The sequence below is a fragment of the Pyrus communis genome, chromosome 3, assembly GCF_963583255.1.
Source record: "Pyrus communis chromosome 3, drPyrComm1.1, whole genome shotgun sequence".
Classification (NCBI taxonomy): Eukaryota; Viridiplantae; Streptophyta; class Magnoliopsida; order Rosales; family Rosaceae; genus Pyrus; species Pyrus communis.
This window is the reverse complement of record NC_084805.1, coordinates 17,402,713-17,532,528: the sequence shown is the minus strand read 5'-3', so window position 1 is coordinate 17,532,528 and position 129,816 is coordinate 17,402,713. Positions and strand designations below refer to the sequence as shown.

At 37.2% G+C, this 129,816-nt stretch overlaps 17 protein-coding genes, 2 long non-coding RNA genes and 2 pseudogenes across 23 annotated transcripts; 10 read left to right on the top strand and 11 right to left on the bottom strand.

Moving 5' to 3' along the window:
* Positions 1-7,616: 7,616 nt before the first annotated feature.
* On the top strand, positions 7,617-9,583 carry LOC137730087 (putative pentatricopeptide repeat-containing protein At5g59200, chloroplastic). The gene has a single exon (XM_068469152.1). It carries the CDS (start codon positions 8,309-8,311, stop codon positions 9,515-9,517), a length of 1,209 nt encoding a protein of 402 aa, XP_068325253.1. The 5' UTR covers positions 7,617-8,308; the 3' UTR covers positions 9,518-9,583.
* On the top strand, positions 7,625-8,302 carry LOC137728328 (putative pentatricopeptide repeat-containing protein At5g59200, chloroplastic). Its single transcript, XM_068467144.1, has one exon. It carries the CDS (start codon positions 7,625-7,627, stop codon positions 8,300-8,302), a length of 678 nt encoding a protein of 225 aa, XP_068323245.1.
* A 6,912-nt stretch (positions 9,584-16,495) lies between the features above and the next one.
* Positions 16,496-18,909, bottom strand: LOC137730215 (protein FAR1-RELATED SEQUENCE 7-like). Its single transcript, XM_068469283.1, has 3 exons — positions 18,800-18,909; positions 17,463-18,001; positions 16,496-17,290 (listed from the first exon to the last, which is right to left on the bottom strand). Exons 2-3 carry the CDS (start codon positions 17,976-17,978, stop codon positions 17,096-17,098), a joined length of 711 nt encoding a protein of 236 aa, XP_068325384.1. The 5' UTR covers positions 17,979-18,001; positions 18,800-18,909; the 3' UTR covers positions 16,496-17,095.
* Positions 18,910-19,027: 118 nt separating this feature from the next.
* LOC137730216 (DNA-directed RNA polymerase I subunit rpa43-like) lies at positions 19,028-21,990 on the top strand. Its single transcript, XM_068469284.1, has 6 exons — positions 19,028-19,252; positions 19,965-20,116; positions 20,295-20,404; positions 20,501-20,586; positions 21,239-21,343; positions 21,459-21,990. Exons 1-6 carry the CDS (start codon positions 19,143-19,145, stop codon positions 21,586-21,588), a joined length of 693 nt encoding a protein of 230 aa, XP_068325385.1. The 5' UTR covers positions 19,028-19,142; the 3' UTR covers positions 21,589-21,990.
* Positions 21,991-29,549: 7,559 nt separating this feature from the next.
* Positions 29,550-31,466, bottom strand: LOC137730343 (putative pentatricopeptide repeat-containing protein At5g59200, chloroplastic). Its single transcript, XM_068469407.1, has one exon. The coding sequence runs from the start codon at positions 31,455-31,457 to the stop codon at positions 29,565-29,567; it is 1,893 nt and encodes a 630-aa protein (XP_068325508.1). The 5' UTR covers positions 31,458-31,466; the 3' UTR covers positions 29,550-29,564.
* Positions 31,467-32,635: 1,169 nt separating this feature from the next.
* On the bottom strand, positions 32,636-33,990 carry LOC137727471 (uncharacterized). The gene is made up of 5 exons (XM_068466326.1): positions 33,974-33,990; positions 33,666-33,834; positions 33,401-33,499; positions 33,140-33,291; positions 32,636-33,023 (listed from the first exon to the last, which is right to left on the bottom strand). Exons 1-5 carry the CDS (start codon positions 33,988-33,990, stop codon positions 32,636-32,638), a joined length of 825 nt encoding a protein of 274 aa, XP_068322427.1.
* A 1,176-nt stretch (positions 33,991-35,166) lies between these two features.
* On the top strand, positions 35,167-46,537 carry LOC137727779 (uncharacterized). 2 transcript variants are annotated; one of them, XM_068466595.1, is made up of 22 exons: positions 35,550-35,606; positions 35,684-35,768; positions 35,967-36,059; positions 36,454-36,493; positions 36,578-36,826; positions 37,014-37,113; positions 37,192-37,266; positions 37,654-37,752; positions 38,342-38,458; positions 38,566-38,681; positions 38,892-38,991; positions 39,069-39,427; positions 39,760-40,096; positions 40,611-40,828; positions 41,231-41,449; positions 41,997-42,183; positions 42,740-42,990; positions 43,141-43,233; positions 43,319-43,420; positions 44,786-45,143; positions 45,258-45,395; positions 45,472-46,537. In XM_068466595.1, exons 5-22 carry the CDS (start codon positions 36,774-36,776, stop codon positions 46,282-46,284), a joined length of 3,735 nt encoding a protein of 1,244 aa, XP_068322696.1. In that variant the 5' UTR covers positions 35,550-35,606; positions 35,684-35,768; positions 35,967-36,059; positions 36,454-36,493; positions 36,578-36,773; the 3' UTR covers positions 46,285-46,537. The 2 variants fall into 2 exon arrangements, with proteins under 2 accessions (XP_068322695.1, XP_068322696.1); XM_068466594.1 differs by lacking the exon at positions 35,967-36,059 and having other exon boundaries at positions 35,167-35,606.
* A 369-nt stretch (positions 46,538-46,906) lies between these two features.
* LOC137727780 (uncharacterized) lies at positions 46,907-54,760 on the bottom strand. 3 transcript variants are annotated; one of them, XR_011067853.1, is made up of 4 exons: positions 49,843-54,760; positions 49,603-49,735; positions 49,424-49,504; positions 46,907-48,052 (listed from the first exon to the last, which is right to left on the bottom strand). It is a non-coding gene; the product is annotated as an uncharacterized lncRNA (long non-coding RNA). The 3 variants fall into 3 exon arrangements; XR_011067854.1 differs by having other exon boundaries at positions 46,908-48,052; positions 49,603-50,075; positions 50,917-54,760; XR_011067852.1 differs by having other exon boundaries at positions 49,603-54,760.
* A 3,368-nt stretch (positions 54,761-58,128) lies between these two features.
* Positions 58,129-58,743, top strand: LOC137728327 (U-box domain-containing protein 4-like). The gene is made up of 2 exons (XM_068467143.1): positions 58,129-58,196; positions 58,242-58,743. The coding sequence occupies exons 1-2, from the start codon at positions 58,129-58,131 to the stop codon at positions 58,741-58,743; spliced, it is 570 nt and encodes a 189-aa protein (XP_068323244.1).
* Positions 58,744-63,490: 4,747 nt separating this feature from the next.
* On the top strand, positions 63,491-66,879 carry LOC137729563 (uncharacterized). Its single transcript, XM_068468537.1, has 14 exons — positions 63,491-63,617; positions 63,902-64,018; positions 64,305-64,364; positions 64,459-64,560; positions 64,695-64,775; positions 64,872-64,990; positions 65,088-65,189; positions 65,297-65,413; positions 65,604-65,672; positions 65,779-65,845; positions 66,030-66,083; positions 66,168-66,257; positions 66,368-66,451; positions 66,564-66,879. The coding sequence occupies exons 1-14, from the start codon at positions 63,591-63,593 to the stop codon at positions 66,675-66,677; spliced, it is 1,203 nt and encodes a 400-aa protein (XP_068324638.1). The 5' UTR covers positions 63,491-63,590; the 3' UTR covers positions 66,678-66,879.
* Positions 66,880-66,930: 51 nt separating this feature from the next.
* On the bottom strand, positions 66,931-70,184 carry LOC137729564 (uncharacterized hydrolase YNR064C-like). The gene is made up of 13 exons (XM_068468539.1): positions 69,972-70,184; positions 69,824-69,878; positions 69,591-69,646; positions 69,375-69,475; positions 69,164-69,233; positions 68,909-68,978; positions 68,712-68,768; positions 68,552-68,619; positions 68,386-68,466; positions 68,076-68,153; positions 67,822-67,977; positions 67,345-67,497; positions 66,931-67,187 (listed from the first exon to the last, which is right to left on the bottom strand). The coding sequence occupies exons 1-13, from the start codon at positions 70,128-70,130 to the stop codon at positions 67,101-67,103; spliced, it is 1,191 nt and encodes a 396-aa protein (XP_068324640.1). The 5' UTR covers positions 70,131-70,184; the 3' UTR covers positions 66,931-67,100.
* Positions 70,185-72,460: 2,276 nt separating this feature from the next.
* On the top strand, positions 72,461-75,982 carry LOC137729605 (uncharacterized). The gene is made up of 9 exons (XM_068468583.1): positions 72,461-72,588; positions 72,814-72,886; positions 73,031-73,110; positions 73,538-73,640; positions 73,755-73,911; positions 74,107-74,235; positions 74,485-74,571; positions 75,256-75,300; positions 75,592-75,982. The coding sequence occupies exons 1-9, from the start codon at positions 72,474-72,476 to the stop codon at positions 75,790-75,792; spliced, it is 990 nt and encodes a 329-aa protein (XP_068324684.1). The 5' UTR covers positions 72,461-72,473; the 3' UTR covers positions 75,793-75,982.
* LOC137729606 (ubiquitin-like-conjugating enzyme ATG10) lies at positions 75,937-76,871 on the bottom strand. Its single transcript, XM_068468584.1, has 4 exons — positions 76,622-76,871; positions 76,461-76,529; positions 76,220-76,319; positions 75,937-76,142 (listed from the first exon to the last, which is right to left on the bottom strand). The coding sequence occupies exons 1-4, from the start codon at positions 76,820-76,822 to the stop codon at positions 75,937-75,939; spliced, it is 576 nt and encodes a 191-aa protein (XP_068324685.1). The 5' UTR covers positions 76,823-76,871.
* Positions 76,872-77,669: 798 nt separating this feature from the next.
* LOC137729725 (rhodanese-like domain-containing protein 4A, chloroplastic) lies at positions 77,670-80,316 on the bottom strand. Its single transcript, XM_068468735.1, has 4 exons — positions 79,575-80,316; positions 79,038-79,140; positions 78,250-78,492; positions 77,670-78,003 (listed from the first exon to the last, which is right to left on the bottom strand). The coding sequence occupies exons 1-4, from the start codon at positions 80,273-80,275 to the stop codon at positions 77,956-77,958; spliced, it is 1,095 nt and encodes a 364-aa protein (XP_068324836.1). The 5' UTR covers positions 80,276-80,316; the 3' UTR covers positions 77,670-77,955.
* A 1,429-nt stretch (positions 80,317-81,745) lies between these two features.
* On the bottom strand, positions 81,746-85,993 carry LOC137727980 (FRIGIDA-like protein 3). Of its 2 annotated transcripts, none has more exons than XM_068466844.1 (5): positions 85,812-85,993; positions 85,467-85,545; positions 83,347-84,404; positions 82,609-82,778; positions 81,746-82,389 (listed from the first exon to the last, which is right to left on the bottom strand). In XM_068466844.1, the coding sequence occupies exons 3-5, from the start codon at positions 84,392-84,394 to the stop codon at positions 81,967-81,969; spliced, it is 1,641 nt and encodes a 546-aa protein (XP_068322945.1). In that variant the 5' UTR covers positions 84,395-84,404; positions 85,467-85,545; positions 85,812-85,993; the 3' UTR covers positions 81,746-81,966. The 2 variants fall into 2 exon arrangements, with proteins under 2 accessions (XP_068322945.1, XP_068322944.1); XM_068466843.1 differs by having other exon boundaries at positions 85,467-85,552; positions 85,812-85,992.
* A 17,141-nt stretch (positions 85,994-103,134) lies between these two features.
* LOC137727894 (probably inactive leucine-rich repeat receptor-like protein kinase At5g48380) lies at positions 103,135-106,157 on the top strand. The gene is made up of 3 exons (XM_068466754.1): positions 103,135-103,540; positions 103,895-104,847; positions 105,028-106,157. Exons 2-3 carry the CDS (start codon positions 103,987-103,989, stop codon positions 106,045-106,047), a joined length of 1,881 nt encoding a protein of 626 aa, XP_068322855.1. The 5' UTR covers positions 103,135-103,540; positions 103,895-103,986; the 3' UTR covers positions 106,048-106,157.
* A 6,538-nt stretch (positions 106,158-112,695) lies between these two features.
* Positions 112,696-113,925, top strand: LOC137727276 (probably inactive leucine-rich repeat receptor-like protein kinase At5g48380). Its single transcript, XM_068466142.1, has one exon. It carries the CDS (start codon positions 112,751-112,753, stop codon positions 113,585-113,587), a length of 837 nt encoding a protein of 278 aa, XP_068322243.1. The 5' UTR covers positions 112,696-112,750; the 3' UTR covers positions 113,588-113,925.
* Positions 113,926-116,566: 2,641 nt separating this feature from the next.
* Positions 116,567-119,400, bottom strand: LOC137727277 (uncharacterized). The gene is made up of 2 exons (XR_011067780.1): positions 119,053-119,400; positions 116,567-117,802 (listed from the first exon to the last, which is right to left on the bottom strand). It is a non-coding gene; the product is annotated as an uncharacterized lncRNA (long non-coding RNA).
* An 832-nt stretch (positions 119,401-120,232) lies between these two features.
* Positions 120,233-120,667, bottom strand: LOC137728326 (uncharacterized). Its single transcript, XM_068467142.1, has one exon. It carries the CDS (start codon positions 120,665-120,667, stop codon positions 120,233-120,235), a length of 435 nt encoding a protein of 144 aa, XP_068323243.1.
* A 1,034-nt stretch (positions 120,668-121,701) lies between these two features.
* LOC137728325 (probably inactive leucine-rich repeat receptor-like protein kinase At5g48380) lies at positions 121,702-122,295 on the top strand (annotated as a pseudogene).
* A 453-nt stretch (positions 122,296-122,748) lies between these two features.
* On the bottom strand, positions 122,749-126,159 carry LOC137728324 (UDP-glycosyltransferase 74E2-like; annotated as a pseudogene).
* Between the last annotated feature and the right edge of the window lie 3,657 nt (positions 126,160-129,816).

Here is a 129,816-nt window from a genome sequence, read left to right as displayed (position 1 = left end):
CTAATTTATTAATTCATGAAAACTGAGCTCTAATATGATCAAATCTAACTAAAAAAAGAAAATATAACGTCTCAAAATTAAATCAAATAGCTAAAACAATTAAAAAGGTTATCTAAATCAAAATTCATCCAAAAACTCTATAAATGCCTATGTATTTAGGGATGTGCTATCCACACACCTCATTTTATTTCTCACACACCCCTTGATAATTTATGTATGTTGATCTTGTTCAATTCATCCAATCCAATGGCCAAAAATTAAAAATGTGTGTGAAAAGTAAAATGGGATGTGTGGATATCACACCCCATGTATTTATTCAAACATCCATACAAAATTCACTGTTCTCTTACGATTCTTCCAATTTTTCTTTCTACCCACTTCCAAAACCATTTCTTTCCATTTCCAAATTTTTCAAGATGGCACAAGTTCATACTAGAGGGCGTACTTGGTCAAATGATGAAGATATTGTTTTGTGATTGACATGAGTTTTGTACTAGCAAAGATGGTGCCGTTGACACGAATCAAAATAAAAAAAACTTTGTACGCTAAAATTGTTGAGAAGTTCAATCTCAACTCCAACACCAACCGATGGGAAGTTGGTAGTGTTACAATCGGTGGAAGATTATCTATGACAACCCGTCCCTAATTTTACAATTTTATTAATTTTAAAAGAGTGAATTGACGAAAAAGCCCTTACAGAGGTGAGATTGTTGACTTTCATTGACCGTCTTTTCGTGACTTATATGAGCTAGTATTTTACCGTATTCTCAAAGTACTCGACGATACGAACGTGTAGACACAAGCGAAATCGAATTCGGAGCTACGATGAAGATTTTATGGAACTACGAATTCGAAAAATATTTTTGTAAAATTATTATTTTAGTTATTTTGGTTATTTATTATTTTTATTTTCTTTTATTTAAGATTTTTATGCCACAACCCTCCTCTCCTCTCTTTCCATGTGGCACTTTGTCTCCCACATTTTGGAGAAATTTTTCTAGGTACCTGCCATATATGCTGACTTGGAGTTTCACGAATAAACATTTGACACCTGTATAATTTATTCTTTTAAATTAAAAAAAAATGCCAATTGTTTCACAATAACTAAGATATCAGAAGTCCACGAGCCTGACGACGCCAAACCATCCACACCCACCTCACTCACCAGCAGGCGATTTTTCCGGCGACATCGTCCCTTCTCTCTATTCGACTCTCTTTCTTTCCTTTCCTCTCTTTCTCTCCCACTCTTACTTCCACATGGAACCCAGAGATTGTCAACGACAACTCCAATTCAGATCGGCTATCGTCAATCTCGATCTTTCAGCCGGAGATCGCCGGTATCACTTTTGTTCTTATTCTGCAGCAAGAAAGAGAAGAAATAAAAAGGGGAAGAGAGAAACAGAAAGAGAGAGAAAGGGAGGGAGAGGTGATGGGAAGGGCAAGTCAATATATGTGCCAACTACTTGGAAAATTTTCTCCACACTTTGGGACACTTTCAAACACTCTCCTCCCTTAGTCTCTCATCCCTCTCTCTATCTGATAACCCTCTCTCTATCTCATCTCTCTCTCCGTGCGACTTGCCGGACCACCATCACCCTAAATACACCTTAAATCACTTTTAATATAAACATCCCGAGAGATGGTTGGATCAAACGTTTTTTTTTCCTTTTTTTCTTTTTCAGTTGGACGTCCACCTCCTGCTTGTATCTTTTGATGAGTAAAGAATACCAAGTTTGCAGCGGCCATGTCAGTTGGACAACTATGTATTATTTGGTTAAAGAGCTGCATGCCGAATTCACTCATTCTTCAACTGCCACCAGTATTCAAATTTGAAATCTCTTGTTCTAGACTCAAGCAAAGAAAGCCTGGACACCTCTGCTCTGCTGGTTAGACCTGACAATTTCTTACATGATCCGTTAACACGACATATAAACGATACAAAAATAACAGGTTTCGGATCAACATAATAACTAATCGGGTCATTATCGGGTCGCATGATAATAACCCATTAATAATGGATCCTTAACAAGTTTACACGAGAGTGACACACTCGTAACCTATTTGGACATGAAAGAAAAAAGTTATTTTGATGATTTTAATTTTTTAAACTACTAAAAAAAACTTATTATAAAATACAATAGATATAATGAATGTGTATGTATTGTTTATTAACTATTATTCTACTATTATTCTATATAAATTTTAAATTTTAAGTTTTATTGATTGATTTATTTATTTATTTTTATAGTATATTATAGGCAAAGATTGAGATTAAAAATCATAAAACACATTAAAAATAAAAATATCAAACACATTAAAAAAATTATAATAATTAATTTACATGTGCGAAAAATATGCAAAAGCTCGTAGTCGCATCTTCTACGCTTTGAGGATGGGTACGTATATGATCGTTTGAATTTTTATAACCATACAAACTCTCATGAATATTATTTTTAAGGGAGTTCAAAATAAATAAAATTCATAATCATTAATGTATAAATCTGAAAGATGTGAAAGCATAATAAACGTTCATAATTACATCTTCAACGCTTAGATGATAGTTACATAGTTGTTTAGATTTTTAAAACCCTCCAAATCTCATGAACAGTGTTTTTTATTTGAGTGCAAAATTATTAATAATTATTGTAGAAGTGTGAAAAATGTAATCACTCGTAATGAAAAAGTTTTACAACTTTTGTGACATCCCACATCACCCAGGGAAGTGATCCTTATATGTATATTCTCATATCTACCTAGCACGAGGCCTTTTGGGAGCTCACTGGCTTCGGGTTCCGTAGGAACTCCGAAGTTAAGCGAGAAGGGGGCTAGAGCAATCCCATGATGGGTGACCCACTGGGAAGTTGTTCGTGAGTTCCCAAAAACAAAACCGTGAGGGAATGGTAAGCCCAAAGCGGACAATATCGTGCTACGGTGGTGGAGTGGGCCCGGGAAGTGGTGCGCCCCGGGCCGGGATGTGACAACTTTCATGAAAGGGTCAACTCCAAAATTTAGTATTATGTTTTACATTTTTTTGGGTCAAATTGTGTTTTTCATTTTCATTTTTATTGATTTAAAATATACTTTTATTAACGGATAACGGATCAGATCATATTACCTGATAATATTAATGGGTTGAATTTGGGTTGGGTCATATTACTTGTTTACTTTAATATGTATTACACGACATGACCCGTTAAGTCATCGGGTATAACGCGAAAACGACACGAACACAAGAAACACGACACGAATGTCAGATCTAAACTACTGTTAAAAATGGGCACCTCTATTGATAAGAATATAATAACCCATTGATTCATGAAGGCATCGATCCAATTTTCTACATACACTTCACATTCTTCTTTAACCCGATTTTATTGTTGTGATTACAGAATTAAGATATAAAAACAAAACTATAAAATATGTATATGCACCTAAGATGTGAAACGTGAGGTGTATGTAGAAAATGTGGAGTGTATATTAAGAGTGTAGGTTATGAGGGTATTATGGGAAACTATGTGAAGTGCATTAGGATAAACTTTGATTAGAAAAGAAAATGTGGGGTGTATTCAACAATACGTGGAATGTTAACAAAACAAGCCAAAATAAAGCTATTGTTGCACTCGATTTTACGGAAAATAAATTGCTATCGAAATTTGAATTTTTTTTTTGGTAATGTGGAAACGACTTTGCAAAACTCCCAGAGAGGAAAAAGTCCACTTTTTGTTGTTGTAAACTTTTACTGCTTTGTGTCAAAATGGTAATGTGGAAACGACTTTGCAAAACTCCCAGAGAGGAAAAAGTCCACTTTTTGTTGTTGTAAACTTTTACTGCTTTGTGTCAAAAAGGAATCAACACTTTCATAGGCGATGAGGAAGAAATATCCTCAGCCCTTTCCAAAGCTATGGAAGATTTTATTCTAAGATTTCTATCATCACAAGTCTACACGCTGAAAACGCGTCGAAGACTTTGAGTTTTCAAAGAATTACTTAACTCCACACACACACACACACACACACACATTATGTATGTATGTCTGTAGAGGTATAGCAAGAGAGATCGAAAGCTTTTGAAGGTGTAATAATATTTCCATGGTTGATATTGAAGGTGCTTCTCCTTCTCTCACCCCTTCATGGGAGTACCACGTGTTTTTGAGTTTCAGAGGTGAATATACACGCAATAATTTTACAGATTATTTATACACTGCTTTATGTCAAAAAGGAATCAAGACTTTGCGTTTGTTGCACCAGACTGTCTCGAACTAGACTAGCTTCAGGGACTAAGCTGGACTGGTTTGGACTATACTAAGCTGAACTGACTTAATAAAGCGTTTAGTATAGTGTCAGACTAAAAAGAAGAATTATAATATTATATTATTTAATAATATTTTATTTTTAATTTAATCTATCAATTAATATTTTATTATTACTTTATCTTTTTCCCTATTTTTCTAGAACCCTCTCCTATCTCTTCATTCATTTTTTTCTCCGCGTCTCCCTCCCCATTCCCCATTTCTCCCATTTTTGTTCCTTTTTTTTTATTATTGCAAATCCTTTGCCTCTTCACTTCATCTTCTTCGCCTCCTGCCTCTACACTTCACCTCTCCCTCCTACCTCTTCATTGCCTCTTCACTGCCTCTGCACTTCACCTCCTGCCTCATTTTTCCGATGAGTTGCAGGTTTCCCGACGGGTTTTCCAACTAAACCTCATCGGATTAGACGAGGTTTGCACCACTAACAAACTCTTCCTCATCTCTGGTCCCATATTCGAGCTTTGCATGCTCGATCTGTCATGGATTCGAAAAAAAACCCAAACTGGCCAAGACTTCCAAGCCATTTTCCGGCCACCTCCGACCACCTTTTGGCCTCGATTCAGGTAGAATCATAATCCCCTCACTCCTATTTCCAATTTGGTATTTTATATGAAAATTGGTTGTGAAAAGCATCGCATGGTTTTCGAGGGTGAGTGGTCGAGGAGCAAGGCGAGGAGGAGAGAGGGGGAGAGAGGGGACAGTCTTAGCTAGTCCCATGGTTTTCAAGGGGTTTCGTTAAGGCCAGCTAGTCCCAGATTTAGTCTAGGCGAGTGAGACTTAGTCTCATTAAACCTAGTCCCTATTAGGAGCAAACATGGGACTGGACTAATCCTTAGTCCAGTCCAGTCCAGTACACTTTAATTAGGGCAAACAAACGCCCCCTCATAGACGATGAGCTTATAAGAGGAGAAGAAATATCCGCTACCCTTTGCAAAGTGATAGAAGATTCTAAGATTTCTATCATAATATTCTCCGAAAACTACGCGTCCTCAAATTGGTGCTTGGACGAACTTGTCAAGATCCTTGAATGCAAAAAATCGAAGAAACAAATGGTTTGGCCAGTTTTTTACAAAGTGAATCCGTCGGACGTAAGAAAACATAGAGGTAGTTTTGGTGATGCACTTGCTAAACTTGAAGGCAAATATAAAGACGACATAAAGAAGGCACAAATGTTGGAAAGCTCTAACGGAAGCAGCAAACTTATCAGGGTGGCCTCTGGGAGTGTAAATTTCTATCCTTCCCTTAGTAGTCGTAGTAGTAGTAGTATTATTTTATTCTTATTAAGTTATCTCATGATTGTTTAAAAGAAAATTGAAAAATTAACAATTTATCTCTAGCTATGCGTTGAATATACAAGGAAAGTACACGAGCGTGGGCTGTAATTTTGCGTTTTTCTGTGGATTGAATTTGAGTGACTGATTTTGTCTTAGGTGGTATTAACAATTAGCACTAAAAAAATCCATCTATCCAAATTTTACACTGGGCTGACCCTTCATAATAATGATATCAAAGGTCACTCCAGTGATAATATTGATATCAAGAGTCGCTCCAGTGCAAAATTTGGATAAAAGAATGTGTATAGAACTCTTCTCTGGACATAGCATTCCGTTCTTCTTTCAAAGACAAATGTGTCTGAGAAAATTTCAATTGTATCGAACAGAATATAAGTGATATTATCTCGGCACATTTGTCCTTTAGAAAAAGAGAATCTATTAATGTGCACATCCACAAAACTCATGTTTTATATTCGTTGTCGTATAAAACATAAAACGTCATTCCAAGAAATCTTTCATTTGCTTTGGCAGGCATGATTCTGAATCTAGACGTATTCAGCACATTGTCGAAGAGATTTCAGTGCATGTTGAAACAGACCTCGTCGTAGAAAGCCTCCAGATCATAGGGGAACCTAATCCGGGACGGGAACTTCAAGCGTGCATATACCCCATCAATGGAACCACCGTCTGCAATTTTCAGTGGTTTCGACATCTAGACAATGGATCTTTTAATCCCATTGAAGGAGCAGATAAACCAAACTACCTTGTTACGGCCGATGATGTTGGTACGTACCTTACTGTTCACGTCGAGCCTCAGGACAACAACAAGCGCAGGGGGACGGCCGTAAAGCTCTTCGCCATTGAGCGGAAAATGATTACTTGTTTCCCTGAAATGCAAAACCAGATAGAGAAGATGGTTCGCGAGGCCATGCTTCATTCAAGATATTTCAATGCATCGGATACCTTGATACATGGCAGCCCGCTACGTTGGACATTACGAGGAAAGGTTACAAAATTAAGGGGAGTTCCGTGGTTGCAGAAAAGTTTTCGACAAACTCGGTAGTTACGATTCCTCGTCGTGGAAGTCTTGCAGAATTCACAGTAGTTACCGGTTCAGGTACTAGTGATGGTTGTGCTAGGTATCTCTTGAAAACTGACAAAAAATGTTTTAGAGATGCAGTTGTGCTCACATTGAGGGCATTTCTCAGAATTGCCAACGACGGAAGGGGCTCATGGCATTGGCAAAGGAAAGTCGATTTCTTAGCAGAAAGAGTACTGCGACTATCGCATGCATAGCAAATTCACATGTTATAATACAACTTATGTCTATTTGTGTTTTGGACGGATTTGGAAAGGTTACAACCATAAGCATTCATGTAAGCGTCTGGTTAAATAGTTAAAAATGTTTTGGGGGTTGTAGAAGCGTTTTCTAAAGAAATACAAAGCGCCCCTTGAGTTCTAATATGAATTTGAAACGTTCTTTTAATGAAAGTACTTTTAGAAAAAGCACAACATGACCTAACATAATAATTTAGTATTAAATTTATCATCCACCAAATTCGAATCTAATATCACTCGAAGCACACCATGACCTGACATAATAACTTACAAATGAGAAAAATACCGAATACCCACTACATTGTTAACATATTAACATGGAAAAAAATTTTAATGTGCCGAGAACACGGTTCGGTGCAATAAATGTCATAATACAAGTGATTGGATACATGAATTTTTTTTTTCAACCAGTTATATTATGACATTTGGTTTACCGTATCGTGTTTTTGAAATTGAAAAGTCCCTCAACAATGACAAATTTTTCAATGTGACCAGAACACAGGTGGTACATCACGTTGTTTTATGCAAGTAGTGCGAAATTGTATTTTTTAAGTTATTAACTTTTTAACACACATATCTCACCATTTATATAGAGACACACCGTGTTACGGTCACACTGAAATTTTTCTCCTCGATAACATGAAAGAGTGGTGCGTTGGACCTCGGCCGCCTTTGGCTACTTGGTGACTGAACCGCCAAAAATATGAGTTACTCAGCGACAACGGTTACATTGAACGCAGCATTCCCGCGAAATTCAAATCCAAAAGCCAAGGATTCCCAAAACCGGAGAGAAACAATCTCTCTAATACAAAAATGCAAACACATTCATCAGATTCCGCCAATCCACGCAAAAATCATAAGAAATTTCGAAGACCAAGACCCATTCGTCGTGTTCGAGCTTCTTCGCCTCTGCTCCAACCTCAACTCAATCGACTACGCCACCAAGATTTTCCAACAAATTCAAACCCCAAATGTCTACCTCTACACTGCTCTCATTGATGGGTTCGTGTCGTCTGGGTTTTACCTCGATGCGATTCGGGTTTACTGTCGAATGGTTAACGGGTTTGTTTCGCCGGATAACTACGCGGTAACTTCTGTGTTAAAAGCTTGTGGCTTTGGGTTGGCGTTGGAGGAGGGGAGAGGAGTCCATGCGCAGGTTTTGAAGCTTGGGTTGTCATCGAATCGATCGGTGAGGATGAAGCTTCTGGATCTTTATGGGAAGAGTGGTGAATTTGAGTGTGCACGGAGGGTGTTCGATGAAATGCCTGATAGGGATGTCGTTGCGTCAACGGTGATGATTTCTTCTTATGCTGATTATGGGTTGATTGAGGAGGCGATTGGTGTTTTTAACCGGGCTAGGAGTAAGGATACGGTTTGTTGAACTGCGATGATTGATGGGTTGGTTAGGAACGGGGAGATGAATAGGGCTTTGGAGGCGTTTAGGGAGATGCAGAGGAATAATGTGAGCCCTAATGAAGTTACTGCTGTTTGTGTTTTATCTGCTTGTTCTTATTTGGGAGCATTGGAGCTCGGAAGATGGGTTCACTCTTACATAGATAAGTATGACATCGAATTCAATTACATAGTAGGTGGTGCTCTGATTAATATGTACTCGAGGTGTGGAGATATTGATGAGGCACTGGCAGTGTTTGGTAAGATGAAAGAGAGAGATGTGAGTAGTTATAATTCCATGATTGAGGGGCTTGCTATGCATGGGAAGAGCATGGAGGCTATCCAAATGTTCCAGACAATGATAAAACAAGGACTAAGGCCAAATAGCATTACTTTTGTTAAAGTATTGAATGCATGTAGTCATGGAGGTTTGTTGGATTTGGGTTTTCAGATATTTCATTCCATGACTAATATTCACGGCATTCAACCACAGATAGAACACTATGGATGCATGGTTGATCTTCTAGGTCGCTCAGGTCAGCTTGAAGAAGCTTACAATTTCATTGCAAGAATGAAAATGGCACCGGATCATATCATGTTGGGGGCTTTGCTAAGTGCTTGTAAAATCCATGGGAACCTTGAATTAGGAGAAAGGGTATCCGAAATCTTGGTGAATTGTGGTAATGCAGATTCGGGAACTTACGTACTGCTATCAAATGTATATGCTTCATCAGGGAGGTGGAAAAAGGCTGCACAAGTGAGAGCAGAGATGAAGGAAGGTGGAACCCCAAAGGAGCCTGGTTGTAGCTTGATTGAAGTAAACAATGAGATCCATGAGTTCCTCTTGGGAGACCTCAGACACCCGAAGAGGGAGGAAATCTACAAAAAGTTAACGGAGCTAATCCATGAACTGAAATCGGAAGGATACTTGCCTGCAACAGAGGCGGTTTTGCATGATATTGAAGATACGCAAAAGGAATTGGCTCTGTCGATACATAGCGAGAGGCTTGCCATATGCTACGGGCTAATTGCTACAAAACAAGGTACGACTTTGAGGATTGTAAATAACTTAAGGGTTTGCAGTGACTGCCACTCAATGATCAAATTGATAGCTAAGATCACCAACAGAAAGATTGTCGTTAGGGATCGCAATAGGTTCCACCATTTTGAGAGTGGGGTTTGTTCTTGTGCTGATTATTGGTGAAAAAGAAAACTTAATACTAACTGCAAGTATATATATTGTTTCTTTACCCTGATTTTCAATTATTTATTTTATTATATGGACTCTCCGAATGTTCGATAGACCTAGCATTCGTGCCGTGTTTCTCGTGTTCGTATCGTTTTCGTTTCATAGCCAATAGCTTAACAGGTCGTGTCGTTTAATACCCGTTAAAGTAAATGAGTAATATGACCCGACCCAAAATCAACCCGTTACCCGTTAAGAAAAATATTTTTTAAATCAATAAAAATGAAGATGAAAAACATAGTTTGACCCAAAAAAATGTAAAACATAATACTAAATTTCGGAGTTGACCCCTTCATGAAAGTTGTAACGCTTTTTATTACAATTGATTACATTTTTCACACTTCTACAATAATTATTATTAATTTTGCACTCAAATAAAGAACATTGTTCATGAGATTTGGAGGGTTTTAAAAATCTAAACAACCATGTAACCATCATCTTAGCATTCAAGATGCAATTATAAACGTTTATTATGCTTTCACATCTTTCAGACTTATACATTAACGATTATGAATTTTGTTTATTTTGAACTCCCTTAAAAATACTATTCATGAGAGTTTGTATGGTTTTAAAAATTCAAACGATCATATACCCATCCTCAAAGTGTAAAGGATGGGACTACAAGCGTTTGCATATTTTTTTCATATTTTTTACATATGTAAATTAATTATTATAATTTTTTAATGTGTTTGGTATTTTTAAATTACTTGATATTTTTATTTTTAATGTGTTTTATGATTTTTAATCTCAATCCTTGCTTATAATACACTATAAAAATAAATAAATAAATAAATAAAACTTAAAATTTAAAATTTATATAGAATAATAATTAATAAACTATATATATATATATATATATATATTCATTATATCTATTGTATTTTATAGTAAGTTTTTTTAGTAGTTTAAAAAATTAAAATCATCAAAATAATTTTTTTCTTATCGTATCGAAACAGGTTACCCACGTGTCATTCTCCTGTAAACCTGTTAAGGACCCATTATTAACGGGTTATTATCGTGTGACCCGATTAGTTATCATGTTGACCAAAAACTTGTTATTTTTGTGTCATGTTAACGAGTTGTGTAAGAAATTGCTAGGTCTAATCTCCGATAACAAAAAAATACAACAATAACGTTTGAAAGGTCAATTATGAATCTCCCTCGTTTGCAGTTTGCACCCAGATCCGAATCTCAGTTGAATTGTGTAAATCACTAAATATGACAGTTTTGTTAATCTACTGATTTTTTTTTTTGCCAAATTACTTTGGTTTTTTTACACACCATGGCCTTCTCAGCACAAAACCTACTTTTCCTTCCATCGACATTCCCAGCAGCCCTAATCAAACCTTCAGAACCCACATCAGCCTTAATGAAAAGCCAGAAACAGAGCTGGACATGAGAGTTCTTCCTCAATTCACTTTGTAATCGATTCCCATAATTTTGCACTTATGATTGGAACCATTAATATTATAAATCACTCCACAAATATCATCTCTGCTAAAATCGCTGAAATATGAGATCATTTAGTCATCAAACCTATACAGAAGATGGATAGATTCGGTAAAAACATTATAAACCATCTATCAATTTGCTATAGTTAATTGATTTAACGATCTTAGTTTTAATTGATTCTCTATAAAGATGATTTTTACAAAATGATTTACAGCATATAACAGTTATGAAGATAAACACAAAATAAATAAAGAAGGAATTCCTCAACAATTTTAAAGACCCAAATTCCTCTTTTTAATTTGCACCCCTTACCTCCCACCAACCGCCCTTAAATGGCTCCATCGACTAATTTTTATTTTGATTAATCTCAGTTTACTATTCTGAAGTTTCGTGGTTTTCAACATTTGGTATATGAAGTATTTTTCATCCCAGAGTCACATCTCAAGTCTTAATTTTGGGACAGTTTCATACATCCGTTAAGTTTTCCGTTAGAACTTCTGTTAACTAATATGTGGCACCCACGTGGACAATAATTGAGTGTCACATGTCAATATGGGCCACTTCAATATTAAAAAAATAAAAGAAAAACCCCACCTGTCTTCTACCTCCCCCAACCCCCTCCCTCCCTTCTTCCCTCTACAGCCCTCACCTTCTCCCCCAACCTTCCTTCTTCCCTCAGATCCCTTCCTTCTTCTTCCCTCTGCAACCTGCAATCTGCAATCTGCCATCTCTTACTAACACACTCACATTATAATTTGTAAAACCCTAATTTCTACCCATTTTTCTCTCTTCGCTGCTCCCAAAAAAAAAAAAAAAAAAAAAAAAAAAAAAAAAAAAAACCTAATTTCCATTGGCGAAGGGATGAAATTGCGAGAAAATCCCCAAATCGAGTTATGAGTTGCGTCGATCACTGTATAAATTATCGATGAGAAGAATCGGGTGCGGAGGAATCGAAGATCGAAGCTGGGAAGGCATAGATGCACATCGCAGGAGTGAGCTTGGATCTGAGGGAAGATGGAAGGGAGGGTGCGGGTTGGGGGAGACTAGTTTTGGTGGTGAAGGAAGGTTAGGGGAAAAGGTGCGGGTTGCAGAGGGAAGAAGGAAGGCTGGGGGAGATTGGTTTTGGTGGTTGGAGTGAGCTTGGTGGTTGCATAGGGATGTCCTTTCTCATCTCGTCATGTTGCTTTCCCCTTCTCTCCCAGTAAGAGCCTTACGTCACATAACTTGAAACCAACTCTCGTAATTATCACTTCTCTGAGATTCACAAAAGCGGAAAGCTTTAGAGAAAGAAAGAAAGCTTAGAGAGAGAGAGAGGGAGAAAGAATCGATGGCTCTGAGTTTGAATTCGATGATGACCTTCTCGTCTCACAACCTCACTGCCAAATCCCACAATCTCATATCTCCCAAAATCTTCATGGCCTCCATTCTTCACTCCTCCAACAAGTGAGTTTCCTTCTCTTCAACTCATTTCTGCACTTTCACTGCATGTGTGCACGGCTGATCATCTTGGGTGCTCAGATTATGTGCCCCCTTAGGGAAAATGCAGATGGGTATCGCCAAGAATGAATATTTAACCATTTTGCTGATCTGAATTTTTATTTTGCTAAATTTTTATGCTAATTCAGCTGAGTAGGGGGTGTTTTTGGATTTTTGGGATTCTATTTTGCATTAATCTTTTTCATTTTGTATACTTTATGAAAAATCTTTTGTAATTATTGAGGTTGCTAAGCATAATTGAAATTTATTGGAGTGAAGAAGGAAGGTTTAGGGAGACTAGTTTTGGGGAATAGGGTGCGGGTTGCAGAGGGAAGAAGGAAATGAGGGGGTTGGGGGGAGGTAGAAGATGGTTGGCTTTTTTTTTTTTTTTTTTTTTTTTTTAATTTTTTAATATTGAAGTAGGCCCATTTTGACATGTGGCGCTTAATTATTGTCCATGTGAGCGCTACGTCATCAGTTAACAGAAGTTCTAACAGAAAACTTAACGGATGTATGAAACTGTCCTAAAATTAAAACTTGAGGTATGACTCTGGGATGAAAAAAAACTTCATGTACCAAATGTTGAAAACCACGAAACAAAACTTCATGTTATTAAACTGAGATTAACCCTTTTTATTTTTTTTTTGGTCAAACTAAATTACTTTCATTAAATAATAAAGAAAGTACAAGGAAAAAGGGGGCCCAAAGGGCATCTCATTGGCTAAATACAAGCCAACAACAAAAAAGAAAATACAGTAGATATGCCAAAAAGTGGCCAGCTGAACAACAACAAAAAAACCATAAGACTGGAATGGAACCAGCAGCCACCAGATGCGCCTCCATCGCAAGGCCACCACCACCACCAAGAGAACGAACCAACGAAACAAATGGATCAACGGAAAATGGGGGTGAGTAAGCCACCCGCGCAGTAAGCGCTCTTATAATCCTACCAGATAGTGCTAAAAGCACTTTGATAGCCACCCAACACCCGAGAAGAAGCACACGGGCTGAGTAGCAGAGGCCAGTGGTTAAGGACGCATGACAAAAAGTAGCATCGGAGTAGGAGAAGGTCATGAATGTCCAAATCTGAGACCAGCTCATGAGAATTGAGACAAAGTTCATAGAACAAAGCTCAAGGGAAGCCAAAACAAAGACCAAAAGAGAAAAAGTTCATAAATTAAAAAACTTTTGATTGGAAGGAAGGAAGGAAGAAAGGGGGAAGGATGAAGGAAAGTAAGGGAAAAAGAAGATGCAGAGAGTGGAGGTGGATGGGAAAGGGGGAAGAAGAGCTAGAAAAAGTTGGGAAGGATGGAGGAAAGAAGGGGAAGAGGGAAGATGCAGAGGGTGGAGAAGGAAGAAAAAAGAAGGGGAGTCGGGCTACTGCCGACCCCATGCGGGAGCAAGGAGCGGCAGCTAGGAGAGTTTCTTTTAGCTTGAAGGCAGAGGGGAGGAAAGAGGAGATAAACCGCGTTTTTGTTGTTAAGTTGTTAATGTTCACTTTTTGGCTCCATTGACTAATTGAATATCAAATATGTGTTGTACACTGTTATATAAATTTGCATACCCCATGCCTAGGGATGTCAATTTAACCCGTCAAACCCGATCCCCGTAGGTAATCGATCCAAATGGTCCAGTTTCGGGGACTAATTTTTGGGTTTTTTACGGTTATGAATAACCGTTGGGTAAATTTTTCGGTTTCGGGTTCGGTTACTGTTATTGGTGTATCCGCCCCAAACTCATACCCGAAACCGAACCGTTTTCATTTTTTAACAAAAAAATATAATATGGAGAAACGAATTATCATTAATTATGCGTTATTAAATGTGTTATCAATAATTATACATTATTAAATATGAAAATTTGTGCTAGTAATTATATGCATTATATAATTAAAAATATAAATAGTCCATAGTTAATAGTTAATAGCCAAAATTTAATACACATGCATGCATCATAAAGAGTGCATTAGCATTCAATATTCACAACTAAATGGAGCAGCATTTATTTGAAAACCAAAACCCTCAATCACTGGGTTCGTCTTTTTTATCCAACATTTCTCGTTACGTGTAATCCACAAGGATGAGAAAATTCAGTAGGTGATGAATCATACATATACCAGATAACGGTAAGACAGGTAAAAGAACCCAACCAACCTAACCCAAGTCATCATAACGCAACTTACAAACACTAAGGACATCAACCATTAAAAATATAAATATCATAATGGGGAAAATCGTTACCCGATAGTAAATCCGTTATCCGACAGGTTTGGTTATGGAGAAAACCCGTTCGAGGATTCTTCAGTTTCGGGTTTGGGTATAGAGATGGCACATCCAAAACTGATCCGTCCTGTTGCCATCCCTACCCATGCCTCCTCTATTCTAGATCAACTAATTACTACGTTATTTCTACTGGTAATCATAATCTCACTTTGGCGTTCAAAAAAAAAAATCTCACTTTACTTTATTCCCTTTTACTTAAGGAAAAATAACAAGAAGTATTGATAATTACCAGATATAGAATCTATCTATATTATGACGACAGGTCTTTAAATCATTAGATTGTACAGTACCACCACATGGCACTGATAGCTGGTAGTGTTGGAGTTTTTGAGTGAAATTTTCCTTGTAACTCATTTGTCCCACATTGGTCAAGTTAAAACATTTTTCACACTATGTCATTCTTACCAAGAAACTGGATAAATAGACTCGGAAAGGAAATTTGGGCTTAAACCTTGGATGTGGGCTTTGGGGTGTGATAATTATATATGCGCACACATAATGAACATTTTTTGTTTGTTTGTTTGTTTTTTTTTTTTTTTTTTTTGTTTGAACAAATGATATTATTTATACTAAGGAGATGAGGAAGTGAGCTAATCATCACAATGGGCTAGCAATAATGTGGTTAAATTTGCTTTTGGCGAGCATCGAACCTAAGACCTCTCACTTGCAGGTGAAAATGAATACCACAAGACCGTATTACTAAGTTGTGGAGCCAAAAATAATCCCAAAAACCATAGAGCTAACATGTGGATTATTTTCCAAGAAAGGCAAGGCTGCCCCTATTAAATGAGCAGGGAGCAGCCTCATTTACTACACGCAGCTGAAGTAGAGCAGACAGAAATCAATGAGTGTTTAATGCACCCCCGCCCGTAAGAAAAGTTAAAGGTATTTATGATAGAATAATCCCTTATATATGGCAGCCCGCTACATTGGACATTACGAGGAAAGGTTACAAAATTAAGGGGAGTTCCGTGGTTGCAGGAAAGCTTTCGACAAACACGCTAGTTATGATTCCTCCTCGTGGAAGTCCCGCAGAATTCACAGTAGTTACCGGTTCCGGTACTAGTGATGGTTGTGCTAGGTATCTCTTGAAAACAGACAATACATGTTAGAGATGCAGTTGTGCTCACTTTGAGATCATTTCTCAGAATTGCTAACGACAGGAAGGGGCTCATGGCATTGGCAAAGGAAAGTTGAGCTCTTAAAGTTGAGATCATTTCTCAGAATTGTTGCTGCGGGGTTGGTATGAAAGATTATGTTTCATAGAATAATAAAAAATTGTGTTGCAAAAGATTAATACTACTTACATTGAAAACTTGGGTAAATTGTTATATAAAAAGATTTGACATTCCACACAGGTACTTACACACAAAAGATTAAAACTTCGTGCGATTTACATGCAGAAATGATAAAGTCTGTCAAACTAGTTACCTCCTTGAATGTGATTCCTCAACATTATGAGCAAGCATAATTAATAATAGCTAATACAGGACATTGGTATATTAAGCAAGCTTGAGAGGTAAGTAAATGAACAACAATGTTGCATTGAAGAATACAATGTGGAGGAGGGGAGGAAAAGAGCGCGAAATAGAAAGAGAGAGAATCTTAATAGGACAAGCCAAGAAATTGACCCATTCGTGCCCCACAGGGGAATTCTAGTAACTTTACTGTGCAGGATGAAAAATAGAAGAGACAAAGAACAGCAAAACAAGGAAAAAAGGAATTCTAGTAACTTTACTGTGCAGGATGTATATTTTTTTTGTATAATTTCGATGTCCTGTTGGGAAAATCAATTACTAGCGAACTTTATAAAACACAAGAAAGAAAGATTTCTACGCACAATGTCAAACTGTGATTAACATGCAAGTAGAAATGGCTGCGTCCAAGGGAATGAACCAAGTATTTTCCTTCGAGTTATTCAACACTTTCAGGCTCCGACTATGCAAGGCCTAATACGCCCCAGCCATTCTACCAATTCCAATGCTGACAACGACTTCTGCGCCTGTGTAAAAGAGAATGGCATCTCCGTGTACCAGGAACCCCGTCCCTGCATAACTGTATTTCGCTTTCATACCTTCGAGTTACTGAAGAACAGCCACCACCACAACACACTAATGCAGGAGATCATCCCACATTACTGGAGAGAACTTTCTGTTTAACCAATGAAAAATGTACAGAAAATGACACAGAACCTAGCAATTAGCAATTAGCAATAAGGCTCGCTGTCTCTTCCTTCATCTACCAGACTGTCTAAAAGGCGTACCAAATTCCGGCTTTTTGATTGGCACAATAGGAGATATAAATTTTACTGTTATAACTAAGAATGTTATAAATTCTCTCGATCCTTGTCTTCAATCTGTTTTACATTCTTAACTATGTCTTGAACACTTATAGTAAGGCGGTCTGCGTGTTGGTCTACCTCTTTCAGGACCATTTCAAGTGTTTTTCTGCACTCTGCTAACTGTTGGTTCGCTCGATAAAGCTCTGCAGATAGCTCACGAATTTTCTTATCTTTCTCATCCTGCACATACATGATAATGTTATTTCATAAATGTATAATATTGCAGATCTCAGAAATTCGAAATCAATCAAAGGTCTATTTGTGAGACACTTCCATTTCACAAGCTTCCCAGGAAAATATGATTCCATTCATGTATTAAAGAACTCACACTGTGTTTATTAAAGCAACTGACCTGTGATGGAGCCGGAATGGTGACTCTCTTGCCTCTAGAAATCCACATAGGATGACAATGTTTTGTTTCAAGCTTTGTAACAACCCACTTCCCGGACTTCTCTTTCCTCACCATAATCATTGCCTTGCAGCCCTCCCTAGTTTCCTCCCTCGGCCTCCTTACTTCGCCCCTTTTTGATTGCTTATTGTCACGAAAACCTTCTTTGTTACAAAGAAACTTACGACTGTTAATGGATCCATCACGATTTGAACGATGGAAATTACCAACACGGATTCTAAAACCCACACGCGTGGCATATGCATCATAGTATTCCTTGACAGCCTCTTCAGAGTCAAACTCCATACCAACATAAGGTTCTAGAATACCATCTACTTCATTTTCTTTCAAATCTGTCCCATTGTTTGAGTCTAGCATTTCTCCACTTTCAGTGTTCAGAATATCCCTTTCAACTGGACTCTCCACGACCATCCTGTTCAAATCCGCTTCAGACTCCATTGGAGTAGGATCTGCAGCCATTCTGTAATTCTCACTTCCATAAGCTGTGAAGTTCACAACATTGTACAAATATAAACGACATTTACAGAATCAATGCAAGTAAATGGATGTGATGCACGTTCGTAATGCAAAATCAAAGCAAACGATAGGGAAATCGAATGGAAAATTCCAAAAATCAAATAGGAAAACGAGAATTGAACACAAAAACAAATTAATCATCTTCACAAGTATCCATTTATAGGGAATATGTGTTCCTCATGCATTGCTTTTCTCCCAAAAAATTCATGCACGCGAGTGTCTGTTTTTGCTAGTCATATGATAGGCAATAAGTCCAGTGATTTGGATGTATGAAACTGAAAACGAACGTGTTGGGGCCATTTGTATGCAGATAAGCTATCCACACCAAAAAAAGTAAATTTCGTTTCAAATACGCGATTTTCATGAATTTCAATTTGCACAAATCAGACTTCTGCCAAGAATAAAACTTTAACATCCAATGACTCGAAGCCAACAAATTTAGGAGGAAGAAAAAGGGTCCAAAATACTAACCCGCCAAAATTAACAGCATCATATATAAGCAATCAAAGCCCGGATAAATAAAAAAAAAAAAAAACTGCAGGAATTTGACTAATTTTCCCAATAAATATTCCAGTAGATGCTAACACTGCAACACAGGCTTAATTTAATCCAATTTTGCTGCATAACCCTAGCCCACACATAATCAAAAGGAAGGGCCTTTAATCCCAATTATCATTTGTAATTAAAAAATTACCATTTTTAATTGAAAAATTAGTATATTTAGTTCAATAAGCTCATTGCTCAAAACCCAGATAGAAACTTACTTGCTTCCTTCCGCCAGTGAATGCATTCACGCTCGTTTCTGACCTTTTGCCTCCAACTCTGGGAGAAGAAATTTGAGAACGCCCAGTTTCTCTTGATCTACATACAAATTTCAACGGCTCTGATGTAATGTGCGGTGGGACCCACTTGACACTTATTAGTTATAGACCCGGTTTGAAGACTAGGGCCCAACTTTGGCGCAGCCCAAATAAAGTTTGAAACCTTGGAGAATGGTGGATAAACCCATCGAACGTTCCAACGCGAGCTGGAGAGTCTGTGGCGATCTGCTAGGGTTTTAGGCTTTCCGCCATAGTTGCAAAAACCCCGGTTTGGTTTGGGGACGCAATGGAGGGGCTGAGCGTTTCGGATGCCAATTTGGTTGTGTATTTGCATCCGTCGACGGGCAACAATGTTCACAAAGCAATCCTGCGCGAGCTCAGCTCGATGCTTTTGAGGTACTTTCTCAGGAACCCTTTCTTTGATGTTTCTAATTTTTTTATGTTTTTGAGGATTTGTAAGCTTGACGCTGTTTTTATGATTGGTTTCAATGTTGCCCGCGTAAGGATTGCTCGTAAAGGTTTTTGTTTTTTCTGTTGGCTGAGTCAACTGAGTTGAATTTCGGGAAAAAGCATGAACATTTCGGAGACTATGTTTTGAAACACCGGGTTACTTGTTCGGTGTTTTGAAGAGAGATGTTTGCTACCCGTTTTGTTGTAACTTCTGAATGTTCCCACAATGTATGCCTCTGTTTGGACTCTGCCTTGCAACAAACGTGAGCTTTTTGGAGACCATGTTTGTAAAATACCGATTATGTAGTCAGAATTTCGAACAGAAACAGACGATTTTTCCCCATTTAATTGTAATTTCTGAATGTTCCTGCAATGCCTTGCAACAAATAAGTAATTTGCTTAAGAAAGACTGCAAATGAGAGCTGATTTGTCAGAGTTAAGGAATGATATCTTCATGCAGTGTGTTCGGATTTGTTTTTACTGTCTCCAAATTCATCAGTTGGCTACTCTGTGTTGTTCAAGTGCTGAGGGCGTTTGTAGCCCTCGTTGGAATAATATTCCGTTTTTTCACGCGTTTGTGTAATATGAGAATCAAAGTTAAGAGTATTTGTGATGTAGTATTCGGTATTTAATTTTCTGTCTCTGGTTTCTCATGCAGGTACAATGATACATTTGAGGGTATTGTATTGGCTTATGAATTCAACATTTTAGATAAGGACGCAAAGATTCTTCCCGGAGTTCATCCTTATTTTACTGTCAGACTAAAAGCAAAGTTATTACTGTATTCTCCAAAGCCCAATATGCTTGTAGGTAGTATTCTTGTTCTGTGTTAACTAATGAAGTAACATACATACAAATTTGATACCTCGCGAGAATACTATGCTCAAAGTTTGATTTATTTTGTTATAAAAAATGCATCCTGTTATCAAATGATACACTTCTTTAATGGTGATCCTGCTGCTTGTTATGTGATGTTCTGCCACTGCAGAAGGAAAGGTTGTGAAAGTCACACAAGAATCAATTCATGTCATTATCCTTGGCTTCTTGTCTGCTGTCATAATAGACAGAGATATTCGCGAGGAATTTCAATATAAATCTGTAAGTGCTTTCTTCATCACTGTGTTTCAGCGTTCATATCCTTAATATTTCCCATTATTAATTCATCCTTTTTCGGGTGCACCATTGTTCTTATAGAAACATGGCAAGCAATTATTTGTTAGCAGATCTCACAGGCGGCATGTAATAAAAGTTGGAACGATGATACGACTATTAGTCAAAAGGTGACCTTTGATTATAATTACCTTCTTGTGATTTGAAAGAAAACTGAAATTTGGTAGCAGCAATGCTGAAGAGACTGCATTTTTAGACCACATGAGTAATCAAAGTCATGTAGCACTGGCAGGTGATCAGTCAACTACCAACTGGTCATAATGGTTGATGTCCTAAGTTAACCCCACCTGCCACAGAATGTGGTCTGAAAAAATGGCCACTCTAGCATTGCTCTTAGTGGTATAGTCCTTGCGGTTTTTCTTTTCTTTATTTAACTGAGGAATGGTGTTCTCATTCACTTAGTGGAATAGTGTGGATTACGGTTTTAAAGCCAAGTTGTATCACATTCTAGTGTACTCCAAAAAGTCACAACTCACAATCATTTTCAAGATTTGTGAATTAGATGCTTGAGTCACGAAATAGTGATGAGAGAGAGAGGTAGGATGCTTGCTTAGGTGTTCATATTGTGTGGATTCTGCGTATCTTGTAAACTAAAAAGCGTCTGGTTGACTATTCTTTCGTGCACTATATATGTGGTTAGGTACTCATTTGCTCACATTGTAGATTCTCAACTAAGTGATAGATTTGATTGTTATTGTACTTCGTCTTTTCAAAAAAATGTGTTATTATACTTGTGTACTTTCATAACATTGATGTTTGCAGTGTGGATGAGGAAACACTGTACATTTATGGTTCCTTGCTTCCAGCTCACACAGGAAACATTATCTGGTTGGATAAACAAATGGAAGATACTTCGCTAACAGATGGGTACTTCTCTGACCTTGGAACTTAACTTGAAACAGTCTGCATTTAAAAGTATATAATCCATTTTGAGAAAGGAAAAAAGTAGATTCTGCATTGTAATTGTTGAAAGAATTTGCAGGAGTGCGAAGCGGAGGAAAGGAAACGATGGAGAATCAGTTATGCAAGAGCCTAGTAGAACCAGTGCCGAAACTGTTTCAGTCAATAATGACCATCATGTCAAGAAGTCAAAGAAACACAAAACACAATGAGAGTCATGAAGACTGCTGTCCAGTCTTTACATGATATTCGTTTTCAGGTGATTATTTTATTACCAATAGAATCATGTTATGTTTCTGAACTCGACAAGGGCATGAGAGCAGATTAGTTGATCTAGAATAGAGGAGGCAGGGGGGCATGCAAAATTACTCCAATTATTAATGAAGAAAGAGGTTCATCTCTCGTTCTCAACTTATTGGGAGCTTTTTATTAGGTTTATCTGAAAATCTTATGTCTGCTTGCCGGGATATTACCACAAACACTGGTACAAGATTCTTGGAGGACACAAAACATCTTGGTATTTTGGTTTCAGAACTTTGAAAGTCGTGCTGTATAATGTTTTTGTGGGTGATGGTAAATTATCAATCTCTGAGGTTATGTATTGTCTTCTTCTACTTGTGTTATGTTTGTCATTCTTCATGAAATCGCTTTCTAGTTAAAGTTTTCGATTAGACATGCAACAAGCTTAGTTCATCATTTGCCCGGTGAGTCCTATGAGACTATTTTCAAGCACGACGAATAGCTCGTCGAGTTGTTCAAGCTCTTGATTCATTTATTTTCTCACTTTATGAACTAAAGTGAGCTTCAACATTGAAGGGTAGGTTCTTGTTTCGTGCATGGGTGTCTGTCAGTAGATTTGTTGAAGTACAAAACGAGAAACATCAAAGTGAATCTCTTTCAAATCGGAAGCCTATAAACTAATATGAAAGCCATACAACGTTTACAGCCCAAATCAAACCATCAACCTCACCGTGTCCGCCATAACCGTGTAAAAACTCCTGTCTCCGAACAGATCTCCACCATTAAGCATCTCCTACTGATTTCCACCTCCTCGATCCGACTAGCCCTGGTCACCCTCCCCACAACCGGAGCTTGACCAACCCTCACGACATCTTCCTCTTCCTCCACTGTGAGAAGAACACCGTCAATCTATGCCTCCACATTGGTGGCAACACTCAACTTCGGCTTGTATTCCTTTGTCAAGACTGCTAGCGACACCGATGGTTACGATGACGGCGGCGGTTCATTGGACCATGATGGCCAGTAGGTTCTTAAAGTCATGTCCAATGACGAAAGGATAGATTTGAATGATTGTAAAATATGTTCGCTAACTGGGCTAGAGTCTCTAAACGTAGAGTAAAGTAAAGGTCCCAATTTTGAACGACCAGTTTATCAATTCTGTCGGAGCTTACAAACCTACGTGGCTCTTCAAATTTAGCAAAAACTAAGTTTTATGGACTCTATTGCGGACTACGTGGTACTATTGTACTATACTATAATTTCTTCTCTCTGAGTGCATTAATGTATGTCATCGCATTGCTGCGCAGAAACAACATGACACTTACATATCCCAACTTTTTTTTTAGATAAAATGAAATTTTATTAACAACGATCAATAACTTACATTGAATAGGCATGTCAAACGTGATCCTAAGACCATCTCCAATCCTTGGGTTAAATTTAGGTTTTAACTAGAAATCATTTTTCTCCTCCAACCTTTCTGAGTTAAAGTTTTAGTTTGAAATTATTAAAGAATAAATTTATGATAATTTTTTCTTAAAGTAATTTTTTTAGAAAAAAAAATGATTTAGACTATCCTAATTCAATTTTATGGACATTTTAACCTAAAAATATTTAGATTTCGATAAATATTAAAAAAATCACTAAACCGACACCATGAAACTCGTGGAATACTATGAAAGAATATGAATCACAAGAAAGTTTTTTTTTTTAATTATTTTAGCCGTTGTATTTAAATTTGGACCATTAGATCTTTTTTTTTTTTTTTAACCTTTTAATTTGATAATATTAGATCTTAACCGTTGAATTTAATAAATTTATAAAGATAAAACTAAGAAATATACACTTACATGGTCCCAGGGAGAATTATGGGCTCAATTTGCCCCATAAATGAGTTTTGGATTAAAACTCATATTTGGCCCAAGAGTTTGAGAAAATTGAGGTAAGTTTAGAACCTAAAATTTGAGTTTTACTCCAAAGATTGGAGTAGGTCTAGGAGCAAACCTTACTAAGGAAGAATTCAAATGGGACACGCAACACACCACAATTTTATAATTTTTAAAAGAAATCTTTTTATTAAAGGAAGGGGGGAGTGTTCGAAAATATTATAATAATTAAGAAAGAGTGAGTCTGAAACTCAGAACGTATAGGTAGAAACCTAACACCCTATTCATTAGAATATTAATCACATGCAAAGAATTACAGTACAATTCCTTAACCATGAATGACTTGCGTTCAACTTCACTGAAATTAAACCTTGCAAGCCGGATAACCACTGTAAAGGCCCCAAAAGGAAGGTCCGCACCACCCTCGAATGATCCTAAAAGTGTTAGCAAAAACACCCATGCATAAGTCACCTCCGATACATGATTTTTTTTTAGCTTCCTGCTAATAGTCTACTCTCAAGAGTAACCACAAAAAACACAAGAATCTCATGGACAGAGGGAACGACCGTGACCATGAAAGCTATCTTCATTAGAACGAAAAATCAACCACAACCGACACACGAAGATACTTGGAAGATAAGCAAAGAGGAGAAGAGAAGGAAAGATATTAAGAAAGATCCAGTACTAGAATTATGCTTATAGGACATCATTTTTTGCACACCATTTGCAATTGGTGGCCATAGATATAAAGCACTCACTTTTAGCATTTTTTAGTGTCTTTACAATAGGATGTCACTGATATGGGTGACTTTCAACATTGGGACACCAATGATTGGTGTCTGTTAAATAGTTTTATTTCTTAAAATTACTTTTCGTCTACTTGTTTATTGTATTATTGATTTTGTAGGCACCGATTGAAGTGGTGCTAGTTAATTTTTTTTGTTTTCAAAGTCGGCATATATATATATATATATATATATATATATATATATTACATTTTTTTTCTTTTTTTTTTGGTTTTGAACGCTGCAATATATATTGCAACGGGAGAAGGCTTGTCCTGAGAAGAGAACCTACGAATGCAAGTGAAATACAAAAGTGAGACAAAGGACAAAACCCATAGAAGGACAAAGCCTTGGACCCTAATCGCGTCTCTCGGCCATTATTGCATCAGTGATGAAGTCGGGCAGTTCCGCAAACCAATCGCACTCGCAGGATGCGGACATGGTGTAGCGGCCAAGGGAAGGTGAGCGGCCTCATTTAGTTGGCAACGGGCGTGGTCAGTGGAAGCTCCACTCCCAGTGGAAGGCTGGTTATCTGCTTCTTAAACCTTGCCCTTTCAATTTCTCAATAGATTAAGCTCCTCGGTTCGCCATTTATTTTCAGTTGGGTTTCGTACAATCAATTTGGGGCTACAAGACATTGAATTGATTTTGGGGAGTAAAAACAAGTAATTTTGTGTTTCTTATAATTAATATTCAAAATTTTTTAGATCAAACTTTTCACTTTGTTTATTAAGTATTCGATTCTTGGGAGTTTTTAGAAGTTGGGTTTGAAGTGCTTCTTTTTTCTGTTCAAGTTGGATCAAACTAGAAACCATACAAGGTTTAAGCTTATAATTGTTCTTGCAGATACAAGCTAGGTGTTCGTTTCTTGTTATATAAATATGTAAATTCCTTTACTGTCTCCACGAAAGCACGAGTTAGGCAAATCGCAGCTACGTTTTGGAATTTCATAATTTAGGTGTTTTTTTTTTTCTTTCTTGTTTTTTGAATGACTAAGAATGTCGCAAGAAGGTAGGTGGAATTTGAAATTTTAGGTGTTCTTGGACCTTTTTTTTTTCAAACTATTATCCTTTAAACTTGTAGAAACTGAAAGAAAAGGGATATAAGTAGAAATATCCCTGTAAAGTTCCACTCTTGGTTAAGCTTATGCTATAAGGATATCGCATTTTGTTCTTATGTTCTGTAAACACAATAAGGGACTTGGGTAGAGAAAGTCTGGCTTATATTAACAAGGCTATGAACGAATTTGCATATGATATTTTGTGTGTTTTTAAGTTTTGGTATGATTTTTAGCTGATACCTACTACCACTGCATGAAAACTAATAGTTAAGCTAGATTCCATGCTTCGTTATGTGGTCTAAAGCTTCAAAACAATATTATTATTAGTGGACGAGGAAGCGACATGACCTCTGTTGGACAACTCCCTGCTGTTTACCTACGTGCATTCATTTGGTCTCATCAATATATATAAATAGGAGATTTCCCCTCATTACAGCATTTGCACCGCTCTTTAAGAGTGATGGATTAACATTCAATAATCATAGGGGGTTTTCGACACGTCTTTGCTAAAGAGCTCTGTCTTTCTTCATTCAAGTAATATGCTAAACTCGCTCACCTTCTATACATTACATTAGTAGGGTAGGAGTTGATCATTTTGTCGTCAACCGTTTGGGAAGTTTGAGATTGAATTCAAATGGGTAGATATATCTTTCTTGAAGTCGTGCCTCTTAATCAAATGGCGCAAATCAAGATATTTGAGGTTTTGAACAGAACACTTAAACCTCTATAGATAGAGACGAATTTGGAAGGACACACGATTAACATTCCTACAAATACTATACAAATGATGTATACAAAACATACTTATTACCTCTACCTTTTTTATTGAGAAACCAAAGCAGTAAAGATCAATTTTCTGTAAATTCTCTTCTTGGTATGAACTTGAGTGTTTCTTGTTATTTTTTGTGTGTTCGGGATTTGCTTTAAGAGTGTGCAAAAATTGGGCCTCTGGTGAACTATATGAACTTGTTACTATCCCTTGCATCCTGTGTTCTATGAACAAGCCTCATACATACAATGTCACTCATAAAATTGATTAATTTTTTGTTTTGCTATTACAAATGATTTGATTTCCTATTACAAATGATTTGTTTGTACAATACCTACTCTCCCTTGTAGTTGGAAATTGTAAATTTTTGCCTCTTTATTCGTATACTATATTTACTTAATTTGTTTCAGTTACATATTTTACTTGACTTCTTAATCATTAGGCACCTTATTGTTCCAATTCAGGAAACTATTTATTATATTCAATCAGATGGACAAAAGTTGGGCCACTTTGAATCCGTTTACAGAGGATTACATAACAGGGCTAGCAAAATTTATCTCAAACTCATTGCAAGTTTCTTTTCATGATGGAAACATCAAATGTCCATGTGCTAAATGCTTGAATAGGTTATGGTTGAGTAACAATGAAGTCAAAGCGCATCTAATTGTTGAAGGTATGGACCGTTCATACTTGGAAGGCTCATATGTATTGCATGCAAAGACATTTGGTGACCCTCTTCGAGGTAGCCAAGCTGCACAACAAATTGTTGTTGTTAATACTCCTCATTGTGAACTAGGCCCCTTGCTTGAAGATATTTTCTCGGGTCCCAATGTAATGGGTGGCATGCCTATTAATAATCACAGCGGTCATGAAGCTCTAATACCTGCATATGCATGTAAGTTTGAAGCCATGGTGCAAGATGCCAACACAGAATTATATCCGGGTTGTGGTATGAAGAAAATGGATTTCCTAATACGAGTATTTCCAAACAAGTGCTTATATGGGTGTAGCGAAAGTGCAGTGCAAGCTAATCTTTAGCTTTTGAAACATATACTCCCAAATGGTTATTCTTTACAGAAAAAAGTGATTAGTACAAAGGGATTGCTGAAAAATTTCATGTTGCCTCACCAAAAGATCCATGCATGTGAAAATGATTGCATGCTGTATTGGAAACATAACAGTGGTTTAGATGTTTGTCATACATGTGGTGTGTCCAAATATACAACCGAGGTAGATGACACAACGCGAAGCAGTAAAAAAAGAATACCTCATAATGTGCTAACATATTTTCCTATTACACCTCGCTTGCAAAGGCTTTACATGTCTCGACACACCAATGAAGACATGTGTTGCCATGGTCTTTCTCACCCCGAGGATGGCTTTTTAAGACATGCAGCTAATTCCTTTGCATGGAAGCAATTAGATATGAAATTTCCAACATTTGGTGGCGAAATGCGCAATGTACGTCTTGGGTTGGCAAGTGACATATTCAATCCTTTTGGAAAATGCAGAACCGACTATAGCACATGGCCAGTATTGTTGACCATATACAATTTACCACCTTGGTTGTGTATGAAATCACCGTTCATATTGATGGTTTTGTTAATACCGGGAAAAGAATCTCCGGGAAATGATATTGATATGTAACTTGAACCATTAATAGACGAGCTGAAGGTATTGTGGACCTCAGGGGTTCCCACTTATGATACGTTTAGGCAAGAGACCTTCACCTCACAAGCAGTTGTTTTGTGGACTATTAGCGACTTCCCCGCCTATGGGAACTTGTCCCGTTGGAGCACACATGGGAAATTAGCATGTCCTCATTGCAACTACAAGACTGAGTTAACATATCTAAAAAAAGGTAGGAAATATTGTTATATGGGTCACCGTCATTTCTTGCCCATGTCACATGTTTTTCGTCGATAGAGGAAAGCCTTTAATCTTTCTAACGAAAGATAGCAAAACACCTTCCCCCATGACCAGATGGGAATGCCTTTGGCGGTTGTCCATTTTACAGTTCAAATATGGTACAACCCCACGAAAAGAGGTTGGAGATAAAAGACCACCACCTAGACCAATAGTTGGGCCATGGAAGAAACATAGTATTTGTTTTTCAAATTGCCATATTGGGAACATCTTGTCCTTCAACACTGCCTTGATGTCATGTGTATTGAAAAAATGTCACTGAAAGTTTGGTTGCAACTATGCTGGTTATTGTTGGGAAAAGCAAGGATAACTTGATTGCAAGGTTGGACCTAGAATTGATGGGCATGAAACCGGAGTTGCAGAGAAAATTTGTTAATGGAAAGCCAAAGATGCCTCCCAGTGCATAATATACTATGAAACCATTGGAGAAGGAATTGTTTTGCAAGGTTTTAGCCTCAACAAAAGTGTCTTGACAATTACTCGTCAAATATTTCACGACTTGTGCATGTAAAGGAAAAGATTGTAAGGGGACTTAAAAGTCATGATTGGCATGTTTTAATGCAGCAATTCCTTCCAATTGCCAAACGCAAAAGCCTCCCAACTGGGACTGTATGGATATTATTGGAACTAAGTGCATTCTTTAGACATTTGTGTACTAAAAAAGGGTCACTGGAAGGATTTCGCAAACTTACACCCAAAATAGTTATGATCCTATGCCAATTGGAAAGGATATTACCCCCTGCATTCTTTGTCGTCAGTCTTCACCTCACAATACATCTTGTCGAGGAAGCTGCACTTGCAGGTCCGGTACACCACAGATGGATTTGCCCAATTGAGAGGTATTCCTTAACTTTTACTATGTTTCCATGGGTATTACATTTGTGCATCATACAATTTATAATAGCAAAACTAAGTTTGTAGTATTTAAATTAGATACCTGCTAACCTTGAAGAAGTATGTTCAAAAAACAAATCGACCTGAGGGAAGCATAGCCCAAGGATTCCTGAGGAGTGCTTGTCTTTTTGTGCGATGTACTTGGAAGGTGTGGAGACACGTTTGAACCGTCCAAGCCGAAATGCAGATAGAATACGTCCTGACCATGAGGGTGACATTGACATATTTTGTGCCACCGGGCATTCACTTGGTATGCGGGAAGATTATCATCTTGACAACCACGATTGGGAGGTTGCACAATCGTATGTTTTAGCCAATTGTGATAAGTCAATGGCATATAGGAGGTAATTAAACTTAAATGTTATAGACTGCAGTTGAATGGCCCCAAATTCTGAAACTCGACTGTAATATTTAGTGATTTACACAATTCAACTAAACTTCAAGAAAGAGACATTCCGACCTGGGTGCAAACTGCAAACGTGGGAGATTCATAATTGAACTTTCAAACGTTATCGTTGTATTTTCTTGTTATCGGAGATTCAGAGAGTTCATATAATAAAATAAAATAATTGAAAATCAGAGTAAAGAAACAATATATATACTTGCTGTTAGTATGAAGTTTTCTTTTTCACCAATAATCAGCACAAGAACAAACCCCACTCTCAAAATGGTGGAACCTATTGCGATCCCTAACGACAATCTTTCTGTTGGTGATCTTAGCTATCAATTTGATCATTGAGTGGCAGTCACTGCAAACCCTTAAGTTATTTACAATCCTCAAAGTCGTACCTCGTTTTGTAGCAATTAGCCCATAGCATATCGCAAGCCTCTCACTATGTATCGACAGAGCCAATTCCTTTTGCGTATCTTCAATATCATGCAAAACCGCCTCTGTTGCAGGCAAGTATCCTTCTGATTTCAGTTCATGGATTAGCTCCGTTAACTTTTTGTAGATTTCCTCTTTCTTCGGGTGTCTGAGGTCTCCCAAGAGGAACTCATGGATCTCATTGTTTACTTCAATCAAGCTACAACCAGGCTCCTTTGGGGTTCCATTTTCCTTCATCGCTGCTCTCACTTGTGCAGCCTCTGTCCACCTCCCTGATGAAGCATATGCATTTGATAGCAGTACGTAAGTTCCTGAATCTGCGTTACCACAATTCACCAATATTTCGGCTACCCTTTCTCCTAATTCGAGGTTCCCATGGATTTTACAAGCACTTAGCAAAGCCCCCAACATGATATAATCTGGTGCCATTTTCATTCTTGCAATGAAATTGTAAGCTTCTTCAAGCTGACCCGAGCGACCTAGAAGATCAACCAAGCATCCATAGTGTTCTATCCGTGGTTGAATGCCGTGAATACTACTCATGGAATGAAATATCTCAAAACCCAAATCCGACAAACCTCCATGGCTACATGCATTCAATACTTTAACAAAAGTAATGCTATTTGGCCTTGGTCCTTGTTTTATCATTGTCTGGAACATTTGGATAGCCTCAATGCTCTTCCCATGCATAGCAAGCCCCTCAATCATGGAATTATAACTGCTCACATCTCTCTCTTTCATCTTACCAAACACTGCCAGTGCCTCATCAATATCACCACACCTCGAATACATATTAATCAGAGCACCACCTACAATGTAATTAAATTCGATGTCATACTTATCTATGTAAGAGTGAACCCATCTTCCGAGCTCCAATGCTCCCAAATACGAACAAGCAGATAAAACACAAACAACAGTAACTTCATTAGGCCTCACATTATTCCTCTGCATCTTCCTAAACACCTCCAAAGCCCTATTCATCTCCCCATTCCTAACCAACCCATCAATCATCGCAGTCCAACAAACTGTATCCTTACTCCTATCCCAGTTAAAAACCCCAATCGCCTCCTCAATCAACCCATAATCAGAAAAAGAAGTGATCATCACTGTTGACGCAACAACATCCCTATCAGGCATTTCATCGAACACCCTCCGTGCAAACTCAAATTCACCACACTTCCCGTAAAGATCCAGAAGCTTCATCCTCACTGAGCGATTCGATGACAACCCAAGCTTCAAAACCTGCGCATGGACTCCTCTCCCCTCCTCCAACGCCAATGCAAAGCCACAAGCTTTCAACACAGACGTTACAACGTAGTTATCCGGTGAAACAGACTCGTTAACCATTCGACAGTAAACCCAAATCGCATCGAGGTAAAACCCAGTCGACACGAACCCGTCAATGAGAGCAGTGTAGAGGTAGACATTTGGGGTTTGAATTTGCTGGAAAATCTTGGTGGCGTAGTCGATTGACTTGAGGTTGGAGCAGAGGCGAAGAAGCTCGAAGACGACGAATGGGTCTTGGCCTTGGAAATTTCTTATGATTTTTCCGTGGATTGGCGGAACCTGATGAATTTGTTTGCATTTTTGTATTAGAGAGATTGTTTCTCTCCGGTTTTGGGAATCCCTGGGTTTTGGATTTGAATTTCGCGGGAATGCCGAGTTCAATGTAACCGTTGCCGTTGAGCAACTCATATTTTTGGCGGTTCATTCACCAAGTAACCAAACGCGGAGGAGGTCCAACGCACTACTTTTTTCATGTTGTCGAGGCACTTTTCAGTTTCTTACAGATATGATCAGGCCATTGAGTATCATAATATAAATTATTAGAGAAAAAAAATTTCAAGTATACAACTACTTGTATTATAATATTTAGTGTAATGAACCATCTTTCCCGCACACTAAAAAAATTTCTCCATGTTGTTAATATGTTAAATACTATAGGGGAGTATCTGATATTTTTCTTATTTGTAAGTTATTATGTCAGATCAGGCGTGCTTCACATGACCTTAGATTCGAATTTGATGGATGACGAATTTAATGCTAAATTATTATGTCAGGTTATGGTGTGCTTTTTCTGAAAATGCCTTCATTAAAAACATGTTTTAAATTCATGTTAGAACTCAAAAGGTTTTTATTTCTTTAGAAAACGCTTCTATAGCCCCCAAAACATTCTTAACTATTTAACCAGACGCTTTCATGAATGCTTTTAGTTGTAACATTTCCAAATCCGTCCAAAACACAATTAGACCTAAGTTATATTATAACATATGAATTGGTTGTACATGCAATGCAATAGAATTTCGTAGTCCACAACAACTTCTCAGTAAGAGTTGACAATAAGCACACCCCTATCCCCAGCCTAATTTATTAACCAATAAATTCTCATCAACTCTGAAAGAATTAGAAGTACCCAGCCCATATCAAAACTAAGAACATGCCCAAATACATAAGAAGGTGAAACCTATTTGTCTATCTTTGCTTTGAGTAAAGCTACATGTTTAACATTTGGTAACCGCTTCTGAGTAATGTGATTAGTAAATATGATCAAGTAATTTTAGTTCTTAATATTTGGGATACGTGTAGATAATAATGAAATGTGTCGCGTATATTTTAGTAAGCAAATGCTAAGCAAAGAACACAAAAATGCAGTCCACTTCCATTAGAAGCTATCAATCCTGATAACTAAGTCACCAATCTAATTCTGCAACAATACTACAAATGAGATTAGTACGAGAAAGAATTCCTGGAATACATGAACTCCTGCAACCGCGGTGTAAAAGCGAATTAAAGTCCTAGCTATGCACACAAGATGTTCATATGCCACCGCAGAAAATCTGAGCAACGAGCATATATGCATTGAAATTGCAGGTTCAGGAAAACCAATTCCCGGTAGGGTTGCTCAGCCAGATGATCAACGGGAACTGAGAAAACGCGATACCTAGCAACATATAATGATGCATGTTTGCATCATAACTGTTGATCTCAGCATACAAAGTTATCTTAATTGTCTTTGCCAAGAAGATGCCTGAGCACATGGATGTCCATATGATTATCAAGTAGTACGCATAGCTTAGCGTGATTCGCCCTAGAACCGCCACACACAACCCTGTGAAAGTGTACCCAGTATATGCTATCATGTCTAGCAAAGGTGCCTCTCCACCCCCAAGTGAAGACAACGATGCCTTGAGCAACATCACTTGGAGTAGCCAACCCACCATTCCCTTCACAAACTGCCAATTTATAGCCTCTGGGCTGAATCTGGCATGGGATAAGAACAGGAAATGTCGAAGCATATATCATCATGACATTTATTGGGAAAATTAAAACTACTTACGCTGCTTAAATATCGGGTTTTGAGGATGCTATAGACTTACTTCCCAGAAAGACCTAGTGAGATCCCAGCGAGAACCAAGTACGTTGCAAATGTCATGAATGGAATGTACAAGTCTGGGGCATGTATGTCAGTAATTGGAGGGTTATACGAAAGCCTGCCTCCAACTGGCTCTGTCATCCTCGTCCAGTGCCCCTAAACACAATGAGATATAGAAAATTAAGAAAATTAGAAGTTTTAACAGATTTGTTTATGAGTAGCTAATAGGGGTCATTGGCACCCTTAAGTTCAAATTTCTACATACCCTGTGCAGAAATGGAAACAGAATTATCTTCAGTTTGTTTCGGACGTAGTGGGAGTTCACTTGGAAGTAGTATTGAGGATCTGAGAAGTACTTGCTTATCTGCACATTTTGGACAAAACAGTAAAGAAGCAAAATAACATTCACAGAAAAAAATCATCATGTCATTTGTCACAGAACATTCATTTTGTATGTGTATCGCACGCACGACTTCAACGCCATCAGCTGTCGTAATGCGCATTACCCAAAATTTAGCAGAGATTCTTACATTGCTTTGAACATACTGAGAACTTGAACCACAAATTTTCTTTCCATACGCACCCAATCCGCCTCGAATGAGTCCTGACCCTGCTCCACAAAATCCATTCCCAAATTGAATTGGCGGATTAAGCCCTGGCCTGGAAACTCCATACTGGAACCCCAGATTCTCATCCATGCTGCAGTTTCATGGGTAAAGTTTTACAGCTCAGAAACATGTTAGACAAGCAAATCTCAATGAACCAATAGAAAACTCCAATTGAGGTAACGAAAGATTTACAGTTTATGTGAGAGTTTATGAAAATGACAGATCAAAACCTTATGGAAGCCGGCATTTCGGTTTCTTGTAACTTGAGCAACAATCAAAACCCCTTCAACTAGCAGAAGAGAAAATTCTCATTAAATCTCTCAGTAATGCTCTTGAACCAAACTAGAAAGTTTATAGAGAAGACAATGTGATAGTTACATATGTTCTTTTTGACAAAAGCGATATTCTAAACTACTCTGATAGAACTTGATGCAAGAGCGTGAGCAAACTGCCATGGCCGACGGGCCTCTTCGAGCTACATATGTAATTCTTAGAAAACAATGACTTAGGTTTTCTTTCTGGTTACCTGCCGACTGGTCTCATGCAGTCATGGATGATGCAAGAGGGTGACAGTTGCTTCAGCGGAAAGAAATCTTTTAAAATTGAAAGTAATAAAATCTTATTTACGATCAACAATGTCATAAGAAATATTTAATCCTCAAGATTTATTCTAAGTTCCTGACAATGGTTTACGTATCCGACAAACATTGTTTTAATGGAGAAATCCCAGCAGAGCAAACAACAATTCATGGAACGGATTCAATTCATGGATCACAAATTGGAGAGAGAGAGAGAGAGAGAGAGAGAGAGAGAGAGAGAGAGTACCTGTCACCTGAGCCTAATGAAATAGACAGAGAAACATGGCGGAACAATTTTGTGGTGGCGTTGCATGGAAAACAGGAGAGATCAATGGCTCTACGAGACAGTTAGCGCAGTGTCAGACCACACTTGGCCAAAATTTTACTAATTCATTCCCACGTGTCATCTGTAGAAAATCGTTGTTTTTTTTTTTCGTGGTGGTTTTGTTTATATTGTTTTATTAACAATTCACAATTTATTGAATTTTAAGACTTGTAACATGAAGACCCTCAAAAAAAGAAAAAAAGACTTGTAATTTGAAGGGCGTATTTAATTAGAATTTTGAGAGATTTTAATTTTTTTAATAAACTTTAATAAACTTCATCAAATTCCACAACTTTATAAATCTATTAAAATTCCTCAAGGAAAATTCTCAAATATGAATTTTTATTTGACAAAAAAATATAAATATTTGTTTTTCTAATATAAAAATAGAACAATTAATATTTCAATATAATTTTGTACTAAAAAAAAATTTAAAATATAATTTTTCTTCATGGAAAATATATATTTTTTAAATTTAATTGTCAGAAGCTTTTAGCAGGAAAAATAAAAGAAGAATGCGAGAAATTTGTTCACAGCAAGAAAAGGTCCGTCTGTGATGTAGTCAAAACAAACAGATTAACGGCAGAAGTCGCTGCAATTAAGAGACAAAAGAAAGGAGGTCCGATCTCATCAGAAGCAGACAGAAACTCAGAGACGTTGAAGACTCGCATTTGGCATTTGGAGTTTGAATTCCACTGACCATCTCTCTTCGTCTTCTTCTGCTGCTTCTCTCAAATTCTAGGGCGTAAGAAGATTTGCTGTTGGATCTCAAACTTGAGCAAGTAAGCTGCTTTTCGATCTATTTCGCATTTCAATCGAATCAGATAAATGTTGCGGTTACGAGCATTCCGGCCGACGAATGAGAAGATCGTCAAAATTCAGTTACATCCCACGCATCCATGGCTGGTCACCGCCGACGCCTCCGATCACGTCTCCGTTTGGAATTGGGAACACCGTCAGGTACCCCTCTCTCTTTCTCTGTCTCTTCAATTTATACACTTCGTGTTCGTGATTCGACTGTGATGGATTCGAATTAGGTGATTTACGAGCTCAAAGCTGGCGGCGTCGATCAGAGGCGTTTGGTTGGCGCCAAGTTGGAGAAGCTCGCAGAGGGGGAATCAGGTACTTAATCCTGAAATTTGAATTTAGTTGCTGCGAGGCTCGTGAAATTCGATTGGAATTGTGTTCAATTTTGTGCTGCTTCTGAATTTCTGAGACCTAATTGGAAAAATCTAGCTTAGAGAAGCTAAATGCTTTTGCAGAAGTACATTGAATAACTGAAGACTGCGAATTTCGCTAACATTTCATTTGTAAAACTAGATATGCGATTTCGGACAGAGTTAACTCTATTAGTTCTTGCATTTACTCAGCAGAACCATGTCCATCATTGATTGCCTTATGGTGTAAGATAAGGTAATGTACTGTTCAACTTAAGCATCAGCGTCGAACTCAGTTTATCCAGTTGGGATTCTATAATTTCTGGTTGGGAAATCTCAGAGGCTTTATGATTAGCTGCTCTTAAATCAATGACTGGCACAATTAAACTTAAGATCAATGCACAGATTTTTATGTGAGTTTGAAAGTTGTCGTCTTCGAATTGTTTTGTTTCATATCTTTAGCTCGAACCCTGGCAAAATATGATATTTGGACAACAAGAGAGCTAGTTTGCCTCAGTAGTTGTTTAAGATTTCTAAACTTCCACTGTTAAACCATAGAATTACACACACACACACACACACACACACACACACACATATATATATATATATATATCTTTGTAATTCTTGTGTTTGCTTTTGGTTGATAGAGTCTAAAGGGAAGCCCACAGAAGCCATTCGTGGAGGGAGGTAATAGACACTGCAATTGTATTATTGTCCATTTCTCTTTATTGAAACCTAGACACACACTGAGGGCCTATGCTTCCTTTAAAGTGTTAAGCAGGTAAACTTCTTTGATGATGATGTGCGCTATTGGCAACTTTGGTGTAACCGCTCCACAGCTGCTGAGGCTCCAACAGCTGTCAGTAATATTGCATCAGCTTTTAGTTCTCCTGTCCCATCAACTAAAGGAAGACATTTTCTTGTCATTTGTTGTGAAAACAAAGCCATATTTTTGGACTTGGTAACAATGCGAGGTCGTGATGTACCGAAATCGGAGCTTGACAATAAATCACTGCTCTGGTAAGTTATTGCTATTTTTCAGTATGTTTATGTATATTTTTCATTCATTTGAAGAAGTGGCTTTCATAATACCTTCACACTGATTCTCTTATTTTTTTCATAATAAGATTAACAAACCTCTGAGTTTTATTTTTGTTTTTGACATATTTTGTGCTCTGTTTCTTGTTTCCCTCTATGGATCTTGCAGTATGGAATTCCTTTCTAGATCCGCTGTTGCGGATGTTCCTCTTGTTGCTTTTGGTGGATCAGATGGTGTTATTAGAGTACTTTCAATGATGACATGGAAGGTTTGCGTTTTTTCCAAATTTTCTAACATGCTGGCTATAACTATCCCTCGCTTTGAGTGATATACTTGCTTCCTGCAGCTTGTAAGAAGATACACTGGAGGTCATAAAGGATCCATAGCTTGTTTGATGACATTTGTGGCTTCTTCTGGCGAGGTAGATTTTTACTTCTAAAAGATGAAATCAAATTGCTTTATTGCATGTGTTTATGCTATCTTTCTTTGTGAACGTTTTTTATTATTATTTATTTACTATTTTAGTTTGTGTCTGAGTGTTCAAATACCATAGGTGGCCTGATGTATTACATTGATTGTGCCTCTGGAGCTTCATAAAATGTTATTATCTCCTTATTCTTCAAGTTCATTCATATAACACTTTGGTGAAAGTAATTTTTCCATTCACTCTGCAGCATGATGTAGGTTGTAAAAAAATCTAGGAATTACAATATTGAGATGCTGGGTTGTTGTGAGTGCTCATCAGTATCAACGTACTGGATGCATGTGTTTAAATGCTTCTTGTTTCTATATCTAAACTTTATTGCAGGCACTTCTGGTTTCTGGAGGTAGTGATGGTTTGCTCGTAGTTTGGAGTGCAGATCATGGTCAAGATTCACAAGAACTCGTACCGAAACTAAGTTTAAAGGCAATTATCTATTTTTTCTTGTCATTTTTCTCTTATTTTTCTTTGACAACTATTAGGTTAGATTACTGATGCATTATTTATTCCATATTATGGTTATGGTATGAAAATTATATGCAGATTTGAAACCTAGGCTGATTGATGCTATCATATTTATTTAAAATTTATATGGAAATGTGACACCCTGTTTGCTGAAACAGGTTTAAGATGTCCAATATTTTGGGGTAATGTAAACCTCACCAGTGCCTAATGTTGGCTTGGTCAAATTGGACTCTGAGATTTCTTTGTTTTATTGAATCAAACTGTAGATTTCAATTGGGCATCTTTGTTGAGGAATTTTAAAGATATTCCTTTTGGTGCAATTCTTCTTGGTGGTATATCATTGTATTTCGTCCATTTTTATGAATAGAATGTGTTTCCTATAAATAATTAAAAATCTCTGTTATATTGAACTCCATGAATTGACCTTCTTTCAGTTCATTCTTTCTGCATGCTTGAATGTAGGAGCTTTATGCATGTAATTTTTTTTCTTTTCTGGATGACATACTTGAACTAATGGAGATTTGATTATAGGCCATTTCTTTTATGACAGGCTCATGATGGTGGTGTTGTGGCTGTTGAGCTTTCTAGAGTGATTGGAGGTGCGCCCCAGCTTATCTCTATTGGTGCAGATAAGACGTTAGCTATATGGGACACGGTTTCCTTTAAGGTATCCCAATGTTTAAGAAAAGGCTTTGTGAAGTGCAACTGGTTTTCTGTTGAATGTTGGTGTTTATTTTAATTTGATTATATATTTCGTCTGCTTTTCTCTTTCAGGAATTGCGGCGTGTTAAGCCTGTTCCAAAACTTGCTTGCCATAGTGTGGCATCCTGGTGCCACCCTCGTGCGCCAAACCTTGATATATTGACTTGTGTTAAAGATTCCAATATATGGTATGCACAAAACTTTCTTTCTAGTGGGTTTCCATTACAACTTTCCATCAGTTAATATTTTTGACTATAAAACAGTCGATTTATGATCAGAATCTGTTTTTTTTACCAAAAAAGTTGGGCATAACGGACTTACGAGATCTGTGTTTGGCATCTTTTTTTTTTTTTTTTTCCTTGTGAAATTCACCAAAAATTGTTTAAACTTTTTCTCAGGGCTATTGAACATCCAACTTATCCTGCAATCACAAGGCCATTGTGTGAGCTTTCTTCACTAATCCCTCCACAAGTAATTGCACCGAACAAGAAAATTAGGGTAAGTCACTCTTATGCTTATTTAGGTTTTTCGTCATATAACTTCTTATCAGACACTTACACTTAACTGTATCACAGGTATACTGTATGGTCGCACATCCTTTACAGTCCCACCTCGTTGCTACTGGAACCAATGTCGGGGTCATTATCAGCGAGTTTGACCCAAGATCGCTTCCAGCTGTAGCTGCCTTACCAACACCGTCAGGGAGTCGAGAGCATAATGCTGTATATGTTATTGAAAGGGAACTTAAGCTACTGAACTTTCAGTTATCCCAGACAGCAAATCCATCTCTTGGAAATAATGCTTCTTTGTCGGAAGCAGGAAGGCTTAGGGGGGAGTTGCCAGAAATGTTAAATGTCAAACAGATAAAGAAGCACATTAGTACAACTGTTCCACATGATTCCTACTCAGTTCTCTCAGTAAGCGGTTCGGGAAAGTAAGTCGCATCAGGCACTAGAAATGCCGGTCTTTAATTACAATAGTTTTCAAGCTTTGTTTAGGTGACATGGTTAGATTGATAGCATTAGTATTAGGTTGATGTAGTGTAACGCATCAATATCTGCCTTTATATTAAACACACATAGAAGAGTGAAATTAATGCATCTTGTGTACGATGTTCTTTGATCATCTTTCTAAGTATGTTGTATTCTTTGTGATACATGTCATCAGAAATTACCTATGATGTTTATTCCAACATGTCATGTTTTTTAATCTTTTTATTTGGAGCTTCGGTACTGATGTGGTAATGATTATTTGTACAAATTTCAGGCATCTTGCAGTCGTGTGGCCTGATATCCCTTACTTCTCTATATACAAAGTTAGTGACTGGTCAATTGTTGATTCAGGCAGTGCAAGGCTTCTGGCTTGGGATACGTGTCGTGACAGATTTGCTATACTAGAGTCTACATTACCACCTCGAATTCCTGTAATTCATAAGGGAGGATCATCGAGAAAAGCAAAAGAAGCTGCTGCAGCTGCAGCTGCAGCACAAGCTGCTGCGGCGGCTGCCTCTGCTGCTTCTGCAGCTAACGTGCAAGTTCGCATCTTGCTGGATGATGGCACATCAAATATTTTAATGAGATCTATAGGTGGTAGCAGTGACCCGGTATTTATTCTGTTCTGCCTGGTCTATATGGTTATAGTGATTATAGTTGTGAGTTTTACAATGCGCAGGGTTTTTTACCGACCAAAAAATAAAATGTGTAGGGTTTTAAATTATAAGTTTGTTCCTCAAGGCATTGTTCTTGCACTGAAAACAATTAAACAAAATCCTTATGTGGTCTATGCGTTAGAGTTTGTATAGATCCTGAGTGTTAAGGGCTTCTTTGGTTCCTTTGTGAATAACAACTTTCTGTAAAAACTCACAAGCAAAAGCATGTAGCCACACCAGCTTTCAAAAGTTGTTAACAATTTTCAGAAAACAAACTAGAAGGGTTTTTCTAAAATTGTTCTACATTAAATTCTCTAAGAAAAGTTTCAAATGTTTTACAAATTGGACAGAAATTGATAGGAAGCACTTCAAATACAAATGCATTGGACTATTCCATTAATATTTTGGTGTAGAATGTGTAGCAAGTTTGACAGTTAAGGTTCCTTTCTAATTCAAAATTCTATTCTAGGTCATTGGTTTGCATGGAGGAGCACTTCTTGGTGTTGCATATCGAATCTCGCGGAGAATTAGCCCTATCGCCACAACAGCTATTTCAACAATTCAATCCATGCCCTTGTCTGGATTTGGAAGTGCTGGGCATTCTTCTTTTTCCACTTTCGATGATGGATTTTCTTCCCATAGATCATCTTCTGCTGAGGCTGCACCACAAAACTTTCAGCTATACAGGCAATGGGTTTCTTCATTCCTTCATAGCATATGAAAAAATGGATTTTTATTTGATATAGCTCATCACTTTTTGTGTTTTAGAAATGTGAATTAAGTGTTTTACAAACTGACCCTGTTATATCTCTCGGTTTCTTCAATGCTTCAAATTTTCTCACAACTCTTTCATTGAGGATGCTTGAACTTTTCTTTTTAACTAGTGCTTGCAGATATTGCCTATTTTAATTTAGATTACTTGAACACAAACTTGTCTCACTTTCTTCCTGGCCCATCCTGGAATTAATTTTAAACGTTGATTGCTAAGGGGGGTTTAGTGCTTTGTGTAAAGGCTTTTTAATGGGTGTATGTGGATATAAGATCAAGATAAGTTATCCTTTTAATCTGAAGTGATTCCTGACAATGCAGTTGGGAAACTTTTCAACCTGTTGGTGGTCTACTTCCTCAACCAGAATGGACAGCATGGGATCAAACGGTTGAGTATTGTGCTTTTGCATATCAGAAATACATTGTCATATCTTCTTTGCGCCCGCAATATAGATATCTGGGAGATGTCGCAATTCCTTATGCTACTGGTGCAGTTTGGCATAGGCGACAGTTATTTGTCATTACGCCAACCACAATTGAGTAAGATATAGTGATTGTCCCAAAAATTCTGTATTTACATTTATAACAGGTTCTTGGAATAGATTAGAATGGTTTTATCAGGAAAAAAACTTTTGTTAATTTATGACACAACACAATAGAATATCTCGACTTCTAGGAACTTGATCTTGGAAAGCCTCTAAAACTTGTCTGACTATGATATTACATGTGGGCCCACACAAAAACTCAAAGTTATCAGAGCTAAAGCTATGCACAAAAAAATAAAATAATTGATTCAGTTAATGCACCATAGCCTTAGGCTGAAGAAAACTCAAACTCAGGTTTTTGAGTGTTGAGGTTTAACCGTATATGAACTCAGGACATTAGGACCTGAGTTTTCGTTGCTTTTGTAATACTGGTGTAAAGAAAGTTATTGCTGTCTTTCAACTCCATTGTGCTTTGTTGTGATTCTTTGGACCAATTTACCTCAACAATAAGAATGCAGAGTAGAACTGTAGATTGAATTGATACTAAGCCAATAAAAAAGGGCACAACATATGAACTGTGCTTTTTTACGTGCATTTTGCAGATGTGTTTTTGTGGATGCTGGAGTTGCACCTGTTGATATTGAAACCAGAAGGAGGAAAGAGGAAATGAAGCAAAAGGAGGCACAATCAAGAGCCCTTGCTGAGCATGGTGAACTAGCACTAATCGCAGTTGAAGGTTCGCAATCTGTTACACAAGAAAGGATAGCACTGAGGCCCCCGATGCTACAGGTAAAAAGAGTTCCCAAAAGTAGAACTCTATGCTGATGGTTTGTTGCTTTAGATAGATAAAATACAAATTACGCTTTTCTCACATTTTATTTGGCAGCGGTGCCGTGTTTTCAGTGAGAAACCATATAAGATCTGTAAAGAGTTTTTCTGGAAACTTCTATGTCAATGTGCTTGGAATTTTTTTAATCAAAGTGGACGTATATTGATACATTCATAATTTCATATACACTAAAAGTTGGTTAATATGGGAAAATTCTGATTCTTGGTTCTAAGATATTACTTGAATTTTAAGTTTAATTAATAAGGAAATTTTTCAAACAATTTTCTTTATTGGTAACAAAATAATTCCTTTTTATTTGACTGTGTAAGATTTGTTGGTTTAGTTAATCCAAGTTGAATTCTTCATCTTTTATTTTGAGCGCTGGGCAGAATATTGTAATAGCTGGACAGTTTAGAGAAGTTGGGGCCAAATGCAATTGCTATGAATCAAATCATTTACTATTTTGATTAAATGTTGTCATTTCTCTTTTCTTATTTGTTTTTTCTTCTGTTTTAGGTGGTGCGATTAGCCTCATTTCAGCATGCTCCATCTGTGCCTCCTTTCTTAACATTATCGAAACAGTCTAGAAATGACGGGGACAGTTCAGGGATACTAAAAGAGTTTGAAGAAAGAAGGGTTAATGAGATAGCTGTTGGTGGTGGAGGGGTCTCAGTGGCAGTTACTCGTTTTCCAACGGAGCAGAAACGGCCTGCTGGGCCTCTAGTTGTGGTGGGTGTCAGAGATGGCGTTCTTTGGCTAATTGATAGGTAATGGGCCCCACTTTTCACAAATAAAGTTGTTAAGAATGTATGCTAAATTAGTTGTCTATAAAACATATGTGCATGAGTTCTAACTTCTATGTGATAAGCATATGATCGCAAACATAAACGATTTCTTTCTTTTGTATTTCCCTGCAGATACATGAGTGCTCATGCCTTATCCCTTAGCCACCCTGGGATCCGTTGTCGGTGTCTTGCTGCTTATGGAGATGCAGTTAGTGCTGTCAAGTGGTATCAATCTTTCTTTCTATAGTTTCCTACATGTCTAACCGCACAATCTTTTTTATATAATTCCTAATGTTTTTGTTTTATGCAGGGCAAGTAGGCTAGGCAGAGAACATCATGATGATTTAGCACAATTTTTGCTAGGCATGGGTTATGCTACCGAGGCACTTCATTTGCCTGGAATATCTAAGAGGTATGCCACAAATAAACGCACCCTGTGTGTGTTCAATGTCATAGTGCTTACTTTTCCTCTTTTTTTTATTATTATTTTTTTTATGCTTATTATTTCCGTTTTTGTTTTTTTGAGAAGAAACGATAGAACTTTATTATATCAATAGAAGGAATTACCCACAAGTGGATAAAAAATCCACCAAACTAGTTAAGACCTCTCAAGCAGGACTACTTTACAAGTAACTGAAGCTGAACCAAATTCATTTTACAGCTGCTAACACATCCATTACTATATAAGACAGAGAATAATCCCTTAAATCATTTGAAACTGAAGTCCAGAGGGCTGCCTGGTATCTTACTCTACCCCATAGTTCCTCTACTCCTGCTCCCTTATAATCCCCAAAAAATTCTTTTCTTACTCTCCAACCAAATGTTCCAAAAAACTGCCAACACCAAATAGCCCCACAAAGCTTTAGCTTTCCTCCCCTTTCCTAAAGCCTCGAACTTGGTGCTGAGAAGCTCGAAACAACCCTTTGGAATAATCCAACTAGCTCTAACTTCCTTGAACAATTTCCACCACAGCTGTACCGAGTAAGAACAAAGGAGAAAAACATGATTAATGCTCTCCTCAGTTTTACACAAACTGCACGAATGAGGAGAAATGCAATTAAAAGACCTTTGCCTTTGGTACATGATCACGTGTTGACCATTCCAATTGCCACTAACCACGCAAGAACTTTGACTTTTGGAGGAGCTTTTGATTTCCAAATCTGAGAATAGGGTGGAAAATGTTGCACGGTTCTATTGTTGCATAAGAAAGAGTTACAGGATTTGCAAGTGGAAAATCCTGACCCGTCTAGTTTCCACCACCTATTATCCACTCTTGATTGAATCAAACGAACATCTTCCACCTTCTGTAATAACCCAGTCACCTCTGCTATCTACAGCCCATTCAAATTTCTTCTGAAATCAAAATTCCAACTCAATGACCGAAGAGAAAAATTCACAAAACTTGAAATGCTCTAGTTATACTTTCTCGATAACAAAGAATAATCTAGGATACTGCTCTTTCAATGGTCCACCCTCCAACCAACCATCCTCCCAAAACCTCACCCTCTCCCCATTGCTTTCGAGGGTCTACTTTTATATTCTGTCAAGTGTAAAACCATGTATCATTGTGGCCATAGGTTGATGTGGTTTACATGGTTCAGTTTTCAGTTGATGTGTCTGGCCTACAGGCACTTCGAGTCTGTTGTATCCTTTTGTTGTTGTAGTGATCGCAAAACGCCTTTCAACTATAAAGTTAATGTGTTGGGAATCATGGCATTTAAGCAGCAGTCGTTTCATCTCAGTTTGAACCGTATATATCGTTATCCTTTTTTTGTAGGTTGGAGTTTGATTTGGCCATGCAGAGCAGTGATTTGAAAAGAGCTCTTCAGTGCCTGCTTACAATGAGCAACAGCAGGGACATAGGGCAAGAGAATACGTCATTTGATTTGAAGGACATTCTAACTGTAACGACTAAGAAAGAAAATGTGCTGGAAGCTGTCCAAGGAATAGTGAAGTTCGTAAAGGAGTTTATGGATCTTATTGATGCTGCAGATGCTACTGGACAGGCTGAAATTGCTCGGGAAGCCCTTAAGAGGTTGGGTGCTGCAGCTTCTGTAAAGGGAGCTTTACAGGGTCATGAATTAAGAGGACAAGCTCTGCGCCTAGCCAATCATGGAGAGTTGACGCAGCTAAGTGTATGTTATTCATATCTGAACTTGCTTTTCTTGCATGCTAGTTCTCGTGATTTTGATAGTCCTTTCTGAAAATTTTTGATAGTCCATTCTAAATACAGTTGCTTTGCGCTGCAGAATTTGGTAAACAATTTAATATCAGTTGGCTCTGGACGTGAAGCAGCATTTGCAGCTGCAGTTTTGGGAGACAATGCCCTCATGGAGAAGGCGTGGCAGGAAACTGGAATGCTCGCTGAGGCTGTGCTTCATGCCCATGTATGATGTGATTTATGCGTGTTCATCTTCCTCTGAGTTTATTATTACCTGACTGTCTCATGGATTGTCTGTGCAGGCTCATGGGCGACCAACATTGAAGAACTTGGTTCAGACTTGGAATAAAATGCTACAGAAGGAGGTTGACCACACACCAACAACGAAAACAGATGCTGCTGCTGCATTTTTGGCTTCTCTGGAGGAACCCAAGCTTACAAGTTTAGCAGATGCTACCAAGAAACCACCAATTGAAATTCTTCCTCCGGGGATGCCGTCTCTTTCAGCTCCTCCTATTTCTATGCCAAAGAAAACAGCTCCAGGGGCTCAGAATTCACTGCAGCAACCAGCCAAGCCGTTGATGTTAGAAGCAGCCCCTATGCCCGCACCAGCACCTTCAGGTGCGCCACAAGCACAACAATCAGAATCAGGATCAGATGATAAGCCTCCCGCTTCATCATCAGAGAGTGATCCAGGTAATCCAGTTTCGGCTGCTTCGGGAGAAAGTGTCCCCGTAACTTCTACGGATAATGGAGCACCATCAGATGCCCCACCTCAAGCGCCCCAGTCAGGGGATCCATCCCAAGAGCCCCAATCCGAGGCTGCATCGCAAGCGCCCCAGTCCGAGGCTGCATCGCAAGCACCCCAGTCAGAGGCTTCTGCATCCCAAGCGCCCCAATCAGAGGCCTTTCCGCCCCAAGCACCCCAATCTGAGGCGCCGCCCCAGTCAGAGGTCCCACCTCAGTCAGATGCCCCATTTCAAGCTCCACAACCGGAAGCACCCCAACCTGCCGTCCCAACCCAGACGACCTCATTACAGCCCCAGGTGCCACCCATTCGGCAAACCAATGCTCCAAAAAGATTGCCACTAGATGAGGATTTTTTCCGAATGTGATATCCCTAACAATCTTGCTCAGAAACCCATTTAGCTACACACGCACAGAATTAAGTGATTTGTCCAGTAGAAGCTCAACATGTCATACAAAGGAACCGTGGTCATCGCAATATTTTTTGTTCATCTTCGGGGGAAGCGATGGCGTGATGTAGTAGTTGTAGTCATGTTTATATTTCTTGTAACCTTTGGTTTTTTATATTACATTCTTCTGTGTATCCGTTGTATCATTTTATGTTTCTGTTTTGTTGATTCAGCTGATTTGATTTGTTTTGATGAGGGATCCTTGCTAATAGAATGCCATTGCATTTGGCGGCTCCTCTCTTTCCACAAATTCTGTACCCACTCGTGTTATTCATATCTTTAGTTTATTTTTCTAAAGTTGAAATTTACTATTTATTTGCAATTTCTTTTTTATTTTCCTGGCACGAAAGTGGTTTGGAAATTAACGGTTCGATCGAGCATATAAGGAACTAATTGATCTTTGCAAGAGTTAAATCTTTCATAAAACTCGTACCGCTGAATGGTTTAGCTGAATGAAACCATTGTAGCCGGAGCCATGTATTTATTTCAAACTGTTATTTTGCTGTGCTGCTATTTTCAAGCACCACATGTGCGAAAAAAATTCGTACTTGAAAATATAGCCCGGCGGAACGGCAGGAGTTGCTGATCGTAGCCAACTCCAACACCCTGGTGTTGACAAGGGACGGTGCTTTCCCGCCAGGCCATGCAAGTGCATTGACTGCAATAAATCCGTACGAAACAATACCGTCATGCCATCCACGGCGGCCATCAACTTCCTAAGGGTGAAGAGCTCGATCCGGAATTCAGAAAGATTGCCGGGAGGGTGACGAGCATCAAGAATCGCTTTAGTCCAGAATCGACCAAGGCGCTGAAATAACGTCGGAACCATTTGATTCACTCAACTAAAATTCTTCTGCGGGGAAGGGACGTGTGCTGATAAGAATGCCAAATCCCACTTTTTTTACGGGTGGTGCTATCCACGCCCATTTTTACCTCCCCACACCCTTGTTAGTTTCTGTTTTTTTTATCTTCAAATTAGTTGATCTGACAACCAGAAATTAAGAGTAAAAAAATAAAAATAAGTGCAGATATCACCACCTAATTTTATAAGAACATCACAATCTAGAGAAATGAGATGCTACAGGAAAAATGAGACGCTGAAGAAGTTTCTGATAAAGGAAAAAAACATCCACCGGCTGGCTTTCAGGTATTCTATTTAGGTATTGAACATATTCTACGTTCAATATACGTATCATTGAATGGTATGGATAAACGCCGTTAGATTTATTTCCATAGCCATTTAATGCTACGTAGTAGTATTGAAGAAAGTTTTGGTTTTTAGAATCTACATAAAATCCAAGTAAAAATAATGCATGCATAGACCATGCTAGGTTTTGGTTAACTCAAAAGGACGTTTGACATCCCAACCCCCAACCCACCTGGTATCATACATAATCATCCAAGCTGGGACGGTGATCTCTGATTCAATAATAAAGGCCGCGGATCTTGAATAACGGCGGATCGCAGTTTTGATCTCACCTGAGCTTGAATGAGATGCTAGACTGCAAAGGCTGATCCAAAAGTGTAGAATATTCCAGGGACCCTTCGAGACAGTACGCCTGATGAAGCACAAATGTAAAATCAAATCCTCTTCCAGATTTACAAGCGGGTTGAACCAGACACATCTTGGACACATCTTCTGTGTTCAGATTCAACTTCTGATGATCGTTCAAGCACTTCGAAATTTCTGTGAACAATATTTAATCGTTAAGTGTGAATCAATTCCTGGTGTCTGATTACAACTCTTGTTAACAGTAAAAGCAAACACATAAACAGTATAGGTAAAAGATTAACGACCACCTAGATAGTAGCAAATATTTTCTATAACGTATGCCATTCACGCAGTAAGCAGACGCAGAACAAATTTTTCTACCACAGAACAAACATTATATAACTTTTATCTAATAAGTCTTACTAATAAGTCTTACATCTTACAAATTTCTATGACGTATGCACAGAACAAATTTCTATAACATATGCCATTCCTAATAAGTCTTACATCTTACGAAATAAAAGTTCTATAACTGAAATTGCATCAACAAGAAATGGAAGCATATATCCCCCACTGCAAACACAAGAGTACCAAAAGAAGTACCGAAGATATCATCAGAGTAACAGAATAAAAGGCATGGGCTCGGGGGGAGGGAAAGGTTTCTAGATCCAGATTCCATAAAAACAGGAACAGAAGTTTTAATAATCTAAAGGAACAAACATGTTGACATACATTAAGATAGCATATAATTAAGGTTGAGTCACCAGAGATGTTTGAGATTTATGCTTAAGACACGTTTGTAAATGAGTTCCCTTCGACAACACAAACAATAAAACAGGAGTTCCCAAGTGAAGTTGATCCTCTCTTACCCAATATGGAGGATTGAATGCATTCACCAGTATTCCTATCTTGACTGTTTGGTTAGAGGGAAAAACTTCAATGATAGGAAAGTAGAGTTTTTACTCGGGGCATAAATAGATACCTAACCTCTTCCTTGCAAGTTGCAATTACTAGAGTTGCAGTAGAAATGTTAGTTATGCCAGTTAAAGGAACTTGGATGAGGGACTTTAAAGTTGCATTGAATTTAAGCTTATATTGGCTGAAACACAAGAACAACCACCACCAAGCCTTATCCCACTAAGTGGAGTCGGGCGTATGAATCCTAGAATTGCATTGAGCTCGGTTTTGTGCCAAGTCTTCTGTTAGCTCCAGGTACTCCATATTTTTTCTTATAGTCTCTTTATAAGTCTTCCTAGGTCTTGAACATGACTAGATGCAATACATTTGGTAGGAATAGTGTTTATGTAGTGCATTTGTAATGTTTAAGACTTTAAGTAGTAGATTTGTAATGCTCAAATATTTTAGAGTCATAGTGTTCTTGTAATGCATTTTTAACAATGGAGTCCAGAATTCCATGATACTTTAGGTTCCTTATCCAAATACACTAAAACAAGGACACAAAAATTAACTATACCAAAAAGCAGCAGTCCATAAAATGACACTTAGCCAATGGAAAATATGAGGAAAATGTATATGGTGTTTATAACAAGCGATCCAAATATATACCTGTTCCTTTTTGGTGAGAAAACTTGTGGCTTCAAACAATGGAAAAGACCTAACCACCTCATCTTGCACGGTCTGCTATGCCTGGAGTTTGCAAAAATAAAAAGATATTTGTCATCCTTCATAAGGAAAAGAGTACAAAAACATCGTCAAAAATAGGCCAAAAACTACAACCCACTTACAACCAAGGTAACACCAACAGCTGCAAAATCACATTTCCATCCTTCACTCTCACACTGCCATTAGCAATGTTGCTTTCCATTCTTAAGTCTTCCACTTGTTAGTAGGTAAAAGCAATGTGCACATCTTTTGCTTCTGTTTCCAGTAATGGATTTGTTCAATCATATTAACAACAAATTCATGTCCCATCAGTGAGCAACAATTTTTTTTGGTTGTTGATACTTGATAGCTTTAGAGTTTACCATTCAATGGTGGGAAGAGGGTACAAATACTGGTAGGACCAAGGACAAATAAGGGGAATGGAATACTCCTCAACCCAACGCTAGCCATGTTCATCCTTTCCTACATGAATAATACTTGGCTACTCAAAGGATGAGTATGAGTTCCTACTCAAAACTGTTCATTGCCGATTCATAGAACTTCGTGTTTATGATCAGAACCGTTCATGTTATAAATCACTTTATGAAGATCGATTCTGCAAAAAATCAATTAAAACTAAGGTCGTTTAGTCATCGAACTGTATAAAAACAGATTAATGGAATTGGTAAAAGCATTATGAACCGTCTATGTATTTGCTACAATAGAATGGCCAAACAACTTTAGTTTTAATTCCGTTTTTGCAGAGATGATCTTTACAGAGAGATTCGCAATATGAACGGTTCTGATCATAAGCACAAAGCTCTGTGATTCCAACACAAAGAGTTTTGAGTAGGAATTCCTAATCATCTTTGAGTAGCCAAGAATTGTTCTTCCTCCATTATGCAACAAATAAAAGTAAAAGGGGTAAAAAAACACCACAAAATTCAAATTCGAATCCTAAATGGTAAAAAAAATGAAATTATTGCTCGATTAGGAATTTCATTTAGTTTTCATCATCTACATCAGGAACATCTAAAAATGCTCAGTCTAATTCTAAAAATGTACAACAATTTATTTTTGCATTAACCAATTACATTAGGACCAGAGACAAGAATGATTGATGAAAATGATTTACGTAAAATTTATGCATTGCAACTACATTAGATTTTCCGAAGGCTGAATAAGCAAAATTTAAATCCCACACTAAAATTCAAGTTCATATAGTAATTCAGAAAGGAAACAACAGGTATACTTCAAGTTAAAACTCGTGATAAATATATAAAATCATTATGCAATAATTAGAGATTAGCACCACATTCACGTGCGTGCTAGCGGATAGTTCCATAGAACAAAATATAGAGGATCTATTTCATCCTTTGTGAGAAAGAGACTGCAAAAACAAGTTAGACTTAAGGTATAATCTCAATGAAATAAGAAACCTATGTCGATTCACTTACCACTAAAACACCATGTACCAGCTGCCAAACCACATCTCACCATCACCATCAACTCTACAAATACCAAGTTAGCATTGCCAAATTATGATGGAGTAATATAAAAATGCAAGAACTAAGAACGAAAGAGAGATTATCTACTCATGCAACCACAATGACGATCTTGATCATGCCACAATGGCCTTCTGGTTCCTCCACAATCCCATGGCACAATGGCCATAGCTGCTCCTTCGTTATAGTATATATTTCTCTATTTTTTATGAATCTAAATACAAAAATGAAAATTGAACAAAACTGAATGTTGAGAATGTTTATAAATTATAGACGATTGAAAAGCACAACAATGCGTGCAAAGAAAATAAAGTATCCAAATTTGCCCTATCCCATATGCAAAATAGATCCTTCTCTTTGCTTTTATGTTTAAGTTAGAAACATAGTAATGGACCCAAACAAAACAAATCTTCTACTTATACTTTCTCATATGCAAAAACTACCCTTCTTTTCAAATAAAACAAACCTTCAACTTATAGATTCTCATAAAAATCTAACTTGTTTTTCAAACTTTTTTTTTGCTTCTAATATGTATAAAGAACATTTGATGGGTTTTGGCCCCAATAATCATTAAAACAAGGGAGGCAAATCAGCAAAGATCAATAATTACAGCTGAATCAGAGATAAATTAGCAAAATTTCAGTAAATTTGTCAACATCTGCAGTAGGCACAACACAACTAGCACTGATCATGATCAGCACAAATCTTTTCAACCCCAGCCTAAGTCCCCACTCAACAAACTTAATTGGTTGAGGTACATGATTAATTTATGTTCTACAGATGCATATTGAAGTTCCAATATTATGTGATAATAATATATGGTATATTACCTTTCTTAACCTTAACCCTAAGCACAATAAAGTAGCCTCAATGCACCGCCTGTACATTTTCTAATGAATGAATCATATGGGTTTGATTGATACATCTGCCTTACCAACGACTGAAACGCCAGCAACTTGGTACCAGTAGGTTTTGGCTTGCCCCTTTCTTATTATTAGTAAGAGTCAAGTAGACAGACTTCTAGGTGATGTGGCTCTTTCCCTGAACGCAAAGATCCGCTATTTGATAGCTAGCATTACACATTTGGTGAGCTATAGTTTCTTCTTCTTCTTCTTCTTGTTTTTTTTTTTTTTTTTTTTTTTTTTTTGTCCAAATGTTTTTTCAATAGTTGAATGAGCACATTAATTTGGGATCTCAAAACATGAGACTCAATAACCTCACAAAAATGATTCCACGAAAAATTTACAACAAATTGAAGTAAAAACAAGTAATATCCATATCATATAACAAGTTATATTCATATCATATGTGAATTCTGGGCAGGTATAGTTAGAGATCAAAATCACCTGCAAGTTAATGTCACATGCCAAAGAAAGAGCAGGTGGAATGTATGACAACAAGAGAGAGCACGCCCGTAAACAACCATGATCCTTTCATGGGTGATGACAAGCGTGCTCTCTCTCGTCGTCACACAACATCAAACCCTAGCTCAACTCAGACATCAGTATCTATGAAAAAAAAGCAGTTTATAATGTTCTAACAATCACAACAATTGTCAAGGAATTATCTTCCACATGCAATCAAATTTCCCCACTTAAATTGGGGGAAGATAAAAAATGAACTTCATACATACATACATACAATTACATATATATAAAATACCAACCAAAGATCTGATATCCCTAATAAAACCAACTGACCTAGATTGTTAGCACAGAAAATTTAGACCCAGAACAGTAGTATCATAATCATCTCCAGAGAAGCCTTACATATACCAGTTACTAATTAAGGTGCTTGGTTGAAATTTATCAAGCATGACTAGAGAATACGTAAGACCTAAGTTGCAGACCAAGAATGATCTTTTAGTGACATATCAACATGAAACTAAGAGGGATGGGCAAATACCCATTGGTTATGGGTAACCGCAGTTATCCGTGAATTTAAATTTGACGTTTACGGTTACGGGTAACCGTTTAGATGAATAAACGGTTATGAGTATAACTGTTTACCCGTGAAATTTAAATGGACGGTTATGGATATTACTCGCGGTAATAAACGGGTACCCATTTAACCGTTTATTTTAATATATGTGAAACTAAAAAAAAAAAAAAATTAGTTTCCAACTAGGTTTAGTATCCTGAGATATATTTGGTTATAAAGAACCATATAATATATATATATATATATATATATATATATATTTATGCCTTGAGAGAAAAATATAGTTGATAGAACGAGTTAATGTTTAATATATGTGATTGAATGCGTTCGACAGTTTTGTTTTGGAGTCTTTTGGGGTTTTGACCAATTCAAGATAATGATTACCTTGAGTATTTAGAAACATGTTGTTATCAGATGATGCGTATCTCTATATATAAATAAATTTAATTGGCCTCAAGTTTTCAATAAATAGTTGACCCCAAAATTAGAAATCGATTAAATGGCTTGGATCGATGAACATATGTTTCTAAATAAAAATCCAAATATTTATCAAATTAGCTTATTAGTAGACTAATGTGTAGTTACAGATATATATATATATATATATATATATATATGTGTGTGTGTGTGTGTGTGTAAGTATGTATACAAGAATATTAATTAACCTACAACCATGCATAATTCTTGTAATAGATTGACCGTCAAATAATTAGAAGACATCACATATATTCATAAATAATATTGCCATTAATATAAAAATACATGTTAAATGTACTTATAACAGTATTTAATAGTTAGAAAAAAGAAAATTATGAAAAATTTCTTTTAAATTTTCAAGTTGTTAAAAAAATAGGTAGACGGGTAAAAAAAAAAAAAAAGTAAACGGGTACACAATTATGGGTAAATGGGTATGCAGTTATAGGTATAGTTAACCATTTATAAACAATTATGGGTATGAGCATCCCGTTTATGTAAATACCCAACAGGTAAACGATTATGCAGGTAAAAACTTAAACGAGTAAATAACCACGGTTACCCACTCGCTATAACCGTTGCCCATCCCTAATCAAAAACCTCATCTGGAGATATCTAAGAACAATATCTACAACCCCAAACCATCTAATTTTAAATAGAAATTAAACTGGTACTCTAGATTTAGAAAATCTTGATTATAAATTGTACAAGACCCAATAAAATATACAAAAGCTTTGAAGAATTAATGGAAAAATCTAAGATTATTTCTTTTGAGGATGGATCTTCTCGGTCCACCTTGAAAGCAAAGTAATTTCCATCACCTCAAGCCTTAATTTTTTGCACAAAAAGGGTTAAGAAAATAGTCAAAACACAAACTTTTAACCTTAATTCTTACAGATTGAGACTGATGTACAGAAAAGGATAACGCACATGCTCCAGGAACATGTAATTAAGCTTTGCTGAATCTAATATTTAAGAACAAATAACAAAAAGAAGAATAATTTAATTTTCTCTAGTTTTTCCAAATGTTTCTTAACTATGTATTGATGCATGAATAAGTTCTTAATTGCTGTAAAACTCAAAGTTCCCTTTCCGAAGTCAGAAAAACAACAACAAAAAAACCCCAGAAAAAGACAATTAAGTGTATAAAAATTCACACTTAAGCACATGATAACTCAAAGAATTCAAGCATGTAATTGAAAAACCCTAGGCATCAATTGCCAAATCCAAACCCTACAAACTAGACAAACACCAAGCCAATAAATAAAATAGTAACATGCAAAGGAAAGAAAACCCACTTTCAGAGAAAGAAGCTGCAAAAGCCAGTGAGAGAGTCCATGAGAAAAGAGGAGAACTCGAGAAACTGGAGAGCCACTTAAAAGCAAAAGACATCGCATCCACAAAATGGAAGGGGCAGAAATAGTGTAAAAAATAAAGGAAAAATTGGATTTCTCGAGAAGACCAAGAGTTAATAACTTATTATCAACTTAAGTGGTCTTTTACTACCATAGAAAAAAGATGTTAAACTTTTATATGACAGCGTAAGTTTAAATTCTGTTGATGATTAATATAACATTTAATTTAACAAAATTTATTTTTTGACATTAGAAAAAAAAACATATTATCAATCATAAACAGCTTTCACCACATTGTTTATACAAAGAAAAATGTCCTGGACCATAGTTTTCGATCATATTTTATACATTAGGTGAGAATTGATTATTAAATTATTTTTTTTAATATTTAAAAAAATTTAACCATAGTCTTCAAGTTGGTGAGTCTACTTAATTGTGGCTTGGAGAAGCTGAAATGTTTTTGTGTGTTTTTTCGGCCTCCAAAAAAGACGTATGATCATAACTTGCCACCAATTGTCCTTTTTTAAAAAAAAAAAAAAAATTTAACCATCAATCATTACATACTCTACAAAATATAATTCTAGTAAATAGCTATCGAAAAGATAAATCAGATAGAATGTTATTGGACACATAGAGCTCTTGAACCAACTACAAACAAATTAATTAATTATTATTAAACAAAAAAATTACCAGTTGTTTTATAGTACTAAGTACTACATATCATGATTATCGATTTAGAGATGGTACCATTTTATTCTTAACACAAGTCAAAAATAAGAAAAATGTACCATTTTTGTTTGGTTGCAAAGAAAAAGTACCATATTAGTTTGAAAAGTTCATCACTAGTCCTGTGATGCATAGGTGCACGGTCAGAAACGGAACACGTGCACCACCTGTAGTCTATGATCAGCATTTAGGGTTCAAGCTAGAAAACCTAAATTTAGGAAAAATCACAAGTGTTGACAAAATGGAAGACGCTCCCAGCAGCTTCCCTACAAAGGACGACAACCACGCAGCACGCGCAAAGGGCGTGCAACACACATGAGCACGGGCAAAAACGCCAATTCACTGCACAATCCCAAAAAAGTCTGAAAACCATGAAGAAAATGAGGGGTAAAACTGGAACAGCACTGTTAATGAACAGTGCTTTTCCGCTGGGTTTTAGTACAGAAAGAATAATTTCTTGCAACTCAGTTATAAGAATTTAGGAGAATTGATAAACATTTAGGAGAATCACTCGTTTATTACGTAGTTAATCGATAATAAAAGAGTTATTTCTTCAATATAAAGTGTTCATTGTATAACGAGCAACTTACGTGATACAAATATATGTTTTTAGTCAATGATAAAATCTCATGTATAATTTTTTTGGATCACTGATACTAGATGCTACATTGATCGTGTATGCCAATCATGATAACGAGAACAACTTACATGAAAAAATGCCACTATGATATCACGATCCTATATTACATTATCACAAAACTTTCTCATAGCTATACATTACCAAATCAAATTAAATGATGAAATTCATTTCATATAGGATGTAAGATAGGATGTATATCGATGGAGTACGATTGTCTCATCTCATATCTCTCTCCCCTACCTTCTTCCTTTCTAGATATAAAAACAAAAACAAAAAAAAACCGTGAGATGAAGGAAATTGGGGAGAATTAAGAGGAAAGGAATCGTATTGACCAGGTTCAGCGTTGGTTCATTGGGTTACCTGAAGTCAGGCGCCACGGAAGCGCGTGGAACAAACGGCAGAAGAAGGAAGGGAAAATGGGTGTGGTGTGGGCCTAATGGGGTGATGAGGGCACGTTGCAACGTTATAGTGGTGTGTGGTGATGCGATGAAATTTAATGGTTGGATTTGGTTCGTCCTTGATGTCGGATGTCGGATGTCGAGTCTCTTTCTCTAGGCTGCTCGAGAATCACTGCCAACGGGCTAAAATTTTCCTTGAGAAGGGGCTTGATTAGCAATACTAGTGTTGCGTATTACGTCATATTTCATGTCATGTATGTATAGAGGATAAGGTTGCAGGTGAGGATAATTCATGCCACGCACCTTTTGATGTACGTGGTTTCCCAAAGTAGCTTGGGATCAGGATCCTCTCCTAATCTAAGGATGAGGATCTTTATGATCAAGGAATGTAGGTTATTAGATGAAAATTCAACGGTTATAATTATTATAATTTTAAAGGGACTCACCTGTTTGTAGCTGTTGGATTTTCATCCAACGGCCCACATCCCTTGATTATGAGGATCCTCATCCTTAGATTAGGAAAGGATCCTAGTCCACAATTTGGAGTCATTTGCCTTGACAATTGGCCCTACTGCAATGTCAAACATTTTATTTTATAAGTCAAGGGTTTAGAGTTTGCCAAAAGATTTCGGAGCCACAAAGTGACTAGAGATTTTTCTTTAGTGTCTGCTAAGATGCTTCGGTCTTTGGTTGTTGCTATTATGTGGAAGATACCCCTTATAAAAGATTAGAGATGCCACAATTTGGAGTCATTTGCCTTGACAATTGGCCCTACTGCAATTAGACCTGACAATTTCTTACACGACACGAAAATAATGGGTTTCGGGTCAACACGATAACTAATCAGGTCATTATCGGGTCACACGATAATAATCGGTTAATAACGAGTCCTTAACAGGTTTACACGAGAATGACACGCGAGTAATATGTTTCGACACGATAAGAAAAAGGTTATTTTGATGATTTTAATTTTTTAAACTACTAAAAAAAATTACTATAAAATACAATACATATAATGAATATGTATATATTGTTTACTAATTATTATTCTATATAAATTTTAAAGTTCAAGTTTTTTTTTATTTGTTAATTTTTGTAGTATATTATTATAGGCAAAGATTGAGATTAAAAATCATAAAACGCGTTAAAATAAAAAATATCAAGTAATTTAAAAATACTAAACACATTAAAAAAAGGGTAAAATACAAAAAACTACCTCAATTATGAGTCGAACGACACTTTCATACCTCATCTTACGAATTTGTGACAATATCATATCTTCCGTCAGTTTGTCTATCATCTATTCCGTTAAGTAGTGACGTGGCTTAAAAAAATTAATAAAATATTTAAAAAATAATTAAATATTAAAAACTAAAACTATAAAATCATTTAACAATTTTTTTTTACATGGGGACCCACCCCTTATCCCCCTCACTTTTCTTCCCTCATCCCATTTTCCCCAACCATCCCTCCTCTCTCTCTCCCCTATCTCCCTTTCACGCTGCAACAACAGCCTCTTCGGCTCTGCCATTGTCCGCAAGCTCCAAGCCCTAAACTTCACAAACCTCGTCCTCTGTACCCACGCCGAGAGCCTTTCATCTCCGAGAACCTGATCGATTCGGTCGTGTACATGCGCCTCGACGAGCTCGCCATCTGCACCCACAGCTCCGCCAGTAAGTCTGCGTCTTCCGACGAGGGGTACCTCTAGCTATCCCAAGCCTTCAGTGATTTCTCCGCCTACAGCAATGACATATCAAGAGAATTAAAATGGCTCGCAAGCTTGTCGTCGCCGGAAAATGCGCTGACCTCTGAATTATCTAAGGCTGCGCCAGAACTGGAACCATGTCAGGGGTCTTTGCAGAGGGAGAACTTCTCAACCGAGATCATCGAGAGCATTTCGGTGGAAGATCTTCAGCCGACGATCAAGATCTGCGTCGACGGCCTCCAATCGTCGTCGCTTGTCGTGAAGCAATCTGCAGCGGCCAAGCTCAGGCTTTTAACGAAGAATCAGGTTGATAATCACGCCTTGATCGGCGAGTCCGGCACCTTTCATGCTCTAATTCCTCTACTGCGATGCAGCAATCCATGGACACATAAGCACGCCGTCACGACGCACACCCAGTTTGCGAAATTCCAATTGGGATTTGAACATGGGAGAAAGAAAAGGATGGATGCACGAGGCAAAGGTGTCAAAAGGGGTAGCAACAGAGCACACCCAATTTGCAAATATCCAAGTGGGATTTGATTTGTTTGAGTAAATTAAAAATTGGGGACTGAAATAGGGAAGAAAGGTGAGGGTGATGAGTTCGGGGGAAACAGGTGGGGAAGAAGGTTGAAGGTGATGAGTTTGGGGGGTGGGTTAGGGGAAGATGGGAGCGAGTGGGGATGGGATCTGGGTTTGGGGTGGGGGAAAATGGGAGGAGGGAAGAAAGGTGAGGGGATAAGGGGTGGGTCCCCATGTAAAAAAAAATTGTTAAATGATTTTATAATTTTAGTTTTTAATATTTAATTAATTTTTTAATATTTAATTACTTTTTTTAAGCCATGTCACTACTTAACGGAATAAATGACAGACAAACTGATGGAAGGTATAACATTGTCACAAATTCGTAAGATGAGGTATGACATTGTCAATTTTAAAAGATGAGGTATGAAAGTGTCGTTCGACCCATAGTTGAGGTAGTTTTTTGTATTTTACCCTTAAAAAAATTATAATAATTAATTTACATGTGCGAAAAATATGAAAATATATATATATATATATATATATGCAAACGCTCGTAGTCGTATCCTCTACGCTTTGAGGATGGATATATGATCGTTTGAATTTTCAAAACCATACAAACTCTCATGCATAATATTTTTAAGGGAGTTCAAAATAAACAAAATTCATAATCATTAATGTATAAGTCTGAAAAATGTCTAAGCGTAATAAACGTTTATAATTGCATCCTCAACGCTTAGACGATGGTTACATGGTCGTTTAGATTTTTAAAACCCTCCAAATCTCAGGAACAGTGTTTTTTATTTGAGTGCAAAATTAATAAAATTAACAATAATTTTGTAGAAGTGTGAAAAATGTAATCACTCGTAATGAAAAGCTTTACAACTTTCATGAAGGGGTCAACTCCAAAATTTAGTATGCATATACTAATTTAGTATTATGTTTTAGATTTTTTTGGGTCAAATTATGTTTTTCATTTTCATTTTTTTTGATTTAAAATATATTTTTCTTAATGGATAACGGGTCGGGTCATATTACCTGATAATATTAATGGGTTGATTTCAGTTCGGGTCATATTACCTGTTTACTTTAACGGGTATTGCACGACACGACCCGTTAAGCTATCGGGTATGACACGAAAAAGACACGAACACGTGAAACACGACACGAATGCCAGGTCTAATTGCAATGTTAAACAAGGGTTTTTTCTGCAGTTTCCAAAAAAACAACAAAGGTTTTTCTGTCGCAGGACTTTAGACTGTTGAGACTCCAAGTTTTGAATGTCGGTGGGGCAATCTCGACAACCGAAAATCTTTCAACGTACCAATTAAATCTCAATCCTATCTCTATCTTTACACTCAATGAACTCTAAAATGGCTCTTTTTTTTTTAATCAAAACTCAAACACATAGTAACAACGTAAAAGTTGTGTCTGAAAGAGCGAGGATGTTACAACCAGTACCTTAAAATATTGTATTTTATTCTCGAATCATGTGAAATGATCAAATACCCCTAGTTGAATTCAAATGGAGGGTTTTTAATCCTTGTTATCCTATGTGCATGCTTTCCCAGCTCCAGTGACAAACTCCAGTGAAAATCAAGGTTCTAAAAGATGCTAGGCGCTAATCGGACGGTAGGTTGAGGCCTAACGGCTAGACGGGGGCCTAGGCATACTAGGGTGGGTGCCTAAACGGTCTAGGCGCACTTTCTTAATTTTGAAACACTTAGAGATTAATCAGAACTATGGTCAGCCGCCTAGCATCTAGACGGGGGTCTAGGCAGTGCTAGGCAGGGATTTTAGAACAATGGTGAAAACCATTGAGTTCGAAGCCATCTAAGGGTGTTTTTCATTTGGGTTTGAACCTGTTTTAGTTTGGTAATGAAATGGTGAGGTTTGGAGCTGGACTCTCGTGTTTTTAACCCATGCATGCACTCTGTTCGTTTTCTAGAATCCGGCGAGCTCCTTCAAAGAAAAACCATTGAATCCGAGGTGGTTTCGACCTCCATTCGACCCAAAATCGTTTTAGGTGAGTTTCTAAACTTTTTTTTGGAGTGTTTGTTGTGTTTTGGGACTGATTTCTGTTGAAAACGAGCCTAATCTAAGCTCTGCATCAATTTGGGCTTTTTTTGCAGAATCCAACAAGTTTCCAGGGTCAATGGACGGCCGCAGATGGTAGTCACCGTTAGGTTTAACGGCGACAATAAACGTGTCGTTAGAATTAACTGGATCCTCTAACAACAAAGGTTTATTTTGTCCTTTTTTACACTTTCTAACAACCACCATGTGGCTCCAACAATGGCAAGTGTTACGTCTACTCGCTGAACCACGATGGCATGTTCGTCGGTGATGGTGTAAGCGATGACGATGCATATCTCAACGCGTGATGCCACTGCGGTGACACATGGCAGTGTGTGTTGAACCCTTTCAATGTTTTGAATCATGTGACGCCCTCAGTTTGTGCAACTCACGTCTAAAATGTGCATTCATAGGATCGAGTGAGGTTAAGTTGGAATTTGGTAAGGAGCCTAGCGAGGTGTTGCTCTTTCCATATCTGTGAGCCGATCCCTTCAAAAACGATGTTTTCAAATAAACTATTTTTGACGCATGAATAGTGGTATTTGATGGGACTTACTAAGAATTATGAGAAGTGAAGTTTAGATATGACTTGGGTGATTTATTTTCACCACATGGCCATCATGCACATTTATTTTTTATAGCTAGTTACATCCATAGGATATTTGCAGGTACTGATATTTCTAGTAGATGTTAGATGGGCTAGTTGATGCTAACTATTGATTGGTTGATACCTTTCCACCTGCTTGGTATACGGTACTATTTGATGCTAATATTATTGATTGGATACATATATGAGTTAATTGTTTTTACGTCATTCGGTTGATGATTGTGATGAGGTGATTATGTTGGAACTCATGCTATAATAACTATATATTAGAAGATACTATATGTAGATTTCAATTATATATATATATTTTTCAAAATAGAGGTTATTATATTTGAATGATTAAATTTTATGATTCACTCATGTTTTGTTTTTCAATCCCTTTAAGATATAGTGAGAAAAATGAGGCTTTTGGGGCTGACAAGTCGATGTGGCAGTAAGGCGGTTCACATGCGTTTGGTGTCCACCTTTCTACATTTTTATCTGGTTTGTAATAATACATAATCACACTTTTGATTGTGCTAAGCACTGCACTTAATTTGTGTTAACTGTTGAACTACTAGTAGCTTTGGATTGATGTGATAATAATGGGACTTAGGTTGTTTAGGATTTGCATGATAGTTGAATTTCCAATTAATAAAAAACATTTTGTTCAAATTTATTCACATCATTTTCTCCTTATTATGGCTTTCTTCATTAACTTAATGGTGTGTCGTCATCCTATGATGAGATTGCATCGTTAACTTAGTGTTGGCCATCACATTACGACCTCTTAGTTTGTTATTATTGGGTCGGGGTGTATTAGAGAACATGCAAGCCAGCATCAAGTTCTTAATCTGTAGGTAAAGAAATTCTAGCCCCGCTCACTTTAAAATTATGGGTCTGTCTAAACTAATTTTAAAACTAAACGACCCACATATATTTTTCATTGCTTATGTGTTAGTAGAAGTTTTACGTAAGATAATTCTAGACCATCCAAATTACCCATATTGATGTGAAAACAAGCAGACCCATGCAACATGTTTGACAGTTCGTGACTTGTTAGCTTGGCAAGCGAAATGCCTTATATTTGCTTCTGCACAAAGAAATATCCATTCATCTTTTGAGAGATTTAAGGAGCAGTAACGTGGAGATCCATTAATTAAGGTCCAAGATCGAGCCTAGTTTAAATTACAAAGTCCACCCCAAATTAAGGGTTCAATAGTCTTTGACACTGCTCTGTTACAAAGTTTTAGATCTTTTACCTTGGCATTCTGCTAAATTTAAAAATAGAAAAAATAATAGACACATGTTTTTTTTAGCCTCTTACACAATTGTATTTAATCAAATTCATTGTTTTGTTTAATTTATTCAATCTGATTACCAGAAGTGAAGTGCATGAGAAGTTAAAAAAAATGTAAAATGCTAAAATTAGTGTGAAAATCACTTTCCTTAAAAATACTAGTTCAACCTAGCTGTTTGAGTTGGTGATGATTCAAATTCAAGGAAAATTTCCTTAAGTTGATCGAAATCATCAAATAAGAATGATCTTTAAAATTGGTTAAGATTATTCAGTGTATTATCGTTTTTTCATATGATTAATTGTTACTTTATTAAATTTGTTTACTATATTACATAGGCCCGTAATTCAACTTTGGACGAAAGATGATTATCACATGTCGCATGTCACATATCATCTACGAAAATGCTAATACATACAATAATACTAAAAATAAAAGGTGATGCTTGTATTCATACACTTATTTTTACTTTCACACATCCCTTTCAATTTTCAATCGTCAAGTTGACTCAATTGAAAAAATAAATTAACAAAAATGTATGTAAAAAATAAAAAACAGTTCGAGAATAGCACTCCCAAAAAAAAAAAAAAAAATTGTACTTTACATCGAAGTGGGTTTGTAACCAACGAATTAGGCAGTCTTCCCGCGTCTTGGCGGCTTTTGAAGGAGACGTGGCATAAGTAGCTTTTTTTATTTATTTGAAAATTGGCTTTTGCAGCTTCAAGAAACGTGCCGCGTCACTTGCTGGACTGCTTTTGAAGCCCCGCTGACGAAACTTTTTAATTAAATTTATTCTCCCCAATATATACCACATTATAATTCATAATTTTTGCTTCCTTCCTTCCAATAACCATAATCTCATTTCTCAATCTCTCAACATTCATAAATTGTTTTTATTCAACTTGGAGATGATGATGCTGAAGACCCCAACTTCTGTAAGTCCCTCTTTGCAATCTCTCTCTTAAAATTTCTCGGGTTTTGGTTTCGTAGTATGATACTTTCTTTCTCCCTCTGCATTCCTCATTTTCTTGATTTTCCTTTGACTTATTCTATGTTCCGTTCTTCGTGTTTTTTGAAGTGATGCAGTTGAATTTGTTTATTTTATTTTATTTTATTTTATTTTTTTTAAATTGGTTTATGTGGCTTTTTAATGTCCAATCTTGTACCTTTTTAATTATTTTGGTTTAAATTTTTTTTTGTTCTTTGCTCCTGCAATCAGATCTCTCACGAGGACCCAAAGAGGAGGTTCTTTAGTTGCAGTTTCCTTTCTACCATTGCTATGCTTTCTGCAGTTCTCTTCTTTGGGAGCCAATTTGTTGTCACTGATTATAAAGCGGTACGCTACTCGCCATAATTGAATATATATATATATATATAAATATATAATTATACTATATATTAACCCTGCTCTTTTTAAATGTGAATACGTTGTTCATATTATTAATACTGTTGATATGCAGTTGATATGGTTGCCAATATATCATCAATAAACTTGACTACATATTTTAAAAAAGTGCAGTTAACCGCATTGAATAAGTATTCTATATGTATATGCATACAGATTCAGCTGTTCTTCTTAAAATGACATCATATTTAGTTCTAATTGGGCATTTTATTCGCAGAAGTTTTTAGCATGGGGATCGGTTAATGGTGTGCAACATACAATTTCGAAAAGTTGCGAGGTTTGTTCTTATATGGCACTTGACTTTTCTTTATAATTTATATGTACAGTGGTTGATATTTGTAGTTGTGATTGATGATGTCCTACATGTTCAGACTCAATGCAAGCCTGAAGGAACTGAGGCACTACCTAAAGGAATTGTTTCCAAGACCTCCGACTTGCTAATGCAACCGTTATGGGGTCCCCGAAACAAAAAGGTATGCCTGTGTTTCTGTGTTGATTGTAGCATTAATCTTAGGTTTTGATTAGGCAGCTTGAAGAATTTGGTAATTAGGGTTGTAGGCAATATGATTTGAATGTTGATATATGTTCTGCACTCCTTTTGTTTTAGAACTCAAAGTCATCAACAAACTTATTGGCCATGGCAGTTGGATTAAAGCAAAAGGAAAGCGTGAACAAGATTGTAAAGAAGGTACTGGAGAGCACAATTGTTTCTCATTCCGTTGTTTAGTTTCTTCGATCTTTGAATTCAATGGATTTGATATCTCATTGTTATTCGATTTCGCAGTTCATGTCAAGTGATTTCGTTTTGATGCTTTTCCATTATGACGGTCATGTAAACGAGTGGAGAGATTTGGAATGGAGTGGTAAGGCCATTCATGTGTCTGCTATGAATCAAACTAAGTGGTAATTGCCCCTAGCTATAATTCGAAACTGATTTTTGCACTTGCTCTATTTTTCCTAGTCAGTTCTAGTAACTTGGTCCGCTTCCTTTTTCACATAGGTGGTATGCCAAGCGTTTCTTGCATCCAGATATTGTTTCTGAGTACGAATTCATCTTCCTCTGGGACGAGGACCTTGGAATCGAAAATTTCAATGCTGGAAGGTGCTTGCCCAATTCGTACATTATTCATGCATTAATTGATGTGAACCATTGCATCGAAATATTGTTTCTGAGTATGATGAATCCATCTTGGTTTCTGTCATATGCAGATACTTATCGATTATTAGAAAAGAGGGGCTTGAGATATCACAGCCAGCACTGGATCCTGACAACTCTGAGGTGCATCATCTTCTTACGGCGAGAGACAACAGAACAGAAGTACACAGGTGTGCTCTCTTTCCTAAGAAAACAAGGAGACTTACATCAAACCTAATTTGAAATTTGGCCGCAGGCTCTATTAATACTCATGTATTCTGAGTATATTCTTCAGTATTTGCTTTAACTTAGGTCAAAGTAACGTGTCTCTTTCACATATCCTAAATTGCTCCAATCTTTTGTTTGGTGATGCATTAACAGGAAGATAAACAAGACGCTTCGTGGTGGAAGGAAGTGTGATGAAAACAGCACAGATCCTCCATGCACAGGGTACAAATTTTGCATACACACATAGATGATTATAGTTTACTCACACGTGCATCAATCCATGTATGCTGCATGCGTTCCTTCACGTCTTAATTATATGTATGGGCAGGTTTGTTGAAATGATGGCTCCTGTTTTTTCACGAGCATCGTGGCGCTGCATATGGCATATGATTCAGGTACGACAAGGTTTAGGTCTTCTGCATTGCTTAATGATAAGGTTAGATTTGGGTTTTAACTTGTATTATCGAAAAGGATGAGATCAGCAGGAAGCTAAACCTCATTTATAATCGGGTTTTGGTCAATGAATCAGATTTTTAACAGTTCTCTCATTTCTTCACCTTTTTTCCCCCTTCTAAACAGAATGACTTAGTTCATGCTTGGGGCTTGGATTTCCAGCTTGGTTATTGTGCACAGGTAATTTTTCCATCTTGTAAATTACATCTTTTCTTCACCCGTTCTATTCTGTACATTTCTCACGTCCAAATCAATCCTTTACAGGGTGATCGAACTAAAAATATCGGAATTGTTGATTCTGAGTACATTATTCATTATGGTATTCCTTCATTGGGGGGTTCGGCAGCAAACAAGGTCAGAAATTTCGTACAACTCCCTGTCTCTCCCCACTCGTCTGTTTTGCGAAGTTATAATTTTCGTATGATTTGTTTATATCTCACTAATGGCGAAAATCACCAATGCAGACAAATGCTGATGCAAATGATCAACCTGCTCAAAATATAAGCTTGCCTAGTTCAGAACAGCCGGTATCTGACCCTAGAACCGAGGTAAGAATTCTACTGAAGTTCTTTGTAGCATAAATATTTCTCCTAGCCCAAAGCTTGTACCGCGAACTTAGGGATTCTTCAAATTCATTGTTCATGCATCTATTATGTTCAGGTGAGGAAGCTATCCTTAGCTGAATTGGAAATTTTCAAGAACAGATGGAAAAGGGCAATCAGAGAAGATAATTGCTGGATTGATCCATTCCAAAAGAACATCACAGCAAAGTAAAAACAGAAAGAGATTGATTTTCTAACCAATCAAAGCATCCAAAAATTGGATTTCATGTAAAAGCAGCTGCCCAAAAAAGTAGCAAATAAAAAGCATCTTCCCAAAAAAATTTCAACCTTTCAGTGTACATGCTGCTACAGCTATATGAAAATTTGTAACTGGATTGTCCATTTTTCTTAATACAATTTAAATTTACACAAAATTCAATTCTGGATGGCAAGAATATTAGAACATTTTTCATTATTTGTTCATGGTGCCCCTTCATAGCATACATATGGAATTTGTGAATAATATTTTAGTATTACAATTTGTAGCATTTAATTGGTAAAATTTATATACTATCTCAATAATCTATGTACTAACACAAGAAACATGGCAGTTGATTTACCCTTTAATTCTCTCAAATAAGCAATGATAAAAGTATTAAACACCAAAACGGCTTCTTCTGATAATCCCCTGAAGCACTTCCCCAAGTTCTTCGCCGCGATCCTCCTGCACGTGATGGCCTGCCTGAAAATGACTGCATTGTGTGAGTTCTCAGAACTAAAAACGTCAGACAATCGAACAAGGTTAACATAAAAACATTAATATGTTGGACGATTTATATATTTTTTGTGTGTGTAAAGCTAAAACTTGTCCTGCATATGTTCATAGAAGGGGATGGTACCATAGGAATTTCAATAAGCTTATGCTTAGAATCCTTGCAGAATTCTTCAACGCCATCATAACTCAACCACCTGTCTCTTTTGCCCCAACAGACTGTGGTCGGAACTTTCCAGTCTTCATCTGTTAGTATTGTCTTCATTTCACCCACATACTTCTGCCAAAAGCAGCACAAGAAACTGCATTAGCAGCGCAATAACCTGGTTTCCTGAAAAATTGGTTATGCTTTCAGCCGAACTCTAATACAAATCCAAGGCCCCGGTGGCCACCACCTGTTTCCCCTCAGGGCCGGCCCTGCATAATTTAATGGCTGGCATTGGACTTCTATGAACAGAAAATTGTGTGAGATGTTAGTAAAACATGACGGTAGGGAGGAAATTGGCCACTCATAGAACTTTAAGAGGAAAATCGGCAGTAAGGTGCACATGCAGGAGGGAAGTCGACGAAATACTAAAGTACAATATATGATAAGAAGGTTCACCTTCAGCTCTTTCTTCATGGCCCTGCTAATTGCATTTAGTGCAAAACCGGATGCTCCAGATGTGAGGTAAGGATTTCTGTAGACCATAGCATCGTCCTCTTTCATTTTGTAAGGTCCGGAGCTTTCCAAAGCTTTATCACTAGCCCTCAAGGGATCCTGGTCGATCATCACACAGAGAACGTTAGTGACCAAGTTTACATTGGAATGATACTCTTTTTTCTCGGCAACCAAACAGAAAATGCATATTTTCTTACCTGAGAAAATATTTCACCCAACAAAAAGTTGCTGAAAATTGACAAGGTTGATGGAAGGTTGGCATGCTTCTCTGTTAGCTTTAATAAAAAGAAAAGATGACATTATCTGCCTGAATAAGTTTACAATGCAGCAAGATAACACTATAACATCCATCATAATTCTGTTTCTAATCTTCAGATTTCTTCTTGAGAAATAAGACGGCGATTTCTAAATAAGAAAACCTTGCGAAAACACCGCAATTTGTTCAAAATGACAAAGTAAGAGTAAAAAAACGAAGCAAGAAATGGTGGATTTCGGGAGAGTACATACCGGAGGATTTAAGAGTATTATGTTGTCAATCTTTTCCTGATGACTGCTAGCGTATTTAACTACAACCGGCGCAAAGTATCCCTGAGAGGCACATTAAAGATCAGAGTTCTTTTCAATTGCAGGCTTTGAATTACATGTTTATATATTCACTGGAGAAACAAAATACCTGGACAACGAGCGTGACCTTGTTAACAGTAACTTCGTTTATGAATGACTCCAAGGATGCTACAAACTCTGCAAAACCATGAAAAAATTCAACGACATAAACAAGAGTAATTTTTGCATTTCTGCCTGACTTCGTAACAGATAAGACCGAAAATAATTACCATTCATAGTGTAGTCAAATCCATATTTGGGTTGAGGCTTATCTGAAAATCCAAAGCCTGCAATTGAAGGCAGATGCAATAAGCAACTGATCAAACTGCTTTTCAAGCGAAGCAAAAATAGAATCGCATGAGTAGTTCGTGTTGAGAATTTGAACTGCATTCAGGATATAAGATAAACTTGTGGTCTTGATTCTTACCGAGCCAATCAAAAGCAATTGTGTGATAGTCCTTTGAGAGTATGGGAAGAACTTTGCGATAAGAGTATGCCTGATGATTTGAACACATTTATGAATAAACAAAAGAATATCAAGACATAGATGGGGAACTTGAACATGGATTTCACAATTTAAAACATGCGTTTAACATGCATCGATCGATCATACAGATACAACAACACAAAAATGGTAGAAGGCTTCATATCCTACTGCATTGACAAATTAAGACTGACTCACCTGAGAAGGAAAACCATGAATTAATATAACTGAAGGATTATCAGCACTTCCGGATTCAACGCAAAACCATCTATGGAACAAAATCATATATACAGAGCATGTTTCAATTGGTAAACCCTGCAAATAATCCAATCTCAATGTCTGCATTCCACAGAAACATATAAACAAACACATTAACTAAAGAATGTCTAAAGGTAATTTATAAGCTCACCTGAAAACATCAGTGGAGGCCTGAGAATCAGCACCCATTGCGAGTCCAAAAATCGGGTCTTTTGCCTTCTCGCCGGAACCAAAAGCAGCATAAGCTTTCACCTAGAGGAAAATGATAAATCAAAGTTACGGTTTAAGCATGAGCTAAAGTGCAAGTTGCTTTCCAATGGTTAAATTAACAAAAAACATAAGAAAGAAAAATAGGAAAGGGACTCACCATCTTCCCTTGCTTAAACCATTCATCAGAAGGACTTGGTCCATCAGAATACTTTCCTGCCAAAACACCCACATTTCCACTTAACTTTATATATAAACACACACATACGCACAAGCGAGAAATATAATTGTTATTAGCACTTCAAAAACAGTCATCCTGCATGTGAAGAGCGGGATGACATAACTGGAGCGCAAATAACAGCTCCCTCGAAAATATCAGAATTAAGTAAGCACCTCCACTAAAGGAAAATCCATCACCGATTTCAACAGGAGCATCAATGTAATAATCCTGACAAAGAAAATATAGTCAGAAATCAATAAAAAAAATACAGAAATTAACATTACAAAAGTTAAACACAATGATCAAAGAAAGAATCGTTACATCCTGGCCGCTGGATCTGCAGGTGAATTTGAGGGGCTTCTTGTGGTGGTTGGATTTAAGATTATTACCAACAAGTGATAGGGATGATGCAGGAATATGGTTGTGAAGTTGACGAGCATAGTAACAAAGAGAAGGGGTTTTGGCTTGCGTTGCTGCCATTGCTGCTGCTTAGTAGTTGGTGGTTAATTTGTGTAAACTGTAAGAACGGTAGCAAACTAGCAATGGCGGGAGAGGGTAGTTGGTTTAACGGCTGATATGGTTACAAGTCATAAACTGAAAAATTGGTGGGACAGGGTAGTTGGCTTAGGATAGACATTTTCTGGTCCTCATCTGCTGTGTGACACCATACACATATTCCCAAAGTCCAAGTTTTATATTATGAATTTGGTTGGGATTCTTTAGGGAAAGAAAAATTCTACCAACTGTTAATGCATGCAATCGACTATTATTGCATCATATATTTGATTATTTTTGAACAAACGATATTATCTACACTAAGGGGGCGGTGGGCTAAGCCTCATAATGGGCTAGCAAAAATATAGTTATGTGCGCTTTGGTTATATCCCTAAACCCTATTGCTCTTAGTATTAACAATTGATTCAAACATGCCACTTAGTACTATGATTTAGTGGTATTCTTTTTCACTTGTAAGTGAGAGGTCTTAGGTTTGATTCTCGCCAAAGACAAAGTTGAACCACATTATTATGGCAAGCCCATTGTTATGTACTGAGAAACCAACAAACATATTACTAGCCAAAGAAATTTACTTTTAAACCACAAACATATTACTAGTCAAAGAAATTTACTTTTAAACCATATTTTTTTATACAAAGGTAGAAAATTTAGTGCCTCTCCTATGACTCCTTGCCTCTCTCTCTCTCCCCCAAAAACCCCTAAACTTCTGCAACCCTCCTTGACGTCGGCCTTTGGCTCCGGCTTGGGGTCGGCGGTAGCCCAATGCCCTTCCCTCCTCGCCTTCCTCCCTTTCCCCTTTTCTTCCACTCTCTTGTTTCCTCCCTTTCTCACCATCTCTCCCTGTTTTTTCGACCACCTCCATCTTCCCCTTTCTTCCACCCTGTTCTTTTGGTTTCCACCCTCTCCTTCGATTTCCCCCACTTCCCCTTCCCAGAACCTTTCTCTCCCCCCCTCCCCATATCCCTCACCCCCACCCCCACCCCCATCCCCTTCTTTGCTTCCCCATTTCAAGCTTTCCTCTAGTTTCCTTTTTCTCATCCTCTGTGTCTGGTTTTTTTCCTGCACTGCTCTACTTTTCCTTTACTTTGGCTTTCCTTGAGCTCTCTCAATTCCTTGGGGTTTGTCTCAATTCCCCTGAGTTTGTCTCAAATTGAGGCCTTCATGTACCTCTCTTTCTCCGATGCTTCTTTTCGTCGCATGTCCTCAATTACCAACCACTGCTACTCGGTCCAAGTGCTTCTCCTCGGCAGCGAGCTTGGGTTTTTGGTGGCTAAGTGCATTTAGCACTATTTGGTAGGATTATGGGAGCGCTCACTGCGTTGGTGGCTCGCTGACCCCTATTTTCTGTTGATCCAGTTGTTTTATTTGGTTCGTTCTCTTGGTGGTGGTGACCTTGCAATGGAGGCACGTCGGCTGACTTGGTGGTAGATGTTGGTTTCCTCTCCATTTTTAGGGGTTTTTGGGTTGTTTCTCAGTTGGGTCCTTTTAGGCTTTCTGTTGTATTTGCTTTTCCCTCTTGGACTTGTATTTAGGTTATGTGCTGCCTTTTGGGCTCCCTTCTCCTTGTACTAGTCTTTTTATTTTATGAAAGTAGCTTAGGGCTGGTTTGGTATTGCTGTGCTTTGAAAAAAAGCTGCTTCTGCTGTGCTGTGAGAATAAGCAGTTGTGAAATAAAGTAGCAGAGTGTTTGGTAAACTTTTTTGTAAAAGTGCTTCTGAAAAAAAAAAAGCAGTATTATAGTGTTTGGTAAACTTTTATGTAAAACAGATGTGAAAAAAAGCCAGTTTTTCAAAGCTGGGTTTTGCAGCTTCTTGTTTTTGGCTTTTTTTCACCCAAAACTGTGAAAAAAAGCTGAAGCTAAATGTTTACCAAACACAAAAACAGCTCCCAGCTTTTTTTTATACCAGCTTTTTTCAGAATCACCTCAGTACCAAACCAGGCCTTAGTTTGACCAAAAAAATCATATTTTTATGCAAGCGACATATAACTCAAAACAAATCCAAACTGTAGTGAATTCAATCTCAAAAGCATATGTAGACCCACATCTACTATAGCCAATATAATTACGTTTACGACTGCAACTTAAACCATTTAGATGTAAAATATGTGTATAGATTGTAATATTTTTCAAAGGTTTTAACTTTTCAGCTAAAAAGTACGAAAAACCAAAGCCCAATCCAAACCTTGAACTAAAATATGTTATGTTGTTGACCCAATTACAGACCCGACCCAATTGAAACCGCCAAGAGCAAACTACTCAAGTCGGGTTTAGCCTCCACTAGCGGATGTGCAGACAGAGAATCAGATATGAGGCTTCAGCTTCTCAAGCTCCCAAATCACACCGTAATCTCCTGCCGTTTTGCAAGAACGAGTTCAAGCTTCTCTTTTCTCTTCTCGCAACCCAACTTACAGGAGCTCCCTGGTCGTTCTCTCTTCCTCTCCATCTGATTTTATTTTTGTTGCTATAATTTGATTCTCCAAGTCGAAAGTAGCTTAATTTTCATTGGGGAATTTTCACAAGCACCTGGGATGCTCTCGTTTGGCTCTGCATTATTTTCCTTTTCATTTCAATTGTATTATGAAGTTTTCATTTTTTGTGGTCTAACACTTGAAATCTCTAATTCTTTAAACTGGGTTTTATGTTCAGCGAGATGGGTCGGAGTGCCAATGCATAGAACCTTTGCTTCTGTGAAGTTTGCAAAGGCTCAACCACCAAAGAAGTAAGCTTTTTAATCTCCAGACTAATTTATAAATTTACCCATTTTGCAATTACTGTTGGGTCTTCGCTTGACTAATGGCAATCTGTAAAGTTTCTTTTCGTTAATTATATATTTACTATTCTGTTTGAAAAATGACAATTTTAGGAGGAAGAGGCTAGATGAGGTATGCCTCGAAAGGTTTCAACAATATAGTCGAACCTTCATCCAGTCGTGGATCTTACAAGGTGAGCATTACAGTTGAATTACAAAGGTCATTGATAGAAAGAAGGGAATATGCACAAATAGAGCGGTTATATCTTTGAATCGAAAAGAGTATAGGAGGGACACTATACGGATGATAAAATGGCGCTAAACCGTGGTGTAAATACTGCTTATTGTTGGTTTCCCTCTATTCTATTTTGATTGTAAGTTTATGACCGGTTTCATTTTTGCATATTTCTCTAGAAAGAAATTTGGGTAAAGATCTAAACTGGTTTGTAGTCAACTTCAGCATATAAAATTCAGGATTTTTGTCACTCTGACTGTAGTATATGTTCGTGAAAATCTGTTTTGCACAATACTTCATCTTGTATATGTGCTGAAACTGCTGTTAAATATATATGACATTGTAGGGACTATGGAGGTAATTTTGGTTCATGTTTACTGGTGTAGGGAAAGTATTTGTGGATGGAAAGGTAGTCAGCAAAGCCGGGACTCCAGTCTCTGACAAAGCTGTTGTACAGATAATGGCTGAAGTCCCAAAATATGTATGTAGGTGATTACTTCACTTTGACAAACCAACTTTCGCTTCGTTTATACTGAAAATTTGGTTGTGCTGTAACTTCAGCGAGACCTTCTGTTCTAATTAATACTTATATTGTCCATCCAGAGCAGGACACAAGTTAGAAGCTGCCATTGAACAGCTAGGTATTGATGTTTCGGGCAAAGTAGCTCTTGATTCTGGGTTGTCAACTGGTGGATTTACTGACTGCTTACTTCAGTACGGTGCATCATTTGTTTATGGAGTTGATGTAGGTTATGGGCAGGTAATACAATTATTAGGTAGTAATTCAAGTTTTGTTCCATTAATTGAAAATGTAGGTTTATCAGTGGGGTTGGAGGTTCTATTTTTCCCTCTAATTTTCATGACTATAGAAATGAATATCGAATGGAATTACCATGGCCTGTGCCTTACTTCTCCCTGATGTTCCTATACTCAACAATTGATTGATTATCATTAGGTGGCAGAAAAAATTCGGACGCATGAACGTGTTAGCGTGATAGAAAGAACAAATTTAAGATACCTTCCTGGACTCCCTCAAAAAGTTGACTTGGTGACTTTGGACCTCTCTTTCATCTCCATTCTATTGGTATGCTTTCAAAGACTTGTAAATGTATATTGTTATCTGGTTCTTTGGCTGTTCCAATCTCACTTTTATTTTCTGTTACGGGAAATTTCGAGGATTTGTTGCTTGTATAATTCTGTATGTTCTCTATGTGCTATTCCCCATGGAAAAAGAATATACTTTCTAAGAAATTTGGAGGCCAGGTAGCTTTTTTTTCACTATTATGCCAATGGGTTTTACACTTGGTCACGGCTTCTTTTAATTTGGAAGCAGGTCATGCCTGCTATAATCAATGTGATGAAGGAAGAGGCGACACTGGTCACCCTGGTTAAACCTCAATTTGAAGCTCGCAGATCACAAGTACGAGTCTTACATCAACCCATACTTACCTTTGGAAGCTATTTCAATTTATTTTACTTGAAATTAGAAAGTATAGCAGAGATGACAATATAGAGAAGGAGTTACCTTCCTTATCCAGGCTAACACAGTATGCCAATGCAACTGCTATTTGATATTTAAAAAAAAAAAAAAAAAAAAAAAAAAAAAAAAAAAAAAAAAAAAAAAAAAAAAAAAAAACTTTCGAACAGGGAAATCATGAAAAATATTGTGCATTTATATCTGGACATTTCCAGAATAACGAATATTTCCTTTGCATGTATATGCACCACTCTGTATAAGAAAGTTGTGTTGCTTTGATCGAACAAACTTTTCTCTTCATACTAATCCTTGCATAAAGCTTAAGGCAGACTCTGATAGGTCTACATTTATAAGTTTTCTCCACTCTTTATGTTGCTCAATGCACGGAGCAATTTCTACGTAATTTACAGAGTTTGGATTTGTTTTCTGTTTAAGTCGCGTGTTGGCTTTCAGTACTTCCGAGGGTGGAAAATCTAGAATATTCTAATTTCAAATGCACAATGATAAGATAAGGATCGATGTTGTCCAGAAAACAACAACAACAACAACATCATCTCCCAACAAAACCTTGTCCAGAAAACATTGTAAGCAAAAGTTTAACAATTCAGAAGTTCATTTTCTTTGCAGGTAGGAAGTGGTGGGATTGTGAGGGATCCATTAGTCCATCAAGAAGTAAGCATTTCTTTCTTGTTTTTATCTGGTTTCTTTCAGCCTAATATCTAAAAGAGAACAAGAATCCCTTTTATTTTTCACCGTATTGTTAAGTCATAATTGTTTTTTAACCGAGGCCTAGTGTATGCCCCCTCGTAACTGGCTGTTTCACTAATCGTGAGTTCATCAGCTTCGTGATAATGCAACATAATTATCAAATTGCTAAATAATGGTACTTAATCAATTAATCACTGAATTTGATTAATGTTTTGATTGTTTACAGCCTGATATTGATTAAGTTTTGTTGAATAGGTTCTTGATAGGATTATCAAGGGTGTAGAGAATTTTGGATTTAGCAGCAAAGGATGGATCGAGTCTCCTCTTAAGGGTGCTGAGGGCAATACAGAATTTCTGGTTCACTTTACTCGGACGGCTAATAGAAGTGAGGATGAACTTAAAATGTTAAATACAACAGAATCTGTTCATTCTCCCGAACCTGCCATGAAGGAGTAGCACAAAACGGAAGATAGGGTTAGCAATCCCAATTGTCCGGCGTCAAAACGTTGTTACTTTAAATCATCAATTAGCTTATTTGAAAAGGTTTTTCTACAATTGTAAGGATGAGCAAACTACATAATGCGATCTGATATTTCGGGTTTACGTCCGGTTTACTCCATTGTTGTGAGGAAGACAGAGTTCTGCATGATTCATTGAACAGATTTTCTTCTTCAATTTTGATTGCGACGGAGATTGAGGAATACGTACCTCCTGAGTTATAAATGCCCATTTTGATTCCAGTAAAACCTTCGATGAGCAAGCAGGTAGGTCCTTTTCGATTTCTTCCAATGCCAAAGGCTGTCCATCTATATATATCATTCAATGTTACGAACATTAACGCTTGAATTTTTCTGCTTAAGTTGCTGAAAACAGGTTAACATACCGATGTGGTAACTGCGAAAATACAGCACAGGAAACCGATACGAATCACTGTAGACTATATGGAAGTCGTAGTAACATGCTTGAGGACTACTGGTCTCAACCTTGCAAATAGGAAATACTAAAAATGGCAATGCTCGAGTTAGTCGCCCACGCCAACAATGAATCAATGGTTGGAGTCGTGGCTTGCGCGTGGAGGACTGTCGCTAACAAAATCCTTACAATATGGTCAGCTATATGCTCACCAGAGTGGCATTATCAACGGGCTCGTACGCCTTTTCTTCCCCAGTGTGATTCTCTTCATTAACATCTTCCTAAGACAGATCATTAATTAACAAAGTCTGATTAGCAGAGTTTTAATCCGAGAAGCCACCTGTCTTAATACACATTGACCCACGTGTCCTACCTTGCTTGACCCGGGAAGGCAAATCCTCTCCAATGACAAGTAGCCCTGCTGCTGCTGCTGCAACTGAGAGAGATGAGGAGAAGGAACCCAATTCCATGGAGGAAAGGCGGAGTTGAATTCTTTCCGGTTGTCGGCAAAAGCACGTGCTGCGACATAGAAGTCACGTGACGAGAGGGCTCCAACCCATCCCAAAACCTCCATAAAATTCGTTTGATTTTCCTTTCCTTGTAATTGAGAATTCAAATCGGGTTTGAAATTCTTTGCTTCACGTGTCCTTCAAATTTCAAAAGGGTTTTTTTTATCACAAATGAGCCTTAAAATTGACCTATCCAATCAATAAGATTTCAAAAATGAAAATCGATTGATGTAGTATTTGGATATAAATGCTTGAAATTAATGCCATCCTTCTGTTGTAATTCTGTCAAAACTTCTACTACCGGCCCTGAGCATCTTTTATGTAAGAATAATTTGTATGGGTTCAGTCCATTGGGGACAGGTTTTGTGAAAGGATTTGCTATGTTTTGGCTGGTCAGGCCGGACTGTGGCAGAGAAACTTAATTGATTTTTTATTTTTGAATCTAAGTAGGACTCATATGTATGTCACATCAGCACATTAACAGAAATTTTGATAAAATTCTTACGAAATGATGAGATTAATGTGTAGCACTAATATTCAGAGACAACATTGGTCAATTTTAGATTCTTAATTAAATGGATCAATTTTAGAAAACAGTTTAAGTGTCGTTTAATTACACAGGATTTGACACCCCTTTTTTCTTTTCTTTTTTCCTTTCCCTCTCTCATCTCAATATTACCTCTGGTAAACTCATTAGTCATTACTAATCTTTAGTTTGTATCGATAATTTCATCCGCATTCTGCGCACAATGTCATATGGTTACACAATTACAAATTTATAAGGAATTTAGACGGAAATTTTCATTTGAACTGAGACTGATAACGTGATTAATCGCAGGGGCATTGTTCAAAGGTGTTTTTTTTTTTTCCCACCAGAAAGGTAACATTTATACATAACACAATGCAACACCACACGGAAGATTTGTGCAATTTCGAATGGTTTCATAACACGGTTCCGCTGCAACGATCACCATGGGACAAATGTTAGCTCAAACACACTTATTACAAAATATACAGCTGATATGAAAATTCAGAACTAGAAATTTACTGCTACTAAGACATACAACGCCGGTCATTTATCAATAACCTCTCCTCGATATGATGAATATAGAACTAATGATCGGCAAAACTTGTGAAAAAATATGCTTCGCCCAACCGGAGGCACCACTTCTGAGCAAGACAAGTCACAGCGTCGATCTCAGGGCTTCGATGGAGTTGGGGAGGATGGCGGTTTCAAATCTGGATACTGCATCGGAAACAACCAAAATGAAAAAAGTACATGAACAAAACAGACATGACCCTATTGGAAAAGAAATTTGAAACTGCCAATGGATAGTGCAAAATCCACACACCAACATTGGTTAATGGAAGCCATAACTCCAGAACGAATGAGATTAAACCATCTTTTAAGGTAAAGCATACGGTGTCGATAATTAAGGATATGTAATCTTTTGTAACTAGTAATTATTAATGACAAAGAAACTGAACATACGCTTGGGTAGGGAGAGGATGATCTAGAGCCATTTTTCATCTGTGATGCGGAGTCTGTAGACTTGGTTGTGCGTCCATTGTCTGTTGTTTGACTTTCTCCTGTGGACAAATTTCTAGAAGTGACAGCACCATTGCTGTCTTCCTTTCCCCGAACAACTCCGTTTGTCACAGTTTCTTGTGAAGTTTTAACCTTCTTCTTGGGGTAGATATGCATAGAAGGTGGCAAAAGAGTTTCTTGTGATTCCTGAGGAGGAAAAAGGTAAACACATTATCTAAGAAAACAAAACTGGCCAACACACTTTAGCAACTCCTCGTGTTAAAAGTTGAACTGCAGCGTCAGAATTCTTATACGCACTCGTCAAACAGTCTTTAAAACACCCTAGAAGCAATTTCAAACCTATGCAGTAAATCATTTCACTAGTCAACTTGGAAATTTTGCTTTAATTAGGTCGTTATCGGTACAACAGAAAAACTTACGCAGTCGGAGAATTCAAAATTTCCCATATGCATAATGTATGCCCTTATAACTTTTTATGGTGCTGGAACACAAATCCAGAAAAGGAAAAATGTTCCTCACTCTAGGGTTATAGGTTCTCTACTACATTCGGAATTTGGCCATCAGAATCTTACACATCCAAAAAAATCTACCAAGATTTAATCAATCAAAAAACAATTCAACTACATTCTCCTGAAAAGCATCAACACAAAGGCTGATCTCAATGGAGCTAGAGTTCAAATTAATCGCAGATAACGTGAAACGGAAACTAAAAGAAAAGAAAAGACGCTTACCAGCCACCCTTTTGTACCTCCAACCCCACCCTTGATTGCATAAGCCTCTTTGAAACCATTCTTGAACAGTAACTCAGCCACTTTGATGGAAATTCCATCAAAACTACCTTCCAACAAGAGAAACCGATACTGAGATTACACATACCTTTAAATCCAAAACAATGAAATAAACTTATCTTCCTTCCACGGGATGTCATTATGGCGGTATTTAAGCTGGCTTGGGATACCGTCACACTAGCATTGGAGGTAAGTTTTTCTCCTAGAACTAGACACTCATCATAGACCTAAACTATCAATCCATATCTAAGGCATGCTTGGGATTGCTTCTGAGAGCACTTTTAGTGCTTACTACGTTTTAAAAAAACAAAAAAAAAAAAAAAAAAAAAAAAAAAAAAAAAAAACCCTCCTTGGTTGTAGAAGTGCTTTTCCAAGGAAGCACTTGGATTTTTAACATAAATTTCTTTATGTTTATAATGAAACCACTTTTAGCATAAATTCAAGTAAAAGATGAAGCTAAAGCAAAATCTTTACACTTACTTGCCCAGAATACAAAGCACAGTCTCTGCTGGGTTCGCAAACCTCTCCAAAACCCTTCTCACAAACCCAGCTTCGTCATCCTCCGAAAACGGAACCTGCACAGTACCCTTGTTCAAAATCTTCAAATTCGGAGACTTCAGGTACCCCAAGCTCTTCTTGTCTCGAATATCCAACAGCTGAGCATTCGGGTCGTCCCGGAGCTTCCGAAACGCGTCAATGACGAGGACAAACTTGTACTTTCTCAAATAAGCCTGAACCAGAGGAATCACAACCAGCCAAACGAACGTGCACCCAGCAACGAAAAACGGGTTCCGATTGAAAAAGTCATCGATGGAGACCAGGATTGATTCCAGGTTTATTTTGTCGGAAACTTGCTCCGGTGCGGAGGCTGTGGATTCGGAAGCGAAAGAAGGAAGGGCAAATGGGGCGGTTGCAATGAGCTCGGTGAGGAGGAATTTGAGTTGGGTTTTTGGTAATCTGTGAGGGAAATGAGTGGGTTTGAGAAGGAAAATTGGGGTGTGAGGAGTGTTTTTGGTGGAGGGAAATTGGGATTGGGAAGAATTGGGTAGCAGGGAAGTGGAAATGGCGGGAATGGTGGTGGTTTGGGGAAGAGAGGTTGGTGGAGAGGTGGACGGTTTCTGGGCTTTGAGGTGGTTTTGGGGTGGTGGAGAAAAGGAGAGGATCATGGAGAGGGACTCCATTGGAGAGGAGTGAGAGGGAGATGGACAGAGAGAAGATAAGGCCAAGAGGTAAAGGATGATCAATGGAATTGGATGGGGGATTTTGGGTAGTAACAAAAGCAACCCATGACCCAAGAGTCCAGCCCAATTCATGTCTACAATTTTTGTTTTTGGGTGGCAAGGAACGTAATTCACACTCTTTTTTTCTCTCATGACATTTCTGTCTTCTACTTGTTGTTAGACTTTTTTATTTTTTAGAAACAATAGCGTTAGTATGTCAAATTTTTAGTTGTTAAAAAGGAGGTTCGATAGGGATCGAACACACAAATATGTATATTGTTTTTCACCACTGCAGTAAAATGTCAATAGAATAAATCAAAACGTAGAACACAAAAATAAAGAGTGCATGAGGAGGTAATTAGAGTGTAACTATTGTTTCATGGCAAAAAATGACAATTTTAGATGCGATATGTCACACGACTCAAAACCTGCGTGAATATACCAAATTTATCCTATTTAATTAGAAGATAAATAAATGTAGTTTATATTATTTTAGAGTTGGTACCAAAACTTTGAAGATAAATAAATATGACCAAAAAGAACTATAAGAAAAATAAAGTTGTGCTATTTTAGCGTGGTGAATTTTGATGACTGACATAACATTAGCGCGGGATGAATAACTTTTCTAATTCAACTCATGATATGAGAATTGAGCATTTTCTCAAACTAAATAAAGACGGAGTGTCATTAAACCAAATAAAGAGTGTCATTAAACTAAATAATTGTTCATGGCGTGAGAAATTCCTCTGCATTTTGAAGAGCTATTTCTCTATCTAGTATCCGTCTTTGTGAAAATGATCTCATTCTTGATTCGGGCATGACATTGGTATCAACAGACTTAGAAAAAAACCGGTCAATGCACTTGTCAGTACTTTAGAGAGATTCATGCTTCGATAAGATATTCCCTTCATTCTTCCTCTATGTTGTTTACGGAATCTGGTTCTTTTAGGGTTACAGTTGATGATTCTTTAGCAATTCCATCCATTTCTACCATTCATGGTGCTAACGTAGAAAATACTTTATTTGAAAATAGTGATTGTGCTAATACATTCTGTATTTTTAACCCAACTCAAGCTGAAGAAACTTATTTCTCTCTCCTAATAATAACCTCCACACTTGCTAACTACTTGACCAATTATTGTGAAAGAAAAATGTTTGCAACACACATGGATGACTGGATCCTCACGATTTACCGATGAAAATTTTCCATCGAAACGTTTCAATATACGATCACCGGAGGTACGAGGCATAAATACCACTTCCGGTACGTTATGTTATAAAATACTTGAGAGGTTTTCTTATTTAAAACTGGCATGATCCCTTCAAGGTTTTCAGCATGTCAAAAAAACCTCCATGAATGATCAGCCTGTTGGCTATGTGCATTTTGAATGCACTCAAACTAAAACATAAGGTAGATCAAAGAAAAACATATACAAAAGTAAAAACAAAGTACATATATTAGAGGATCAAATATCTTCTTGTAAATCCAACTAACAATTTAACAAGACAACTTTTTTTTTTTTTTTTTTTTGCTTTTTCTGGGGTCTTTTTCGGATACTAATATCATTCTTACATTGAACATCGACGAACTCAGAGGGTTAAAGACTAACCGTTAAACTGAGGAGGATCAGTGTCACTTTTTTGGCCTCAAATTAGTGAAGGTACGCCGCAGGCTGGTACTGGTAGCCGGTTGCATAGTAGTTTCCATGAGCAGGAGACATGTTGTACGTAGCAGAACCCAGCAGGGAGGGGCAATGGTTGTCAGCAGGTCCCGGGTAAACAAACTGTCTGTCATACACGTATTGCGGGTACCTGTTATCAGCAACTCTAGGATAGAAAGTCTTGTCAGTAACAACATTAGTGACGCGGGGAGCATATCCAACACCGTTAGCACGAGGTCTCTTGGGCTGAGGCTTTGCTGCTTCAGCCACCCTCTTCTTGTCTGCCTTGGCCTTTTCCAGCTGAAGAACCCGTTTCTGAAGAGGATCCACTGGATACTGCTCCTCAAGCTTATGCTCTTCAATGGACTTGAGCACAGCCTTAAGGGCAGCCAGCTCTCGGTCGTTCACTTCATTCTGAAACAACAAAATATTTGTTACATATATCCATTTTACACTTATACACCATACTTTCTCTGGAAAACCCCACCAAATATCAGTACTATCCCGGGTTAATTTTCCATTGGCAAATTAAAGTCAACTTCATATCAAACAGATAATCAAAAAATGCAAAATAGAATATAATTAAATTGAGAGCAGAAACACCATGCGATAAAGATAAAGAGTGATGAGCACCTGTGCTGTGGGAGATGCATTTCCAGATTTGACCGGCGAAGTTTTTCTTGCCTCTTTCAAGTAGGACTTCAGCAAAGGCACAGGAGAGAACTTCTCTGTCAATTCGAAGGCAAAAGCCAAGTTAACTGCATCAATTTGCCGTCCACTATTCACTAACACTTCAATAACACCTGCAATGTCAACATTAACATAATTAGCTTCCAGAATATACAAAATTTGAAGTTCATGCAAGGAAGAAATCATTTTTTTCAACTTCTAGGTTCTCAACAGTGGTCCTTTAATCAAAACTGCATTGTTTTCAGGTTGATGTTATATGGGTATTGGTAGAATTATCCTGCCAATGCCAGGAGATTGGTCTCTGATGTTGCTGCACTTTTACACAATGACAGTAATGAAATGCAAGACCAGCTTATATAAGCTTCTGAGTAACTCATCCAGGATGAATAGAAAGGAAGTTTGACCAAAGTTGCAATTCTAACCTTATTTCAGTGGTTATAATGGAAAGATCTAGCAGGAGACAAAACATTACCAACTTATAGAATTGTAAACAAAAACATGCCAAAGACACATGCCAACAAGTAAAAGACAAGGGCAAAACAAAAGTAAAGAAGAAAAACATTTCTTTAGATTGGAATAGTTCACATGGCCATATTTAAGGACCGCATATTTATTTATCAAACTAAAAAAGTTTTGAAAATTTTCACCTAATTGTATGTTTTCATAAAGAAAAACACGAACCTGGCATTCTCTCAGTCAATCCAAGAGAACGGCAAAGGTCAGCTGCTTGGCGACGACGCGAAACCATTGGTATTATCCTGAATAGTTCTTCCTCATCAAAACCAGAGGAAATGCCAAAAGTTCCAAGAAGTTGCAAAAAGGCATGAGCCTCTAGTGAGTTTCCATTGCTAGCATCCATGTCAAGAGCATCCAACTTCGGCTTCCATTCTTCAGCAATTGCCTCTGCCATATCCTTAACCTCCTCTGTAATTATATCAGACGCAGAGACTAATTCTGGGTTTGTTAGTAGTGTGCTCAGACACTCCATCAACATGATACAAGTTCGACGGACACCCAACAGGTTTGCATCCTTCTTCCGGTCTGTATTGGGCCCTTCTAGGCGGTAAAAGTCTTCCAAAGATTCCAAGACAAATAAGGCAGGGTTGGCTGCAGCTCTTAGTGCAAGTGGAATTTCCTCCCTTATGGAAGCGAGGTTCTTTCGGTTATCTGATATAAATGTGTGGAGACCTTCTGTGTCCATCTGTTCACACAACTTCGCTAACTGGGGATAGGACATCACCTCTATACTCACCATTTCAGGACTTTTCATTTCTTGGCAGTTACTATCAGAAACTATCATATCTGGTGGTTTCTCTTCCACACTTGGCGGCTCACCTTGGCCGTCATCAGTGACAACAGAAGGCTCCTCAGTTGATACCTTCCTTTGCTTCTCTCGAGCATTAGTAATAGCATACGCAGCAGCATCTCTCTTCTTTTGAAGAATCTCCAGTGAAGCTTGTTCCTTGGCCACAACAGCAGCTTGCCGCTTTTCTAACAGTTTTTGGGCTTCAACTGTTCGGGTTTCGAACTCCTTCTCTTGGCTTTCCAGCTCATCAAAACGCCTCTTTAAGGACTTTTCAAGACCGTGGAAATGCGCTTCAAGTTCTTTCCACTTCAAGTTCAGGGTTACGGCTCGGTGGCTCTCAAGTTCAGAAAATGCTTTCTGAAGTTGTTGTATCTTAGATGTTGTACAATCTATCAGTGTGGAAACGGAATGGGTATTATCCATGGCAAAGGATCTGGAGATAACAAAAGAGAGAAATGTCAACATATATTGACCTATCGACAGTTAAAGAAGCAGAAACAGCAGAAAAACTACATGCTAATTTTGATCTGATACAGCATCTTGTTTAAACTCATCATACCCCTAAAGTACACAGGTCAATACATGCATAATTAGATGTATATGAAGATTACAGTCTGCCAATGTATCAGGTATTCACTTGTATAATATAAAGAAAACTAAATTATTAGGAAAACGAATCCTTTCAGGTCTTGATACAAGTCCAACCGCAAAGGTATTTCAAAAAAGGGTAGTGCTATCCGCATATAATTTTTACTTCTCACACACCCCTCTCAATTTTTGGCCGTCGGATTGAATGAATTGAAGATCAATGGCCAAAAATTAACAAGGGTGTGTGGGAGGTAAAACTGTGTGTGTGAATAGCACTATCATAAAAATATTGTTGGCTTCAACTGAAGGATAAGCTGGATCTCATCGCCTTGTCAGGCCGCCTCAAACATATATCGGTTGGGTAATCATCCATACGAAAACAGCTTAATAAAGATACTAAAAAAATTGACAGATTACTTTCCCAATGTAACTAAATTTGACAAACAGAAGAGGGAGCTTCAAGCATGAAGTTAAACCAGATCAGAGATCCCATAACCGCCCAATAAAAAGGAAACCATCAAACTGGGATGGATGTGCTCCGCTCAAAGCATCAGAATGATCTCAACTTCATAGTTTCGACTTAGAATAATACTCGCACTTTCAAAACAAACAATTCAGCATGCAAATAAAGTAAAAACAGTAAGTGGTCCTATATATCATCAAAAGGGAATGTTAGCTCATTAAATCCACTACAATCTTACCTCCCTAATTATTCTAATTAATAAACTTATCCTCAAATCACCAAAATTACACATTTACAGCAAAAGTAGCAACCTTGAGGAGCATTAACCTCAGTCAATCAAACTGACAGAAAAAAAAAATGACAACTAAAATTCAAACAAACTGCAGCCAAATTTGGAAAGATAAACGACAAAAACCCTAATTTCTACAGCAAATTAAGACTCACCAGTAATTACAGCAAGGTTGAACTACCGCAATGAGTAAAGATCTCCAAATGCTCGATTCACAAACGACACTTCAAAACCCTAAAACCTTAAAAAAGTCAAAACCAAACGTTAAAAAATCGAAACTGGACGACAAAATCTCAGAATTAGCAACCGAAACTCTTCAATTTCAGACAGAACATCCCAACGTTTCCCGCGGGAAACATTTCCCCGACTTCCCCGGAAATCGAACAAATTTCGCCGGAAAACAGGGAAATTTCCGCGGAAAAGAAACGGCCCCGATCTGAAGATTACAGTACGAAATTAAGCCGAATGTGTTAATCAGCAAGTAAGGAAGGAAACTTTACCGAAAAGCCCCGATGCAACTGTGGAAATTGCGACGAGGGCCGATCAATCCATGGCTGCTGAGAGTGGCGGTCGGTGTGCGGGTGTGTGGCTGCTGCTCTCAGCGATCCCTACATACAGAGTCGATGGGAGAGAGAGAGAGAGAGAGAGAGAGAGAGAGAGGGATAGAGGAAAGTTCAGACAAGCAAGCGAGAGTGTTATATGTCGCAGCCTTCTTTATTTTGCTTTTTGAGGGGCACTCTCATTTTTTATACTTCCGCGTTCGGGAATGTGCAGAGGGCGTGGAGAGATTAATGGGCCTGGGCCGCAGGAGTGTTGGTAGTGAAATGGAGAGTGGTGTTAACTGTTAAGGTTGTGCCACCTGCCGTCTATGCGCTGGACAGGACTATGAAAATTATCTTTGTCGGACAAGGTTTTGTTGTACTTTCCTTAAGTAATGCTTTTGTCAGAAAAACTAATCTAAGATTTTGGTTATGAACGTGGACAAAGTATTCGGGCCAGTTCAATTTTGGTCGTGTAATTTCAATGGTCGTGATTTGTAGCCTTATCATATGTCCCAATCTAATGGTAATAATTAAATAGGGAAACTTGAAATAGGTCTAATTTTATAGCCTAATATTAGAATTAGTCTAATTTTTAGTTATTTTTGACTTAGCTCCAATGATTAGGATTCCATGTCAGCAATTTTTCTGATTAGGTTGATTTTTTTGCATTGTTATTACTATTTTACCCTCTTATAGATTTGTCACGTTCTCCATATATTACCCACGTTTTAAATTTTTATCAGAATTCAAATTCATTGTTTAGTGGTCTTTCATCTTTCTTCCAGATTTCTTGATAACAATTTTTGAATTTGAATTTCTTATCAATTTATTTTTAAGGAAGGCTTAAACTTAAGTAGTAGACAATGAATTCGGATGGATTGGAGTCCCATCATTTCATCGCCTCTGCCGAAAAGACACCTTCGACTAATTCTCCATCAGCTTTTTGTTGTGTAATATACATCACAGCAACTCCACAGTCAGAATCCCCCTAATCCCTTTCTATCATCTCTCATTGATATGCTTCTCATTTATTTAAAAAAAAAAAAAAAAAAAACCAATGCACAAAAGGTGTTTGATGTTATGCCTCCTTGAATAGTGTACTCTTTAATTTCCCGTAGAAATTTATTGTTCTCTTATTGTCACTATCCTTGTCACTTATTCTAGATTTCGAGCCACCTGATGATAGCAAAAGGAAGAAATTCATTGTGATTGGAGGTGTTTCAGCATTATTCCTCATTTTCTTGATTTTGGGCATTCCTTGGTGGAAAGGCTGTTTCAGAAGTAGGACAACCAGGGAACAAGGTACGGACAATACCGTATCAGTCATTTTTTATTTAGAAAAGTCGCAATTGATTCATATTTCTACTTGCTACAATAAGAATTTTCAAAAGGGATTGTACACTGGCCGCACCTATCAGTATGCTGAATCATTAAAGATTTAACTTTTCTACGAAAATCAGCTGCATGGTTAACATTGCAGAGGATCGGAAATCTTATTCTTAGAATTACTAAATTCACGTAGTTATATCTTTTTCAGCCTATTACATTTATGTTTTTTTCCTGTGTTTTATAATTGTTTAGTTATGGAAGGAGCTATCATTGCGAAGTGCACTTTTGAGAGCAAGACCCTTTTAATTCCAGTATTTAATCATACTAAGTTCAAGGATATTGCTGAACAAATTTGTTCCCGATTTGTGGGATTAAGTCTTGAAGTCATGGAGTTGATGTACTCTCTAGGAGAACACCAATCTTGTTTGCTGCAATCTTACATGGACGTGAGTGTAATGAAATTTTCATGTTGTGCTGAAAACATAGCATCTATTCCTGTCTGTGTTTCCATGGTACAACCAGTTGAGCAACTTGATCCCATTTCTTCCCCACATGATAAACAGATTTTTAATTATGAAGGCTTAAAACCCTCAGATGATCATGCAGATTTAGGGAAGTTTGACACTCCTCATGGGAAGACATATTTGTCCCATGCTTGGAGAAACTACATTAGCCATGTTGGTCAAGAATTTCCAGGTGGTGTCAAGGAGTTCAGACAAAAATTGATGAAGTATGCAGTTGAAATGGGTTTCAGGTATGTCTATATAAGGAATGATAGTGAACGTGTTACTGCTGAATGCTTCAATAAAGATGATGAGGGTTGTGTTTGGCGTGTGCATGCCATTTTGAATCGTCCTAGCAAGTTATTCTACATTAAAAGTCTGAATAATGTACATACATGTAAAGCTAGGTTTCGTGATCAAAACAGCATCAAGATGGGTTCCAAAATTGTGGCGTCGGTCCTTGTGGACGAGATTCGAACCAATCCAATTGTAAGACCAATCGATGTTGTTAGAGATTTCAAGAAAAACTATGGTATAGGTATTTCTTACTATAATGCTTGGTATGGTAAAGAGTTAGCAAAGATGAAGGTCCATGGTGATGATACACAGTCATATAGACAACTATTATGGTATGCAGAAGCAGTGCTAGCAACCAACCCAGGCTCCCATGTCCAGCTTGAATATAATGGTAGTTCATGTCGATTCGAGTGTTTATTCATTTCATATAATGCTAGTATTGAAGGGTTCAAATTCTGCAGACCTTTCTTGTGCCTTGATGGAACTTTTATAAAAAACAAGTACAAAGGTCATTTGTTGGTAGCCATTGGGAAAAATGGTAATCAAGGTATGATTTAGACATCTACTTATATTATAGGCTGCGTGAAAGCTAATAATTTTTTTTCCACATGATAGGTAGTTTAAAAGTTTATCCATACATGTTGACGAAATTTATCATTTTGTTAATTTTGCTCCATGTTAGGTAGTTTAATATAGGGTCTCAAACAGTAATATATGAGAAAGTATCGTTTTATAACTTTATACATGTTGTGTCCATCCCTTAATTGTTCTAGCATGATCTCGTTTGATAAGGGGTATCAAATACTATATGCTTCGCTATGTCCCAAATAGTATTATATGTTTAGTATGTATGTGGAAATAGTGCTTACAAACCTGAAAACTTGCAACGCCCCAACAAGTGCAGTAGGTGTGGTGATGCTACACGCCACAACCGGAAAACTTGCAACGCCCCTATTTGACATACATCTCCATTGCCATTTGGATTTTTTTTTTCAAATATTTGAACACATGTTTTTTTTTTTTTTTTTTTTTTTTTATCAATGTAATAAAATGATGCCTTCGACTTTTTAGTTTACTCATATTCTTCTTTTTTCCATTTTCTACTTACATGTCATATAACTTATGCAATCTGTGAAGACTATATTTATTATGCTATCATTACTAAACCTTCCAAATCAAACCTATATATAACAAGCAGCCATAAGATGTTAAATTTTATCCTACCTATCAATTTGGCTTACAATATAAACTACCTATACTTGTAGAATATGATTTTTACATTCACCATTAGTTGTACAGGTATATAGGTTTTTGGGATGGTTTTAACCTACCTAACATGTAGGAATATTACCGACAAACATTTTTTTATCAACAATTTGAAAGTACCTATCCTTATACAATTAGAAAGTACATTTACGAACTATGTCCAGATAATGACAAAATAACATTATATGAGATTACAAACAAATCTTATTGTGCAATCAATAAAGGGAAACATGAAGAATATCCCCTTTCAATTGAAATTGAAATTAAAAAACAGATACTACAAAGCATATCTCAGTTCACATAACACCCAAACTTATCTAGTAGACAATGAATTCGGATGGATTGGAGTCCCATAATTGTATTGAATTGAAACACTTAAATGAAACAAAAACTCAAATTTCGCATAACTTCGTTATCCTAATCTTCCTTTTCCCAGCTACCATCTCCCTCATTTATGAATCTACAAAGGACATGTGCTCTCATATTCTTCATCGCCTCTACCGAAAAGACACCTTCGACTAATTATCCATCAGCTTTTTGTTGTGCAATATACATCACAGCAACTCCACAGTCATAACTGTTTAACAAAAAAAAAAAAGGGTATGAACTTAAATATTACATTCTATCACCATGAAACCAACAAATAGGCATAATACAGATGAAATTAACACTTACATGTTAGGAAATTGTTGTGAGCATGATATGTTTGCTTTCAGTGGATACTCAATATTAGTTTGCCTCAACCACATGAAAAATTCTCTGTCATCATGGCTAAGCTTGTGCAACAACGTCTGTACCTTATCACCTTTCATGATATGTTTGCAAATAAAGTTCTCATTGAGCTTTCTTGAAATACTATCTTTCATATGCTTAAAGTAGTCAGAAATTTTCACATGCTACAAAAAAATTAATAAAATAAAAAAAGAACACATTACAAAGTTAGTGTGTGAAATAAAATCCGAAGGATAAGAGGTATACTACATAGTTATCGACTTACCAATTTTTTAGCCTCTTCGAAATAAGGATCCACATACATGTTCAACTTGGTTTGTAATGTGTTGTAATGTTCCCACCATCCACTTTGTTTGTTGAACACAAGCAAAGTATAATGCATTCCTTTGAAATGGTTAATCGGAAAGAAAACATAGTCGTTCTCCCGCACCTTTTTCAATAGAAGTTCAAGATAAATATATATTCTCACTGCAGAATTCGATTCATCCACAATATCCTACAAACCAACACGGATTAGAAGCACACTAGCCAAAAAGTAATATACCTGTACAACTAATTATGATGTAAAATTCATATTCTACAAGGGCAGGTAGAAGATTCTCTAGATTAATGCTAGAAGATCAGAATAAAAATGGATTACTGTGTTACAAGGGCAGGTAGTTTATATTTACCACAGATACTAACAAAAATGGATTAGAAAAAAATAATAAAAATCAACATTTTACAATTACACTACTCATCACTAAATAGCATTGGTTTTTCTAATTCCTTAGTTATGGACGGTATTAAACTAGCTAGAATGAAGGAAAATTAACTGCAATGTTTGAAGAACTAAAATTTACGCACCCACACAAATGTCGGCATAAACCCATATTTCAGCTGATCTTTTGGAATCCCAATTTGGTCGTCATTCAAAATTTCGAAAAAAGAATCAACTACCTACAGCAAGAACCAAAACATCTTATGAATCATTTGTAAACCTTTCATTCAAATATAATTGTATTCATTGCTATCTAAGTCAAATAATTATAAAAATTACAAATACCTGTCGACTAACACCTCCCTCATTCAAGAGTGCGAGGATATCATCACGGATCACTATATATATATATATATATATATATATATATATATATATATATATATATATATATATGGAGAGAGAGAGAGATGGAGAGAGAGAGAGAGATAGAGAGAGAGAGAGAGAGAGAGTTCAAACAGCATAATCAACAGCTTGATAACTAATATGTAGAAAAATGTAAATTAGAATAAGGATGAAAAATTATACACTACCTATCATCATTCAAATCCAGAAATTGTTTCAACTTCTCTGCATACGGTATTGGAAGACACTTGCCCACTCGTAGCCTACGCACAGCTATTGTCTTCACCGGTGCCCTTATTTTTGTGTTCCCATATTCATGCATTTGAATTGCTCGTGAACCAACACAATTTTTATCCATATGAACTACCATTTTTTTATTAACACAAGCATCATACTTGTAATCTGGCATCAACAAGGGCTTCCTTGGTTTTGATTTCACCCGCAAAATCATTGAGTTTTGTTTTGGAGATTTGTCTTTCACTATGTAATTTTCCTTACATTTTAGCTCCTCCTTCAGATTCTCGTTTTCAATAGTAAGTTTCATAATTTCTGAACGGTAGTCCTCCACCAAAAGACTCATCTCTTGTAATTTTCTCTCCAAGTCATTAAGGTTTGCCTTAGTATTTGAAGGCTCTCCCAAGTTGTTTTCCATAAATTTTGATGGCAGTATATCAAATGTTGGGAGAAATTCTTCATCTGACACTTTCTGAGGCTCCACATTTATCCCCCCACCATGTGAACGCAGTTGTATGATTTTCTTCTCTTTTTCAGGTGTTTTTGGACTGCCCCCACCTACCTGTACAACTTCCTGTAACATAAACACACCATGTTTAATTTTATTAAAGTACATAAGACTTTATTTACATAATCTGTTCAAAAAATAACATAACTCCAACATGGATTACAAGCACAATACCTGTTTCACAGGTATACCTATGATTTGATTGTTCTACAATACCTGTTCTACAGGTATACCTATAGAACACAATACCTGTTTTACAGGTAAACCAAATCGATGGGTAGGATAAACATACCTCCAACTCATGGATCTTCATAATTTCCATCTTTGCATACAATTCCGACAAATTCCACTTAACAACCTTAAGTGGATTATTTTCCCTTCCTCTGATTGGATTGATCAAATGAGTACGCTCACAAAACCAGAACTGCATCAGTAAGATATTAATATGTTAGTTCATTTGAACACAGATAGAATAAAATGAAATAAAATGTAGATTAACATACCAATAATCCAATTACACAACCAGTTACACTTTCGTAACGTTCTCCCATATCATCAATTGTGCCCAACAACCAATTCTTTACTGCTACAGCCCACGCATAATCCTTCATCTTGGTAATATCCTCAACGTACCCAACCATGTACAAACTAGTATTATTTCCACTCGTACTGAAAAACAGTGTCAAGCACAAATATAAAAAAACCAGTCGCACAAAATCACCCTCATGCACACTACCATGCAACTTAACCACTCTCAAAATCCTTTCTTCCAATATCTTCTTACTTATATCTTTCACGTCTGCAAGACATCTCTCATAAAAACCTGTAAACGCACCTTTTCTTTTCCTACTATTCAGGTTAATCTCTTCCCCTTCATCAGGCAACCCAAAAATCTCAGATATATCTTTGGCAGTTATTGTTGCAGTTATTCCACCAAAAACAAATGCTTTTTGTATTGGGTCGTAGCACTTCATTATGGACACAATATTCGCATCACATTTCTTGCAAACACCATCAATGATCAAATTCTCATGGTACGCTTGGAACAACCTCCCGAACGGTGTACGATTCATTAACTCAAGATGCGCATTTGTCACACTAAGTCTTATTTCTTCCATAACGCGATGAAACTTCAAAAGGTCAGACTTGTACTCCAGGCTTATCTTTTTTTTTCTCTCCATGCAAAACATCTTCGGCTACAAGTAATACAAAGTCTACTATAACATGATTATTCCAAAACCTAAATAACGCCCAAATGATAACATATCAAGCCAAACTACATATCATATTTATATAAGTAATGTTAAAAAGAAACTAATTTAACAATTTCAACTAATTATTCTAAAAGTAACTCCACAAAGTAAACGACGTATCAATTTAAACTACCCAGGTTAGTATTGAAGTTCCAATGACTAAAACACCAATTATTAAAGATGAACTGCAATACCTGTAATCTAGGTATCACAGGCCATTACTAATAATGTAATGGTAAACCCTCTTAACCCACCTAATTGATTTCAAACTAGTGCAAGCCTTCACTAACGTGTAAACACTGCCCACCAATTCATACCCGTCGTCAAACTCTAAATCTCGAACAATTGAAGTGAAAAAAAAAAAGAAAAAAAAGAAATTTAAAGCAAAGATAGGGTAGCATCTGTTATCAAATACTAGTATTGAAATCGAGGGAGTGTAATACCTGTTATCCAGATAACGAACACTGCAAAAACAAAGCCCAAATCACAAAAACCAAAATATTAGAAAAGCAAAACCATATGACCATGTATGAAACTGAAATCTTCCGAGAAGTTACAATACCTGTTCTACAGGTATACCTACAGATTTGAAAGTCTTTAAACTACCTAAATAGAAAGGAAAACTGATCCAATGCATACTTCAGGGGGAAAAAAATATGGTGAGATGTTGTAATTTTGTTGGTAAATTATGTGCATTTTAATTGCTGACATGGATGATTGTTGTACGTACTAGCCCCCACTTATGCTTATGTAATATAAGTGGATTCCATTCAAAACAGGCTTATAAAATTGGACCCATATCAAAAGACCCCTAATTAAATTTACCCCATTACCGTTTCCGTTTAGGCTGCAGGGTGGAAATAAAAAAGAAAAATGATGAAATATTTTTAAAGTGAGACTCTTTATAGATTTTTTATTACCTCATATTTTTTGCATAATATTTTATAATGTTGGCACGAGAATTGTACCAAAAACATAAGGCAGTGGAGAGTCTCACTTTTGAGAAAGTCTCCTTAACATTTCTCATAAAAAATAAAAATAAAAACTTGAAATTTAGACCAATACCTCTTCATGGGATGTATTTGGGAGTGAGAAACAACACCCCCCTCCCCCACGATTGATAAGAAAATAAATGGGCCGACGAGGGCCCTAGCTTGCAGTAGTTGCATGTGAAGAAAGAGATCCTCTGCGGGTGAGCGCATGGACAACACCCCTTCTACGAATGTGACTATAGCGTCGTTGGCATCCAATGACTGTCGTACCTCCTGGATATTGATTCAGTGCCATTTGGCCATCTACATCCTTTTTTTAAATCCAACGACTCAAATCCAACTTAATCAATTTTAATGATAATAAAAAGATTCAATGACTTAAATTTAAATCCAATGGTCAAAATAATATTATAAATTAACCCAAATCAGATCCAACACCAAAACTCTTCTAATATTCTAGAAATACACATCTAAATGTTCACTCATCCATAAAAATTCAATTTTCTCATATTTCACTACCAATTTTTTTCTTCAGAATTTGAACTTTTTTACAGCAAAATGTTCATAAAAGTAAAACAAGATAGATTATACAAAAACTAATTCCAAATTTCTTAGCCAAAAAAAAATTCAAAGAAATACAACAGTTTAACAAATTATAAAATTAGGGTGGTAATTGTAGGTTTTTAATAGTTGGAGTAAAAAAACTAACTAACTTCATTGTTATATTCCTAATCTACTCTTCCATAGCTTCAAATCCATATATAGTATGTAGAAAATGGTTAAGATTTGAACCCAAATCGGAGCTCGAAAAGTTTCCAGGCCAAAATCCCTAGAAACCCTCAACTGGGACCAGGTCGACCTGACTCGATAACCAAAATTCGGATCCAAACATGGATCTGCAAACTAACTCAAACTCAAATCCGACCCGAGTCCACCAAATTCGACATGGGTCCATTTCATTAACTTTAAATGTTGACCGTTAGTTGACTTTTGTTGACTTTTTTGAAATTTTATCGAAAACCCTCTTACACTATTTCTGTGACAGCCCGTCCCGGATTTTTCATACAATAGGGGTAAAATGACAGTTTTGCCCCTAGTGATTTTGTTTCGTTGTGTGGTTGTTTTGAGGGTTTTGGTTGGCTACTTTTGGACCACGCACACAGACCCACACTCATTCTGATCACCTTCCTTGTCCCGTATCTCTCTCTCCCTCTTCTTCATTATTTACGTACGGACAAGAATCAAAGTACTCGAAAACGTTACGGATTTAGGAAGAAAATTATACCCTTGTGTTCGTGAGGTCCATACGAGTTCAACCATACCCATTTCAGGTAAGGAAACCTTTATTTGCACGTCGAACCCGAGATGTTCAATTCGGGGTATTGTTCATGCACACTTAAAATCATGTGTTTTTGGGAATTTCAGGGTTGTAGGAAGCTTGGTGAGGTCCTTAGGAAGCTCGGGTGGTTCGTTTGAAGGTTTTGGACGTCGGGATCATGAGTTGCAGGTTTGGCCGGATTTTGTGAAGTTTTTCCGGCGAGATTCCGTTGGTTTTAGTGCTTGAAAGTGGTAAGTTTTGTTCTATTTGTTGTAAACTTCATTTTGGTACCAATTTCGTGGAATTTGGGTGCAAAACGAGTGAGAAATGAAGGTTTGAAGTTTTTCTAGTTTTCCGGCGACGGCGACGGCGCCGGAGGTTGGCCGGAGAAGACGACAGAATATTCCATCAGTTTGGATGGAATATTCCTAATGGCGTTAGGTTAACTTTAACGGAATCTGTTAGTTTAAACGGAATATTCTTGACGGCGTTAACTGACGCCGTCAGTGTGCCAGGCACGTGCCTGCGCGTGGGTGGCGCATGTGGCTGTGCCTTGGCCGGCGCGTGGGGGCGCGTGAGGTGTCGAAAAATTATTTTAAAAATATAGGGATGTTTATGAGGTTGAGTAGATCACGTTGGTGTATTTATACACCCCATTTGAGCATTGTATGAGAAGTTATTACCTAGTTTTGGTTATGTGCTTTAAAATTAACGTTTTTATAGTTGTTTCGCATATAGGTGAAAACCTATCCCGAGGACGAGCGCAGTCACTCAAGGCAAGGGGGTTACGACCCTTCTACATACCAGTGAGTGGGCTTTTGGTCTTCTGTATATATCTATATACTTGTGATTTTCCCAGAAATGAAATGAAACGTTTATATGTTTTAAATGCCATGCATTGCGTTTGCCTATTTAATTATGCATTAGTAGCTGCATATGTATGTTTGGTGCTGCGAACGCATAGGTAAGTGCCAGTTAAGTTATGGTTTATATTTGTGATTAGTGGTGATATGAGATGCATAAAGAGCTCATAACCTGCACCCCCGGTGTTAGTGCTCCCGCCCAAAGTAGGGTACAGTCCTTCACGTGATGTTCACCTCCCGCACCACACGCTCATCTTGGATCCAAGTTTGGTGCACAGTCCTGTTGTACAGACCACTGTAGGTGGTTCCGACTCGTAGGTGACCCGCGATTATTCGCCCGGTCTTCACGTGATCGTAATACTTGAGCGTACTTATTTACACCCAGTCCTATCATACAAACCACTATAGGTGGTTCCGACTCGTGTGCATGTATACAGACCACTATAGGTGGTTCTGACTCGTGTGCAGGTATAGTTAGTGAGTTGGAGATTTGAGCTCTAGATTCAGCTGTACAGGTCACGTTAGGTGACTCCGGCTAACAGATTACATTTCATTGATTGACATTACCTGAGTACTTACATTTTATGTAGAGGCATTCGACATGGCATATTTCTGTGCATGTTTTCTATATGTGTGTGTATTCTATTTTTCTGGAAAACTATACAGGTTTTACGGCAAGGGGTTAGAACTTTGTTAATGAAATGATTTTTGAAAAGCTTTGTTTTTGCCCACTCACATTTTCTGTTTTGCGCCCCTCCAGGTTCTAGTTTGGTTTGCTCTTTTGGTGGCTCTCGAGGAATTCTCGGCATATCTGACAGATTATCACCAGTGTTGGACCACATCTGGTTGTGTTTCGTTAGTGTTTGTTCCTCTGGACTGCACTAGGTCTTCTGTGCTCTGAATATTATTTTTCACACTTACGCTTGCACATGTATGTTAATTACCCTGTGTGTAGCTTGGTTTTTATTTGTTCGTACTTTTATTATTATTCTTAGCTTCCGCACTGTGCACATGGTTACGTCACTCTCACGTGACGACCAGCATGCCCTGATCTCGGTCGGGGTGTGTCAATTTCAATGCCACGAGTCCATTTTTGGCATCCATTTGATGAAATTCCAAAGTTTTAACGTAGTTGACCGCCTCAACGACTCGGCTGACTTTTTGGTTGATCGTTGACTTTTTAGAATCCGCCATCAGTTTTTTCCAAATTCAAACATTTTAATTGAGTTTTAATAATAGGCCTCAATATTATGCTTAGGTGCGATTACTATCGGAGGCTTTAACTTTCCTAGCTTGAACGGATGTGATCTCGCAATTAATTATGAGTGGGTTTTTTACTACATATTTATTTAGCTTCCACATATATATATATATATATAGTTAGTTAGTTAGTTAGTTAGTAAAGAATTCTCTACATTACATCTAGATTAGACTAACGCTTATAAGAATGAGTGGAACAACGGAATTTATGAAATTGTCTTATATCCTATGAGATGCATGGGTATTCGTACTATTATGGGATGTTTTAATCATAGTTGTGGCCATGAATAGTATTTTATTGACTAGGATTATTGAATTATTGTTGCATGATCATATTTGTGTTAACTACTCATCGTGCATGCTACAGTGGTGTTAGTACTCGCTCGGGCCAGGGCTAGTCTTCACCTGTATGTTCACATTGCACCGTATGCTCACTTTAGATCCATTGTAGGTGCCAATCTTGTCCTAGATTGCTATAGGCAATTAGGACTCGTATGTGATGCGCATTGCGCTAGTATTCATGTGATTGTAATACTATAGCGTAAATCATTATTACACCCAGTCCTGTTTATATCAAAATATCTCTGCATGAGCTCGTGTGTTAGCATATGTCTATGAGCACTAGATATTATATGTTTATTATGCGAGATACTGGATACTATATGTTTTATATGTTTTATATGGTGAATTATTGCATTTTGGAGATATTACTGTTTATGGTAAGTTCTATACTATACGAAGTATGTTATTTTTGGAAACTATACTTGTTTTGTGGCGAAGGGTTATTACGTTTTAGGCCCACTCACCTTATTTTTTGGCCCTCCACGATTTAGTGGCAGAGTTTTTGTGCCGACAAGGATTCCTGGCAAATGTTGCTTTAGGAGATTACCTTCGATGGTATAATTCTTATACTACTTTTACTGTACTTTACTTATGCTCTGACACCATGTGTGAATTGGGTTCAATCCTGCTCACATGCGCACTCTTGCATTTAGTTCGCTTTTAGGTTCAAATTTATTCACATTTTCCACATCACCACACTTTATGGCTTCGTCACCTTCCTGGTGTCGGTCAGCATAACTCGATTCAGAGTCCAGGTGGATATTCCAGATCAGGGTGTGTCATTCATATGTAAAGATGAATAGTTAAACATACATGGTAAGGTTGGAGATAACCATAAATGGCCAAAGGCATAGAATATTTGTTATGGGGGACAGATCTATGGCATCATTTTTTTTTTATACAACTTTTGATAAACATTTTGTGGGGCTCACTTCGTAATGTATTTCAATGAGCCGAACTATCCATCTTTCAGGCATTCAAAGATCATGTCTACCAAAAATCACCAAAATCTGGAACTATATCCATTGGGTTTAGGGTTTCTTTGTAGAACTGTATTCGTCCATTTTCGTCACTACTAATAATGTCTTATTGATTTTGCTAAAACTATGTGAAGAACAATCTTACCCTATTATTGAGCATTAAGTAATTATTATATTTCAAAAATACTATTTGAATTTTTTAATTTCATAATTATGGGTTATGAAATTCATAAATGCGAGAGTTAAATCTCCTAAATAATGCAACATTTAAATGTTGGACTTCAATAAAAATGTTTGAATAAATAAAATTTCAATCGAACAATTGGGTTGAACAAAGACCGCAACGAAAATGACCATATTTTAAATTTTGTATGTGTTGTATAATATTTTAGCCTCACTACTATTTAGCCAATGGACAATGTAAAAAGGTTCCTCACCCTCGTTTAAAGGACCTTTCTCCCTTAAAGCGTGTTTACTAATCGGGATGGGAAGGGAGAGAAACAGAATTGCATTCCTCCTGAAGCATTCCGTCGTTTACTAGCAATTGGGGAATCATATTTTATGTGGGGTCCACCTAATTCAGGAGTTCAACTCCGGATTTCCTCAGAATTAGATTACCTCTATAGAGGTGATAACTTTGGCAACATAGATTCTTAGGCCAAAGCCCTCTATTCATTGTGGGCGCGTGATGCGTTTGGCCTTAATCGTTGCAGGTGCATTTTCGTAAAGGAAGAGACAGTAGAAATTTGCATCCACAAATTGGTGCTATCATGGCAGGAAATTCAGAAACTACAACCAATGAGACATCCTACGTGGAATGACATAGACCAACTAATGAAGATAGCGACGTGGCTCCATGTCGTCGCTCATTGAGGCTTACCATGGCAAAGACTGCACCACTGCCACCACGAGGTACCGTGGCCTTGCCAACAGCGGCTGCCGCCGCTGTAATGGCCCACATGGCAGCCTCCACTCATTGTGAGGAAGCCCTAAAGTAGGAGGCCTGAGACGCAAGTAGCTAGCAGTCGTAGGCCCATGAAGCTGCTCACTCTCGACAGCAGCCCTGACGCCTACCTCTTTCACTTGGGCGCGAACTGCCCAAACCGAGGTAACCCAAGTTGCGCCAACTGTGGCGCAAGCTGCAACCCAATGCGAGCCTAGTAAACCTCTAGCTCGAGACTAAATAGGACAAACCGAGGCAACCCAGCGCCCATGCGCCCGACCTACTCCTGTAGCCTTCTAGACGGTCAATCATGGTCTCAGACTAGTTCAACGTACCCAAATCCAGATTTCGAGGCCAACGGTCGAACCAAGGGTATTTTCGCCCCACCTTATTGTAGATCTGACCCATCCTGGCTCAACTAAAAATTGTTTAACTTTAAAGTTAAGTAATAAAAAACATTTGGTAAAAATATAAGGGTTCGTTTGGTATCTAACTTAAGAACGAAACTCAAAATTTTGATTTTTTCTAAAAACACATGTGTTGTTTTAAAATATTAAATTCAAATCCTTGTTTGGTATGCAACTTCTCTAAACTGATCCCAAATAGAAACAACTTAAGTTGAAGAGTTTGACGAAGCTCTTTTCCTATAGTAAATCCCAATCTTCTTATAGGGGTTTCGGGCTCGAACAAAAAAACCACTACAACTATTAACCTTACATGACTACCGCCCCTACCACCAATCGCCACCACGACCATCACCATCGCCGCCGCCCTCACTGCCACCATTACCAACACTACCGCAACCACCACCACCACCGTCACCACCATCATTACCATCACCATCGTTGCTATCACCGCTATCATAACCACAACTGCCACGACCACCTCTATCATTGACTCTAGCACTATTCCCCCAACCACCACACCCTTTTGTTGTCACCAAAAACCATACCCCCACCATTGCCGTAGCCATCAATTCCATCGCCTCGCCACTGCTGTTGTTGTCAACGCCCCAATTATTATGTTCAATTTTGTCATTATATACAATTATATTACTTTTACATTAAAGTGTTCCAAATGCTTTTACTCTATTTTTCGTACTTATAACACTTTTAAAAATACAGTTTACCAAATGCTCAACTGCTTTATTTTACAGCTGGTTATTCTTAAAGTACAGCAAAATAGTTTTTTTTTTTTAAAAAAAATACAGCAATCCAAAACTAGTCCTAAGTTCGAACATGAACCTTGAACACCAACCCTAAATTGGATTCAATCTTGGATTCCATTTGCAACGAAGAATATATTTGATACTATTCCTTATTGATTTCATTCGGTTCCTATTTTCTATCCTAATCTATTTAATTTCCTCAACCTACATCACATTAAATTTTAGGGGTGTGATATCACACCCTATTTTACTTCTTACACATCTTTTTAATTTTTGGCCATCGGATCGGATTAATTGAAGAAGATGAACGGACATAAATTATCAAGGGGTGTGTAAGAAGTAAAATCACACACCCCTAAATTTTGTTGTGCATCACTAACAAAGTGAAGACATGAATTTATTTTTTTTCAAATTTTATTCTTATTAAAGGGAGATGGAAAATTCAAAACTATTACAATAATTTAAGAGAAAAAAATTTTAAACTCAGAACACATGGTAGAAACGAACATCCTATCTATTAAGATATTAGACCACATGTAGAAACATGAACTTATCAACATATTGAAGTTTGTTATTTGTAAAGACTCATCAATAAATTCAAAAATTTTCATGCTTCAATGGGCTATTTAGGTTGCATTGTATTTGGTACACACTATTTAATGAGGATTAAATGGCGAAAGCAACTGATTTTAGGAAATGTTGTTCACCAGAGGTGAAGTTGATACCCTTAATTAAACAAGAGGGAAGCATTATAAAAAAAAGAAAAAAAAGAAACTAAAATATGAGAATGTACCTTTCCCTTTTGATAAAGTATGGAATGCAAGTCACATTGGCTTTATATAAACATCACACCAATTTTTAACAAGGGAAATGCTAAAGAGATTGTGGAACTCTCCAAGGACACCATGCCACTTTATAATTTGAGGTTAATTTTCGTGTTAATATTATAAAATTTGTGCTAAAAATATGAGGTAATAAAAAGTTTATCGAAGAGTCTCCTTAGCATTTCTCTCTTAACAAAATAAAGTTGGTTTTTTTTTTTTAATACAAGCAATATTGAAGAAAGAGAAATTAGCTTAGACTATAAGTGTATACTATATAGGTAAATGTTATAAATCATTTGAGCTAAATTGCAAATAAAAATGAATAGTTAAACCCATAAATATGTATCAAACTTATTGCAAATAAAAATGAATATTTAAACCCATAAATATGTATAACCAAATAAACACATATGGAATTAAGAGAAAATTGGAGTATTGGTCCGTAAACTTTGATGCAACGAGTCCTTAAACTAAAATATATGAGTTTTACTCCTTCAACTTGTTTAGCATTTTAAAAGTGTTTGAACGACAATCATCAATAAATAAAACACAAAAGAAATAATGTCCAAGCTGAAATTAATTTCATAACGTGTTTGCTCCACTTCATGAATACATGAGATGAAGGAAGCAAAACAAATATCTCCTATAATAAGTACAGAAATGTTAGCTTGGGGAAATGGAAACCGAGTCAAATACGGCTCTGCCCTCACTCTTACTCTCACTCAACTATAAATGCTAAGAAGATCTTTTCAAATGTGAGGCTTAGATTCTTTGCTATTTTATGTTTTTTGTATAATATTTTATAATATTGATACGAGAATTGACGTTAAATTGTAAGGTGACAGAAAGTTCTTTCAAAATATCATTTTTTAGAGTATCCATAGCATTTCTCTTGTAAGAACCTAATGAGTAATTTTTCGTTGTCATCATCACTTTGACATGTATCCTTATAGATCCACGCATCTTATAACACGTCTATCTATTTGTTAGTGAATAATGTTTGTCTTCTACGATACAAGATTAACGTCCTTATGATAATGACACTCTTAATCATAAAGTCTAGTAAATCACAATTGTGTTTAAATTCACTAAATATGAAAAAAAAAAAAAAACAAAAAACTCAAGTAAATTTGTTTAACTCATAAGTCAATAACATAACATACCGTTGAATGACTGTTACACCGAAAAATCTCTTTGACCAAAGTTTTTTATAGTTTTATCATGGAGTAAAAAAGGAAAAAAAATGAGGAGTGGTTGAACACAAAAGCACAGAAAAGACCGAAGCTTTTCGTAGTGATAACCGTTTATAGACCAATAGAGACACACTTTTAACAGTAAAAACATTAAAAAACTTTCCCATTTCGTGGAAAAAGAAACCGAGAAAAGGCCGGTCAAGCACTCTCTCATGGTCAGGAGTCTATTGAGCCAATAGCACTAAATTGCAGTCCTCAAGTCGTCGCCAAGTTGGACAAAAATGGCCGGCCTTCTTTGACCCGTCGGCCCTCTCTCTTTTCCTCTCTTTTCTTCTCCAATCCCATCCAAACGTTTTTTTTCTGCAAAAATCCATCTCCATTCACACACCTTTATACAATTTTCCCAGAAAAATTATTGGGTAATTATTTTTATATAAATCGTATGTTGCACTTATTTTTTTGTTGACCGGGAAAGTCTTTGTCTTTGTGGAAAAAGAAGGAAGCTTTGCTGTGGATTCAAGAACCCTTCTCCGGGATCTTTGATTCATCAGTGTTTTCTGCAAGAGAATTATGTCAGGTGAGTTTTTTGAAATTTTCCCAAAGCTTTAAATTTGTAGCTGGATTTTTGTATGTTTAGGGAGACTTGGGTCAACTCAATTGGATCAAGTCAGTTTTTTGAACTTGCTATGTGTTTGTTCTAGTTTGTATTTTGTGAATTTTGAATTCGCTTGTTTTCTTTAGTTGAATTGTTGCTTGGTATACCTGTTTCTGCATCTTTTGGTAGAGAGATGATGAATTGGGTTTTGCTTCCTGTGTTGTTTCCATAATTTGTTTTCAAATTTGGTGTTAATTAAAGCTGAAGTTTTGTAAAACTTGAGTGTTTATTGGTCTGATTGGGTTCATTTCTTGTTGCTTTTGAATTTTGTTTCAGGGCTTGGTGTTTGCTAATGCTGGGGTTTTGTGGAATTCAGTCTTCTTGAGCTCTGGTAATAAAAAAAAAATTAGCGAATTTAGGCGATTTTGATGGCTTTTTCAATGTATATGCTATTGAATGGACGAGATCCTGGTATTTTCGTTGGTGCTGTGGTCTGGTTATTACTCAGTTGTAGTTTCAGCTCTGCCGTTGAGAGTGATATCAACTGCTTGAAAAGTCTAAAAGCAACACTTCAGGACCCTTTAGGTTACCTAAAATCTTCATGGGATTTCAACAATAACACAGAAGGTTTCATCTGTAACTTTCTGGGAATCGAGTGTTGGCACCCTCACGAGAGCAAAGTTTTAAATATCAAGCTTTCGGATTTGGGACTCAAGGGCCCGTTTCCTCATGGTATAGCGAATTGTACAAGCTTAACAGGATTAGATCTTTCGAGCAACAAGCTCAGTGGACCTCTTCCTGAAGATATCGGTAGAATTATTTCGTTCGTTACAACTCTTGATCTCTCTTCTAACAGCTTCTCAGGGCAAATCCCAACAAATATTACCAATTGTAGCTATCTGAATGTGCTTAAGCTTGACAGCAACCAGTTCACGGGTAACATCCCTCTAGGCATTGGCCAGCTCAGTAGGATGAAAACATTTAGCGTGGCAAACAATCAGCTTTCTGGCCAAGTCCCAGACTTCGGTACCAATACTGGAATTACAGCAGAAAGTTACGCAAACAATGTTGGACTTTGTGGGAGGCTTCTGAATCCGTGCCGGGGAGCTCAAGGGAAGTCTAACAGCGTAGTTATTGTGGCAGCTGGTGTTGGCGGTGCAACGTTTGCAGCACTAGTTGTGATTATTGCCTTGGTCTTCTTTATGCGTAGAGTGTCTGCAAAGAAGAAGGAAGAGGACCCTGAAGGAAACAAGTGGGCTAAGAGTTTGAAGAAAACGAAAGCTGTCAAGGCAAGCTATTACATAGCATATCTTTTAGAAACAAATTAATACTTACGTATAATGATATTTGATTGGTTCTGTTTCTCTTTGTTTCTTGCGATGTTTTATTGATTTTAGACGGTCCAATTTATGTTTCCATTTTTGGTGGTTTGAATTGTATTGCATTCTAACGAAGCTAGTTTACTACAGGTTTCCATGTTTGAGAAGTCACTTTCTAAGATGAAGCTGAGTGATCTCATGAGGGCCAGCAACAGTTTCTGCAAGGACAATATCATTGGGACAGGAAGAACTGGAACAATGTACAAAGCAGTGCTCGATGACGGCACTCCACTTATGGTCAAGAGGTTGCAGGAATCTCAACACTCTGAGAAAGAGTTTCTGTCTGAGATGGCTACTTTGGGAAATATAGGGCACCGTAACTTGGTTCCTCTTTTAGGTTTTTGCACGGCAAAGAGGGAAAGGCTTTTGGTCTATAGGTACATGCCTAATGGTACCCTCCACGATCAGCTACATCCTGCAGATGCTGAAGGTGCAAAGATCATGGACTGGCCAACTAGGCTTAAAATTGGGATAGGGGCAGCTAGAGGATTAGCGTGGCTCCACCATAACTGCAATCCTCGAATTATCCACCGAAACATAAGCTCCAAATGCATCTTATTGGATGCAGATTTTGAGCCCAGAATATCTGAATTTGGGCTAGCTAGGCTCATGAATCCAATTGATACACATTTGAGTACTTTTGTGAATGGGGAGTTTGGTGATCTGGGATATGTTGCTCCCGAGTATACACGAACTCTAGTGGCCACTCCAAAGGGAGATGTTTACAGTTTCGGAACTGTACTCCTTGAGTTGGTGACTGGTGAGAGAGCTACCCACATTTCTAAAGCCCCTGAAGACTTCAAAGGAAATTTGGTGGAATGGATTATGCAACTGTCAAGTAAATCTCAACTCCTGGATGCGCTCGACAAATCTTTGGTCGGGAAGGGTGTGAATGATGAGCTTTTCCAGTTTCTTAAAGTTGCGTGCAACTGTGTAGGGCCTATTGCCAAGGAGAGGCCTACAATGTTTGAAGTATACCAGCTTCTAAGGGCCATAGGGGAGAAATATCACTTCACAGTCGAAGATGAGATGATGATGCCAACAGACAATGGCGATGGTGATGCTTCAGGCGAACTTATTGTTGCTCGAGGGATGGTTGAGATGACCTGAAAAAAGGTAAGAGTTTATTAGTATATGATCAGTACCCTTCTGTAATTATCTGTTTTTGTGTACTGTAATAAGCATTATTTATACATATATGATTTACGCTTTAGTTAACATTTGGAACTGCTTTTTTCGACATACAAATGTAAAATCATCATGTTAGAATCTTTTCATGTGTAAGTGTAATGTGAGTCCCTTATAACCCAACTTGGTTAGTAAATTTGTGAGGTATTTGTGTAGTTGCATTTGTATTGAATGTATTATTTCCGATAGAAGGAAGACGACGCCGAGATTCTGTTCTCATTCTCTTTTCGTCCCTGCCACCTCTCATATCTGCTTCTCAGCGCCATTTTCAGAGAAGTTTTTGTTTCTTGGTTATTTTTACCCAAAACCAAGTTGATGGGAAAGAAAGTAAATAGAAGTTGAAACGAGAATGCAGAAGCATTGCCCAAGTGTTTCATTTTTATATTGAGTGATGAATCTTGTCGTGATGTGGCTGTTCACTTTTTGGGTCATATATAACATGTTAATAGTTTAGTTTCTCAATGATTGAATAAGGCATCGACGACTTGCGGATGAATTGCATGGATGCCGAGTACATGAGAGTTTATGTAGGGTATTTTTACTTCTTGCGCACCTCTCAATTATCAGCCGTTGAATTGAATGAATTGAAGAAAATCAATTGTAAAAAATTAAGGCCTCGTTTGAAAGTGCTTTTAAAATGCTTTCAGCGAAATTTTATGTGGATTCTAAAAGCAAAAGGTCTTCTTGCAATAAGCACTTCTAGTGTTTTTTAGGATTTACATGCATTTTTACTAAAAATAAGTTTCGAAAACACTTTCACCTATTTTAAAAGTAGTTCTAAACGAGCCATAATAAGAGTAGTTCCAACGTGTGAAACCTCCTCCCAGGCAATACACTATGCTATCCACCAAGTGAACAGTAACTGCCCCTAATGAACAGTAATCGTCTTTTGCATCTCCATTGCTGCACTTCAATAGTCTTGTCAATAGGCAATAAAATATTAGTATTTTATTTATTTACAAAATAATACAAAATAATTTTAATTGTAATTTCAGATAAGATTTTTAATCGTTCTCGTTGCGTCATGTATCATTATCTGAACAATTATTAAATAATACAAAATAATTTTATTGCTAATTTTGGATAAGATTTTTAATCGTTCTCGTTGCGCCACTTGTCATAAAATCCGAAAAGACAATTATTGGGGATGGATTTCTGATAAGATTTTTAATCGTACTCGTTGCGCCACGTGTTATTATCCGAAAATACAATTATTGGTGATGAATTTCTGATAAGATTATTAACCAATCACGTCGCGCCACGTGTCATAATTTGTTTACAATCTTTGAGGATAGATTTCCATCAGATTTTAACGAATGACGGCATGCCACGTGTCATTATCTGAAAATACAATTATTGATGATGGATTTCTGATAAGATTATTAACCAATTACGTCGCGTCACGTGTCATAATCTGTTTACAATCTTTGAGGATAGATTTCCATCAGATTTTTAACGAATGGCGGCATGCCATGTGGTATTATCTATAACCTAATTCTTTCTGAATCCTCCATATAATCCACCATCCATCCTCACAAATCTCACACCAATTTTCTCAAGATCGATCAGGAAGAGGAAGATTTGTTTAACCAATCAGAAGGAATGTTCAATCTCCAAGTGGCAAAAAATGAGAGGGAAGAGAATGAGGAGCGTAAAAGGAGAGATGACGAAGCAAGAATGGGCAGAGCCTCACATTCCCGTCGAGTCATCCAAGCTGTGGCTCAGATTTGCAGGCCCAGCTGTTCCGGAAACCTTGATAGAATCAGGCAACGATGAGGTACGGAACTCTTAGACGATTATTTTGTCCGTAATAGTGCATTCCCTGATACGTACTTTAGACGTCGTTTTAGAAAGGAACAACATTTGTTTAACAAAATCATGATTGCTGTTTGCAACCATGATTCTTACTTTGTGCAAAAGAAGGATGTTTTTGGTGCAATGGGTCTCCTTCCTCAGCAAAAAAATTACTGTTGCCTTGCAGATGCTTGCATATGGAGCATCTGCAGACCAAGTGGATGAGATAACAAGGATGGGGAAATCAACCATTCTTAAGTCCTTGATGAGGTTTTGCGCAACAATCGAATCTATCTACACCGCAGAGTACCTCCGGAACCTACAAACACGAACTTGCAAATGCTTCTGAAGAAGGCCGAGATGTGTGGTTTTCCTGGGACGATTGAAAGCATTGATTGTATGCACTGGACGTGGAAAAACTGTCCAAGTGCATGGCAATGCGCTTATGGGGACAGAAAAGGAGCAAAAAGTATCATTTTGGAGACGGTGGCATCTTTTGATACATGGATTTGGCACGCCTTTTTCGGGGTTGCGGGAGCTCAAAATGACCTCAACATCATTGCCCAATCCCTAGTGTTCAACGATGTCTTGTAAGGAAATGCACCAAAAGTCACGTACTGCGTCAATGGACGTATGTACGACGGGCCATACTACTTAGCAATAGGCATTTACCCAAGGTGGTCAACATTTGTCAAAACAGTGCCACGTCCATGAAGTGCAGAGGAAAAACACTTTGCAAGCTGTTAAGAGGGGTGCAGGAAGGATGTGGAGCGTTGTTTTGGTGTCCTCCAAGCTCGCTGAGCGATCATCAGGGGTGCTACCAGATTGTTTAATGTAGAGTCGCTTCGATCTATCATGATGACGTGCATCATTCTTCACAACATGATTGTGGAAGATGAGTAAGATTATGATGCCGTTGATGAATATGAGCTAGACACGATGAACAATTCAAGAACACGTATATATTGCACTCATGATGCCACCGAAGAACCCGTGCAACATGAGCCATTAGAAAGGGATGGATGTTACAATCAATTGGTCATTCAACGATATACTGCATTTCAAATGCCATGTATGCACAATACCCGGCAAAATGACTTGATAGAGCACCAGTGGGCATAGAAACAAACTGAAGATAATTAAGTTCATTTAGTGTGTTTGTTTTTATTTGGTGTGTTTATTTAATTTTAGTTGGTGTGTTTTTTTTAGTTCAGCTTTAGTGAGTTTTTTATTATTCGGTATGTTCATGTAATTTTATTTGGTGTGTTTTTGTCATTTGAATAAATATTCTCTTAGTATAAATAACTTACCAAATTCAATAAATTTACTCTCATTTTAAATAAAGTACTAAATTCAATAAATTGGAAACAACATAAAGTACCATATTCAATAAATAATAAATTACAACCCAAAGTGATTGGAAAATTATGGGCTCCGATTACAAAAACTACTCTATTCATCATCACTTAACCAATTTGTGGTGCTAGGATGATCTTTTCTTATGGTGCTAGGACCATCTTGTCTTGCTCTCGCTTCTCTTGCACGCCTCTTTTGCACCACGTCTGCTTTCTCCGACTTCCAAAAAAATTTAGAATTTGGAGACTTCCCTTCTAAAGGCATGTTCATAATCTCACGATCTCGTTGAGCCATTCTTTCTTCTCTAACCTGTTCCCTTTTGTTGCCTAAGTAGCTATCTTTCTCTCTCATTGGCTTGAAACTCTCTTTCAATAGCTGTAGCTTTTGCCTCCTCTCTAGCCTTATCAGCCTCAAATTTCGCCATTTCCCTCGCCAAAGTCAATTCACCTTGGCGAGCAAGTTCTTCCATGTACTTTGCATAATCATTCTTGGAAGCACTCCCTTTTCTCTTTGAAGTCTTCTTACCTTCAGGCCTAATTGGATAACGGGTCGAACCCGATGCTTGTTCAGGGAGGGGCATTTCGGGCACTTCTTCTGCATCATCTTCATGAACATGCGAGCCATGATCCGGTGTAGAGTGTAGAGGGGTGCTGTTCATGAAAACTTTTGGACCGACATGCACAACTCTGAATTTAAGACAATCTTTGACAATATTCCAACATTCCCACCGGTTGAATGATTTATTTTTGCTTTGGTTTTGGCACCGTACCAAACTTGTGCTTGAAGTTGCTACACAATGCGGGAGAAGAAATAATTATAATGAAAATAGGTAACAAATAAATAATACAAACAAATAATTATAATGTAAGTAGGTAACAAATAAATAATACAAACAAATAATTATAATGTAAATTTGGGTATAGTACAAACAAATAAATAATATATTGTTATCTGATCCGAGTAATTTTCCCCACTTCGAATATTACTACTAGCTTGTGCCAAGGCGTCTCTCCACGTACTAAACGATTGGTTAAGTAATTTTCAACGACTGGACATCGATTCTTTGGTTCTTTTCCCACCAATTTTCTCAAGATAATTGGTATGAATAAGACTCCATATTTCTCGCAACTGCATGTCATTACCCATAAGCGAACTATGAGTAACTTCAACCCAGTTAGTACACAACGCAACATCTTCAACAAGCGACTAATTCGTATCTGCATCAGTATTCATTTTATTGAAAAAAATTGGATTGAAACTTTGAGAGAAAGATAGGAATGTGATTGAAAGTAGTTGAGAAAATATGAAAGTGTGGTGTAAGGTAGATGATAATGAGAAGGTATTTATATAAAAGTAAAAAAAAAAAATTTTTAAAAAAATTTCAGATTTTTTTTCGAATTTTTTACAATTTTTTTTTAAATTTTTATTCAACTAATTAATCTCTGCCGTTGGATATAAAAAAATTTGAATTCCAACACTCCGGATTGTGCCACGTGTCACAACGGTAACTTTTCTTAATTTTAAAACTATTTTTTCTTTTATTTTTTTATTTATAAAGCAGATTAATATCAACCGTCGATCTCAGATCGAACGGTTTATATTAAATCAAATTTTTTTTTTTTATTACCGTTGCAAATCGGACGACCTATTTTGAAGAGCCGTTGAGATCGAACGGACCGTGGGAAGCCACATGGCTTCGCAATGGTAATTGAGGCAGACTGCACTGCGGGCCCCTGGGGTCTAAAATATGTCGGCTGACGCGCCCCCATGCGCGAGTGAGGCGCAAGTGCCTGACAGAAAAAAATTTAAAAATGTGACTGACGCCAGGCTGATGTTAGTCTTGCGTCAGGTCCACCTCGGGCTCGCGGGCTGGCAATTCCTCACAGGCCTCTTGCTTGGGCCTGCCTAGTCCCTCGGGCTCCCAACGTTGGAGGGCTTCTGCCGGGCTATCAAGCCCTGTTTGGTCCACTGTTCCCCGAGCAGTTCACAACGATGGACTTGCTCTAAGGATGTGTGATATGTAAAATTGGGTGTGTGGGTATCACTATCCTTGAAAATAACATAGAAATTGAGCCAAACAGAGACTTCACCAATTGGGCCTACAACACCGTGGTCCCAGGTTGAATCTGGCTCCACCAGTATAATCCCAAAAGCCCAAGATAATAAAGAGAAGTTACGTCCCTCCTAATTCGGGTTTTTTTTTTTTTTTTCTTTCCTTCTTCCTATGAACAAATGATAGGAAAAAAAAAAAATTAAGTTTAGCTAAGTTGATTAATATATAAATTTGAAAGAGGTTATCAAGTTCTATATTTTTAAGGGAGTTTTAACAAAACACTCCCGATACTGTATACTTTTAACGAAAAATCAAATTTTTATCTTTAACAGTCACTATTCACTATACCTTTAAAAAATACTTTTCATTAAAAGGAAAGTTTTTTTGGACTTTTCGTTAATTTTCCTTATCTTGAATGGCCTTATTATTATTATTAACAATTACATGTCCATTTTATTAGCGCATGATTGGTATCTTTTGAACAATGAAGAAATGATTAGCAAGCATCATGCCCACCCCACCCCCCCCCCCCCCCCTCACCTAGAGATTCTGGTTAGTCTTCAATATCTTTACGAGTTCATATTATTTTCCATGTAATACGCGATCAAATTACCTGATAAGTGTTATAGATCCATATCTTTAATGAGTAAATGTTTTGGGTTTGAGCCCTTTGAAATAATATATGGTACGCTCGAAAGGGTGATTGTAGGCTTAGTCCGGTAAGGTTTTGATTACCCTTTGTTTTGAATTTCCCTTCTTAATGTACTATTTCTTCTTGTCTCACTATCCCTTTCTTATCAGCTTGAGCTTTAAGCCTCGTTTTCCACAAGAAGTAGCTTTTGCTCCACCACGGTTTAATAGTATTCTTTTTCACTTGTAAGTGAGAGGTTTTAGGTTTGGTTCTCGTCAATGACGAATTTGAATCATATCATTCTTACTTTATTGTGAGGCTTAGCTTATCATTTCTCTCTTAGTGTAGATAATATCGTTTGTTAAAAAAAAAAAAAAAAATTATGCATGGGCAAGGGAAGTGTGATTCACGTCTGAGAAGTCAAGGTTTATAATGAAACAGAGCCATCTCAGGAAGACAACCGCAATTCACGCAAAGACTCTAGCAGGGTCTGGCAAGCCCCAGTCAAGTAGTCAATTGTCCAAGTCGTCCCTCAGTTTTTACTAAAAGAAGTGACCTCAAAATGAAGAAATTTTTGTTTCACGTAGGGTAGGGGTCAAGAAAAAAAGACGTGGATCATGGACATAATTTTCTCGTTGAACTTTGTTTCCGCGTGAAATTTCTGGGTTCTTTCACATTCCCCAGTGTTATTAAAAGCTAGAGAATTTGTGGGCTTGATTGAGCACTATCTCTAGCTCTGGCCATTTGGCTTCAATTTTATTAAAACAGTAGAAATTTTTAAGACCGTTTTGATGGCTTTCTTAATACGTGATATCTTGTTGAGCAAACAACATCTTGGCAACATTTTTATTTGTTGCGTCTTATTGCTAAGTTGTAGTTTCAGCTCTGCTGTTGAGAGTGATATCAACTGCCTCAAAAGCATAAAAGCATCACTTCAGGACCCTTTAGGTTACTTAAACTCTTCATGGGATTTTAGCAACCACACCGAAGGCTTCATCTGCAAATTTCTTGGTATTGAGTGCTGGCACGCAAACGAGAGCAAAGTTTTGAGCATCAAGCTTTCGGATTTGGGACTCAAGGGCCCGTTTCCTCGTGGTGTAGCGAATTGCACAAGCTTATCTGGATTGGATCTTTCGAGCAACAAGCTCAGTGGACCTCTTCCTGAAGATCTTGGTAGAATCCTAGCGTTTATTACGACTCTTGATCTCTCATCGAACAGCTTCTCGGGGAAAATCCCCCACAGTCTTCCGAATTGTAGCTGTCTGAATGTGCTTGAGCTTGAAAACAATGAGTTCTCGGGTGAAATTCCTGCACAACTTGGCCAGCTCACAAGGCTTGAAATATTTAGCGTGGCCAACAATCTTTTGTCTGGCCAAGTCCCAAACTTCGGTAGCCATACTGGCACTGCAATCACTGCAGAAAGTTACGCAAACAATGCTGGACTTTGTGGGAAGCCTCTGAAGCGTTGTCAATCGACTCTAGTTAAGGCTTTGGAGTCAAACAGTGTTGTTATTGCAGCAGCAGCTGGTTTTGTAATTGCTTTTCCTTTTTCTGTCTGTTTTTTCCTTCCAAGAGCTCCTAGTGTGGATCGCTTGCGGGTTTTCTATCAAGGATTTAAACTTTGGTAGCCAGTAACATTTTTCCTTTTAAGTTATGTTTAAGTTAAATTATATGCAGAGTTCTTGTTCCGAAGCATTTTCAGTGTACCATGAAAATCCTCATGTGATGTTATTATATTCCTCTCAAATTATATTATGCATATGTTGATCTCTCATCGAACAGCTTCTCGGGGAAAATCCACCGAGTCTTCCGAATTGTAGCTATCTGAATGTGCTTAAGCTTGAAAACAATGAGTTCTTTGGTGAAATTCCTGCACAACTTGTCCAGCTCAAAAGGCTTAATACATTTAGTGTGGCCAACAATCGTCTATCTGGTCCAGTCCCAAATTTCGGTGGTTATGTTCAGTGGTGGGACCATAAATTTATAACAATTGGATCATAAAATAGAAGCTTCCAAAAATTCATCAAACTTTTACTTATAATTGTTAACTTATAATTTTTTTTCTACAAAATATTCATTCCAAATCTATCAATCAATACAATGTTGGAGAACAATTCAGAAATAAACAAAAAATAACAGAAATAAACAGAATTTGAAATTCTAATATTTTATTAACCAAAAATACTTGATGTGCAGAATGAAATTATACAATAAATACAGAAACTAATATAAGAATATCAATGATACTAACTTGCTCACAGAAGGTAGAGGCTAGCGTAAAAGCTATGTCCTTCGAACAGTATTTTCGTCTCACTCTTGTGCTTGTGGTTCTACAACGTCTGCTCGACCAGGATTCAACTACCTAATTCTACAACCCGCACTGGATTCTAGAATTCTAGCGAATTTGCTTTGTGTGCTTACGCTCAGGAAATTTCGTACGGAAGAAAAAGAGGAAGAAAAGATAATTCCCACTTGGATACTGTGATTTCAAATATATAGGTTGTTTCACATTTTTTCAAATCTGTGTCTTTTAATCAAAATGTACAACTCTTTCTAATCTTGATTAATTAATATTAATTGTATTTAGGCTATATGATATTCAAGCCTAATCAACACAACCATAAGGCCCAATGCCCTTGTCTTGATTAATTAATATTAATTGTATTTAAGCTATATTATATTCAAGCCTAATCCACACAACCATAAGGCCCAAGCCTTCAATTCATTTCCAAATGGTCCAAGTTCTAATTGCTAAGAAGAAAGAATAAGCCTCTATAAAGGCTAGTAAAAAAATACTGTTGACCAATGTGGGACAAGAGGGTCTCAAACTCCTACATACAAAAACCCTAAAAATCCCAATAAACCCAAGATGAGAAAAATATTGACATGATTTGGATTCACTAATACAACCAAGTGCGATGAAAGGTGCTTGAATGAACTTGAACTCCAAGGAAGCTTTGAATTAGGAGATATAAAGTCTGAATGGAAAAGGCATTTATGTGTTTGATAAGTCTTTAGTTTGTTTGATAAGTCTCCTTATTTCATGATTTGTTGACACATATAATATAATAACAAAGAGAATGTCGAAAATCGGTCGATAATATATATATATATATATATATATATATATAAAAGCAACACATATTCAATAGCCGAAGTAATGGAATGAATATTTTTCTCCTTCTCGTCCTCTTTTGTACCATTGTATGTATAGTTATAGTTAGACTTTGTGGCTTTAGGAACTTGCTCGTCGACTCTATTATGTTGTGGTGTGTTCTTAGGTATTTGTCAATTTCACCATGTGTGTAAGGAAATTGGTCACCTTTGATGTCTCTGCATCATTAATCGATCTCCTCGTATATGATAGGAAATTGATTATCTTCGGATCTCTTCCATCAAATCCACCCTATCAACTAATCTGGACCTTTAAAATTAAATCTAACGGCTAACAACAAGAAACCCCTTTAAAAGTTATAATAACTTTAGCTATGAGATCAAATTTCAAAAACCTGAATTAATTGATAAGGTGAATTTGGTGGAAATGATTCGGAAATGATCTCTTTCTCTCTTAGATATAGAAGCAAAAGTGAGAACTTGGACCACTTTCCGGGTTTAAGAAATAGAGAACTTAAGAGTGAAGATAGGGCATGACGTGGCAAAAGTACTCATGATGTAGGACAAGAATTAAGTTATTTCACAAGTAATAAAAATAAAAGCAAGTGGGGACAATCATGAAAAGTAATTGAAAATTGATAATTCACGTGTTAATAGGTTATTTTATAATTATATTTTAAAAGTGGATGTTTTGGAATTTCTAACTATTTGGATTGAAACAATTTTGGTTTGGTATGTCTGTTTTGGATCTGTAATATATAGGTTCAAAGAGAATGATGTGATCTAGAAGTCTCATTATGTTGCAACGAGCCCAGGCTGAATTCAAGCGAATTATGTCATTTACCATCTTTTATTCGGATTTTAATAGTTTAGGACGTTTTCATATTTTTATATTTGTTTATTTTCTTTCTTATTTGGTTTTCCTTTTTTTTATTTGTCCTTTCCATTCGAGCTCCTACCAGTGTGCTTTATTTCATCGTGTGTCACGAAGATTGAAGTCAAAACAAATCTAACCAGTAATTCGTATCAAATCGTGTTTGCCAATAATTTTGTACTTGAAAAAGAGAAATTTTACAAAACATTGATTGTTGTTTTTTTTTTTTGTTGTGGGAAAAATACGCATTATCAGACTACTAGTTTATTGGGAAAGGGATCCTCTCCGGATCCCTTCCACCAAATCCTACCAATCAACAAATCCAGACATTTGAAATTTGATCCAACGGTTAAAGTTATTATAACTTTGAAACGAATCCCCTATTTTTAACCGTTGGATCAAATTTCAAAGGCCTGGATTTGTTGATTAGTAGGTTTTGGTAGAAGGAATCTGAAGAGGATCCCTTTCCGTTCATTGAATTGCACAAAAGAGGAACACAAATAAATAAAAGAACAATATTTGGATTTTGGGTTAAGCTGTCAATTGTCCAAGTCGTCCCTCATCTTTTTACAAAAAGGAATGACCTTAAAATGAAGAAATTATTGACTGCGACATATTCAATTTCGTCGTCTACTTATTTTATAACACCCTACTTTAGTCATTACTAACAACAGTGTCCGCGCGATATTGCGGGTTTTTAAACAGCATAAAACATGTAGAAAGTTATGTATACAACTCGGCTTAATTCAATCTATTTCCAACTCTGCCTAACTCAAGGAATAGATAAAAGTTTGTTTCTTACCGAAATATACAAATTTGAATGAAATGTATCAAGGAAGTATAGAGTGGAGCAAACCTTGTAATTTCTGTAAGGTGGGCAGCTGGAATACCAATAGTGATATAATTTGATGGAATCTGGTTGTAATCCAGCTTGGTTGTTCTTTGTAAATTTGTTGGAAAATGTACTAGTTGGCTTGAAAACAACAATCAAGAGCGTTGAACGAATCAAACCTAAATGATATCAAGTCCAATCTTAATTATGTACCAATGGTGAACTTATATTTCAGAGGCACCATGAAGCATAAAAGTTTAACCAAACAATGAAAATTCAGCTAGAAGTGTCAATGTTTAAACATTTGAAACGTATAGAAGTTTAGTGAAACAATCAAAACCCAGTTAGAAACCTCAATGGTTGAACTCACAAACTATGTAAGTTTATGTTGTACAAATTCATGCACATCATTGCCCTAAAACAACTGAAAATGCCAAGAAAGGTTAGACATACATAGGATTTTGATGCTAAAAGCAGTACCTGAAGTGGGCAAAAAAGTTGGACAGTGTAGTGGACTTGAGAGCTTCTCCATGAGATATAAGACACATCATTGTGGGCAAGAAATTCGGAATTTAGTGTTATGGTCGAGCGTATGGAAATTATATAAATTAGAAAGAGAAGGGGGACAGCTTGAACACATATTGGAGGAGTTTTGACGCTATCTTTTATCAAATAGGTGTAAAATAACTATTCATATCTGCAAAGAACATCTAATAGAAACTGAGAAAAACAAAGCAAATCAATTAAAAGAGTCTTATAATGTAGTTTCACACCAACACAATAAAACAGATTAGTAGAAAATGCTGTCAAAACAAAGAATAACAAAAAGAAAAAACATGCAAGGATCATAATCCAAAATCATTCAAGTAATTAATCCACATCAGAAATCACACAATACAAACCCAAACCAAAATATATCATGCGAGACATTTTATTTCTACCTTTGTTATTGCGTCTTTATACTAATCAATAGCAGAATTGCTTTCTTTTTGAACAATTTGCGAAGGTCAACTTTTTAAAAACCTGCAATCACAATATATAGTTTTAACACGACAAAGATAGAGGGAATTACAGTTTCAAGAATTTATAACAACAAAACAATTACCCCATAGCAATAACATTGATAATCAGAGACATATCTCTTAATCAAAATGAAAGAATACACATCAACAAAAAATGTTAAGTTTTTGTCCTTCCTGATCAATACACCTTAAAAACTAAGTGATACAATGAAAGTGAAAAAGAATAGCCAAAAGTGATGAAAAAAACAACAGTCCCAACTCTTGGATCGCCGATGATAACAGAGACCAACACCTGAAGAACCAGATTCAATGAGAAGGAATAGGGGGCAGAAGAAACGACCCAAGTTTAAACATCATAGAAAAGAAACTGATTTCAGTACCATAGAGTTTGATTTGGGGATGTCTTTTCTTGTTAGACTAAACATATAAACCAAGATCGTGTAACATGAATCACAGCCATCCAAACACAAACTGTAGTTCATAACCATTGTACAAAGTAGAACTCTTACCTGCAGATCCAGCTTTTACACAAACGCACAACCTCCCCAAAAACCAAAAATATGGAACGAAAATTTGGAGGCCAATTTTGTGAATATTTTGCCAAATAAAGCACGAAGGATTTGGGAGGAATGCAAGATTTTAGAAGAACAGAACACAAAATGAAGATGGATCGAAGCATAGATTGGCGAGAGAGAAAAGCCAACAGAAAGGTAAAGGGAAGAAAAAACCTAGTCGTTCTTTGTATTGCTTCTCCTTATATCAATGAACTATCATATTTCTCAAAAAAATATATATGTAATTATAGTAATGCAGGAGAACTTGGTCCCTTACATGATAACATTAGATGCTTAAACAATGAAAAACAAATGTTAAAAGCCCATATGCCTTCTCAAATTTTAAGATATCCATCTAAATGAAATCACACAAAATCAAGAAACAATTCATCAAAGCACTCCTGCTTTCTTAAAATTTGACACATTCATTAAAATGAAATCATACAAAATGAAACTTCAAAAACAAAAACACAAAGACACTTATTCAAATAAGAAATGCATACACAATTACGAAGGAGTGGAAGCAAGGAAAGCAAACCCAAACCAACAGCAGCCTTCCAACTCCTATCAAATCTCAGTGGAGGGAAATCATACCCAAACCAAACACAAAATCCGCTTTTAGCAGGCAAAGCCTGGATAACCTAGCACAACTCACCGCAAAACCAAACAACTCACACACAGGTGTTAGAAAACCAACCTGAGTTGAATAAAACTTGTTTGAACAATGATCTGAAGGTAGGCTGTGCCCAGGTTACACTAAAAATTCGTCAGAAGGCCGGCCAAAAACCCAGAATCACGACGGAAAAAAAGGAAAACACTCTGAAACTCTCGCGTCAGCGATCGCAAAATTAGAAAGAAAAAAAAATGTTTGATACAAATTTTATAAGATTTTGCAAAACAACGACAAATCAAAGGTTTACAGCGATGTAGAACCCCTTTGGAAACAGAGAACCCAAACAATCCCCCAAAAAAGAAAAACCAGAATCTGCAGTGAATATTTTACCAAAACTAAGAACAGAAGATTTGAGAGAAACTAAAAGCAAGAGCAAAACCTGGAGAGAAGCAGAGATTGGCGAGAGACAAAACACAAACCGAAGGGTAAAGCGATGAAAACGCAGTGGAATTGAAGAGATGAACGATGATCGACATGTGGATCAAATGGGTAAAAACGACTTTTGACTGTAGAAAAAGAGGAAGCAACACGTTCTTACTAAGCTCATCTCCATCCGAAGCATTTAGAAAGCCAGAAGACTAAAAATAGTCCGAAAATCATCTCCAACCGAGGGCTAGGTCAGAGGGTTCATGGGCCCCACAAAATCTGAAAGGGTCAAAGAGCTAAAGGGCTGGCTGGTTGGCCAGAAAATAGAGCAATCATGTTGGTTAATATATTTATGTCTGTTATAACTGATAGGATTGCTTAAAAAAAATATGATTCCAACTTCGGCTAGCCGTTAATTTTGAAAATTTTATTTTTTATTTACAAATTTTTTTTTCTATAACTTCTATTTTTAAATTCTATATTTTTTTTATAATTTCCATTTTACAAAATTTGTTTCATATTTTTTTAAATTCTACTTTTCCGCATCATTCCTAGGGTTTGGAATTGCTTGGACAAATGTCACCCACTTTGGGTAGATGCCATCTGCTAAGTAATACCTCATATTGTATTGACGGCCGTTGATGTAGTAGTTAAGTTGAGGTGCTTTACCTTCCGTCAGGAGATTGAAGAGGGGTGAACGCCTAAGAACTGTAATGTCATTTTGGGATCCAGGGCTTTCAAAGAAAGCATGCTAGATCCATGTGTCTTATGAAGCAACAACAATTGGCTTTCTCGACCTTTCGCTAAAGCCTCATTGCCATCCAGTGGGATAGTTCTTTCAATCCCAATGCATGCAGTCTAATGACCCTATTATGCCCGAAAACCCACGGTTTTCAGCTTTGCGAATGAGCCGATTCAGATCTTCTTGATTTGGCTCGCGGAGGTAGTCGTCTTTGTAAACCTGAACAATTAAGTCACATAATTGTTCAAGAGTATCAAGGCATGTAGACTCTGACATACCATGGGTTTCATCTATCGAATCAGCTAGGGAACCATAGGCCATCATTCGGAGTGCAACAGTAACCTTCTGATGAGGTGAGAAATCAGGACGGCCTGCTCTGTCCCACTTCTGTCTAAAGTATGGATTGACCTGCTGGACATTACGAAGTAAACGCTCGAAGACATGACGCCTCATCCGGAAGAGACGTCTGAAATCCTCTTCTGTGTACACTGAGTTGGGGTTGAAGTAGTTATTCATCAGATTAGCATGCATGCGTCATCGTTGTGTTTCGTGGTTTGTAAGAGCGACCAACAACAGAACCACCCCATTGAAGTTGTTCCTCAGTTGGCTAACACACCATGGCCGCAACCATGACTGCTGCTCTGTTTTGTTTGTTGCACCTTACTTGAACTTCTTCATCAGACTCCTCATCTTCTTGTCTCATTTGCTATTTGGAATTGGATGAGGACCCCAGTTGGAATCCGAAGAGGATCCAAAGTTGGAATTCATTGCAAACTTGAATTGAAAGAGATTCAATTGAAATAGATTGAATTCAAAGTTGTGTGAATTATAGCCCAATATCCACCATATTTATTACAAAAAAATTCAAATCTAACGGCTAGCTGACATCACTTAGTCGTTGGATTTGAATTTAAGTTGTAGTTTTTAAATAACAAATTATGTTTGGCCCTCCGTTAGAGATGGAGGCAAATACGGCCATGTACTGTTCATTAAAATATAAATATCTTGGAATGCCAGAGGGCTAAAATGAGTCATCTGGTCAGCCCTTGGTTAGAGATGGCCTAAGGGGGTGTAGTCAAACTCGGATTTGAGAGGATTTTAAAAGACTTTAAAATCCTAGTATAGTCAATTGATTTTAACGGATTTTAGAATCCATTCAAATCTTAGTGTAGTCAATTAAAAGATTTTAAAGGATTTTAGAATCCATCCAAATCTAAGTGTATTAAAAAAAAATTAAGATTTTGGAGGATTTCAATAAGTTGTGGATTTTGTGAGATTTAAGAGCAAAAAGTAGATATAACCAAGATTAAAAAGAATCCAACCTCACCCTCTAGGATTTCAAATCTTTCCACCACAATCCATTCAAATTCTTTAAAATCCATATGAATTTTGTAGGAGTCTTAAATTCTCTTAAATCCTATCAAATCTATCACTTTTAAAATCCTTTAAAATCCTTCTGTCCGGACACTATAGATCAATAGTAACACAAAACTGGGTTATATATACAATTCTCTTCTATTTTTATAAAAAAAATTCTCTTTGATATGGTAGTCGAGAAAAAAAACATGAACGTACAACCACTCTTGCATTTAACTTATGTCTTGACCATATGGACCTTAATTTTCTGGTTGAACTTTCTTTCCGAGTCAAATTTCTGGGATTTTAGCAACACCACCGAAGGCTTCATCTGCAAATTTCTTGGAATCGAGTGCTGGCACCCAAACGAGAACAAAGTTTTGAACATCAGGCTTTCGGATTTGGGACTAAAAGGTCAGTTTCCTCGGGGCTTATCTAACTGCTCAAGCTTAACTGGCCTAGATCATTTCGGCAACAAGCTCAGTGGACCTCTTCCTGAAGATATTGGCAGAATCCTTGCGTTTATTAGGACTCTTGATCTCTCATCGAACAGCTTCTCGGGGAAAATCCCCCCAGAGTCTTTCGAATTGTAGCCATCTGAATGTGCTTAAGCTTGAAAACAATGAGTTCTCGGGTGAAATTCCTGCACAACTTGCCCAGCTCAAAAGGCTCTAAACATTTAGTGTGGCCAACAATAGTCTTTCCGGTCCAGTCCCAAATTTCGACGGTCCTGTTTCATTCGGACCGGAAAGCTATGCGGCAACTCCGAACTCTGTGGAGGCCCGTTGAAGCCTTGCCAGTAGAAGCGTGGTACTACGGTCAAAGTTTGGAAGTCGAATGATGTAGTTATGGCAGCAGCTGGTTTTGGTTTTCCCCTTTTTTTTTTGTTTTTCCCTGCGAGCTGCTAGCAGTGTGCTGTATTTCATGGTGTCTCACGAGGATTTAAGTCGAAATAAATCTGATCAGTAATTCGTATCCAATCGTGTATGCAAATAATCTTGTACTTGAAAATGAGAAATTTTTCGGCGTGACTTGAAAACTATGCACATGATTAATTATTAATCTCGTAAACTTTGCAAATTTTACAAAACATAGATTGTGTTATTATTATTTTTTTTGTTGGAAAAAAATCCATTGCCGGACTACAAGTTCATTGAATTGCACAAAAAAGGTAACCGGATAAATTAAAGAACATCCATTTGTATACCCAAAGACATGAAACGCGTCCTCTTATTTTTCAAACACCAAAAGTAAACCTAGTTGTATACTAGTTTTGCAATGAACTCATCGATGTGTTTATCAGAACTTCCACCTTCATCCACTGCCGTTGTAGCCAACATTTTCCACTTCAAAGCGTTCATTCGAATTTCCGTGCCTCTATCCCCTTCCAATATTTCCCTCACACAACGTGCGATTTCTTCTTGTCTCACTATTCCATTCTCATCAGCTGAAGCTGTAAGCCCCATTTTCCACACATCCATAATAAACCTGGCATTGGTGCTTTGGTTAGTCCACTGCGGCACTGCCACCATTGGAACACCCAAACTCAAAGCCTCCAATGTAGAATTCCAACCACAATGTGTCACAAAGCATCCCACAGCCTCATGTGCTAAAACCTCCAATTGGGGGCGCCACGAGACCACGAAACCCTTCTCCGATGCCTCCTCTACAAATCCTTTTGGTAGCTTAGCCGCTTCTTTTTCTCTAACCACCCACAAGAAGTAGCTTTTGCTCCTCTTCAAACCCCGACTTAGTTCCTCCATTTGCTCAGCTCCAAGTTCTGCTAAGCTGCCAAAGGACACACATAAGCTACAGACTCTTTTGGCTTTGCATTTAGCCATTTCATACAGGCATCAGTGTTTGGATTAAAAAGACTAAAGCCATATTCTGTGTCATATTCCCGCCGCTTATCCAAGTACTTTGATGGTATGGTTGGTCTGATCGTCCTCAATGGCCAAAACTTTGCCATCCAATCCACCACCTATATATGCACAAACAAATCAAAACACCAAATATAAGCTTGGAATTAAATTTAATGTTTGTAAGCTCAATTACTCTCTTTTTACATGAATTCAGTTTCATTTCATTCGGAAAACGCTCTCTTTTTCTTAACAATGTCTTTGTCATTTGATCCAATAACGAACTTCCATGAGATAGGAACAACTTTGATAAATACTGATAACTCTCTGTTTGAGTAGAATGAAAAGAAAATCCATTAGATAATGAACTATTGGTTTTGTGCCATCTTTGCGATGAATCAACAATTCAAAGCACCTATCTTACATATTCTTGATTGTTTTGTACTTAAGAAAAAAGTTAAACTACTTAGTATATCTATCCTCTCCAGGAATGAATTTGGAAAAGAAAAACCATGAAAATCGTTCAATTTAATCATGATGTTGCACATCACTACTAAAAATCATTTAATTTGTCAAAAAGTTGTCACGCTAGAGGTTACATGTTTCTCTTTGCACGGTTCCTGTGATCAATACTGTGTTTGTGTCAATTATTTGTTGCATTGGGCACAATACATAGTGCCTTATATTGAATGGATACTACTTCACCCTATTAGTGTTTAATGTTGTTTAACGAGACGCAAACTTCTCATTTGCGTCCTTAATTTTGTAATTAAAGCCCAATTTTTTGGTAGTGTATATGCACAATCCCAACATGTTTATTGATCAATTACCTCTTCTTCCAGCTCATAAAATGTGTTGCAGAGGATCCAATCAGCTTTGTCAACATTAGAGAACTGATCATCCACAACCATCTTGAAGAAAGCCGGGTACGACCCAAAAGCATGGATGAAAGAAGGCATGTCTGAGGGCTGAAGTGGTGGCAATCCAGGAAGCAGAATTTCACAGTCAGGAGGCAGATGAAGTTTGAGCAGTCCTTGTTGGACATGGTAGTAAATGTTGTCCACTGCACAAGACTGAGTGAGAAAAACTGCCCCAACAATTCCAAACTTTTTAGCAACATCAAGAGGTCAAGGCATGAATGCATCATAAACAATACAATCAATGGGGTTCCCTGAGCACGAAAGCTTTTCGAGAAGCTCGATCAATGTATTTGTCCCTACCTTCTGAAAGCTGTCCAAATAGGCTTCAGTGGTTTCAGCTTGGAGAATCCCACCTTCGTCGTAGCTGTCGGAAATGGTTTCGAATGCAATGGAGGTGAATGGTGATCTATGCATGGTGCTGTGGAAACGGTGAGTAGTGACGAGGGTGATTTTTAGTCCTTTGTGTTGTAGAACCTTGGGGGGCGTTTGTTGCGCCGGACTATCTCGGACTGGATTAGCTTCAAGGACTAAGCTGGACTGGCTTAGACTAGACTAAACTAGACTAACTTAGTGAAGCGTTTGGTGCAGTATTGGACTAAGAAGCTGGATAATAACAAATTCTAATATTATTTTATTTAATATATAAATTATTAATATTTTATTATGATCTTATCTTTTTCTCCATCTTTTCCTACCATTTCCGTCCCACTCTTTTCCTCTTCTCTCATCGTCCCACCCTCTCCCTCTTTTTGTCCTCTCAGACCTCTCAATTCATGTCTCTTTCTCATTTCTGGTCAAACTCTTTATTGATTCCAGTCTCTATTTCTCTGTCCTCCCTCCCTCTCTAGCTATACGTTGTTCGAACGGAACCTCACGGCTCCAATTTCTCGACGAGTTGCAGGTTTCCTGAGGTGTTTTTTGGCCAACCCTCATTAAATTGGATGAAGTTAGCATCGCCAAAAAATTCATCACCATCCCTGGACCGAGATCTTAGCTTTGCATGCTCGAATTTGTGATGGATTTGAAGAAGCCCAAACAGGCCGAGACTTCCAGGCCATTTTTCGGCCACATTCGACCACATTTTGGCCTCGATTCAAGTAAAATCGTAATCTTGTCACTCCCAGCTTCAATTTGGTATATTTTATATGAAAGTTAGTTGTGAAATGGATCTGAAAGAGAGTCGGGAAGTTAATGATTGATCTAAATGACCGGCGATGACGAGGAGTCTGTCAGGAGTGGTCGTTGAGCATGACAAGGACGAGAAATAGAGGATAGTCTTAGCTAGTCCCATGGTTATTGGGGGGTCTCACTAAGACCTCTTAGTGAAGGGTTTTGTCCATGCTAGTCCCCTTTAGTCTCATTAATGTTAGTCCCAGCATGGAACAAACACAGTATTGGACTAATAGCTAGTCCAGTCTAGTCCAATCCGAGTTAGTTGGAGAATTGGAGCATGGGATTTATGTGGCCTTGGGATGGATAGGGCAACACCAAGCAGTGAGCCTTGTCATCTCTTTCTTTTCCATTTCTCTTTCTTTTCCTCTGTTTTTCCTATGTTTTTTGCTAGCCAACAGGATCCTCTCCGAATCCTCTTTGTGGGATTCGAGGATCCTCGTGCAGTCAATTTTCGTTAGATACTGTTTGTATTCAATTTTAAATAAAAAATTTTAAAATTATTTCTAACCGCAAGATGTATAATGAACGGATACGATTCACTGATCTCCGAAATTCTCACAAAAATGATCCGGATTCTTTTGCTAGGGTTTTCAATTCTTTGCTGTACTCAGCAAGTTATATATACTCGGTATTAATTGTATGCCTCAGTTACCAATGTTAAGTCAAAATACCAGTTTGCGTTTATAATCCGTCTAAAAGTTGAACGTGAGGTCATCGCATGCAAGAGCAAAAGTACACATGAAATGACATATTTTCATGCATGAGAGCTAGAAGTCCAACTTTTCAATAAAACTTGGGCTATATACTTTTATCGAGAATGGTAATAGAATCCACTATATGTGTATTTTTTAACGAAACATATACATGAAAGCGCAAAAATACACATGAAATGACGTATTTTTACCATGCATGAGAGCTACCTGTCCAATTTTCAAACAAAACCTGGGCATCAATCTCGAAATTTGACTGAGATTGGTAATAGAATCCACCACAAGTATCATTAATTGTTTCTTATTTCATATGAGAGCTGGGGGTGATTTGTGCAATTTTCCTGTCAAAATGTTTAAAGAACCGTGCCCTGCACTGGGTTGCAAAACTCCGAGTGTCAAATATTTGTGTGACGGTGACCACACAGATTGGATTAATGAATCTCAATCTTAGGATAAGGGATAGTAAGAAGCAACAGAACCTTGTATGAGAGAAATTAATAAGGAAGAGGGAGAGAGAGAGAATAAATCCAAAAATTGCCGTCACAAATGGAAAATATTGGTCAGTGGACAGGAAGGCAGTGAATGATGAGTTCGTAGCAAAACGGACTACGTGATAGTTTTGAGTCGGTTGTAGTCAATGTTCATCAGGTTCAAGCTGTGATATTTTGGTAGATATCCGAAAATTTTCCTATTAGAAGTAACTAGAAATTGATGCCCGCGTGTTGCTGCGGGATTAAAAGAATTATAAATCATAGTTCTATCTCTATCTTTCCAAAAGTATTTAAATTGAATTTCTATCAACAATCTGAAACAACATAATTGTAAACATAAAGTTAGGTGATCTAATGGTTAAAAACTATGTAAACCACCTAGTAGACATCAAAAAATAAAATGTGCATGAAAATTAAGGACTTGATTTACCTCGAAGTTCACAGGATTAACTTAAGTAAATCTCCTCCTAAGATCCTTAGATGTTATTTCTGCTATGTATACAGGTATGGTAGAGCAGTTATGTTTTTATTTAAATATTTAAATATATTTATGTTTTGTATAATTACCAATATTAAAAGTCAATTAATTTTGGCTTAAGGAGTTATCTCCCCTCAATATGAAACATGCAATTGAACCATTTTAGTTTTAATTTTCAGTTTGAATTGATTTTTGTTTTGTCCCGTTGTGGTTTTTATCCGTTTTGATTTCAATTGCCATTATTCCTTGCGGTTTTGATTTCAATTGCTTTGATTGATTACAGATTGCAATCTCAACGTATTTTTATTATTATAATATATATTTATATATACACACACACACCAACATATATAAAAAGATAGAAAGATACAAGTCATGCAGATGCAAAGAGGCTAAGAGAGAAAGAAAAAATAGTTTTACCTATTGATTTAATAGCAACATATCGAAAGGGTGTAAGTTTGAAGGTTCTTCCGTTGTGCAAGGAAGAACCTTATTAGAAGAAGAAAGTTCTGTGCTGTTTTATCCTGAGGACGACGTGGTGTTTGTGAACTGCTTGCACACTTTGGGTAGAGCTGCGAAACGTCTTAAAGAGAGCGACTTAGTCCGCGACTCATCCCAAGAATCATTCACCACTCAAGGCTTCTACATTTTTCGGGTAACTTCATTCCTTTCTATTTCAGTTTACAACAATTTTAAGACGGATTCAATCTGCCATGCATTATAAGGAAAAATCTGCTTCTCAGGAAAATCTTTTTGAAGAGCAACTGATTGCAATGACATCAGAAATCAATGTAGTTGATGGATCCGAGGGATGGTGGGTGGACACTGGCACTTCTTGCCATGTTTGCTACGATCGTTCCTTTTTCAAGACCTATTCTGTGGCTGAGGGAAGGAAGGTCTTGTTGGGTGATTCGCACTCAACTGATATTGCTAGTACTGGAAAGGTGGAGTTGAAGTTCACCTCTGGAAAAACCATGATACTAAAAGATGTGGTGCACGCTCCGGCGATAAGGAAGAATCTTGTCTCGGGCTTTCTTCTCAACAAGGCTGGATTCACTCAAACGTTTGGAGCAGATAGGTATAATCTTACTAAAAATGGGGTTTTTGTGGGAAAGGGATATGCTACTGATGGAATGTTTAAATTGAATATTGATAAAATGTCTATTTCTGCTTCCATGTTGTCTTCTTTTAATACTTGGCATGCTAGACTTTGTCATGTGAACAAACGCTTGGTTAAGACCATGAGTAACTTAGACTTTTTACCCGACTTATCATTGAATGATTTTGAAAAATGTGAATTTTGTAGTCAAGCTAAAATCACTAGAACTTCGCATAAATATGTCAATAGAGAATCTGAACCACTTGACTTAATTCATTCTGATATATGCGAATTTGATAGAGTGTTAACTAGAAATGAAAAATGTTATTTTATTACCTTTATTGATGATTGTTCGAATTATTGTTTTGTCTATCTTATGAAAAATAAATGTGAAGCTATTGACATGTTCAAAACTTTCTTGACTGAAGTTGAAAATCAACTTATCGTAAGATTAAAAGATTTCGTAGTGATAGAGGACAAGAATATGATTCCACTGAATTTGTTAATTTGTTTAAGTCTCATGGAATTATTCATGAAACTACTGCTCCTTATTCACCTGAAATGAATGGTAAAGTGGAAAGAAAAAATCGAACTCTTTGTGAATTGACCGTTGCTACTTTGCTTAGTTCTGGAGCTGCTTCTTATTGGTGGGGTGAAATTGTGTTGGTTGTTTGTTATGTGTTAAATAGAATCCCTAACTCAAAAACAAATATTTCTCCTTACGAAATTTGGAAAAATAAGAAACCAAATGTGTTGTATTTCAGAACTTGGGGTTGCTTAGCTTATGTTCGTAAAGCTGAACCAAAAAGTTCAAAATTGGCTAGTAGAGCATATGAATGTGTTTTTATTGGTTATGCATGTAATAGCAAAGCATACAGATTTTATGATTTGAAAATCCATATCATAATTGAGTCACTTGATGCTGATTTTTATGAGAATAAATTTCCTTTTAATCTTCAAAATAGTGGGGGTTCTAATTCTTCTAAAATTTATGAACCTACTGTTGTAGAACATAGCAAATCTGCATTAGAATCGAGGAAAAGTAAAAGAGCTCGAATAGCTAAAGATTTTGGGCCTAATTTTCATGTGTATAACTTACAAGAAGATCCTAATACAATTCAAGAAGCTTTGACTTCCTTAGATGCAGATTTGTGGCAAGAAGTTATAAATGATGAAATCGACTCCCTAGAGTCAAATCAAACTTGGCACTTGGTGGATCTTCCACCTGGTTGCAAAACAATAGGTTGCAAATGGATTCTTAAAAGAAAATTAAAACCTGACGGATCAGTTGAAAAATTTAAAGCCCAACTTGTTGCCAAAGGCTATAGACAAAGAGAAAATATTGATTTCTTTGATACTTATTCACCTGTGACTAGAATAACTTCTATTCATGTATTGTTTGCTTTAGCTTCCATTCATGATCTTGTTGTTCACCAAATGGATGTTAAAACAACTTTCTTAAATGGTGAATTGGAGGAAGAAATATATATATGGATCAACCAGAGGGTTTTATTATTCCAGGACAAGAAAATAAAGTTTGCAAGTTAGATAAGTCACTTTATGGATTGAAACAAGCTCCTAAACAATGGCATGC

Bases quoted from the DNA above. Each gene is read 5' to 3' on its own strand.
- LOC137727471 (XM_068466326.1), bottom strand. The intron at 33,292-33,400 runs GTATGTAGAAAT...CATTGTGTTTAG, and splicing joins TGTTTCCATTTCTGCACAGG to GGGCACTGGACGAGGATGAC. The intron at 33,024-33,139 runs GTAAGTCTATAG...ATCCCATGCCAG, and splicing joins TCACTAGGTCTTTCTGGGAA to ATTCAGCCCAGAGGCTATAA.
- LOC137729605 (XM_068468583.1), top strand. From the start codon at position 72,474: ATGAGGCTTCAGCTTCTCAAGCTCCCAAATCACACCGTAATCTCCTGC. The intron at 73,111-73,537 runs GTGAGCATTACA...TTACTGGTGTAG, and splicing joins CCAGTCGTGGATCTTACAAG to GGAAAGTATTTGTGGATGGA. The intron at 75,301-75,591 runs GTAAGCATTTCT...TTTGTTGAATAG, and splicing joins ATCCATTAGTCCATCAAGAA to GTTCTTGATAGGATTATCAA.
- LOC137729606 (XM_068468584.1), bottom strand. From the start codon at position 76,822: ATGGAGGTTTTGGGATGGGTTGGAGCCCTCTCGTCACGTGACTTCTAT. The intron at 76,530-76,621 runs GTAGGACACGTG...GATCTGTCTTAG, and splicing joins GCCTTCCCGGGTCAAGCAAG to GAAGATGTTAATGAAGAGAA. The intron at 76,320-76,460 runs GTGAGCATATAG...CCTATTTGCAAG, and splicing joins CCGTTGATAATGCCACTCTG to GTTGAGACCAGTAGTCCTCA.
- LOC137728326 (XM_068467142.1), bottom strand. From the start codon at position 120,667: ATGCATGCTAATCTGATGAATAACTACTTCAACCCCAACTCAGTGTAC.
- LOC137729563 (XM_068468537.1), top strand. From the start codon at position 63,591: ATGATGATGCTGAAGACCCCAACTTCT. The intron at 64,019-64,304 runs GTACGCTACTCG...TTTTATTCGCAG, and splicing joins TTGTCACTGATTATAAAGCG to AAGTTTTTAGCATGGGGATC. The intron at 65,414-65,603 runs GTGTGCTCTCTT...ATGCATTAACAG, and splicing joins AACAGAACAGAAGTACACAG to GAAGATAAACAAGACGCTTC.
- LOC137727980 (XM_068466844.1), bottom strand. From the start codon at position 84,394: ATGGATAATACCCATTCCGTTTCCACACTGATAGATTGTACAACATCT. The intron at 82,779-83,346 runs GTTCGTGTTTTT...TTGACATTGCAG, and splicing joins ATTGACTGAGAGAATGCCAG to GTGTTATTGAAGTGTTAGTG. The intron at 82,390-82,608 runs GTGCTCATCACT...TTGTTGTTTCAG, and splicing joins ATGCATCTCCCACAGCACAG to AATGAAGTGAACGACCGAGA.
- LOC137727779 (XM_068466594.1), top strand. From the start codon at position 35,475: ATGTTGCGGTTACGAGCATTCCGGCCGACGAATGAGAAGATCGTCAAA. The intron at 40,097-40,610 runs GTATTTATTCTG...ATTCTATTCTAG, and splicing joins TAGGTGGTAGCAGTGACCCG to GTCATTGGTTTGCATGGAGG. The intron at 42,184-42,739 runs GTAAAAAGAGTT...CTTCTGTTTTAG, and splicing joins TGAGGCCCCCGATGCTACAG to GTGGTGCGATTAGCCTCATT.
- LOC137729564 (XM_068468539.1), bottom strand. From the start codon at position 70,130: ATGGCAGCAACGCAAGCCAAAACCCCTTCTCTTTGTTACTATGCTCGT. The intron at 68,467-68,551 runs GTATTTTGTTTC...TGTGCCTCTCAG, and splicing joins AGGTCACGCTCGTTGTCCAG to GGATACTTTGCGCCGGTTGT. The intron at 67,498-67,821 runs GTGAACCTTCTT...TGCTTTTGGCAG, and splicing joins CCATGAAGAAAGAGCTGAAG to AAGTATGTGGGTGAAATGAA.
- LOC137727894 (XM_068466754.1), top strand. From the start codon at position 103,987: ATGGCTTTTTCAATGTATATGCTATTGAATGGACGAGATCCTGGTATT. The intron at 104,848-105,027 runs GCAAGCTATTAC...AGTTTACTACAG, and splicing joins AGAAAACGAAAGCTGTCAAG to GTTTCCATGTTTGAGAAGTC.
- LOC137730216 (XM_068469284.1), top strand. From the start codon at position 19,143: ATGGAGGGGCTGAGCGTTTCGGATGCCAATTTGGTTGTGTATTTGCAT. The intron at 20,405-20,500 runs GTAAGTGCTTTC...TTGTTCTTATAG, and splicing joins AGGAATTTCAATATAAATCT to AAACATGGCAAGCAATTATT. The intron at 21,344-21,458 runs GTACTTCTCTGA...AAGAATTTGCAG, and splicing joins GATACTTCGCTAACAGATGG to GAGTGCGAAGCGGAGGAAAG.
- LOC137730343 (XM_068469407.1), bottom strand. From the start codon at position 31,457: ATGAGTTGCTCAACGGCAACGGTTACATTGAACTCGGCATTCCCGCGA.
- LOC137727276 (XM_068466142.1), top strand. From the start codon at position 112,751: ATGGCTTTCTTAATACGTGATATCTTGTTGAGCAAACAACATCTTGGC.
- LOC137730215 (XM_068469283.1), bottom strand. From the start codon at position 17,978: ATGGCTGCAGATCCTACTCCAATGGAGTCTGAAGCGGATTTGAACAGG. The intron at 17,291-17,462 runs GTCAGTTGCTTT...ATGTATGTGCAG, and splicing joins CCATTCCGGCTCCATCACAG to GATGAGAAAGATAAGAAAAT.
- LOC137728328 (XM_068467144.1), top strand. From the start codon at position 7,625: ATGAGTTACTCAGCGACAACGGTTACATTGAACGCAGCATTCCCGCGA.
- LOC137729725 (XM_068468735.1), bottom strand. From the start codon at position 80,275: ATGGAGTCCCTCTCCATGATCCTCTCCTTTTCTCCACCACCCCAAAAC. The intron at 79,141-79,574 runs GTAAGTGTAAAG...GTTGGAAGGTAG, and splicing joins GTGCTTTGTATTCTGGGCAA to TTTTGATGGAATTTCCATCA. The intron at 78,493-79,037 runs GTAAGCGTCTTT...TTTCCTCCTCAG, and splicing joins GAGGTACAAAAGGGTGGCTG to GAATCACAAGAAACTCTTTT.
- LOC137728327 (XM_068467143.1), top strand. From the start codon at position 58,129: ATGCGCCTCGACGAGCTCGCCATCTGCACCCACAGCTCCGCCAGTAAG. The intron at 58,197-58,241 runs GTACCTCTAGCT...CTCCGCCTACAG, and splicing joins TCTGCGTCTTCCGACGAGGG to CAATGACATATCAAGAGAAT.
- LOC137730087 (XM_068469152.1), top strand. From the start codon at position 8,309: ATGATTGATGGGTTGGTTAGGAACGGGGAGATGAATAGGGCTTTGGAG.